At 57.1% G+C, this 139,316-nt stretch overlaps 2 protein-coding genes across 2 annotated transcripts; one reads left to right on the top strand and one right to left on the bottom strand.

Annotated features, from left to right (window-relative positions):
- Window positions 1-19,078: 19,078 nt before the first annotated feature.
- Window positions 19,079-29,519, bottom strand: LOC137310057 (U1 small nuclear ribonucleoprotein 70 kDa-like; the record flags this gene model as incomplete). Its single annotated transcript, XM_067978019.1, has 3 exons — window positions 29,439-29,519; window positions 22,959-23,036; window positions 19,079-19,132 (listed from the first exon to the last, which is right to left on the bottom strand). Coding segments are annotated over exons 1-3 (213 nt in total), but the record flags the coding sequence as incomplete, so codon positions are not given.
- Window positions 29,520-31,658: 2,139 nt separating this feature from the next.
- LOC137310056 (CYFIP-related Rac1 interactor B-like) lies at window positions 31,659-87,687 on the top strand. Its single transcript, XM_067978018.1, has 9 exons — window positions 31,659-31,742; window positions 37,219-37,324; window positions 48,008-48,144; window positions 58,659-58,736; window positions 66,321-66,437; window positions 73,489-73,568; window positions 74,532-74,658; window positions 84,856-84,926; window positions 87,494-87,687. The coding sequence occupies exons 2-9, from the start codon at window positions 37,246-37,248 to the stop codon at window positions 87,555-87,557; spliced, it is 753 nt and encodes a 250-aa protein (XP_067834119.1). The 5' UTR covers window positions 31,659-31,742; window positions 37,219-37,245; the 3' UTR covers window positions 87,558-87,687.
- Window positions 87,688-139,316: the final 51,629 nt, after the last annotated feature.

The raw sequence follows: 139,316 nt of genomic DNA on the forward strand, positions 1-139,316 counted from the left end.
CTCTCCACCGCGTGTCTCTCTCTCTCCACCGCGTGTCTCTCTCTCTCTCGAGCGCGTGTCTCTCTCTCTCTCGAGCGCGTGTCTCTCTCTCTCTCGAGCGCGTGTCTCTCTCTCTCTCGAGCGCGTGTCTCTCTCTCTCTCGAGCGCGTGTCTCTCTCTCTCTCGAGCGCGTGTCTCTCTCTCTCGAGCGCGTGTCTCTCTCTCTCTCGAGCGCCTGTCTCTCTCTCTCTCGAGCGCGTGTCTCTCTCTCTCTCGAGCGCGTGTCTCTCTCTCTCTCGAGCGCGTGTCTCTCTCTCTCTCGAGCGCGTGTCTCTCTCTCTCTCGAGCGCGTGTCTCTCTCTCTCGAGCGCGTGTCTCTCTCTCTCTCGAGCGCGTGTCTCTCTCTCTCTCGAGCGCGTGTCTCTCTCTCTCTCGAGCGCGTGTCTCTCTCTCTCGAGCGCGTGTCTCTCTCTCGAGCGCGTGTCTCTCTCTATCTCGAGCGCGTGTCTCTCTCTCTCTCGAGCGCGTGTCTCTCTCTCTCTCGAGCGCGTGTCTCTCTCTCTCCCGAGCGCCTGTCTCTCTCTCTCTCTCGAGAGCGTGTCTCTCTCTCTCTCTCTCGAGCGCGTGTCTCTCTCTCTCTCTCTCGAGCGCGTGTCTCTCTCTCTCTCGAGCGCGTGTCTCTCTCTCTCTCTCGAGCGCGTGTCTCTCTCTCTCGAGCGCGTGTCTCTCTCTCTCGAGCGCGTGTCTCTCTCTCTCGAGTGCCTGTCTCCCTCTCTCTCCACTGCGTGTCTCTCTCTCTCCACCGCGTGTCTCTCTCTCTCCACCGCGTGTCTCTCTCTCTCCACCGCGTGTCTCTCTCTCTCTCGAGCGCGTGTCTCTCTCTCTCTCGAGCGCGTGTCTCTCTCTCTCTCGAGCGCGTGTCTCTCTCTCTCTCGAGCGCGTGTCTCTCTCTCTCTCGAGCGCGTGTCTCTCTCTCTCTCGAGCGCGTGTCTCTCTCTCTCGAGCGCGTGTCTCTCTCTCTCTCGAGCGCCTGTCTCTCTCTCTCTCGAGCGCGTGTCTCTCTCTCTCTCGAGCGCGTGTCTCTCTCTCTCTCGAGCGCGTGTCTCTCTCTCTCTCGAGCGCGTGTCTCTCTCTCTCTCGAGCGCGTGTCTCTCTCTCTCTCGAGCGCGTGTCTCTCTCTCTGTCGAGCGCCTTTCTCTCTCTCTCTCGAGCGCGTGTCTCTCTCTCTCTCGAGCGCGTGTCTCTCTCTCTCTCGAGCGCGTGTCTCTCTCTCTCTCTCGAGCGCGTGTCTCTCTCTCTCTCGAGCGCATGTCTCTCTCTCTCTCGAGCGCGTGTCTCTCTCTCTGTCGAGCGCGTGTCTCTCTCTCTGTCGAGCTCGTGTCTCTCTCTCTCTCGAGTGCGTGTCTCTCTCTCTGTCGAGCGCGTGTCTCTCTCTCTCTCGAGGGCGTGTCTCTCTCTCTCTCGAGGGCGTGTCTCTCTCTCTCTCTCGAGTGCGTGTCTCTCTCTCTGTCGAGCGCGTGTCTCTCTCTCTCTCGAGGGCGTGTCTCTCTCTCTCTCGAGGGCGTGTCTCTCTCTCTCTCGAGGGCGTGTCTCTCTCTCTCTCTCGAGTGCGTGTCTCTCTCTCTCTCTCGAGTGCGTGTCTCTCTCTCTCTCTCGAGTGCGTGTCTCTCTCTCTCTCTCGAGTGCGTGTCTCTCTCTCTCGAGCGCGTGTCTCTCTCTCCCTCGAGCGCGTGTCTCTCTCTCCCTCGAGCGCGTGTCTCTCTCTCTCTCTCTCGAGCGCGTGTCTCTCCCTCTCTCTCTCGAGCGCGTGTCTCTCTCTCTCTCTCTCTCGAGCGCGTGTCTCTCTCTCTCTCTCGAGCGCGTGTCTCTCTCTCTCTCTCTCCACTGCGTGTCTCTCTCTCTCCACTGCGTGTCTCTCTCTCTCTCGAGCGCGTGTCTCTCTCTCTCTCGAGCGCGTGTCTCTCTCTCTCTCGAGCGCGTGTCTCTCTCTCTCTCGAGCGCGTGTCTCTCTCTCTCTCGAGCGCCTGTCTCTCTCTCTCGAGCGCGTGTCTCTATCTCTCTCGAGCGCCTGTCTCTCTCTCTCTCGAGCGCGTGTCTCTCTCTCTCTCGAGCGCGTGTCTCTCTCTCTCTCGAGCGCGTGTCTCTCTCTCTCTCGAGCGCATGTCTCTCTCTCGGTCGAGCGCCTTTCTCTCTCTCTCTCGAGCGCGTGTCTCTCTCTCTGTCGAGCGCGTGTCTCTCTCTCTGTCGAGCGCGTGTCCCTCTCTCTCTCGAGCGCGTGTCTCTCTCTCTCTCGAGCGCGTGTCTCTCTCTCTCTCGAGCGCGTGTCTCTCTCTCTCTGTCGAGCGCGTGTCCCTCTCTCTCTCGAGCGCGTGTCCCTCTCTCTCTCGAGCGCGTGTCTCTCTCTCTCTCGAGCGCGTGTCTCTCTCTCTCGAGCGCGTGTCTCTCTCTCTCTGTCGAGCGCGTGTCTCTCCCTCTCTCTCTCCACTGCGTGTCTCTCTCTCTCCACTGCGTGTCTCTCTCTCTCTCGAGCGAGTGTCTCTCTCTCTCTCGAGCGCGTGTCTCTCTCTCTCTCTCGAGTGCGTGTCTCTCTCTCTCTCGAGCGCGTGTCTCTCTCTCTCTCGAGCGCGTGTCTCTCTCTCTCTCGAGCGCGTGTCTCTCTCTCTCTCGAGCTCGTGTCTCTCTCTCTCTCGAGCTCGTGTCTCTCTCTCTCTCGAGCGCGTGTCTCTCTCTCTCTCGAGCGCGTGTCTCTCTCTCTCGAGCGCGTGTCTCTCTCTCTCTCGAGCGCCTGTCTCTCTCTCTCGAGCGCGTGTCTCTCTCTCTCTCGAGCGCGTGTCTCTCTCTCTCTCGAGCGCGTGTCTCTCTCTCTCTCGAGCGCGTGTCTCTCTCTCTCTCGAGCGCGTGTCTCTCTCTCTCTCGAGCGCGTGTCTCTCTCTCTCTCGAGCGCGTGTCTCTCTCTCTCTCGAGCGCGTGTCTCTCTCTCTCTCGAGCGCCTGTCTCTCTCTCTCGAGCGCGTGTCTCTATCTCTCTCGAGCGCCTGTCTCTCTCTCTCTCGAGCGCGTGTCTCTCTCTCTCTCGAGCGCGTGTCTCTCTCTCTCTCGAGCGCGTGTCTCTCTCTCTCTCGAGCGCGTGTCTCTCTCTCTCTCGAGCGCGTGTCTCTCTCTCTCTCGAGCGCCTGTCTCTCTCTCGGTCGAGCGCCTTTCTCTCTCTCTCTCGAGCGCGTGTCTCTCTCTCTGTCGAGCGCGTGTCCCTCTCTCTCTCGAGCGCGTGTCTCTCTCTCTCTCGAGCGCGTGTCTCTCTCTCTCTCGAGCGCGTGTCTCTCTCTCTCTGTCGAGCGCGTGTCCCTCTCTCTCTCGAGCGCGTGTCCCTCTCTCTCTCGAGCGCGTGTCTCTCTCTCTCGAGCGCGTGTCTCTCTCTCTCTGTCGAGCGCGTGTCTCTCCCTCTCTCTCTCCACTGCGTGTCTCTCTCTCTCCACTGCGTGTCTCTCTCTCTCTCGAGCGCGTGTCTCTCTCTCTCTCGAGCGCGTGTCTCTCTCTCTCTCTCGAGTGCGTGTCTCTCTCTCTCTCGAGCGCGTGTCTCTCTCTCTCTCGAGCGCGTGTCTCTCTCTCTCTCGAGCGCGTGTCTCTCTCTCTCTCGAGCTCGTGTCTCTCTCTCTCTCGAGCTCGTGTCTCTCTCTCTCTCGAGCGCGTGTCTCTCTCTCTCTCGAGCGCGTGTCTCTCTCTCTCGAGCGCGTGTCTCTCTCTCTCTCGAGCGCCTGTCTCTCTCTCTCGAGCGCGTGTCTCTCTCTCTCTCGAGCGCGTGTCTCTCTCTCTCTCGAGCGCGTGTCTCTCTCTCTCTCGAGCGCGTGTCTCTCTCTCTCTCGAGCGCGTGTCTCTCTCTCTCTCGAGCGCGTGTCTCTCTCTCTCTCGAGCGCGTGTCTCTCTCTCTCTCGAGCGCGTGTCTCTCTCTCTCTCGAGCGCGTGTCTCTCTCTCTCTCGAGCGCGTGTCTCTCTCTCTCTCGAGCGCGTGTCTCTCTCTCGAGCGCCTGTCTCTCTCTCTCGAGCGCGTGTCTCTCTCTCTCTCGAGCGCCTGTCTCTCTCTCTCGAGCGCATGTCTCTCTCTCTGTCGAGCGCCTTTCTCTCTCTCTCTCGAGCGCGTGTCTCTCTCTCTGTCCAGCGCGTGTCTCTCTCTCTGTCGAGCGCGTGTCTCTCTCTCTGTCGAGCGCGTGTCTCTCTCTCTGTCGAGCGCGTGTCTCTCTCTCTGTCGAGCGCGTGTCTCTCTCTCTGTCGAGCGCGTGTCTCTCTCTCTGTCGAGCGCGTGTCTCTCTCTCTCTCGAGCGCGTGTCTCTCTCTCTCTCTCGAGCGCGTGTCTCTCTCTCTCTCTCGAGCGCGTGTCTCTCTCTCGAGCGCGTGTCTCTCTCTCTCTCGAGCGCGTGTCTCTCTCTCTCTCGAGCGCGTGTCTCTCTCCCGAGCGCGTGTCTCTCTCTCTCTCGAGCGCGTGTCTCTCTCTCTCTCGAGCGCGTGTCTCTCTCTCTCGAGCGCGTGTCTCTCTCTCTCGAGCGCGTGTCTCTCTGTCTCTCGAGCGCGTGTCTCTCTCTCTCGAGCGCGTGTCTCTCTCTCTCTCGAGCGCGTGTCTCTCTCTCTCTCGAGCGCGTGTCTCTCTCTCTCTCGAGCGCGTGTCTCTCTCTCTCTCGAGCGCGTGTCTCTCTCTCTGTCGAGCGCGTGTCTCTCTCTCTCTCGAGGGCGTGTCTCTCTCTCTCTCGAGGGCGTGTCTCTCTCTCTCTCGAGGGCGTGTCTCTCTCTCTCTCTCGAGTGCGTGTCTCTCTCTCTCTCTCGAGTGCGTGTCTCTCTCTCTCTCTCGAGTGCGTGTCTCTCTCTCTCTCTCGAGTGCGTGTCTCTCTCTCTCTCTCGAGTGCGTGTCTCTCTCTCTCGAGAGCGTGTCTCTCTCTCTCTCTCGAGCGCGTGTCTCTCTCTCTCTCTCGAGCGCGTGTCTCTCTCTCTCTCTCGAGAGCGTGTCTCTCTCTCTCTCCCGAGTGCGTGTCTCTCTCTCTCTCGAGCGCGTGTCTCTCTCTCTCTCTCTCGAGCGCGTGTCTCTCTCTCTCTCGAGCGCGTGTCTCTCTCTCTCTCTCGAGCGCGTGTCTCTCTCTCTCGAGCGCGTGTCTCTCTCTCTCGAGCGCGTGTCTCTCTCTCTCGAGTGCCTGTCTCCCTCTCTCTCCACTGCGTGTCTCTCTCTCTCCACCGCGTGTCTCTCTCTCTCCACCGCGTGTCTCTCTCTCTCTCGAGCGCGTGTCTCTCTCTCTCTCGAGCGCGTGTCTCTCTCTCTCTCGAGCGCGTGTCTCTCTCTCTCTCGAGCGCGTGTCTCTCTCTCTCTCGAGCGCGTGTCTCTCTCTCTCTCGAGCACGTGTCTCTCTCTCTCGAGCGCGTGTCTCTCTCTCTCTCGAGCGCCTGTCTCTCTCTCTCTCGAGCGCGTGTCTCTCTCTCTCTCGAGCGCGTGTCTCTCTCTCTCTCGAGCGCGTGTCTCTCTCTCTCTCGAGCGCGTGTCTCTCTCTCTCGAGCGCGTGTCTCTCTCTCTCTCGAGCGCGTGTCTCTCTCTCTGTCGAGCGCCTTTCTCTCTCTCTCTCGAGCGCGTGTCTCTCTCTCTCGAGCGCGTGTCTCTCTCTCTCTCGAGCGCGTGTCTCTCTCTCTCTCTCGAGCGCGTGTCTCTCTCTCTCTCGAGCGCGTGTCTCTCTCTCTCTCGAGCGCGTGTCTCTCTCTCTGTCGAGCGCGTGTCTCTCTCTCTGTCGAGCTCGTGTCTCTCTCTCTCTCGAGTGCGTGTCTCTCTCTCTGTCGAGCGCGTGTCTCTCTCTCTCTCGAGGGCGTGTCTCTCTCTCTCTCGAGGGCGTGTCTCTCTCTCTCTCTCGAGTGCGTGTCTCTCTCTCTGTCGAGCGCGTGTCTCTCTCTCTGTCGAGCGCGTGTCTCTCTCTCTCTCGAGGGCGTGTCTCTCTCTCTCTCGAGGGCGTGTCTCTCTCTCTCTCGAGGGCGTGTCTCTCTCTCTCTCTCGAGTGCGTGTCTCTTTCTCTCTCTCGAGTGCGTGTCTCTCTCTCTCTCTCGAGTGCGTGTCTCTCTCTCTCTCTCGAGTGCGTGTCTCTCTCTCTCGAGCGCGTGTCTCTCTCTCCCTCGAGCGCGTGTCTCTCTCTCCCTTGAGCGCGTGTCTCTCTCTCTCTCTCTCGAGCGCGTGTCTCTCCCTCTCTCTCTCGAGCGCGTGTCTCTCTCTCTCTCTCTCTCGAGCGCGTGTCTCTCTCTCTCTCTCGAGCGCGTGTCTCTCTCTCTCTCTCTCCACTGCGTGTCTCTCTCTCTCCACTGCGTGTCTCTCTCTCTCTCGAGCGCGTGTCTCTCTCTCCCTCGAGCGCGTGTCTCTCTCTCTCTCGAGCGCGTGTCTCTCTCTCTCTCGAGCGCGTGTCTCTCTCTCTCTCGAGCGCCTGTCTCTCTCTCTCGAGCGCGTGTCTCTATCTCTCTCGAGCGCCTGTCTCTCTCTCTCTCGAGCGCGTGTCTCTCTCTCTCTCGAGCGCGTGTCTCTCTCTCTCTCGAGCGCGTGTCTCTCTCTCTCTCGAGCGCGTGTCTCTCTCTCTCTCGAGCGCGTGTCTCTCTCTCTCGAGCGCGTGTCTCTCTCTCTCTCGAGCGCGTGTCTCTCTCTCTCTCGAGCGCGTGTCTCTCTCTCTGTCGAGCGCCTTTCTCTCTCTCTCTCGAGCGCGTGTCTCTCTCTCTCTCGAGCGCGTGTCTCTCTCTCTCTCGAGCGCGTGTCTCTCTCTCTCTCTCGAGCGCGTGTCTCTCTCTCTCTCGAGCGCATGTCTCTCTCTCTCTCGAGCGCGTGTCTCTCTCTCTGTCGAGCGCGTGTCTCTCTCTCTGTCGAGCTCGTGTCTCTCTCTCTCTCGAGTGCGTGTCTCTCTCTCTGTCGAGCGCGTGTCTCTCTCTCTGTCGAGCGCGTGTCTCTCTCTCTCTCGAGGGCGTGTCTCTCTCTCTCTCGAGGGCGTGTCTCTCTCTCTCTCTCGAGTGCGTGTCTCTCTCTCTGTCGAGCGCGTGTCTCTCTCTCTCTCGAGGGCGTGTCTCTCTCTCTCTCGAGGGCGTGTCTCTCTCTCTCTCGAGGGCGTGTCTCTCTCTCTCTCTCGAGTGCGTGTCTCTTTCTCTCTCTCGAGTGCGTGTCTCTCTCTCTCTCTCGAGTGCGTGTCTCTCTCTCTCTCTCGAGCGCGTGTCTCTCTCTCCCTCGAGCGCGTGTCTCTCTCTCCCTTGAGCGCGTGTCTCTCTCTCTCTCTCTCGAGCGCGTGTCTCTCCCTCTCTCTCTCGAGCGCGTGTCTCTCTCTCTCTCTCTCTCGAGCGCGTGTCTCTCTCTCTCTCTCGAGCGCGTGTCTCTCTCTCTCTCTCTCCACTGCGTGTCTCTCTCTCTCCACTGCGTGTCTCTCTCTCTCTCGAGCGCGTGTCTCTCTCTCTCTCGAGCGCGTGTCTCTCTCTCTCTCGAGCGCGTGTCTCTCTCTCTCTCGAGCGCGTGTCTCTCTCTCTCTCGAGCGCCTGTCTCTCTCTCTCGAGCGCGTGTCTCTATCTCTCTCGAGCGCCTGTCTCTCTCTCTCTCGAGCGCGTGTCTCTCTCTCTCTCGAGCGCGTGTCTCTCTCTCTCTCGAGCGCGTGTCTCTCTCTCTCTCGAGCGCGTGTCTCTCTCTCTCTCGAGCGCATGTCTCTCTCTCGGTCGAGCGCCTTTCTCTCTCTCTCTCGAGCGCGTGTCTCTCTGTCGAGCGCGTGTCTCTCTCTCTGTCGAGCGCGTGTCTCTCTCTCTGTCGAGCGCGTGTCCCTCTCTCTCTCGAGCGCGTGTCTCTCTCTCTCTCGAGCGCGTGTCTCTCTCTCTCTCGAGCGCGTGTCTCTCTCTCTCTGTCGAGCGCGTGTCCCTCTCTCTCTCGAGCGCGTGTCCCTCTCTCTCTCGAGCGCGTGTCTCTCTCTCTCTCGAGCGCGTGTCTCTCTCTCTCTGTCGAGCGCGTGTCTCTCCCTCTCTCTCTCCACTGCGTGTCTCTCTCTCTCGAGCGCGTGTCTCTCTCTCTCTCTCGAGTGCGTGTCTCTCTCTCTCTCGAGGGCGTGTCTCTCTCTCTCTCTCGAGTGCGTGTCTCTTTCTCTCTCTCGAGTGCGTGTCTCTCTCTCTCTCTCGAGTGCGTGTCTCTCTCTCTCTCTCGAGTGCGTGTCTCTCTCTCTCGAGCGCGTGTCTCTCTCTCCCTCGAGCGCGTGTCTCTCTCTCCCTTGAGCGCGTGTCTCTCTCTCTCTCTCTCGAGCGCGTGTCTCTCCCTCTCTCTCTCGAGCGCGTGTCTCTCTCTCTCTCTCTCTCGAGCGCGTGTCTCTCTCTCTCTCTCGAGCGCGTGTCTCTCTCTCTCTCTCTCCACTGCGTGTCTCTCTCTCTCCACTGCGTGTCTCTCTCTCTCTCAAGCGCGTGTCTCTCTCTCTCTCGAGCGCGTGTCTCTCTCTCTCTCGAGCGCGTGTCTCTCTCTCTCTCGAGCGCGTGTCTCTCTCTCTCTCGAGCGCCTGTCTCTCTCTCTCGAGCGCGTGTCTCTATCTCTCTCGAGCGCCTGTCTCTCTCTCTCTCGAGCGCGTGTCTCTCTCTCTCTCGAGCGCGTGTCTCTCTCTCTCTCGAGCGCGTGTCTCTCTCTCTCTCGAGCGCGTGTCTCTCTCTCTCGAGCGCGTGTCTCTCTCTCTCTCGAGCGCGTGTCTCTCTCTCTCTCGAGCGCGTGTCTCTCTCTCTGTCGAGCGCCTTTCTCTCTCTCTCTCGAGCGCGTGTCTCTCTCTCTCTCGAGCGCGTGTCTCTCTCTCTCTCGAGCGCGTGTCTCTCTCTCTCTCTCGAGCGCGTGTCTCTCTCTCTCTCGAGCGCATGTCTCTCTCTCTCTCGAGCGCGTGTCTCTCTCTCTGTCGAGCGCGTGTCTCTCTCTGTCGAGCTCGTGTCTCTCTCTCTCTCGAGTGCGTGTCTCTCTCTCTGTCGAGCGCGTGTCTCTCTCTCTCTCGAGGGCGTGTCTCTCTCTCTCTCGAGGGCGTGTCTCTCTCTCTCTCTCGAGTGCGTGTCTCTCTCTCTGTCGAGCGCGTGTCTCTCTCTCTCTCGAGGGCGTGTCTCTCTCTCTCTCGAGGGCGTGTCTCTCTCTCTCTCGAGGGCGTGTCTCTCTCTCTCTCTCGAGTGCGTGTCTCTTTCTCTCTCTCGAGTGCGTGTCTCTCTCTCTCTCTCGAGTGCGTGTCTCTCTCTCTCTCTCGAGCGCGTGTCTCTCTCTCCCTCGAGCGCGTGTCTCTCTCTCCCTCGAGCGCGTGTCTCTCTCTCCCTTGAGCGCGTGTCTCTCTCTCTCTCTCTCGAGCGCGTGTCTCTCCCTCTCTCTCTCGAGCGCGTGTCTCTCTCTCTCTCTCTCTCGAGCGCGTGTCTCTCTCTCTCTCTCGAGCGCGTGTCTCTCTCTCTCTCTCTCCACTGCGTGTCTCTCTCTCTCCACTGCGTGTCTCTCTCTCTCTCGAGCGCGTGTCTCTCTCTCTCTCGAGCGCGTGTCTCTCTCTCTCTCGAGCGCGTGTCTCTCTCTCTCTCGAGCGCGTGTCTCTCTCTCTCTCGAGCGCCTGTCTCTCTCTCTCGAGCGCGTGTCTCTATCTCTCTCGAGCGCCTGTCTCTCTCTCTCTCGAGCGCGTGTCTCTCTCTCTCTCGAGCGCGTGTCTCTCTCTCTCTCGAGCGCGTGTCTCTCTCTCTCTCGAGCGCGTGTCTCTCTCTCTCTCGAGCGCATGTCTCTCTCTCGGTCGAGCGCCTTTCTCTCTCTCTCTCGAGCGCGTGTCTCTCTCTCTGTCGAGCGCGTGTCTCTCTCTCTGTCGAGCGCGTGTCTCTCTCTCTGTCGAGCGCGTGTCCCTCTCTCTCTCGAGCGCGTGTCTCTCTCTCTCTCGAGCGCGTGTCTCTCTCTCTCTCGAGCGCGTGTCTCTCTCTCTCTGTCGAGCGCGTGTCCCTCTCTCTCTCGAGCGCGTGTCCCTCTCTCTCTCGAGCGCGTGTCTCTCTCTCTCTCGAGCGCGTGTCTCTCTCTCTCTGTCGAGCGCGTGTCTCTCCCTCTCTCTCTCCACTGCGTGTCTCTCTCTCTCGAGCGCGTGTCTCTCTCTCTCTCTCGAGTGCGTGTCTCTCTCTCTCTCGAGCGCGTGTCTCTCTCTCTCTCGAGCGCGTGTCTCTCTCTCTCTCGAGCGCGTGTCTCTCTCTCTCTCGAGCTCGTGTCTCTCTCTCTCTCGAGCTCGTGTCTCTCTCTCTCTCGAGCGCGTGTCTCTCTCTCTCTCGAGCGCGTGTCTCTCTCTCTCGAGCGCGTGTCTCTCTCTCTCTCGAGCGCCTGTCTCTCTCTCTCGAGCGCGTGTCTCTCTCTCTCTCGAGCGCGTGTCTCTCTCTCTCTCGAGCGCGTGTCTCTCTCTCTCTCGAGCGCGTGTCTCTCTCTCTCTCGAGCGCGTGTCTCTCTCTCTCTCGAGCGCGTGTCTCTCTCTCTCTCGAGCGCGTGTCTCTCTCTCTCTCGAGCGCGTGTCTCTCTCTCTCTCGAGCGCCTGTCTCTCTCTCTCGAGCGCCTGTCTCTCTCTCTCGAGCGCCTGTCTCTCTCTCTCTCGAGCGCCTGTCTCTCTCTCTCTCTCGAGCGCATGTCTCTCTCTCTGTCGAGCGCCTTTCTCTCTCTCTCTCGAGCGCGTGTCTCTCTCTCTGTCTCTCTCTCTCTGTCGAGCGCGTGTCTCTCTCTCTGTCGAGCGCGTGTCTCTCTCTCCCTCGAGCGCGTGTCTCTCTCTCTCTCGAGCGCGTGTCTCTCTCTCTCTCGAGCGCGTGTCTCTCTCTCTCTCGAGCGCGTGTCTCTCTCTCTCGAGGGCGTGTCTCTCTCTCTCTCGAGGGCGTGTCTCTCTCTCTCTCGAGGGCGTGTCTCTCTCTCTCTCGAGGGCGTGTCTCTCTCTCTCTCGAGGGCGTGTCTCTCTCTCTCTCGAGGGCGTGTCTCTCTCTCTCTCTCGAGTGCGTGTCTCTCTCTCTCTCGAGCGCGTGTCTCTCTCTCTCTCTCGAGTGCGTGTCTCTCTCTCTCTCTCGAGTGCGTGTCTCTCTCTCTCGAGTGCGTGTCTCTCTCTCTCTCTCGAGTGCGTGTCTCTCTCTCTCTCTCGAGTGCGTGTCTCTCTCTCTCTCTCGAGCGCGTGTCTCTCTCTCTCTCTCGAGCGCGTGTCTCTCTCTCTCTCGAGCGCGTGTCTCACTCTCTCTCTCGAGCGCGTGTCTCTCTCTCTCGAACGCGAGTCTCTCTCTCTCGAGCGCGAGTCTCTCTCTCTCTCGAGAGCGTGTCTCTCTCTATCGAGCGCGTGTCTCTCTCTATCGAGCGCGTGTCTCTCTCTATCGAGCGCGTGTCTCTCTCTCTCTCTCGAGCGCGTGTCTCTCCCTCTCTCTCCACTGCGTGTCTCTCTCTCTCCACTGCGTGTCTCCCTCTCTCCCGAGCGCCTGTCTCTCTCTCTCCCGAGCGCGTGTCTCTCTCTCTCTCGAGCGCGTGTCTCTCTCTCGAGCGCGTGTCTCTCTCTCTCTCGAGCGCGTGTCTCTCTCTCTCTCGAGCGCGTGTCTCTCTCTCTCTCGAGCGCGTGTCTCTCTCTCTGTCGAGCGCGTGTCTCTCTCTCTGTCGAGCGCGTGTCTCTCTCTCTGTCGAGCGCGTGTCTCTCTCTCTGTCGAGCGCGTGTCTCTCTCTCTCTCTCCCGAGCGCGTGTCTCTCTCTCTGTCGAGCGCGTGCCTCTCTCTCTCCCGAGCTCGTGTCTCTCTCTCTCTCCCGAGCGCGTGTCTCTCTCTCTCTCGAGCGCGTGTCTCTCTCTCTCTCTCCCGAGAGCGTGTCTCTCTCTCTCTCTCGAGCGCGTGTCTCTCTCTCTCTCTCGAGCGCGTGTCTCTCTCTCTCCCGAGCTCGTGTCTCTCTCTCCCGAGTGCGTGTCTCTCTCTCTCTCCCGAGTGCGTTTCTCTCTCTCTCGAGCACGTGTCTCTCTCTCTCGAGCGCGTGTCTCTCTCTCTCTCGAGCACGTGTCTCTCTCTCTCGAGCGCGTGTCTCTCTCTCTCCCGAGCGCGTGTCTCTCTCTCTCCCGAGCGCGTGTCTCTCTCTCTCTCTCGAGTGCGTGTCTCTCTCTCTCTCGAGTGCGTGTCTCTCTCTCTCTCTCCCGAGAGCGTGTCTCTCTCTCTCTCCCGAGAGCGTGTCTCTCTCTCTCTCCCGAGTGCGTGTCTCTCTCTCTCTCTCCCGAGTGCGTGTCTCTCTCTCTCTCTCCCGAGTGCGTGTCTCTCTCTCTCTCCCGAGAGCGTGTCTCTCTCTCTCTCTCGAGCGCGTGTCTCTCTCTCTCTCTCGAGCGCGTGTCTCTCTCTCTCTCTCGAGCGCGTGTCTCTCTCTCTCTCGAGCACGTGTCTCTCTCTCTCGAGCGCGTGTCTCTCTCTCTCCCGAGCGCGTGTCTCTCTCTCTCCCGAGCGCGTGTCTCTCTCTCTCTCTCGAGTGCGTGTCTCTCTCTCTCTCGAGTGCGTGTCTCTCTCTCTCTCTCCCGAGAGCGTGTCTCTCTCTCTCTCCCGAGAGCGTGTCTCTCTCTCTCTCCCGAGTGCGTGTCTCTCTCTCTCTCTCCCGAGTGCGTGTCTCTCTCTCTCTCTCCCGAGTGCGTGTCTCTCTCTCTCTCCCGAGAGCGTGTCTCTCTCTCTCTCTCGAGCGCGTGTCTCTCTCTCTCTCTCGAGCGCGTGTCTCTCTCTCTCTCTCGAGCGCGTGTCTCTCTCTCTCTCTCGAGCGCGTGTCTCTCTCTCTCTCTCGAGCGCGTGTCTCTCTCTCGAGCGCGTGTCTCTCTCTCTCTCGAGCGCGTGTCTCTCTCTCTCGAGCGCGTGTCTCTCTCTCTCGAGCGCGTGTCTCTCTCTCCCGAGCGCGTGTCTCTCTCTCTCCCGAGCGCGTGTCTCTCTCTCTCCCGAGCGCGTGTCTCTCTCTCTCTCGAGCGCGTGTCTCTCTCTCTCTCGAGCGCGTGTCTCTCTCTCTCCCGAGCGCGTGTCTCTCTCTCTCCCGAGCGCGTGTCTCTCTCTCTCTCGAGCGCGTGTCTCTCTCTCTCTCGAGCGCGTGTCTCTCTCTCTCCCGAGCGCGTGTCTCTCTCTCTCCCGAGCGCGTGTCTCTCTCTCTCTCGAGGGCGTGTCTCTCTCTCTCTCGAGGGCGTGTCTCTCTCTCGAGCGCGTGTCTCTCTCTCTCTCGAGGGCGTGTCTCTCTCTCTCTCTCTCGAGGGCGTGTCTCTCTCTCGAGCGCGTGTCTCTCTCTCTCTCTCGAGCGCGTGTCTCTCTCTCTCTCGAGGGCGTGTCTCTCTCTCTCTCGAGGGCGTGTCTCTCTCTCTCTCGAGGGCGTGTCTCTCTCTCTCTGGAGGGCGTGTCTCTCTCTCTCTGGAGGGCGTGTCTCTCTCTCGAGGGCGTGTCTCTCTCTCTCTCGAGGGCGTGTCTCTCTCTCTCTCGAGCGCGTGTCTCTCTCTCTGTCGAGCGCCTTTCTCTCTCTCTCTCGAGCGCGTGTCTCTCTCTCTGTCTCTCTCTCTCTGTCGAGCGCGTGTCTCTCTCTCTGTCGAGCGCGTGTCTCTCTCTCCCTCGAGCGCGTGTCTCTCTCTCTCTCGAGCGCGTGTCTCTCTCTCTCTCGAGCGCGTGTCTCTCTCTCTCTCGAGCGCGTGTCTCTCTCTCTCGAGGGCGTGTCTCTCTCTCTCTCGAGGGCGTGTCTCTCTCTCTCTCGAGGGCGTGTCTCTCTCTCTCTCGAGGGCGTGTCTCTCTCTCTCTCGAGGGCGTGTCTCTCTCTCTCTCTCGAGTGCGTGTCTCTCTCTCTCTCGAGCGCGTGTCTCTCTCTCTCTCTCGAGTGCGTGTCTCTCTCTCTCTCTCGAGTGCGTGTCTCTCTCTCTCGAGTGCGTGTCTCTCTCTCTCTCTCGAGTGCGTGTCTCTCTCTCTCTCTCGAGTGCGTGTCTCTCTCTCTCTCTCGAGCGCGTGTCTCTCTCTCTCTCTCGAGCGCGTGTCTCTCTCTCTCTCGAGCGCGTGTCTCACTCTCTCTCTCGAGCGCGTGTCTCTCTCTCTCGAACGCGAGTCTCTCTCTCTCGAGCGCGAGTCTCTCTCTCTCGAGAGCGTGTCTCTCTCTATCGAGCGCGTGTCTCTCTCTATCGAGCGCGTGTCTCTCTCTATCGAGCGCGTGTCTCTCTCTCTCTCTCGAGCGCGTGTCTCTCCCTCTCTCTCCACTGCGTGTCTCTCTCTCTCCACTGCGTGTCTCCCTCTCTCCCGAGCGCCTGTCTCTCTCTCTCCCGAGCGCGTGTCTCTCTCTCTCTCGAGCGCGTGTCTCTCTCTCTCTCGAGCGCGTGTCTCTCTCTCGAGCGCGTGTCTCTCTCTCTCTCGAGCGCGTGTCTCTCTCTCTCTCGAGCGCGTGTCTCTCTCTCTCTCGAGCGCGTGTCTCTCTCTCTCTCGAGCGCGTGTCTCTCTCTCTGTCGAGCGCGTGTCTCTCTCTCTGTCGAGCGCGTGTCTCTCTCTCTGTCGAGCGCGTGTCTCTCTCTCTGTCGAGCGCGTGTCTCTCTCTCTCTCTCTCCCGAGCGCGTGTCTCTCTCTCTGTCGAGCGCGTGCCTCTCTCTCTCCCGAGCTCGTGTCTCTCTCTCTCTCCCGAGCGCGTGTCTCTCTCTCTCTCGAGCGCGTGTCTCTCTCTCTCTCTCCCGAGAGCGTGTCTCTCTCTCTCTCTCGAGCGCGTGTCTCTCTCTCTCTCTCGAGCGCGTGTCTCTCTCTCTCCCGAGCTCGTGTCTCTCTCTCCCGAGTGCGTGTCTCTCTCTCTCTCCCGAGTGCGTTTCTCTCTCTCTCGAGCACGTGTCTCTCTCTCTCGAGCGCGTGTCTCTCTCTCTCCCGAGCGCGTGTCTCTCTCTCTCCCGAGCGCGTGTCTCTCTCTCTCTCTCGAGTGCGTGTCTCTCTCTCTCTCGAGTGCGTGTCTCTCTCTCTCTCTCCCGAGAGCGTGTCTCTCTCTCTCTCCCGAGAGCGTGTCTCTCTCTCTCTCCCGAGTGCGTGTCTCTCTCTCTCTCTCCCGAGTGCGTGTCTCTCTCTCTCTCTCCCGAGTGCGTGTCTCTCTCTCTCTCCCGAGAGCGTGTCTCTCTCTCTCTCTCGAGCGCGTGTCTCTCTCTCTCTCTCGAGCGCGTGTCTCTCTCTCTCTCTCGAGCGCGTGTCTCTCTCTCTCTCTCGAGCGCGTGTCCCTCTCTCGAGCGCGTGTCTCTCTCTCTCTCGAGCGCGTGTCTCTCTCTCTCGAGCGCGTGTCTCTCTCTCTCGAGCGCGTGTCTCTCTCTCCCGAGCGCGTGTCTCTCTCTCTCCCGAGCGCGTGTCTCTCTCTCTCCCGAGCGCGTGTCCCTCTCTCTCTCGAGCGCGTGTCTCTCTCTCTCTCGAGCGCGTGTCTCTCTCTCTCCCGAGCGCGTGTCTCTCTCTCTCCCGAGCGCGTGTCTCTCTCTCTCTCGAGCGCGTGTCTCTCTCTCTCCCGAGCGCGTGTCTCTCTCTCTCCCGAGCGCGTGTCTCTCTCTCTCTCGAGGGCGTGTCTCTCTCTCTCTCGAGGGCGTGTCTCTCTCTCGAGGGCGTGTCTCTCTCTCTCTCGAGGGCGTGTCTCTCTCTCGAGCGCGTGTCTCTCTCTCTCTCGAGGGCGTGTCTCTCTCTCTCTCTCTCGAGGGCGTGTCTCTCTCTCGAGCGCGTGTCTCTCTCTCTCTCTCGAGCGCGTGTCTCTCTCTCTCTCGAGGGCGTGTCTCTCTCTCTCTCGAGGGCGTGTCTCTCTCTCTCTCGAGGGCGTGTCTCTCTCTCTCTGGAGGGCGTGTCTCTCTCTCTCTGGAGGGCGTGTCTCTCTCTCGAGGGCGTGTCTCTCTCTCTCTCGAGGGCGTGTCTCTCTCTCGAGCGCGTGTCTCTCTCTCTCTCGAGGGCGTGTCTCTCTCTCTCTCGAGTGCGTGTCTCTCTCTCTCTCGAGGGCGTGTCTCTCTCACTCTCTCGAGGGCGTGTCTCTCTCTCGAGTGCGTGTCTCTCTCTCTCTCGAGCGCGTGTCTCTCTCTCTCTCTCGAGCGCGTGTCTCTCTCTCTCTCGAGGGCGTGTCTCTCTCTCTCTCGAGGGCGTGTCTCTCTCTCTCTCTCGAGGGCGTGTCTCTCTCTCTCTGGAGGGCGTGTCTCTCTCCCGAGCGCGTGTCTCTCTCTCTCCCGAGCTCGTGTCTCTCTCTCTCCCGAGTGCATGTATCTCTCTCTCTCCCGAGCTCGTGTCTCTCTCTCTCTCTCGAGCGCGTGTCTCTCTCTCTCCCGAGCTCGTGTCTCTCTCTCTCCTGAGTGCGTGTCTCTCTCTCTCGACCGCGTGTCTGTCTCTCTCTCGAGCGCGTGTCTGTCTCTCTCTCGAGCGCGTGTCTCTCTCTCTCTCGAGCGCGTGTCTCTCTCTCTCGAGCGCGTGTCTCTCTCTCTCGAGCGCGTGTCTCTCTCTCTGTCGAGCGCGTGTCTCTCTCTCTGTCGAGCGCGTGTCTCTCTCTCTGTCGAGCGCGTGTCTCTCTCTCTGTCGAGCGCGTGTCTCTCTCTCTGTCGAGCGCGTGTCTCTCTCTCTGTCGAGCGCGTGTCTCTCTCTCTGTCGAGCGCGTGTCTCTCTCTCTGTCGAGCGCGTGTCTCTCTCTCTGTCGAGCGCGTGTCTCTCTCTCTCTCGAGCGCGTGTCTCTCTCTCTCTCGAGGGCGTGTCTCTCTCTCTCTCGAGCGCGTGTCTCTCTCTCTCGAGCGCGTGTCTCTCTCTCTCGAGCGCCTGTCTCTCTCTCTCTCGAGAGCGTGTCTCTCTCTCTCGAGGGCGTGTCTCTCTCTCGAGGGCGTGTCTCTCTCTCGAGGGCGTGTCTCTCTCTCTCGAGGGCGTGTCTCTCTCTCTCTCTCGAGGGCGTGTCTCTCTCTCTCTCGAGGGCGTGTCTCTCTCTCTCTCTCCACTGCGTGTCTCTCTCTCTCTCTCCACTGCGTGTCTCTCTCTCTCTCCCGAGTGCGTGTCTCTCTCTCTCTCCCGAGTGCGTGTCTCTCTCTCTCTCCCGAGTGCGTGTCTCTCTCTCTCTCCCGAGTGCGTGTCTCTCTCTCTCTCCCGAGTGCGTGTCTCTCTCTCTCTCCCGAGTGCGTGTCTCTCTCTCCCGAGTGCGTGTCTCTCTCTCTCTCCCGAGTGCGTGTCTCTCTCTCTCTCTCCCGAGTGCGTGTCTCTCTCTCTCTCCCGAGAGCGTGTCTCTCTCTCTCTCTCGAGCTCGTGTCTCTCTCTCTCTCTCGAGCGCGTGTCTCTCTCTCTCTCTCGAGCACGTGTCTCTCTCTCTCTCTCTCGAGCGCGTGTCTCTCTCTCTCTCGAGCGCGTGTCTCTCTCTCTCTCGAGCGCGTGTCTCTCTCTCTCTCTCGAGCGCGTGTCTCTCTCTCGAGCGCGTGTCTCTCTCTCTCGAGCGCGTGTCTCTCTCTCTCGAGCGCGTGTCTCTCTCTCTCGAGCGCGTGTCTCTCTCTCCCGAGCGCGTGTCTCTCTCTCCCGAGCGCGTGTCTCTCTCTCTCCCGAGCGCGTGTCTCTCTCTCTCTCGAGCGCGTGTCTCTCTCTCTCCCGAGCGCGTGTCTCTCTCTCTCTCGAGCGCGTGTCTCTCTCTCTCTCGAGCGCGTGTCTCTCTCTCTCTCGAGGGCGTGTCTCTCTCTCTCTCGAGGGCGTGTCTCTCTCTCTCTCTCGAGCGCGTGTCTCTCTCTCTCTCGAGGGCGTGTCTCTCTCTCTCTCTCGAGGGCGTGTCTCTCTCTCGAGGGCGTGTCTCTCTCTCTCTCGAGCGCGTGTCTCTCTCTCTCTCTCGAGCGCGTGTCTCTCTCTCTCTCGAGGGCGTGTCTCTCTCTCTCTGGAGGGCGTGTCTCTCTCTCGAGGGCGTGTCTCTCTCTCTCTCGAGGGCGTGTCTCTCTCTCTCTGGAGGGCGTGTCTCTCTTTCTCTCGAGCGCGTGTCTCTCTCTCTCTGGAGGGCGTGTCTCTCTCCCGAGCGCGTGTCTCTCTCTCTCCCGAGCTCGTGTCTCTCTCTCTCCCGAGTGCATGTATCTCTCTCTCTCCCGAGCTCGTGTCTCTCTCTCTCTCTCGAGCGCGTGTCTCTCTCTCTCCCGAGCTCGTGTCTCTCTCTCTCCTGAGTGCGTGTCTCTCTCTCTCGAGCGCGTGTCTCTCTCTCTCTCGAGCGCGTGTCTGTCTCTCTCTCGAGCGCGTGTCTGTCTCTCTCTCGAGCGCGTGTCTCTCTCTCTCTCGAGCGCGTGTCTCTCTCTCTCGAGCGCGTGTCTGTCTCTCTCTCGAGCGCGTGTCTCTCTCTCTCGAGCGCGTGTCTCTCTCTCTCGAGCGCGTGTCTCTCTCTCTGTCGAGCGCGTGTCTCTCTCTCTCTGTCGAGCGCGTGTCTCTCTCTCTGTCGAGCGCGTGTCTCTCTCTCTGTCGAGCGCGTGTCTCTCTCTCTCTCGAGGGCGTGTCTCTCTCTCTCTCGAGGGCGTGTCTCTCTCTCTCTCGAGGGCGTGTCTCTCTCTCTCTCCACTGCGTGTCTCTCTCTCTCTCTCCACTGCGTGTCTCTCTCTCTCTCCCGAGTGCGTGTCTCTCTCTCTCTCCCGAGTGCGTGTCTCTCTCTCTCTCCCGAGTGCGTGTCTCTCTCTCTCTCCCGAGTGCGTGTCTCTCTCTCTCTCCCGAGTGCGTGTCTCTCTCTCTCTCCCGAGTGCGTGTCTCTCTCTCTCTCCCGAGTGCGTGTCTCTCTCTCTCTCCCGAGTGCGTGTCTCTCTCTCTCTCGAGTGCGTGTCTCTCTCTCTCTCTCTCGAGTGCGTGTCTCTCTCTCTCTCTCGAGTGCGTGTCTCTCTCTCTCTCTCGAGTGCGTCTCTCTCTCTCTCTCTCGAGTGCGTGTCTCTCTCTCGAGTGCGTGTCTCTCTCTCTCTCTCGAGTGCGTGTCTCTCTCTCTCTCGAGTGCGTGTCTCTCTCTCTCTCTCGAGTGCGTGTCTCTCTCTCTCTCCCGAGAGCGTGTCTCTCTCTCTCTCCCGAGTGCGTGTCTCTCTCTCTCTCTCTCTCGAGTCCGTGTCTCTCTCTCTCTCTCGAGTGCGTGTCTCTCTCTCTCTCTCGAGTGCGTGTCTCTCTCTCTCTCTCGAGTGCGTGTCTCTCTCTCTCTCTCGAGTGCGTGTCTCTCTCTCTCGAGTGCGTCTCTCTCTCTCTCGAGTGCGTCTCTCTCTCTCTCTCGAGCGCGTGTCTCTCTCTCTCTCTCGAGCGCGTGTCTCTCTCTCTCTCTCGAGTGCGTGTCTCTCTCTCTCTCTCGAGTGCGTGTCTCTCTCTCTCTCCCGAGTGCGTGTCTCTCTCTCTCTCCCGAGCGCGTGTCTCTCTCTCTCCCGAGCGCGTGTCTCTCTCTCTCCCGAGCGCGTGTCTCTCTCTCTCTCGAGCGCGTGTCTCTCTCTCTCTCGAGCGCGTGTCTCTCTCTCTCTCGAGCGCGTGTCTCTCTCTCTCTCGAGCGCGTGTCTCTCTCTCTCTCGAGCGCGTGTCTCTCTCTCGCTCGAGCGCGTGTCTCTCTCTCGCTCGAGGGCGTGTCTCTCTCTCTCTCGAGGGCGTGTCTCTCTCTCTCTCGAGGGCGTGTCTCTCTCTCCCGAGCTCGTGTCTCTCTCTCTCCCGAGCTCGTGTCTCTCTCTCTCTCTCTCTCTCGCGCGTGTCTCTCTCTCTCCCGAGCTCGTGTCTCTCTCTCTCCCGAGCTCTCTCTCTCTCGCGCGTGTCTCTCTCTCTCCCGAGCTCGTGTCTCTCTCTCTCCCGAGCGCGTGTCTCTCTCTCTCGAGCGCGTCTCACTCTCTCTCTCGAGCGCGTCTCTCTCTCTCTGTCGAGCGCGTGTCTCTCTCTCTCTCGAGCGCGTGTCTCTCTCTCTCTCGAGCGCGTGTCTCTCTCTCTCTCGAGCGCGTGTCTCTCTCTCTCTCTCTCTCGAGGGCGTGTCTCTCTCTCTCTCTCGAGGGCGTGTCTCTCTCTCTCTCTCGAGGGCGTGTCTCTCTCTCTCTCGAGGGCGTGTCTCTCTCTCTCTCGAGCGCCTTTCTCTCTCTCTCTCGAGGGCGTGTCTCTCTCTCTCTCGAGGGCGCGTCTCTCTCTCTCTCGAGGGCGCGTCTCTCTCTCTCTCGAGGGCGCGTCTCTCTCTCTCTCGAGGGCGCGTCTCTCTCTCTCTCCACTGCGTGTCTCTCTCTCTCCACTGCGTGTCTCTCTCTCTCCACTGCGTGTCTCTCTCTCTCTCTCGAGTGCCTGTCTCTCTCCCTCTCTCTCTCTCCACTGCGTGTCTCTCTCTCTCCACTGCGTGTCTCTCTCTCTCTCTCGAGTGCCTGTCTCTCTCCCTCTCTCTCTCTCCCGAGTGCGTGTCTCTCTCTCTCCCGAGTGCGTGTCTCTCTCTCTCCCGAGTGCGTGTCTCTCTCTCTCCCGAGTGCGTGTCTCTCTCTCTCCCGAGCGCGTGTCTCTCGCTCTCTCTCCCGAGCGCATGTCTCTCTCTCTCTCGAGCGCGCGTCTCTCTCGTCCTCTCTCGAGCGCGCGTCTCTCTCGTCCTCTCTCGAGCGCGCGTCTCTCTCGTCCTCTCTCGAGCGCGCGTCTCTCTCGTCCTCTCTCGAGCGCGCGTCTCTCTCGTCCTCTCTCGAGCGCGCGTCTCTCTCGTCCTCTCTCGAGCGCGCGTCTCTCTCGTCCTCTCTCGAGCGCGCGTCTCTCTCGTCCTCTCTCGAGCGCGCGTCTCTCTCGTCCTCTCTCGAGCGCGCGTCTCTCTCGTGCGCGCGTCTCTCTCGTCCTCTCTCGAGCGCGCGTCTCTCTCGTCCTCTCTCGAGCGCGCGTCTCTCTCGTCCTCTCTCGAGCGCGCGTCTCTCTCGTCCTCTCTCGAGCGCGCGTCTCTCTCGAGCGCGCGTCTCTCTCGAGCGCGCGTCTCCCTCGTCCTCTCTCGAGCGCGCGTCTCTCTCGTCCTCCCTCGAGCGCGCGTCTCTCTCCCCCCTCGAGCGCGCGTCTCTCTCGTCCTCCCTCGAGCGCGCGTCTCTCTCGTCCTCCCTCGAGCGCGCGTCTCTCTCGTCCTCCCTCGAGCGCGCGTCTCTCTCGTCCTCCCATGAGCGCCCGTCTCTCTCGTCCTCCCTCGAGCGCCCGTCTCTCTCGTCCTCCCTCGAGCGCCCGTCTCTCTCGTCCTCCCTCGAGCGCGCGTCTCTCTCGTCCTCCCTCGAGCGCGCGTCTCTCTCGTCCTCCCTCGAGCGCCCGTCTCTCTCGTCCTCCCTCGAGCGCCCGTCTCTCTCGTCCTCCCTCGAGCGCCCGTCTCTCTCGTCCTCCCTCGAGCGCCCGTCTCTCTCGTCCTCCCTCGAGCGCCCGTCTCTCTCGTCCTCCCTCGAGCGCCCGTCTCTCTCGTCCTCCCTCGAGCGCCCGTCTCTCTCGTCCTCCCTCGAGCGCCCGTCTCTCTCGTCCTCCCTCGAGCGCCCGTCTCTCTCGTCCTCCCTCGAGCGCGCGTCTCTCTCGTCCTCTCTCGAGCGCGCGTCTCTCTCGTCCTCTCTCGAGCGCGCGTCTCTCTCGTCCTCTCTCGAGCGCGCGTCTCTCTCGTCCTCTCTCGAGCGCGCGTCTCTCTCGTCCTCTCTCGAGCGCGCGTCTCTCTCGTCCTCTCTCGAGCGCGCGTCTCTCTCGTCCTCTCTCGAGCGCGCGTCTCTCTCGTCCTCTCTCGAGCGCGCGTCTCTCTCGTCCTCTCTCGAGCGCGCGTCTCTCTCGTCCTCCCTCGAGCGCGCGTCTCTCTCCCCCCTCGAGCGCGCGTCTCTCTCGTCCTCCCTCGAGCGCGCGTCTCTCTCGTCCTCCCTCGAGCGCGCGTCTCTCTCGTCCTCCCTCGAGCGCCCGTCTCTCTCGTCCTCCCTCGAGCGCCCGTCTCTCTCGTCCTCCCTCGAGCGCCCGTCTCTCTCGTCCCCCCTCGAGCGCGCGTCTCTCTCGTCCTCCCTCGAGCGCGCGTCTCTCTCGTCCTCCCTCGAGCGCCCGTCTCTCTCGTCCTCCCTCGAGCGCCCGTCTCTCTCGTCCTCCCTCGAGCGCCCGTCTCTCTCGTCCTCCCTCGAGCGCCCGTCTCTCTCGTCCTCCCTCGAGCGCCCGTCTCTCTCGTCCTCCCTCGAGCGCCCGTCTCTCTCGTCCTCCCTCGAGCGCCCGTCTCTCTCGTCCTCCCTCGAGCGCCCGTCTCTCTCGTCCTCCCTCGAGCGCCCGTCTCTCTCGTCCTCCCTCGAGCGCCCGTCTCTCTCGTCCTCCCTCGAGCGCCCGTCTCTCTCGTCCTCCCTCGAGCGCCCGTCTCTCTCGTCCTCCCTCGAGCGCGGGTCTCTCTCGTCCTCCCTCGAGCGCGGGTCTCTCTCGTCCTCCCTCGAGCGCGGGTCTCTCTCGTCCTCCCTCGAGCGCGCGTCTCTCTCGTCCTCCCTCGAGCGCGCGTCTCTCTCTCTCTCGAGCGCGCGTCTCTCTCTCTCTCGAGCGCGCGTCTCTCTCTCTCCCGAGCGCGCGTCTCTCTCTCTCCCGAGCGCGCGTCTCTCTCTCTCCCGAGCGCGCGTCTCTCTCTCTCCCGAGCGCGCGTCTCTCTCTCTCCCGAGCGCGTGTCTCTCTCTCCCGAGCGCGCGTTTCTCTCTCTCCCGAGCGCGCGTCTCTCTCTCTCCCGAGCGCGCGTCTCTCTCTCTCCCGAGCGCGCGTCTCTCTCTGTCCCGAGCGCGCGTCTCTCTCTGTCCCGAGCGCGCGTCTCTCTCTGTCCCGAGCGCGCGTCTCTCTCTCTCCCGAGCGCGCGTCTCTCTCTCTCCCGAGCGCGCGTCTCTCTCTCTCCCGAGCGCGCGTCTCTCTCTCTCCCGAGCGCGCGTCTCTCTCTCTCCCGAGCGCGCGTCTCTCTCTCTCCCGAGCGCGCGTCTCTCTCTCCGAGTGCGTGTCTCTCTCTCTCTACTGCGTGTCTTTCTCTCTCGAGTGCGTGTCTCTCTCTCTCTCTCGAGCGCGCGTCTCTCTCGTCCTCCCTCGAGCGCGCGTCTCTCTCCCGTCCTCCCTCGAGCGCGCGTCTCTCTCTCTCTCGTCCTCCCTCGAGCGCCCGTCTCTCTCGTCCTCCCTCGAGCGCCCGTCTCTCTCGTCCTCCCTCGAGCGCGCGTCTCTCTCGTCCTCCCTCGAGCGCGCGTCTCTCTCGTCCTCCCTCGAGCGCGCGTCTCTCTCGTCCTCCCTCGAGCGCGGGTCTCTCTCGTCCTCCCTCGAGCGCGCGTCTCTCTCGTCCTCCCTCGAGCGCGCGTCTCTCCCGTCCTCCCTCGAGCGCGCGTCTCTCCCGTCCTCCCTCGAGCGCGCGTCTCTCCCGTCCTCCCTCGAGCGCGCGTCTCTCTCGTCCTCCCTCGAGCGCGCGTCTCTCTCGTCCTCCCTCGAGCGCGCGTCTCTCCCGTCCTCCCTCGAGCGCGCGTCTCTCCCGTCCTCCCTCGAGCGCGCGTCTCTCCCGTCCTCCCTCGAGCGCGCGTCTCTCTCGTCCTCCCTCGAGCGCGCGTCTCTCTCGTCCTCCCTCGAGCGCGCGTCTCTCTCGTCCTCCCTCGAGCCCGCGTCTCTCTCGTCCTCCCTCGAGCGCGCGTCTCTCTCGTCCTCCCTCGAGCCCGCGTCCCCCTCGCTGTGTCGAGCCCGCGTCCCCCTCGCTGTGTCGAGCCCGCGTCCCCCTCGCTGTGTCGAGCCCGCGTCCCCCTCGCTGTGTCGAGCCCGCGTCCCCCTCGCTGTGTCGAGCCCGCGTCCCCCTCGCTGTGTCGAGCCCGCGTCCCCCTCGCTGTGTCGAGCCCGCGTCCCCCTCGCTGTGTCGAGCCCGCGTCCCCCTCGCTGTGTCGAGCCCGCGTCCCCCTCGCTGTGTCGAGCCCGCGTCCCCCTCGCTGTGTCGAGCCCGCGTCCCCCTCGCTGTGTCGAGCCCGCGTCCCCCTCGCTGTGTCGAGCCCGCGTCCCCCTCGCTGTGTCGAGCCCGCGTCCCCCTCGCTGTGTCGAGCCCGCGTCCCCCTCGCTGTGTCGAGCCCGCGTCCCCCTCGCTGTGTCGAGCCCGCGTCCCCCTCGCTGTGTCGAGCCCGCGTCCCCCTCGCTGTGTCGAGCCCGCGTCCCCCTCGCTGTGTCGAGCCCGCGTCCCCCTCGCTGTGTCGAGCCCGCGTCCCCCTCGCTGTGTCGAGCCCGCGTCCCCCTCGCTGTGTCGAGCCCGCGTCCCCCTCGCTGTGTCGAGGCCGCGTCCCCCTCGCTGTGTCGAGCCCGCGTCCCCCTCGCTGTGTCGAGCCCGCGTCCCCCTCGCTGTGTCGAGCCCGCGTCCCCCTCGCTGTGTCGAGCCCGCGTCCCCCTCGCTGTGTCGAGCCCGCGTCCCCCTCGCTGTGTCGAGCCCGCGTCCCCCTCGCTGTGTCGAGCCCGCGTCCCCCTCGCTGTGTCGAGCCCGCGTCCCCCTCGCTGTGTCGAGCCCGCGTCCCCCTCGCTGTGTCGAGCCCGCGTCCCCCTCGCTGTGTCGAGCCCGCGTCCCCCTCGCTGTGTCGAGCCCGCGTCCCCCTCGCTGTGTCGAGCCCGCGTCCCCCTCGCTGTGTCGAGCCCGCGTCCCCCTCGCTGTGTCGAGCCCGCGTCCCCCTCGCTGTGTCGAGCCCGCGTCCCCCTCGCTGTGTCGAGCCCGCGTCCCCCTCGCTGTGTCGAGCCCGCGTCCCCCTCGCTGTGTCGAGGCTGTGTCGAGCCCGCGTCCCCCTCGCTGTGTCGAGCCCGCGTCCCCCTCGCTGTGTCGAGCCCGCGTCCCCCTCGCTGTGTCGAGCCCGCGTCCCCCTCGCTGTGTCGAGCCCGCGTCCCCCTCGCTGTGTCGAGCCCGCTTCCCCCTCGCTGTGTCGAGCCCGCGTCCCCCTCGCTGTGTCGAGCCCGCGTCCCCCTCGCTGTGTCGAGCCCGCGTCCCCCTCGCTGTGTCGAGCCCGCGTCCCCCTCGCTGTGTCGAGCCCGCGTCCCCCTCGCTGTGTCGAGCCCGCGTCCCCCTCGCTGTGTCGAGCCCGCGTCCCCCTCGCTGTGTCGAGCCCGCGTCCCCCTCGCTGTGTCGAGCCCGCGTCCCCCTCGCTGTGTCGAGCCCGCGTCCCCCTCGCTGTGTCGAGCCCGCGTCCCCCTCGCTGTGTCGAGCCCGCGTCCCCCTCGCTGTGTCGAGCCCGCGTCCCCCTCGCTGTGTCGAGCCCGCGTCCCCCTCGCTGTGTCGAGCCCGCGTCCCCCTCGCTGTGTCGAGCCCGCGTCCCCCTCGCTGTGTCGAGGCCGCGTCCCCCTCGCTGTGTCGAGCCCGCGTCCCCCTCGCTGTGTCGAGCCCGCGTCCCCCTCGCTGTGTCGAGCCCGCGTCCCCCTCGCTGTGTCGAGCCCGCGTCCCCCTCGCTGTGTCGAGCCCGCGTCCCCCTCGCTGTGTCGAGCCCGCGTCCCCCTCGCTGTGTCGAGCCCGCGTCCCCCTCGCTGTGTCGAGCCCGCGTCCCCCTCGCTGTGTCGAGCCCGCGTCCCCCTCGCTGTGTCGAGCCCGCGTCCCCCTCGCTGTGTCGAGCCCGTGCCTCTCTCTCTCTCTCTCTCGTGCAACTTTCATTTATTGGCCCAGACTTTTCCAAGTGCCAATTAATTTTGTCCCGGATTATTGTCTCTAGAAGTTTCCCACCACCGACGTTAGACTGACTGGCCTGTAATTACCGGGTTTATCCCTCTCCCCTTTTTTGAACAGGGATGTAATATTTACAATCCTCCAGTCCTCTGGCACCGCTCCCATATCTAAGGAGGATTGGAAGATTGTGGACAGAGTCTCTGCAATTTCCCCCCTCACTTCCCTCAGTAACCCAGGATGCATCCCATCCGGACCGGGTGACTTTTCTACTTTGAGTACTGCCAATCTTTTAAGTACCTCCTCTTTATCTATTTTTATCCTATCCAATATCACTCCTAGCTCCTCCTTTACTGCTCCAATGGCAGCATCCTCTTCTCTAGTGGAGACTGATGTGAAGTATTCATTTAGTATCTCAGTCAGGCCCTCTGCCTCCACAAGAAGATCTCATTTTCGGCCCCTAATCAGTCCCACCCTGGTTAGCCGCTAATCTATTCTCAGACTCTCTCTTTGCCCCTCTTAGTCCCTTTTTCAGATCTCCTCTGTACTTTCTGTATTCAGCCTGGTTCTCTACTGTTTCATTTTAATCTCTGTATCTTTAGTCATCCAGGGAGCTCTATCTTTGGATGCCCCTCCTTTCCCCCTTGTAGGGATGTGTCTACTCTGTCCCCGAACCATCTCCTCCTTGAAGGCCTCCCATTGTTCAATTACTGTTTTCCCACCAATTTTTGATTCCTGGACAAGATCCCTTTTTAACTCACTGAAATTTGCCCTCCTCCAGTTTGAGCCCGGTTCCTCTCCTCTGTTATTGTCACTATATTATTGTCCCATGTGGTGACTTGAGTCTGCAGCTCACCAACCTTATTCACCACACTACCTGCATTTACACACATGCACTCCAGTCTCATCTTAGACTGCCTCGCATTTGCCCCCTGTCTGATCCGTCCTATTTCGGGACTACTCTTTATCCTAATGCTGTTTATCCCTCCCTGTCCTCTGTGCACATTGTTTCTCCTTTCTAATGCTTTATCCTTGTTCCCCTCCCCTGCCAAATTAGTTTAAAACCCTCCCTCCCACAGCACTCGTTAACCGTTCCCTGAGGGCATTGGTCCCAGCTCTGTTCAGGTGCAACCCGTCCAGCTAGTAGAATCATAGAATCATAGAAGTTTACAACATGGAAACAGGCCCTTCGGCCCAACATGTCCATGTCGCCCAGTTTATACCACTAAGCTAGTCCCAATTGCCTGCACTTGGCCCATATCCCTCTATACCCATCTTACCCATGTAACTGTCCAAATGCTTTTTAAAAGACAAAATTGTACCCGCCTCTACTACTGCCTCTGGCAGCTCGTTCCAGACACTCACCACCCTTTGAGTGAAAAAATTGCCCCTCTGGACCCTTTTTTATCTTTCCCCTCTCACCTTAAATCTATGCCCCCTCGTTATAGACTCCCCTACCTTTGGGAAAAGGTTTTGACTATCTACCTTATCTATGCCCCTCATTATTTTATAGACTTCTATAAGATCACCCCTAAACCTCCTGCTCTCCAGGGAAAAAAGTCTCAGTTTATCCAACCTCTCCCTATAAGTCAAACCATCAAGTCCCGGTAGCATCCGAGTAAATCTTTTCTGCACTCTTTCTAGTTTAATAATATCCTTTCTATAATAGGGTGACCAGAACTGTACACAGCATTCCAAGTGAGGCCTTACTAATGTCTTGTACAACTTCAACAAGACATCCCAACTCCTGCATTCAATGTTCTGACCAATGAAACCAAGCATGCTGAATGCCTTCTTCACCACCCTATCCACCTGTGACTCCGCTTTCAAGGAGCTATGAACCTGTACTCCCAGATCTCTTTGTTCTATAACTCTCCCCAACGCCCTACCATTAACGGAGTAGGTCCTGGCCCGATTCGATCTACCAAAATGCATCACCTCACATTTATCGAAATTAAACTCCATCTGCCATTCATCGGCCCACTGGCCCAATTTATCAAGATCCCGTTGCAATCCTAGATAACCTTCTTCACTGTCCACAATGCCACCAATCTTGGTGTCATCTGCAAACTTACTAACCATGCCTCCTAAATTCTCATCCAAATCATTAATATAAATAACAAATAACAGCGGACCCAGCACCGATCCCTGAGGCACACCGCTGGACACAGGCCTCCAATTTGAAAAACAACCCTCTACAACCACCCTCTGTCTTCTGTAGTCAAGCCAATTTTGTATCCAATTGGCTACCTCACCTTGGATCCCGTGAGATTTAACCTTATGTAACAACCTACCAGGCGGTACCTTGTCAAAGGCTTTGCTGAAGTCCATGTCGACCACGTCTACTGCACAGCCCTCATCTATCTTCTTGGTTACCCCTTCAAAAAACTCAATCAAATTCGTGAGACATGATTTTCCTCTCACAAAACCATGTTGACTGTTCCTAATCAGTCCCTGCCTCTCCAAATGCCTGTCGATCCTGTCTCTCAGAATACCCTCTAACAACTTACCCACTACAGATGTCAGGCTCACCGGTCAGTAGTTCCCAGGCTTTTCCCTTCCGCCCTTCTTAAACAAAGGCACAACATTTGCTACCCTCCAATCTTCAGACACCTCACCTGTAGCTGTCGATGATTCAAATATCTCTGCTAGGGGACCCGCAATTTCCTCCCTAACCTCCCATAACGTCCTGGGATACATTTCATCAGGTCCCGGAGATTTATCGACCTTGATGCGCGTTAAGACTTCCAGCACCTCCCTCTCTGTAATATGTACACTCCTCAAGACATCACTATTTATTTCCCCAAGTTCCCTAACATCCATGCCTTTCTCAACCGTAAATACTGATGTGAAATATTCATTTAGGATCTCACCCATCTCTTGTGGTTCCGCACGTAGATGACCTTGTTGATCCTTAAGAGGCCCTACTGTCTCCCTAGTTACTCTTTTGCCCTTTATATATTTGTAGAAGCTCTTTGGATTCTTATTTGCCTTATCTGCCAAAGCAATCTCATGTCCCCTTTTTGCCCTCCTGATTTCTCTCTTAACTCTACTCCAGCAATCTCTATCTCTAGTACAGGTCCCTCTTGCCCCAGAATTGGTCCCAATGCCCCAGGAATCTGAAGCCCTCCCTTCTGCACTATTTCTGCTGCCACACATCCATGTTTCTGTACTCATTAGTGTGTGGCACAGGGGGTAATCCAGAGATGGCCATCTTTGAGGTCCTGTTCTTTAATCTTTTTCCTAGCTCCTGAAACTCTGCCTGTAGGACCTCAGCCCTTTTCCTTCCTATGTCATTAGTTCCCACATGGACCACTACTTCTGGCTGTTCTCCTTCCTCCGCAGGACATTCTGCACCCTCGCAGTGATGTCCTTTACCCTGGCACCAGGGAGGCAACACACCATGTGGGACTCACGTCTGCGGTTGTATAAATACCTGTCTGTCCCCCTGACTCTTGAATCCCCTATTAAAAGTTAAAGGAATAGTGGGGCCAATTTGGGACCAAAAAGGAAATCGTCACATGAGGGCAGAGGGCGTGACTGAGGTACTGAATGAGAACTTAGAATCTGTCTTCACAAAAGAAGAGGATGAAGTTAATGTCGCAGTAAAGGAGGAGGGAGTGGAGATATTGGATAGGATCAAAATAGATAGATAGGAGATGATAAATAGATTGGCATCACTCAAAGTTAACAATCTGCCCGGTCTAGATGGGAAGTATCCTGGGTTGCTGAGGGAAGCAAGGGTGGGAATAGCAGCTCTGGCCACAATCTCCCAATCCTCCTTAGATATGGGAGCAGTGCCAGAGGACTGGAGGATTGCAAATATTACACTCCTATTCAAAAAAGGGGAGAGGGAAAACCTGGTAACTACAGGCCAGTCAGTGGTGGGAAGACTTCTAGAGACCATTGTCAAGGACAAAATTAATTCTCACTTAGAGAAGCATGGTCTAATAAGGGATGGCCAGCACGGATTTGTTAAAGACAAATAGTATCTGACTAACCTGGTTGAGTTCTTTGATGAGGTATTGTCTAAATGGTACTATTTTGAGGGGTTGCAAGAGCAGAGGGCCCTGGGGGTCCATATTCACAAATCTTTGAGGGTGACAGGGCAAGTTGATAAGGTGGTTAAGAAAGCAAATGGGATACTTGTCTTTGTAAATAGGGGCATTGAATACAAAAACAAGGAAGTCATGCTAAACATTTACAAATCACTGGTTAGGCCTCAGCTGGAGTATTGTGACTGTGACCGTGGTAAACTATCCCTCCTCATCCTCTCCAGCTGTCTGCAGCCTTTGACACATTGACCACTCCATCCTCCTCCACCGCCTCTCCTCCATCGTCCAGCTGGGTGGGACTGCCCTCGCCTGGTTCCATTCTTATCTATCCAGTCGTAGCCAGAGAATCTCCTGCAATGGCTTCTCTTCCCACTCCCACACCATTAGCTCTGGAGTTCCCCCAAGGATCTATCCTTGGCCCCCCTCCTATGTCGGATTTACACGCTGCCTCTCGGCGACATCATCTGAAAACACAATGTCAGATTCCACATGTACGCTGACGACACCCAGCTCTACCTCACCACCACCTCTCTCGACCCCTCCACTGTCTCTCATTTGTCACATTGCTTGTCTGACGTCCAGTACCGGATCAGCAGAAATTTCCTCCAACTAAATATTGGGAAGACAGAAGCCATTGTCTTCGGTCCCCACCGCCTACTCCATCCCTCTCCCCGGCCACTGTCTGAGGCTGAACCAGACCGTTCGCAACCTCGTCATCCTATTTGACCCTGAGATGAGCTTCTGACCCCATATCCGCTCCATCACCCAGGCTGCCTACTTCCACCCCCGTAACATCGCCCGTCTCTGCCCCTGCCTCAGCTCATCTGCTGCTGAAACCCTCATCCATGTCTTTGTTACCTCCAGATTCCACTATTCCAATGCTCTCCTATCCGGCCTTCCATCTTCCACCCTCTATAAACTTGAGCTCATCCAAAACTCTGCTGCCCGTATCCTAACTCGCACCAAGTCCCGTTCACCCATCACCCCTGTGCTCACTGACCTACATTGGCTCCCGGTCCGGGAACACCTCGATTTTAAAATTCTCATCCTTGTTTTCAAATCCCTCCATGGCCTCGCCCCTCCCTATCTCTGTAACCTCCTCCAGCCCTACAACCCTCCGAGATCTCTGCGCTCCTCCAGTTCTGGTCTCTTGTGCATCCCCGATTTTAATCACTCCACCATTGGCGGCCGTGCCTTCAGCTGCCTGGGCCCTGAGCTCTGGAATTCCCTCCCTATACCTCTCCGCCTCTCCACTTCTCTCTGCTTTTTTAAGACGCTCCTTAAAACTCACCTCTTTGACCAAGCTTTTGGTCACCTGTCCTATATCTCCTTATGTGGCTCGGTGTCAAATTTTGTTTGATAATCGCTCCTGTGAAGCACCTTGGACATTTTACTATGTTAAAGGCGCTATATAAATGCAAGCTGTTGTTGTTATATTCAAATTTAAGACCTTCCTCCTCATTTGGCCCAGGTTGGTTTGAGTTCATATCATGATAGTCGGTACAGACAGGAGGAGGCCACGTGCCTGTGCAGGCTCTTTGAAAGAGCTATCCATTTAGTCTCATTCCCCTGCTCTTTCCCCGTAGCCCTGTCAATTCTTTCCCTTCAAGTATTTATCTAATTCCATTTTGAAAGTTACTATTGAAAGTTCAGTCACGTTAGCGCAGGTTTGGCCCAGGTTAGTGCGGGATTGGCCCATGTTAGCCTTGGTTTGGCCCAGGTTAGTCCGGGTTTGGTAAAGGTTCGTCTTGGTTGTCCCTGTTTGACACATCATCTTAAAAATTAGAGCTTGGCTGTTCAGGGGTGATGTCAGGAAGCACTTCTTCACAAAGGGGAGTGGAAATCTGGAACTCTCTCCCAAAAAAGCTGTGGTTGCTGGGGGTCAGTTGGAGCTTTTAAGACTGAGATCGATAGATTTTTGTGAGGTTAGTGACATAGAGGGTAAAGGGAATTGAGGTAAAGATCAGCCATGATCTCATTGAATGGCTTAAGGGGCTGAATGACCTCCTGTTTCTATGCTCCTAGCTTCAGTTTTTGGTTCGGTTCAGCTTAGTTCAGATGGGCTCGGGTCAGCTCAGGTCAGGCACCAGGCCACATTCTGATGCTCTTGTCTTTTTATGCTTTGTAGATGCGCAGCCAACAGAGGCAGAGGCTGGGGTGTGGAACCAGGTGAACACGGCCCTGGAGGAAGCTCGGGGCATTCTGGCCGAGCTCCAGGTATACACTGGGGCTGGGCAAGACATCCGTCAGGTGAGTTACAGGTTTCAGCCTGGAGTGGAGCACAGCCCCGACCCTGACCCCAACACCAAACCTGCACAGTCCCTGTTGCTGTCCCACTGGGAGAACCTTCACCACCTGGACTGCAGCGGTTCAAGAAGGTGGCTCACCACCACCTTCTCAAGGGCAATTAGGGATGGGCAATAAATGCCGGCCTCGCCAGCGACGCCCACATCCCATGAATGAATTTTAAAAAACTCTCTGTCCAAGTCCCAGTCCCATTCCCCAGCCCCCAGTTCCATCCCCAGTCCCCCGTCCCCATATAGGCTGATTAGTCTAGCACGTCAATTGTGGGGAAGTTACTAGAATCTGTTATTAGGGATAGAGTGACTGAGCATTTGGACAAATATGAGCTGATCAGAGAGAGCCAGTGTGGGTTTGTAAAGGGTAAAGTCATGTCTAATGAACCGAGTTGAATTTTTTAAGGAGGTAACTAATGTGGTAGATAAGGGAGTGTCTATGGATGTTATTTAAATGGACTTCCAGAAGGCATTCAATAAGGTTCCACATAAGAAACTGTTAACAGAAATGAAAGTGCATTGAATTGGAGGCAACCTATTGGCTTGGGTAGGGAATTGGTTAGGAGGCAGGAGACAGAGAGTGGGGATAACGGGTATGTATTCAAATAGGCAGGATGTGACTAGTGGTGACCCCCAGGGATCTGTCCTGGGGCCTCACCTTTTCACTATATTTATAAATAACTTGGATGAAGGAATCAAGAGACGTATAACTAAATTTGCAGCTGACTCTGAGTTAGGAGGCAAAGTAAATAGTGTAGATGGGAGCAGGAAGTTGCAAAGGGACATTGATAGATTCAGTGAGTGGGCAAAACTGCAGCAGATGGAGTTCAACATGGGGAAGTGTGAGGTCATCCACTTTGGACTGAAGAAAGATAAATCAGGGTATTTTCTAAATGGGGAGAAGCTCGGAACTGTGGAGGAGCAGAGAAATTTAGGGGTCCAAGTACAGAAATCACTCAAAACTAGTGGACAGGTTCAGAAAATGATCAAAAAACTAATGGAATGTTGGCCTTTATTTCAGGAGAGCTGGAATACAAAGGGGTGGACGTTATATTACAGATGTGCAGAGCTCTGTTTAAACCCCATCTGGAGAACGACATTCAGTTCTGGGCACCGCACCTCAGGAAGGATATATCGGCCTTGGAGGGGGTGCAGCGCAGATTCACCAGAATAATACCGGGGCTAAAAGGGTTAAATTACGAGGACAGGTTTCATAGACTAGGCTTGTATTCCCATAAATATAGAAGATCATGGGGTGATCTAATTGAGGTGTTTAAGGTGATTAAAGGATTTGATAGGGTCGATGGAGAGAAACTATTTCCTCTGGTGGGGGGAGTCCAGAACAAGGGGGCATAACCTTAAAATTAGAGCCAGGCCGTTCAGGGGTGATGTCAGGAAACATTTCTTCACACAAAGGGGAGTGGAAATCTGGAACTCTCTCCCCAAAAAAACATTGAAAATTTCAAAATTGAGATTGGTATATTTTTGTTGGGTATTAAGGGTTACGGAACCAAGGCGGGTAAATGGAGTTAAGATACAGATCAGCCATGATCTAGTTGAATGGTGGAACAGGTTCAAGAGGCTGAATGGCCTTCTCCTGTTCCTATGTCCTCCTGTTCCTATGTCCCCCAGTCCCCCGAACAAACCTCACACCCTGAGAACCCTTCAGCTCCCTGTGAGTTATTGCCAGACGTCTGTGTCTGGTGACTGTCAGGAGTTGCAGCTGATTCACAGGCTCCATGTTGTTCTCACTGCTGTCCGTAATCTTTCCAGAGCAGCAGAACTAGCAGCAACTGTACTGTACTTGCTGGGTTAGCCTGCCAGTCCGGTTAATCTAACTCTGGAGCCACACTGCCAGGCCGGTCAGTCTAACTCTGGAGCCACACTGCCAGGCCGGTCAGTCTAACTCTGGAGCCACACTGCCAGGCCGGTCAATCTAACTCTGGAGCCACACTGCCAGGCCGGTCAGTCTAACTCTGGAGCCACACTGCCAGGCCGGTCAGTCTAACTCTGGAGCCACACTGCCAGGCCGGTCAGTCTAACTCTGGAGCCACACTGCCAGGCCGGTCAGTCTAACTCTGGAGCCACACTGCCAGGCCGGTCAGTCTAACTCTGGAGCCACACTGCCAGGCCGGTCAGTCTAACTCTGGAGCTACACTGCCAGGCCGGTCAGTCTAACTCTGGAGCCACACTGCCAGGCTGGTCAGTCTAACTCTGGTAACACTGTGGGTGCCCGTTGAACATCCAAGATGGCGTCTTGGCTGCGCACGGACGTTGCGAGCGTGACGCGTGCCGGACACCATCTTGGTCTAGGAGTTGGCACATGGGCAAATACCGAACGCTGGAAGCGTGTAAAGTAGGGAGAAAATGGATACAATCAGTGTGCAACGCAGATTTAAAGTGATATACACCATTTTGGGACTTAACGCTCAACTCTTAACCCCGACCATCTGAACGTGTCTTAGAGTTCCTGGAGGACCCCCACACTGGCCTATTTAAAGGGACCATGCAGGATTTACAGGCTAGTGGCTGGATTATTACTTCTGGCTGCCGAGACATTTGTAACTGTTTTTGGAACTCTCCTAGACTTGAACACTAGGGTGCAGGGACATAGCCTAACATTAAAACCAGGACGTGCAGGAGTGAAGTTAGGAAACGCTGTTACACGCAAAGGGTGGGAGACGTTTGGAACTCTCTTCTGCAGACGGCAGTTGATGCTAGCTCAATTGTGAATGTTAAATCTGAGATTGATAGATTTCTGTGAACCAGGGGTATTAAGGGATATGGGGCTAAGGTGGGTAAATGGAATCAGGTCACAGATCCAGCATGATCTCATTGAATGGCGGAACAGGCTCGAGGGGCTAAATGCCATTGCCACTTGCTGCCTCCTGTTATGCGCCACCTTCTCCTGTAAGAAAGCGGGACGTGTGACTGGGTGACGCACCTGTCATGGTTGAATAGCTGCCAGTGTGGCCTGTGAGTTGTGGGTGGGCGGCTTGCAACAGTAGTAATGTATGAGGGTGAGAGGAAGCATCTGATTGAGTACTGATGGAAAGAGTTTGTTGGTATTTTTGTTTATTCGTTCATGGGATGTGGGCGTCGCTGGCGAGGCCGGCATTTATTGCCCATCCCTAATTGCCCTTGAGAAGGTGGTGGTGAGCCGCCTTCTTGAACCGCTGCAGTCCGTGTGGTGAAGGTTTTCCCACAGTGCTGTTAGGAAGGGAGTTCCAGGATTTTGATCCAGCAACGATGAAGGAACGGCCGATATATTTCCAAGTCGGGATGGTGTGTGACTTGGAGGGGAACGTGCAGGTGGTGTTGTTCCCATGTGCCTGCTGCTCTTGTCCTTCTAGGTGGTAGAGGTTGCGGGTTTGGGAGGTGCTGTCGAAGAAGCCTTGGCGAGTTGCTGCAGTGCATCCTGTGGATGGTACACACTGCAGCCACTGTGCGCCGGTGGTGAAGGGAGTGAATGTTTAGGGTGGTGGATGGGGTGCCAATCAAGCGGGCTGGTTTGTCCTGGATGGTGTTGAGCTTCTTGAGTGTTGTTGGAGCTGCACTCATCCAGGCAATTGGAGAGTATTCCATCACACTCCTGACTTGTGCCTTGTAGATGGTGGAAAGGCTTTGGGGAGTCAGGAGGTGAGTCACTCGCCGCAGAATACCCAGCCTCTGACCTGCTCTTGTAGCCACAGTATTTATATGGCTGGTCCAGTTAAGTTTCTGGTCAATGGTGACCCCCAGGATGTTGATGGTGGGGGATTCGGCGATGGTAATGCCGTTGAATGTCAAGGGGAGGTGGTTAGACTCTCTCTTGTTGGAGATGGTCATTGCCTGGCACTTGTCTGGTGCAAATGTTACTTGCCACTTATCAGCCCAAGCCTGGATGTTGTCCAGGTCTTGCTGCATGCGGGCTCGGACTGCTTCATTATCTGAGGGGTTGCGAATGGAACTGAACACTGTGCAATCATCAGCGAACATCCCCATTTCTGACCTTATGATGGAGGGGAGGTCGTTGATGAAGCAGCTGAAGATGGTTGGGCCTGGGACACTGCCCTGAGGAACTCCTGCAGCAATGTTCTGGGGCTGAGATGATTGGCCTCCAACAACCACTACCATCTTCCTTTGTGCTAGGTATGACTCCAGCCACTGGAGAGTTTTCCCCTGATTCCCATTGACTTCAATTTTACTAGGGCTCCTTGGTGCCACACTCGGTCAAATGCTGCCTTGATGTCAAGGGCAGTCACTCTCACCTCACCTCTGGAATTCAGCTCTTTTGTCCATGTTTGGACCAAGGCTGTAATGAGGTCTGGAGCCGAGTGGTCCTGGCGGAACCCAAACTGAGCGTCGGTGAGCAGGTTATTGGTGAGTACGTGCCGCTTGATAGCACTGTCGACGACACCATCCATCACTTTGCTGATGATTGAGAGTAGACTGATGGGGCGGTAATTGGCCGGATTGGATTTGTCCTGCTTTTTGTGGACAGGACATACCTGGGCAATTTTCCACATTGTCGGGTGGATGCCAGTGTTGTAGCTGTACTGGAACAGCTTGGCTAGAGGCACAGCTAGTTCTGGAGCACAAGTCTTCAGCACTACAGCCGGGATGTTGTCGGGAGGAGACCGAGATGGATCATCCACTCAGCACTTCTGGCTGAAGATGGTGTGATGGGGGTGTATTGTGTGGAGCAATGGATGCAGCTAGTGGTGCAGTTGGTAGGAGACACCACTTGACAGTTGACCTCACTCACCTTGACCACTCATATCAAAGCATTGAACTTCTTCCTGCACTGCGTCCATGTTCATGATGCTGTATGCCTGGCATTGACTTTGTCTCCCACTGCCTTTTGGGTATATGTCTGGAGGGCCTCTTGCAACCCCCCCTCCCCACTGCGGATATAGACTGTCCCTCCTTCTGTCCACCTCTTGCACCAAGGCCTCTGGTGCATCATGTGAGAATCTTGGTGCACGGACTCTCGCAGGCCTGTTACCAACTCAGATCGGCAGATTGGAGGATGTGGGATTTAGTAGTGCGCAACCTTTATTCAATGTTTTCACATAACTCATCAGTGTGTAAACATAAGGATGAGACCTGCATCTGTGTTTTACGCGTGCAATGTCTGATCTCCGTTCAGACTCCTTGCAGACAGCAGACTATTATTTTTAGAAAAAAACAGCTACCAGCTACCTTTAAGAGATTTGAAGAGACAGCCTGCCTTTAAGAAATTGGGACTGTCCCAGCTGGTGGAAAATGCAAATTGCATTGAATCCTCATGTCAACGCTGATTTCCAACGCTGCTTGCAGGTAAGTCCTCAGGCCTTGCAAAAGTTTCATCCTGCCTGCACAGGAGCCATTGGCTGCAGGGTAATAGTGGATTCCGTTACCCGCGCCCAATAATGGGTCCTATCAAATTTTTCTCCCTGTGTTTCTAGGCCATACAGAACCCAAGTGATGGGCAGATGCAGCAGAAGGCATGGGATGCCGTGCGCCCACTAGTTGGCAAGCTGAAGAGGTTCTACGAGTTCTCCCTAAGGCTGGGTAAGTCAAACTCACAGACCCCCGACACCCGGGGTGGGTGGGGGGGGGCACTTCCTGACAAAAGTGCTGAGAGTGGAAATTGGGAACTCTCTTCCTCAAAAAGCTGTTGAGGTTGGGGGTCAACAGAAAATATCAAAACTGAGATTGTTAGATTTTTGTTAGGTAAGGGTATCAAGGGTTATGGAACAAAGGCAGGTAAATGGAGTTCAGATATAGGTCAGCCGTGATCTAATTGAATGGCGGAATTGGCTCGAGCGGCTGAATGGCCTCCTCCTCTTTCTGTGTATTATAGTCGGCACAGCACAGGAGCAGGCCGTTCGGCCCATTGTGCCTGTGCCAGCTCTTTGAAAGAGACCCTGGAAAGTTTTTCCCTTCAAGTATTTATCTAATTCCCTTTTGAAAGTTATTATTGAATCTGCTTCCACCGCCCTTTCAGGCAGTGAATTCCAGATCATAACAACTCGATGTGTAAAAAAATGTTTCCTCATGTCGCCTCTGGCTCCTTTGCCGATCACCTTAACTCTGTGTCCTCTGGTTACCGACCCCTCTGCCACTGGAAACAGTCCCTCTTTATTTACTCTATCAAAACCTATCATGATTTTGAACACCTCGATCAAATCTCCCCTCAACCTTCTCTGTTCTAAGGAGAACAACCCCAGCTTCTCCAGTCTCTCCACATAACTGAAGTCCCTCATCCCTGGAACCATTCTAGAAAATCTCCTCTGTACCGTCTCTACGGCCTTGAAATCCTTCCTAAAGTGCGATGCCCAGAATTGAACCCAATATCCCAGCTGAGGCCTAACCAGTGATTTATAAAGGTTCAGCATAACTTCCTTGCTTTTGTACTCTATGCCTCTATTTATAAAGCCCAGGTTCTCATCTTTTTTAACAACCTTCCCAACTGGTCCTGCCACCTTCAAAGATTTGTGTATGTGCACCCCCAGGTTCCTGCACCCCCTTTAAAATTGTACCATTTAGTTTATATTGCCTCTCCTCATTCTTCATCCCAAAATGCATCACTTCACACTTCACGGCGTTAAATTTTCATCTGCCATGTGTCTGCCCATTTCACCAGTCTGTCTCTGTCCTCCTGAAGTCTGTTACTATCCTCCACATTGTTTACTATATTTCCAAGTTTTGTGTCATCTGCAAACTTTGAAATTATACCCTCTATACCCAAGTCTGGGTCACTAATATGTATCAAAAGAAGCAGTGATCCTAATACTGACCCCTGGGGAACACCACTGTATACTTCCCTCCAGTCTGAAAAACAACCGTTCACCACGAGTCTTTTTTATTCGTTCATGGGATGTGGGCGTCGCTGGCGAGGCCGGCATTTATTGCCCATCCCTAATTGCCCTTGAGAAGGTGGTGGTGAGCCGCCTTCTTGAACCACTGCAGTCCGTGTGGTGAAGGTTCTCCCACAGTGCTGTTAGGAAGGGAGTTCCAGGATTTTGACCCAGTGACGATGAAGGAACGGCGATATATTTCCAAGTCGGGATGGTGTGTGACTTGGAGGGGAACGTGCAGCTGGTGTTGTTCCCATGTGCCTGCTGCTCTTGTCCTTCCAGGTGGTAGAGGTCGCGGGTTTGGGAGGTGCTGTCGAAGAAGCCTTGGCGAGTTGCTGCAGTGCATCCTGTGTGCCGGTGGTGAAGGGAGTGAATGTTTAGGATGGTGGATGGGGTGCCAATCAAGCGGGCTGCTTTGTCCTGGATGGTGTTGATCTTTTTGAGTGTTGTTGGAGCTGCACTCATCCAAGCAAGTGGAGAGTATTCCCTCAAACTCTTGACTTGTGCCTTGTAGATGGTGGAAAGGCTCTGGGGAGTCAAGAGGTGAGTCACTCGCCGCAGAATACCCAGCCTCTGACCTGCTCTTGTAGCCACAGTATTTATATGGCTGGTCCAGTTAAGTTTCTGGTCAATGGTGACCCCAGGATGTTGATGGTGGGGGATTTGGCGATGGTAATGCCGTTGAATGTCAAGGGGAGGTGGTTAGACTCTCTCTTGTTGGAGAAGGTCATTGCCTGGCGTGAATGTTACTTGCCACTTATCAGCCCAAGCCTGGATGTTGTCCAGGTCTTGCTGCATGCTGGCACGGACTGCTTCATTATCTGAGGGGTTGCTCTTTCTGTCCCTTTGTCAATTTTGTACCCACGCTGCCACTGTCCCTTTAACCCCATGAGCTTTAATTCTGCTAACAGGTCTATTATGTAGCACTTTATCAACCACACAATGGACTTGTCTCTATGTCCCTACAGAATCATACAATCATTACAGCACAGAAGGAGGCCATTTGGCCCATCGAGCCTGTGCTGGCTCTTTGTAAGAGCAATCCAGTTAGTCCCATTCCCCCCTCTTTCCCCGTATCCTTGCAGATTTTTTCCCTTCAAGTATTTATCCAGTTCCTTTTTTAAAGCCACGATTGAATCTGCTTCCACCTCCCTTTCAGGCAGCACATTCCAGATCATAACTACTCGCTGCGTAAAAAATGTTTTTCCTCATGTCGCCTCTGGTTCTTTTGCCAATCATCTTAAATCTTTTTCCTCTGGTTCTTGACCCTTCCGCCAATGGGAACAGTTTCTCTTTATTTACTTTATTTAGACCCTTCATGATTTTGAATACCTCGATCAAATCTCCTCTCAACCGTCTCTGTTCCAACGAGAACAACCCCAGCTTCTCCAGTCAATCCGTGTAACTAAAGTCCCTCAAACCTGGAACCATTCTAGTAAATCTCCTCTGCACCCTCTCTAAGGCCTTCACATCCTTCCTAAAGTGCGGGGCCCACAATTGACACAATACTCTCTACCACAAACGGCAACTGATACTCGCTCAATTGCTAAATTTAAATCTGAGATAGATAGCTTTTTGCCAACCAAAGGTATTAAGGGATATGGGCCAAAGGCAGGTATATGGAGTTAGATCACAAATCAGCCATAATCTTATCAAATGGCAGAGCAGGCACGAGGGGCTGAATGGCCTACTCCTGTTCCTATGTTCCTATTCCAGTTGTGGCCGAACCAGTGTTTTATAAAGGTTCAACGTAACTTCCTTGCTTTTGTACTCTATACCTCTATTTATAAAGCCCATGATCCCGGATGCTTTTTTAACCACTTTCTCAACCTGTCCTGCCACCTTCAAAGGTCTCTGTTCCTTCACCCACTTTAGAATTGTACCATTTAGTTTATTTTGCCTCTCCTCATTCTTCCTGCCAAAATGTATCACTTTGCATTTCTCTGCATTAAACTTCGTCTGCCATGTGTCTGCCCATTCCACCAGCCTGTCAATATCCTCTTGAAGTCTATCACTATCCTCCTCACTGTTTGCTACACTTCCAAGTTTTGTGTCATCTGGAAATTTTGAAATTGTGCCCTGTACACCCAAGTCCAAGTCATTAATATATATCAAGAAAAGCAGTGGTCCCAGCACTGACCCCTGGGGAACACCACTGTACACCTCCCTCCAGTCCGAAAAACAACCGTTCACCACTACTCTCTGTTTCCTGTCACTTAGCCAATTTTATATCCATGTTGCTACTGCCCCTTTTATTCCATGGGCTTGAATTTTGCTGACAAGCCTATTTTGCGGCACTTTATCAAACACCTTTTGAAAGTTCATATACACAACATCAACCGCATTGTCCTCATCAACCCTCTCCGTTACCTCATCAAAAAACTCAATCAAGTTAGTTAAACACGATTTGCCTTTAACAAATCTGTGCTGGCTTTCCTTTATTAATCCATGCTTCTCCAAGTGACTATTAATTCTGTCCCGGATTATCGTTTCCAAAAGCTTCCCCACCACCGAGGTTAAACTGACTGGCCTGTAGTTGCTGGGTTTATCCTTACACCCTTTTTTGAACAAGGGTGTAACATTTGCAATTCTCCAGACCTCTGGCACCACCCCCGTATCTACGGATGTTTGGAAGATTATGGCCAGTACCTCCGCAATTTCCACCCTTACTTCCCTCAGCAACCTAAGATGCATCCCATCCGGACCAGGTGACTTATCTACTTTAAGTACAGCCAGCCTTTCCAGTATCTCCTCTTTATCAATTTTTAGCCCATCCAGTATCTCAACCACCTCTTCTTTTACTGAGACTGTGGCAGCATCTTCTTCCTTGGTAAAGACAGATGCAAAGTACTCATTTAGTACCTCGGCCATGCCCTCTGCCTCCATGAGTAGATCTCCTTTATGGTCACTAATCGGCCCCACCTTTCCTCTTACTACCCGTTTACTGTTAACATGCCTTTGGAAGACTTTTGGATTCCCTTTTATGTTGGCCCCCAGTCTATTCTCAGACTCTCTCTTTGCCCCTCCTATTTCCTTTTTCACTTCCCCTCTGAACTTTCTATATTCAGCCTGGTTCTCACTTGTATTATAAACCTGATATCTGCCATACGCCCCTTTTTCTGCTCCATCTTATTCTCTATCTCTTTTGTCATCCAGGGAGCTCTGGCTTTAGTTGCCCTCCCTTTCTCCCTCGTGGGAATGTACTTAGACTGTACCCGAACCATCTCCTCTTTAAAGGCCGCCCATTGTTCAAATTACAGATTTGCCTGCCAATCTTTGATTCCAATTTACCCGGTCCAGATCTGTTCTCATCCCACTGAAATTGGCCCTCCTCCAATTAAGTATTTTTACTCTAGATTGCAGCTTAGGAACATAGGAACAGGAGTAGGCCATTCAGCCCCTCGTGCCTGCTCTGCCATTTGATAAGATCATGGCTGATCTGTGATCTAACTCCATATACCTGCCTTTGGCCCATATCCCTTAATACCTTTGGTTGCCAAAAAGCTATCTTATCTCAGATTTAAATTTAGCAATTGAGCGAGTATCAATTGCCATTTGCGGAAGAGAGTTCCAAACTTCTACCACCCTTTGTGTGTAGAAATGTTTTCTAATCTCGCTCCTGAAAGGTCTGGCTCTAATTTTTAGACTGTGCCCCCTACTCCTAAAATCCCCAACCAGCGGAAATAGTTTCTCTCTATCCACCCTATCTGTTCCCCTTAATATCTTATAAACTTCGATCAGATCACCCCTTAGCCTTCGAAACTCCAGAGAATACAACCCCAATTTGTGTAATCTCTCCTCGTAACTTAACCCTTGAAGTCCGGGTATCCTATTCAATAACTAATCTAAACCTGATGATACTATTCCCGAAATGTTCTCCCACTGACACTTGCTCCACTTGACCCACCTCGTTCCCCAGAACTAGATCCAGCAATGCCTCCTTCCTCGTTGGGCCGGAAACATACTGATCAAGAAAGTTCTCCTGAACACACTTCAGAAATTCCTCCCCCTATCTGCCCTTTACACTATTACTATCCCAGTCTATAGTCGGATAGTTGAAGTCCCCCATTATCACTGGTCTATAGTTCTTGCACCTCTCTGTAATTTCCCTGCTAATTTGCTCCACTATCTCCTTCCCACTAGTTGGTGACCTATAGAATACACCCAGTAGTGTAATGGCACCTCTATTGTTTCTTAACTCTAACCAAATAGATTCTGTCCTTGACCCCTCCAGAACATCCTCTCTCTCCAGCACTGCAATATTCTCCGTAATCAATCTTTCCTGAACACCTAGTATCCAGGAATATTTAGTTTCCAATCCTGCCCTTTTTTGAGCCAGGTCTTTGTTATCACCATGACATCATATTCCCATGTGGCTATTTAAGAACATAAGAAATAGGAGCAGGAGTAGGTCGTACGGCCGCTCAAGTCTGCTCTGCCACTCAATCAGATCATGGCTGATAATTGCGCCTGCAGCTCACCAACCTTGTTTACCACACTTCGTGTGTTTACACACATGCACTGAAAACCTATCTTAGACCTTCTCATATTCTCTCTTAGTCTGATCCCACCTAATACTGTACTATTTCCTACTCTAGGGCTATCTGTCTCTCCCAATCCTTAGTTCACATTGTTTCTCCTTTCTAATGCTACATCCTGGTGCCCATCCCCCTGCCAAATTAGTTTAAACCCTCCCCCACAGCACCAGTGAACCTCCCCGCGAGGATATTGGTCCCAGCTCTGTTGAGGTGCAACCCGTCCATCTTCAACAGATCCCTCCTGCCCCAGAACTAGTCCCAATGCCCCAGGAATCTGAAGCCCTCCCTCCTGCACCATATCTATAGCCACGTATTAACCTGCCTTATCTTCCTATTCCTATTATTTGTTATTTATATTAATGATTTGGATGAGAATTTAGGAGGCATGGTTAGTAAGTTTGCAGATGACACCAAGATTGGTGGCATTGTGGACAGTGAAGAAGGTTATCTAGGATTGCAACGGGATCTTGATAAATTGGGCCAGTGGGCCGATGAATGGCAGATGGAGTTTAATTTCGATAAATGTGAGGTGATGCATTTTGGTAGATCGAATCGGGCCAGGACCTACTCCGTTAATGGTAGGGCGTTGGGGAGAGTTATAGAACAAAGAGATCTGGGAGTACAGGTTCATAGCTCCTTGAAAGCGGAGTCACAGGTGGATAGGGTGGTGAAGAAGGCATTCAGCATGCTTGGTTTCATTGGTCAGAACATTGAATGCAGGAGTTGGGATGTCTTGTTGAAGTTGTACAGGGCATTGGTGAGGCCACACTTGGAATACTGTGTACAGTTCTGGTCACCCTATTATAGAAAGGATATTATTAAACTAGAAAGAGTGCAGAAAAGATTTACTAGGATGCTACCGGGACTTGATGGTTTGACTTATAGGGAGAGGTTAGACAGACTGGGACTTTTTTCCCTGGAGAGTAGGAGGTTGAGGGGTGATCTTATACAAGTCTATAAAATAATGAGGGGCATAGATAAGGTCGATAGTCAAAATCTTTTCCCAAAGGTAGGGGAGTCTATAACGAGGGGGCATAGATTTAAGGTGAGAGGGGAGAGATACAAAAGGGTCCAGAGGGGCAATTTTTTCACTCAAAGGGTGGTGAGTGTCTGGAACGAGCTGCCAGAGGCAGTAGTAGAGGCGGGTACAATTTTGTCTTTTAAAAAGCATTTGGACAGTTACATGGGTAAGATGGGTATAGAGGGATATGGGCCAAGTGCAGGCAATTGGGACTAGCTTAGTGGTATAAACTGGGCGACATGGACATGTTGGGCCGAAGGGCCTGTTTCCATGTTGTAACTTCTATGATTCTATGATTCTATCCTCACTAGTGCGAGGCACTGGGAGTAATCCAGAGATTACTACCTTTGAGGTCCTGCTTTTTAACTTCCTCCGTAGCTCCTGAAACTCTGACCGCAAGACCCTTTTCCTTCCGATGTCATTGGTTCCCACATGGACCACAACTTGTGGCCATTCCTCTCCCCCCCCCCCCCCCCACCTCAGAATGTTCTGCACCCTCGCAGTGATGTCCTTTACCCCGGCACCAGGGGGCCAACACACCATGTGGGATTCACGTCAGCGGTCAGAGAAGCGCCTGTCTGTCCCCCTGACTATCGAATCCCCTGTGATTACTGCATCTCTACACTTCACTGTGCCCCCCTGTGCAGTCCTTTGCCCCACGGTGCTATGCTCAGGACTGCACTCCTTCGAGGTGTCGTCACCCTCACTGAATACCAGTTTGAGAGTGGCCACACACCCAGACGATTCCTGCACTGCCTGCCTCTTCCTGCCCTTTCCGATGGCCCCACTTACTATCCTGAAGTCTCTGTGTCTGTGGGGTGACCACCTCCTGGGACGGACGATCCAGGAAACCTTCAGCCTCCCTCATGCTCTGCAGTGACTCCAGTCGCCCCTCAAGCTCAGAAACCCTCACCTAGAGCTCGAGCAACTGGAGGCATTTCCTGCACACGTGGCCCTCCAGAACACATGAAACGTCCTGAAGTTCCCACATGGGGCAGGAATTGCAGGCAATGGGTCTCAGCGGCCCATCCATTATATTTAGAAACCTTATTTTTCTAAACTCCCTTTAGATACTCGATTATTATTAATTTACTTACTGTTTACTTAACCTGATTAACCGACCCTTTTATTCCAGGTCTCTCCGAGCTCCTCCTCTCTGTTCACTGTTCTTCCCCCTCACCAATTTCTCAAGTTCGCACTCAGTTGACGATGCGCTCTGTGTTTCAGTGGATACCTTCTACTTTATACATCCCTTGAGAACACCAGTCACAGCTGCTGAACGACAGTCTGTATGTTCCAATGTCCCCATTTCTCACTTACGCCCACAGAGTTTCAAGGATGCGGAGAGAGTCCTCAGCAGGTGCCCACACCACTAGACTGCCCTCTGGGGGAGGAGCTGGGATTCCTGGTGAAGGTCACTGCCTCCAGGGATGAGGATTTGTCGGGGCTCCACTGAGAGGCGACGATTGCTGCCCCTGGCGACCCCCTTTTTGAAGGGACCACTTTTAAATCATCTTTAAAGAAAAATTAATATTTCTGTGTGAGTCCTGCTCAGACTGCCAGGGTCAGTGCTGGGAGGGGGGGGGTGGGATGGTCAGTGCTGGGAGGGGGGGGTGGGTGGGATGGTCAGTGCTGGGAGGGGGGGGTGGGTGGGATGGTCAGTGCTGGGAGGGGGGGGTTGGGTGGGATGGTCAGTGCTGGGAGGGGGGGGTTGGGTGGGATGGTCAGTGCTGGGAGGGGAGGGGGGTGGGAGGGATGGTCAGTGCTGGGAGGGGAGGGGGGGTGGGAGGGATGGTCAGTGCTGGGAGGGGGGTGGTGGGATGGTCAGTGCTGGGAGGGGGGGGGTGGGATGGTCAGTGCTGGGAGGGGGGGTGGTGGGATGGTCAGTGCTGGGAGGGGGGGGGGGGGGAGGGTGGGATGGTCAGTGCTGGGAGGGGGGGGCGGGTGGGATGGTCAGTGCTGGGAGGGGGGGGGGCGGGTGGGATGGTCAGTGCTGGGAGGGGGGGGGGGCGGGTGGGATGGTCAGTGCTGGGAGGGGGGGGGGCGGGTGGGATGGTCAGTGCTGGGAGGGGGGGGCGGGTGGGATGGTCAGTGCTGGGAGGGGGGGGGGCGGGTGGGATGGTCAGTGCTGGGAGGGGGGGGGGGCGGGTGGGATGGTCAGTGCTGGGAGGGGGGGGGCGGGTGGGATGGTCAGTGCTGGGAGGGGGGGGGCGGGTGGGATGGTCAGTGCTGGGAGGGGTTGGGTGGGATGGTCAGTGCTGGGAGGGGTTGGGTGGGATGGTCAGTGCTGGGAGGGGGTGGGGTGGGGTGGGGGGGGGGGGGGGGGGAAGTCAGTGGTCGGTGGTGGGGGGGGGGAAAGTCAGTGCTGGGGGGGGGGGTGGACGATCTGGGCATGTTCACTGGGATGACGGCCCATGGATTTTCGGGATTCTATTGTGGCCCAGATTGAGGACCAGCTGATGTTGAGCTGATGTTGAGCAAGACAGGCAGGAATCATAGCAGGAGTGCTCCCTCAGGTCACAGCATTCTACGTTTGCTGATGACACTAAGTTAGGAGGCACAGTCGATAGTGTAACTGGGAGCAGATAGTTGCAAAAGGACATTGATAGATTAGGTGAGTGGGCAAAACTGTGGCAGATGTGAGAAAGTGTGAGGTTGTCCACCCTCGATCCAGGAAAGATAAATCAGGGTATTTTCTAAATGGGGAGAAGCTCGGAACTGTGGAGGAGCAGAGAAATTTAGGGCTCCAAGTACAGAAATCACTCAAAGCTACTGGACAGATTCAGAAACAGATCAAAAAAGCTAACAGAATGTTGGCCTTTATTTCAGGAGAGCTGGAATACAAAGGGGTGGACGTTATATTACAGATGTGCAGGGCTCTGTTTAAACCCCATCTGGAGATGCTGTGTTCAGTTCTGGGCACCGCACCTCAGGAAGGATATATTCGCCTTGGAGGGGGTGCAGCGCAGATTCACCAGAATAATACCAGGAATTAAAGGGCTAAATTATAAGGACAGGTTGCATAAATTTGGCCCGTGTTCCTCTGAGTTTAGAAGATCAAGGGATGATCTAATTGAGGTGTTCAAAATATTAAACGGATTTGATAGGGTCGATAGAGAGAAACTATTTCCTCTGGTGGGGGGAGTCCAGAACAAGGGGGCAGAACCTTAAAATTAGAGCCAGGCCGTTCAGGGGTGATGTCAGGAAGCATTTCTTCACACAAAGGGGAGTGGAAATCTGGAACTCTCTCCCCAAAAAGCTGTGAATGCTGGGAGTCAATTGGAGTTTAAGACAGAGATCGATAGATTTCCTTCGCTCCACCATTGGCGGCCGGGCCTTCAGCTGCCTAGGTCCTAAACTCTGGAATTCACTCCCTAAACCTCACCGCCTCTCTCCTCCTTTAAGACGCTCCTTAAAACCTATCTCTTTGACCAAGCTTTTGGTCACCAGTCCTAATATCTCTTCATGAGCTCGGTGTGAAATTTTGTTTGATAACGCTCCTAACAAACGCCTTGGGACGTTTTGCTACGTTAAAGGTGCTATATAAATGCAAGTTGTTGTTACTGTAAGGATATCAAGGGATTTGGAGCAAAGGTGGGTAAATGGAGTTAAGATACAGATCAGCCAATGATGTAATTGAATGGCAGAACAGGCTAAAGAGGCTGAATGGCCTCCTCCTGTTACTATGTTTCAGCGGGGTGGGGGGGCAGGGACGGGGCTCACAGTGTGATGGGCATGTGGCACATCGGGTGTAGTTAACACTGTGAGCATGAAGAGGGTGGCAATGAGAAGCCAGTGCTGTGACCATGTGTCATTTGCTGCCATTCTTTTACAGAGACTGCTCTGAGGAGCCTGCTCGAGGCGCTGACCAGTCCTCCCCACAGCCCGACCCAGCACCTGGAGCGGGAACAAGCGCTGGCCACACAATTCGCTGAGATTCTGCACTTCACCCTCAGCTTCGACGAACTCAAGGTTGGATAACCGTAAACACACCCACACTGTCACACCCACACACCCGTAATAAACTGGATAGCCAGGTGGTGAAGGATAGAACACTAGAGCCTGGTCTTCAGTTGCTTCCAAGACTTTATTCGCAGAGATTCACATTACCGACACTCTAGATCAGCTCTCATAAATGGATACAAGAGTCCTCAATTGATGCGCACCACCTGAATACAATTAACACTAATTGATATCAATCACATGGATACAATTAACAGATTCCCTTCTCTCTCTAAATAAAAAAAAATTAAACTTTATATATACACAATACGAACAAATTTCAAAAATCAAAAGCTTCCATACTCTCGACAACTTACTATTCACACCATTACATTGTGAGGCGACGTTTCTCCAGGACCCCTAATAATTTTTTCGTACATGTATTTCTTTTAGTAAAACAATCTGACAGTTGATGGCTTGAATCCACCCATTTAATGTTAGAGATTTCCTTTCTCTCCAGCATTTGTTTCGAGCCCACAAGGTCAATCAGTGATCTTTTCTCACTCATTTTTTGTAGAGTACATTATCCTACAACGAACGATTGTCTACATAACATTCACTGGGTATACCATCTTCAGTACTCCCATTGTACAGGATGTCACTCAAAATATTTGCCAACTAGAATCCCATCTCCACTGCGTCAAGAGCGAGTGTTTCAGCAGCCAGAGTACTTTTAACAACCCTTTTTATTTTCTTAGCTTCCCAAGCTAAAGGACAACATTTCCCATTCTCACCCATAAGAAACACCATGAAACCAGCTGCACTAGAATATCCATCAGGAAGATTAACCTGTGAAGCATCGCTAACAATAACTAGCTTCATTTTCTTTGGGTCACCTAAGGATGGGAACTTAAGGACACATTTATCTTTATTTAATTTCTGTAATTTTTTTTTTGCCCGTAAAACATTCTCTACTGTGGGATATTTCATTGCAGTACTTAACTCAACACATCAAAACTAGCATCTGGTCTAGTCTGAGTGCACAACCAGTTCAACTGACCAATCAAGCTTCGTAATTGCTCTGTCCCTTTAGATAGAACATCACCATTCTGTGATGAACTAGTCCGATTCACCGGGACTGGAGTAACACTCCCTAAATAGGACTGTTGATTTAAAGTTACACCAGACCCACTCTGCTTAATATCCAAACCAATATATTTAAAAGACCCACAGGCCTGAGTCCCAATTTTAAATTCTACTCTAATCTTATGATGAATTTCTCACATTCCGCAGTACCTCTCCATAAGAAATCATCAACATGCATCTTGAAGATGCCTGAAAGTTTTCCGTTACGGTTCCAATAAAACATTGCGGGATCTGATTTTAGTTGAACACATCCTGTTTTCAGCAAAACAGATCTCACTGGAAAATACCATCCCCTGGAATCATCATTCAGGCCACAGACGCATTTGTTGAGTTTCCATAATTTTCCTTCTGCATCTGCTGCCTCTTTAGGTGGTTTCAGAAACACTTCTCGGAAAAGTATCGCCCTGCAGAAATGCGGCTTTTATGTCAATTGACCTAAACTCCCAGGAATATGTTGCCAAAAGAGCCAAAAAGATTTTTAAGATTACCTTTCCAGCAGTGGGAAAATCCACTCGAACATCTGTATCACCCAGTTTCTCTTCAAACCCCCAGCTACCAACCTTGCTTAAGCCTTATAAGTCCCATCTGCAAGGACTTTAGTACAAACCCATCTCTGCAACAAAGCTGGTTGACCCTTAACTGTTACCTCAGAATAAACTCCAGATTCTTTCCAACTATCTAACTTCCTTTGTTTTGCCTCTCTTACTCATTTATCCTCAAGTTTATTGGCAGCCACCAAAACTTCACGATGATGAGGACTTCTGCTTCTAGTTCTGTTACGTGACTGTTCTGTGGTCTTTGTTTCATTGTCTGACCAAGTCAATCTACGTCCTCTATTTCCACTTCTATGTCTGTAGGGACTACTGCAGTGAGATCTCCCTCTTTCATCTCTAGTTCACGATCGTTTTCTGACGTGAGATTCACTTCTGGACTCCCTATTACTACTTGCACTCCACTTTCTTACTCTCCACTCATTTACCCCATTCTGCCAGTCCATAAACCTTGCTCGATGGCCATCATCCTGAACATTTAACCAATATTTAAACCTACCAGTAGCTTTGCCTGCATGTCCCAAAATTGTTGCCTCCCTCCATTAATTAGTCCCCTCTGGAACATATGTCGCCCATGTACCCACTTTGGGTAATTGTTCTGTGGATGTGGTAGCTCAGTCATGTGTTTCTTGATCACCGACATTACCACTGTCCATTCCTTGATCCTCCTCAGTCTGTGCCTCAGGAACCTCGTCAAAAAAAATCATGAACATCGGAGGCACAAAGTGCCTCGTTTGCTTCTATCAACTGCTCAGAGTTTGAGATTTTATAAATCGTGAGGAATGAACCGTAATGGCTTGATTGCCATGTTGGACGATTACTGTCTTCCCATCATGACCTGTTACATCACCAGGACCTTTCCATTCCCGAGGATCCTCTCTTTTATAGTTTACCAAATCTCCTGAATTGAACTCTGTCTCAGATGGTCTAATACGATGCCTCAATGCTCCACGAATTTTCCCTGATACCTCAGCCTTGATAAAAGCCTGTCTCCCTGCATGTATAGCATTTAAATGCTCAGAAAAAATGGGACTAATTCTAGTACCTTCTCGAGCAGGAGGATTATCACAAAGAACAGAAGGTAATTTGGGATTGCACCTATAGACTAGTTGGTACGGACTATATCCTCCAACCACCTGAAGAGAATTCTTTGCATGAACTGCCCATGCTCGGGCAGTTGACAATTTACACTGTTCGATCAGCCAACATTTTATGCACCATGTTATCAATCTCAGCACGATTCCTTTCACAAAGACCATTGCTCAAAGGGCTCTTAGCTGTTGTATTCATGACAATTGTAATTCATATTCTCACACATATCTCTGAACTCCACGTGAGTGAATTCACCTCCATTATCGGTCAAAAACTTTGCTGGTGTCCCAAGTCTAGTCCCTATCCATTTTCCCATCATTTTTTTTTAAAATCGAGAATAACCTTCTTCTCCTTATATATTAGCGTAGAAATACTAAATCTCGCAGCCAGGTCAATAAAATGTAAGATGAAAACATTCCTGTCTTTGTCCCACACCATTAGATCCATGGCAATTACCTTGTTAAACCCACTTGCTAATGGAACACTTACAATAGGACGCGGGGCATCCGTCTATACTTACAGATTTCACAGTTCTCATTAATCTCTCTGAGCCTCGTTTACTCCTCATCAACTACACCTGTATCTTTTAGCAGGATTTTTAAATGTTGACAAGTTGACATCAGGTTTTATTAAGGGGATACAATAATGCCCTGACTGAGTAAACAGCAAATCAACTGATTTCCCAACAATGATTGCCTCATCGTGTTCCATGTCAAGTTTCATTTTTACCTTTTTCATGGAAGGTTTACCCTAAAGCAGCGGTATCTGACTAGAGACTGCATCCATACTTATTTCAAACTCAAATTGGAGGGTATGACATGATAGCGATTACTGAGACATGGCTGCAGGATGGTCAGGATTGGGAACTAAATATACCGGGTTATAAGGTCAACAGGAGAGATAGGGAAAATGGAAGGCGGGGGGGAGGAGTAGCTTTAATGATTAGAGATAAAATCGCTTCAATGATAAAGGGGGATATAATGAGGGGTAAGCAGCCAACAGAGACCTTATGGGTTGAATTGAGAAATAGGAAAGGATCTAAGACTGGAGTGGGAGTTGTATATAGGACCCCTGGCAGCAGCTCTGAAGTGCTAGATTGTATAAATGCAGAGATTAGACAAGCATGTAAGAAAGGCATAGTGGTCTTAATGGGGGACTTTAACCTTCACATACATTGGGAAAAGCAGATTAGCAACTGTCAGAAAGGTAGTGAATTTCTTGAGTGTGTCCGGGATAGTTTTCTGCAGCAGTATGTCCTAGAGGCAACAAGGGGGCAAGCCATACTAGATTTAGCAATGAGTAATGAACCAGATTTAGTTAACGGCTTAACTGTGCGTGAACATCTGTCCAATAGTGATCATAACATGATCGAGTTCAATGTAGTGTTTGAAGGGGAAAAAAAGTGAATCAGCTGCTAAGATTCTAGACTTGGGCAAGGCCAACTTCAATGGGATGAGACAGAGACTGTCCACAGTAAACTGGGCAAATCTGTTAATGGGTAAAACGACTGATGATCAGTGGGAAATGTTTAAAGAAATATTTAACGAGATACAGAACCGGTTTATACCCCTGAGGGGCAAGAACTCTACTTGCCAAAAAAAAACAGCCATGGACAACTAAAGAGGCAAGGGACAGTATGAGACATAAGGAAAGGGCATACAAAAAGGCAAAAAATGGCACAGATCCTGACAAATGGGAAAGATACAAAGATCAACAAAGGGTCACAAAACAGATACTAAGGGCTACAAAGAGAGTATGAAAAGAAACTCACAAGGGATATCAAAACCAATACAAAGAACTTTTATAGTTATATTAGGAAAAAGAGGGTGGTCAGGAGCAGTGTTGGCCCCTTAAAAACTGAAAGTGGGGATATTGTCATTGACAATGGGGAAATGGCGGACATGTGGAACGATTACTTTGCATCAGTATTTACAGTAGAAAAAGAAGATAGCATGCCGGAAATCCCAAGAAAACTAATATTGAATCGGGGACAGGGACTCAATAAAATTAACATAAGTAAAACAACAGTAATGAAGAAAATAATAGCACTAAAGAGTGACAAATCCCCAGGACCAGATGGTTTCCATCCCAAGGTTTTAAAGGAAGTAGGTGAGCACATTGCAGATGCCCTAACTATAACCTTTCAAAGTTCTCTAGATTCAGGAACTGTCCCTCTAGATTGGAAAATTGCACATGTCACTCCGCTTTTTAAGAAAGGAGAGAGAGGGAAACCAGGGAATTATAGACCAGTTAGCCTAACATCTGTTGTGGGGAAAATGCTGGAGTCTATAATTAAGGATAGGGTGACTGAACACCGAGAATTTTCAGTTAATCAGAGAGAGCCAGCATGGATTTGTGAAAGGTAGGTCGTGCCTGACAAACCTGACTGAATTTTTTGAAGAGGTGACTAAAGTAGTGGTCAGGGGAATGTCAATGGATGTTATTTATATGGACTTCCAGAAGGCATTTGATAAGGTCCCACATAAGAGACTGTTAGCTAAGATAGAAGCCCATAGAATCGAGGGAAAAGTACGGACTTGGTTAGGAAGTTGGCTGAGCGAAAGGCGACAGAGAGTAGGGATAATGGGTAGGTACTCACATTGGCAGGATGTGACTAGTGGAGTCCCGCAGGGATCTGTCTTGGGGCCTCAATTATTCACAATATTTATTAACGACTTAGATGAAGGCATAGAAAGTCTCATATCTAAGTTTGCCGATGACACAAGGATTGGTGTATTGTAAACAATTTTACAACACCAAGTTATAGTCCAGCAATTTTATTTTAAATTCACAAGCTTTCGGAGGCTACCTCCTTCGTCAGGTGAACGATGTGAAAATGAAATCCTCGAGATTTCATTTTCACATCGTTCACCTGACGAAGGAGGTAGCCTCCGAAAGCTTGTGAATTTAAAATAAAATTGCTGGACTATAACTTGGTGTTGTAAAATTGTTTACAATTGTCAACCCCAGTCCATCACCGGCATCTCCACAACAAGGATTGGTGGCATTGTAAGCAGTGTAGATGAAAACATAAAATTACAAAGCGATATTGATAGATTAGGTGAATGGGCAAAACTGTGGCAAATGGAATTCAATGTAGACAAATGTGAGGTCATCCACTTTGGATCAAAAAGGATAGAACAGGATACTTTCTAAATGGTAAAAAATTAAAAACAATGGATGTCCAAAGGGACTTAGAGGTTCAGGTACATAGATCATTGAAGTGTCATGAACAGGTGCAGAAAATAATCAATAAGGCTAATGGAATGCTGGCCTTTGTATCTAGAGGGCTGGAGTACAAGGGGGCAGAAGTTATGCTGCAGCTATACAAAACCCTGGTTAGACCGCACCTGGAGTACTGTGAGCAGTTCTGGGCACCGCACCTTCGGAAGGACATATTGGCCGTGGAGGGAGTGCAGCGTAGGTTCACTAGAATGATACCTGGACTTCAAGGGTTAAGTCACGTGGAGAGATTACACAAATTGGGGTTGTATTCTCTAGAATTTAGAAGGTAAGGGGTGATCTGATCGAAGTTTAAAAGATATTAAGGGGAACAGATAGGGTGGATAGAGAGAAACTATTTCCGCTGGTTGGGGATTCTCGGAGTCGGAGGCACAGTCTAAAAATTAGAGCCAGACCTTTCAGGAGTGAGATTAGAAAACATTTCTGCACACAAAGGGTGGTAGAAGTTTGGAACTCTCTTCCGCAAAAGGCAATTGATACTAGCTCAATTGCTAAATTTAAATCTGAGATAGATAGCTTTTTGGCAACCAAAGATATTAAGGGATATGGGCCAAAGGCGGGTATATGGAGTTAGATCACAGATCAGCCATGATCTTATCAAATGGCGGAGCAGGCACGAGGGGCTGAATGGCCTCCTCCTGTTCCTATGTTATAAAATGGCTTACTCCAGCTATCTTACATGAAATTACCACTCTCTCTCGTGACCTCAAGCTGTTGTCATCTCCAAACCTAAAACATGTAGAACTTTTATATTCCTTAACCTTGCGTTGATCCTCACTACTTAGTGAATCAAGATAATATTTTAACCAATCTACCCCACATACAGTTGAAGTAAATACACTAACAGCGCACAATTAAAGGAACCCGCGACTAATACATTCATCACAGGATTAATACTCCTTGTGACCAGTGTAATCTGTTCATGTTGATCATTATCTTCATTCTCTTCCTCAGAACTACTTTCTTCATGCATCATTTCAAAGGCCCTGCCTCTTCACTCTGGACAATTCACCTCACAATGATACTTAGAGTCACATCTAAAGCATCTCCTGATTTTTCCTTGGGCATTCCTGGGATTCATTCGCCCGTTATTACTGTCCCAATTTAGTCTTCTGTTGATCTAACTGGATCTGCTGTTCCTGCTTTCATCACCAAATCTGACTGTCTTTAATCCTTCCATCATATTGATGCATGCGTCCGGTCTCTTGAAAATTTTGAAACCTGGTCTGGGGCCTACATTTAGTATCTGGAGCATTTTGAAACCTGGTAACCACTGAATCTTCTGTTCTTTGTGTCACAGTGGAAGACCCCATTTGTTCCATGAAAGCTGAAGGGAATGATTGTTTCCCCAGAAATTTCTTTAAGGCAGCAGACATTTGATCCAAAAGTCTCCTTTTCCAAGAAATGAATGTCAATTAGGACCAGTTGCCTGTCCGTATGAGACACCTGAGCACAATCCAGTAATTTAAACGCTGGTACCAATCCAGGGATTCCCAATTTGAACTTTGTGAACTTCTTGTACAATTCGTTAAAGTCCATGATAACTAACCGTCCGTTTTCTGAAATCTATCAAATGCTGACCAGGCCTCATAGGCACTTTACAGGTCATCTTTCTTACAGGTTTGATGCAGAAATTCTATTAGAAAGTTAAAACCTTCATCATTATCCGAAAGATCTGAATCCATCTCAAAATACCTTACTTCTGATTTTACTTCATTCAGGAAGTGACAATGCCAAGGCCATGCCTTGTTTTCTCTTTGTCAGAGTAGTGACCCGTGTCCACAAATCAATCTCGTTCTGCCACTGGTCGTACGGTCAAACTCCGAGAACATCGGAGGGAATTCATTTCTCAACGATTGAAACTTGCTTTCTGCCATTTTCCACAATGGCCACTAGGCTTTCAAATTATTCTTCATGTCCAAAAAAAATCATAGTTTCCAACCTTCACCTTTAGGCAACCATTCTCTGTGACCATGTTACTAACTGGATGGTGGTGAAGGATAGAACACGAGAGCCTGGTCTTCAGTTACTTCCAATACTTTATTCACAGAGCTCCACATTATACCCACTCGAGATGAGCTTTCTTATAAATGGATACAAGAGAGTTCCCAATTGATGCGCACCACCTGAATACAATTAACACTAATTGATATAAATCACATGGGTACAATTAGCAACACCATCACTCCCCACACCGTCACTCCCCACACCGTCACTCCCCACACCGTCACACTGTCACTCCCACACACACATACACAGACACACCCAAACACTCACTCACTCAAACTCACACTGCACACACACTCACCCACAGAGTGGGTGTAATTTTGAATTAGTGCAATGGTGTAAATCGGCGATAGTGAATCAGCCGCCCATTTGGCAATTTTTATTTCCGCTGACTTCAGTGTCATCGAGCTCCCGATTTACACCATCGCACAGAATGTCATCAAAATGACCCTCAGTATCTGGCGTCTGGGAGAATCAGTTCATGTTCGATGTTCACACCCTTCCCCTCCACTGACTGGGACACCAAGACCCTGATTTTAAACCCCGCCCCCCCTCCCCAGCCACTGACAGACAGGTGTTAAAATATCAGGATCGAGGAACCCAACCAGAAATCAGCCAATGGACGAGTCCAAATGACCGGATCAAACTCCCGGCCTGGTGACATCATCGGCACCCGGCTTACATTTAACAGTGGGATTCCCGGAAGGCGAACTGAGGCAGGAGGTTCCCCCCTACCCCGTATCCCCCCGAGATCCCCAATCACGGCCGGCCGGGAGGCAGAGCTACTATATGCCAATAAGGTCCTGCTGTTAAGATTGTCAGGAGCTCCGCATCCCCTCCACCTCCCCCTCCACCTCCTCCCCCTCCACCTCCCCCTCCACCTCCCCCTCCACCTCCCCCTCCACCTCCTCCCCCTCCACCTCCCCCTCCACCTCCCCCTCCACCTCCTCCCCCTCCTCCTCCCCCTCCACCTCCCCCTCCACCTCCCCCTCCACCTCCCCCTCCACCTCCCCCTCCACCTCCTCCCCCTCCTCCTCCCCCTCCACCTCCCCCTCCACCTCCCCCTCCACCTCCCCCTCCACCTCCTCCCCCTCCACCTCCTCCCCCTCCACCTCCCCCTCCACCTCCTCCCCCTCCTCCTCCCCCTCCACCTCCCCCTCCACCTCCCCCTCCACCTCCCCCTCCACCTCCCCCTCCACCTCCTCCCCCTCCTCCTCCCCCTCCACCTCCCCCTCCACCTCCCCCTCCACCTCCCCCTCCACCTCCTCCCCCTCCACCTCCTCCCCCTCCACCTCCCACTCCACCTCCCACTCCACCTCCCCCTCCACCTCCCCCTCCACCTCCACCTCCACCTCCTCCCCCTCCACCTCCACCTCCCCCTCCACCTCCCCCTCCACCTCCTCCCCCTCCACCTCCCCCTCCACCTCCACCTCCCCCTCCCACTCCACCTCCCCCTCCACCTCCACCTCCCCCTCCCACTCCACCTCCCCCTCCACCTCCCCCTCCACCTCCTCCCCCTCCACCTCCACCTCCCCCTCCACCTCCCCCTCCACCTCCTCCCCCTCCACCTACCCCTCCACCTCCCCCTCCACCTCCCCCTCCACCTCCCCCTCCCCCTCCACACCTCCCCCTCCACACCTCCCCCTCCACCCCTCCCCTCCACCTCCCCCTCCACCTCCCCTCCTCCACCCCTCCCCTCCACCTCTCCCCCTCCACCCCTCCCCTCCCCTCCCCTCCACCTACCCCTCCCCCTCCCCCTCAACCCCTCCATCTTCCCTCCACCCCTCCCCCTCCCCCTCCCCCTCCACCTCAACCCCTCCATCTCCCCCTCACCCCTCCCCCTCCACCCCGTCCCCCTCACCCCTCCCCTCCCCCTCCCCCTCACCTCTCCCCTCCACCTCCCCCTCACCCCTCCACCTCCCCCTCACCCCTCTACCCCTCCACTTCCACCTCCACCTCACCCCTCACCCTCACCCCTCCACCTCACCCTCACACTTCCCCCTCACTCTTCCCCCTCACCCCTCCCCTTCCCTCCCCTCACCCCTCCTCTCCCCTCCCCTTCCACCTCATCCTCACACTTCACCCTCAACCCTCCCCTCCCCCTCACCCTTCCCACTCCACCCTCCCCCTCCCATTTACCCCTCCACCTCCACCCTCCCCCTTCCCCTCCTCCTCACCCTCATCCCTTCATCCTCAACCCCTCCCCCTCACCCTCATCCCTTCATCCTCAACCCCTCCCCCTCCAATCTCCACTTCCCCCTCATCTCTCCCCTCACCCTCTGCCCCCTCTCCCCTCATCCCTCCCCCTCCCCCTCCCCCTCCCATCCTCTCCCCTCCCTGTTAATATCGGGGCCCAAGATACCACCCTCTCAGCATCAGAGCATCAGGGAATTCTCCCAGTGTTATTACTGAGACCGGAGACAACTCAGGCCCATGAGCTGCTTCATCATAAAGATGACCCTGAAAATGATGTCAGTGTTCTTGATATGTGTGTTATTGGTGCAGATGACAAACCCAGCAATCCAGAACGACTTCAGCTATTACCGCAGGACCATGAGCCGCATCCGAATAAATAACCTGACGGTGAGTTACACACTGAGCACATTGTGTCCCCCGGGTGGGACGGTGAGTTACACACGGAGCGCATTGTGTCCCCAGGGTGGGACGGTGAGTTACACACGGAGCACATTGTGCCCCCAGGGTGGGACGGTGAGTTACACACGGAGCACATTGTGTCCCCAGGGTGGGACGGTGAGTTACACACGGAGCACATTGTGTCCCCAGGGTGGGACAGTGAGTTACACACTGAGCACATTGTGTCCCCAGGGTGGGACAGTGAGTTACACACGGAGCACATTGTGTCCCCCAGGGTGGGACGGTGAGTTACACACTGAGCACATTGTGTCCCCAGGGTGGGACAGTGAGTTACACACTGAGCACATTGTGTCCCCAGGGTGGGACAGTGAGTTACACACGGAGCGCATTGTGTCCCCCAGGGTGGGACGGTGAGTCAGACACTGTCCTCTCACACTATGGTATTATCATATCAGGTACAGCACAGGGGGAGGCCATTTGGCACATCGTGCCTGTGCCGGCTCTTCGAAAGAGCAGTCCAGTTAGTCCCACTCCCCTGCTCTTTCCCCATTGCTCTGTACATTTTTTCCCTTCAAGTATTTATCCAATTCCCTTTTGAAAGTTATTATTGAATCTGCTTTCACTGCCCTTTCAGGCAGCGCATTCCAGATCATAACAACTCGTTGCGTAAAAAAATGTTTCCTCATGTCGCCTCTGTGCACCCCCAGGTCTCGCTGTTCCTGCACCCCCTTTAAAATTGTGCCATATTAGTTTATATTGCCTCTCCTCATTCTTCCGACCAAAATGCACCACTTTTTACTTCTCTGCGTTAAATTCATTCTGCCATTTCACCAGTCTGTCTCTATCCTCCTGAAGTCTGTTACTATCCTCCACATTGTTTACTACATTTCCGAGTTCTGCGTCATCTGCAAACTTTGAAATTATACCCTCTATACCCAAGTCCAGGTCATTAATATGTATCAAAAAGAGCAGTGGTCCTAATACTGACCCCTGGGGAACACCACTGTATACTTCCCTCCAGTCTGAAAAATAACCGTTCACCACTACTCTCTGCTTTCTGTCCATTTGCCAATTTTGTATCCACGCTGCCACTGTCCCTTTAATCCAATGGGCTTTAATTTTGCTAACAAGCCTATTATGTGGCACTGTATCAAATGTCCTTTGAGAGTCCATATAAACAACATCAACCGCACTCCCCTCATCGACCCTCTCCGTTACTTCATCAAAGAACTCCATCAAGGTAGTCAAATATGACTTTCCTCTAACAAATCCGTGCTGACTTTCATTTATTAGCCCAGACTTTTCCTCCATCTGGAAGTGAGGGTTCCAGGCCGATCCTTCTATCTGAGAGTACTGAGTTGTAGCCCTTGTACCCATGAGCTTAGAACTGCCGCTGCATCTTCTGTCAATCTAATTTAAATGAAGTTCCTTCTTTTATTCTTTAGACCTGGCCCTATGCAGGGTCTCCTGCGTGTCAAATTTGAATCTACTCAAAAAGCGGATCAGACCTGAAAACCAGGTGCTGAGGGGAAAGGCCCTGAGTCCTGTACCTGTCCAGAGCAACAGCTGAGAAATCCCTGCTACATTTTGGGCTTCTTCCCAACACTTCCTCACATTAGTAAAGAAAAAGTACTTGAGAAATTAATGGGACTAAAAGCCAATAAATCCCCTGGACCTGATGGTCTACATCGTAGGGTTCTAAAAGAGGTGGCTGCAGAGATAGTGGATGCATTGGTTGTGATTTTCTGGAATTCCCTAGATTCTAGAACGGTCCCAGTGGATTGGAAGGTAGCAAATGTAACCCCGCTATTCAAGAAAGGAGGGAGAGAGAAAACAGGGAACTACAGGCCAGTTAGTCTGACATCAGTAGTAGGGAAAATGCTAGAATCTATTATTAAGGATGTAGTAACAGGGCACTTCGAAAATCATAATATGATTAGACTGAGTCAACGTGGTTTTATGGGAGGGAAATCGTGTTTGACAAATTTATTGGAGTTTTTTGAGGATGTAACTAGCAGGGTAGATAAAGGGGAACCAGTGGATGTCGTATATTTGGATTTTCAAAAGGCATTCGATAAGGTGCCACATAAGAGGTTGTTACACAAGATAAGGACTCATGGGATTGGGGGTAATATATTAGCATGGATAGAGGATTGGTTAACGGACAGAAAACAGAGAGTGGGAATAAACGGGACATTTTCAGGTTGGCAGGCTGTAACTAGTGGGGTGCCACAAGGATCAGTGCTTGGGCCTCAGCTATTTACAATCTATATTAATGACTTAGATGAAGGGACTGAGTGTAATGTATCCAAGTTTGCTGACGATACAAAGCTAGGTGGGAAAGTAAGCTGTGAGGAGGATGCAAAGAGTCTGCAAAGGGATATAGACAGGTTAAGTGAGTGGGCAAGAAGGTGGCAGATGGAGTATAATGTGGGGAAATGTGAGGTTATTCACTTTGGTAGGAAGAATAGAAAAACAGAATATTTTTGAAATGGTGATAAACTATTAAATGTTGGTGTCCTCGTACAAGAAACACAGAAAGTTAGCATGCAGGTACAGCAAGGAATTAGGAGGCAAATGGTATGTTGGCCTTTATTGCAAGGGGTTTGGAGTGCAAGATTAAGGAAGTTTTGCTGCAATTGTACAGGGCTTTGGTGAGACCTCACCTGGAGTACTGTGTACAGTTTGGTCTCCTTACTGAAGGAAGGATAGACTTGCCTTAGAGGCGGTGCAACAAAGGTTCACTAGATTGATTCCTGGGATGAGAGGGTTGTCCTATGAGGAGAGATTGAGTAGAATGGGCCTATACTCTCTGGAGTTTAGATGAATGAGAGGTGATCTCATTGAAACATAAGATTCTGAGGGGGTTTGACAGGGTAGATGCTGAGAGGCTGTTGCCCCTGGCTGGAGAGTCTAGAACTAGTGGTCATAGTCTCAGGATAAGGGGTTGAGCATTTAACACTGAGATGAGGAGGATTAGCTGGGGCATAGAATGTAAGAGCAGGGAGGGTAAAGAACTGTTTAAAACACTAGTTGAGTACTGCGTACAGTTCTTTTTTTTAATTGATTCATGGGATGTGGGCGTCACTGGCGAGGCCGGCATTTATTGCCCATCCCTAATTGCCCTTGAGAAGGTGGTGGTGAGCCGCCTTCTTGAACCGCTGCAGTCCGTGTGGTGACTGTTCTCCCACAGTGCTGTTAGGAAGGGAGTTCCAGGATTTTGACCCAGCGACGATGAAGGAACGGCGATATATTTCCAAGTCGGGATGGTGTGTAACTTGGAGGGGAACGTGCAGGTGGTGTTGTTCCCCATGTGCCTACTGCCTTAACCTTCTAGGTGGTAGAGGTCGCGGGTTTGGGAGGTGCTGTCGAAGAAGCTTTGGCGAGTTGCTGCAGTGCATCCTATAGATGGTACACACTGCAGCCACAGTGCGCCGGTGGTGAAGGGAGTGAATGTTTAGGGTGGTGGATGGGGTACCAATCAAGCGGGCTGTTTTGTCCTGGATGGTATCGAGCTTCTTGAGTGTTGTTGGAGCTGCACTCATCCAGGCAAGTGGAGAGTATTCCATCACACTCCTGACTTGTGCCTTGTAGATGGTGGAAAGGCTTTGGGGAGTCAGGAGGTGAGTCGTTCGCTGCAGAATACCCAGCCTCTGACCTGCTCTTGTAGTCACACTATTTATGTGGCTGGTCCAGTTGAGTTTCTGGTCAATGGTGTCCCCCAGGATGTTGATGGTGGGGGATTCGGTGATGGTAATGCCGTTGAATGTCAAGGAGAGGTGGTTAGACTCTCTCTTGTTGGAGATGGTCACCCAGGCAAGTGTCATTGCCTGGCACTTGCCTGGGTGAATGTTACTTGCCACTTATCAGCCCAAGCCTAAATGTTGTCCATGCGGGCATGGACTGCTTCATTATCTGAGGGGTTGCGAATGGAACTGAACACAGTGCAATCATCAGCAAACATCCCCACTTCTGACCTTATGATGGAGAGAAGGTCATTGATGAAGCAGCTGAAGATGGTTGGGCCTCGGGCATTGCCCTGAGGAATGTCCTGGAGCTGAGACGATTGGCCTCCAACAACCACTACCATCTTCCTTTGTGCTAGGTATGACTCCAGCCACTGGAGAGTTTGACTTCAGTTTTACTCGGGCTCCTTGGTGCCACACTCGGTCAAATGCTGCCTTGATGTCAAGGGCAGTCACTCTCACCTCACCTCTGGAATTCAGCTCTTTTGTCCATGTTTGGACCAAGGCTGTAATGAGGTCTGGAGCTGAGTGGTCCTGGCGGAACCCAAATGAGCATCGGTGAGCAGGTTATTGGTGAGTAAGTGTCGCTTGATAGCACTGTCGACGACACCTTCCATCACTTTGCTGATGATTGAGAGTAGACTGATGGGGTGGTCATTGGCCGGATTGGATTTGTCCTGCTTTTTGTGGACAGGACATACCTGGGCAATTTTCCACATTGTCGGGTAGATTCCAGTGTTGTAGCTGTACTGGAACAGTTTGGCTAGAGGCGCAGCTAGTTCTGGAGTACAAGTCTTCAGCACTATAACCGGGACGTTGTCGGGTCCCATTGCCTTTGCTGTATCCAGTGCACTCAGCCGTTTCTTGATATCACGTGGAGTGAATTGAATTGGCTGAAGACTGGCTTCTGTGATGGTGAGGATATCAGGAGGAGGCCGAGATAGATCATCCACTCGGCACTTCTGGCTGAAGATGGTTGCAAACGCTTCAGCCTTGTCTTTTGCACTCACGTGCTGGACTCCACCATCATTGAGGATGGGAATGTTTACAGAGCCTCCTCCTCTGGTTAGTTGTTTAATTGTCCACCACCATTCACGACTGGATGTGGCAGGACTGCAGCACTTTGATCTGATCCGTTGGTTGTGGAATCGCTTAGCTCTGTCTATGGCATGTTGCTTCCGCTGTTTAGCATGCATGTAGTCCTGAGTTGTATCTTCACCAGGTTGGCACCTCATTTTTAGGTACACCTGGTGCTGCTCCTGGCATGCTCTTCTACACTCCTCATTGAACCAGGGTTGATCCCCTGGCTTGTTGGTAATGGTAGAGTGAGGAATATGCCAGGCCATGAGGTTACAGATTGTGCTGGAATACAATTCTGCTGCTGCTGATGGCCCACAGCACCTCATGGATGCCCAGTTTTGAGCTGCTAGATCTGTTCTGAATCTATCCCATTCAGCATGGTGATAGTGCCACACAACACGTTGGATGGTGTCCTCAGTGCGAAGACGGGTCTTCGTCTCCATGAGGACTGTGCGGTGGTCACTCCTACCAATACTGTCATGGACAGATGCATCTGCAACAGGTAGATTGGTGAGGACGAGGTCAAATAGGTTTCTCCCCTCGTGTTGGTTCGCTCACCACCTGCCGCAGACCCAGTCTGGCAGCTATGTCCTTCAGGACTCGGCCAGCTCAGTCAGCCATGGTGCTCCCGAGCCACTCTTGGTGATGGACATTGAAGTCCCCCACCCAGAGTACATTTTGTGCCCTTGCTACCCTCAGTGCTTCCTCCAAGTGGTGCTCAACATGGAGGAGGACTGATTTATCACCTGAGGAAGGGCGGTAGGTGGTAATCTTGCCCATGTTTGACCTGATGCCAAGAGATTTCATGGGGTCCAGAGTCAATGTTGAGGACTTTGTGAGTATGGCTCTGTCAGGCTGTTGCTTGACTGGTCTGTGGGACAGCTCTCCCAATTTTGACGCAAGTCCCCAGATGTTTGTTAAGAGGACTTTGCAATCTGGTCACCACATTATAGGAAAGATGTGATTGCAGTAGAGAGGGTACAGAGGCGATTTACGAGGATGTTGCCAGGACTGAGAATTTTAGCTGTGAGGAAAGATTGGATAGGCTGGGGTTGTTTTCTTTGGAACAAAGGAGGCTGAGGGGAGATTTAATTGTAGTGTGTAAATATGACGGGACTAGATAGAGTGGATAGGAAGGACCTATTTCCCTTAGCAGAGGGGTCAATAACCAGGGGGCATAGATTTAACGTGATTGGTAGAAGGATTAGAGGAGCTGAGGAGAAATATTTTCACCCAGAGGGTGGTGGGGGTCTGGAACTCACTGCCTGAGAGGGTGGGAGAGGCAGAAACCCTCAACTCATTTAAAAAGTACCTGGATGTGCACCTGAAGTGCGGTAACCTACAGGGCTACGGACCAAGTGCTGGAGCGTGGGATTAGGCTGGGTGGCTCATTTTCGGCCGACACAGACACAATGGGCCGAATGGCCTCCTTCTGTGCTGTAAATTTCTATGATTCTTTGAATTTCTTCACTTGGAGGGTCATAAATATTTGGAATTTGCTACCCCAGAGGGCTGTGGATGCTCAGTCGTTGAATATATTCAAGGCTGAGATCGATAGATTTTTGGACTCTTGGGGAATCAAGGGATATGGGGATCGGGCGGGAAAGTGGAGTTGAGGTCAAAGATCAGCCATGATCTGATTGAATGGCGGAGCAGGATCGAGGGGGCGTATGGCCTACTCCTGCTCCTATTTCTTATGTTCTTATGTTAGCAGCTTCAGTAAGCAGACTGAGTCTCACATGAACCAACACCTGGGCCATGGGATCACATATCTGGCACCAACAATTACCCCTCGCTCTGCTAACTCATTCCAGAGATCGCGTGGGATGCCACAGTCCTCCGCATGTTGCAGAACGCAGTAAATACCACAGCATTCGGCCTTCATTTCATGCAAAAGCTAACAGTCAGAGTAATTTACAAATAAGATAATTGCGCAGAAGCCGTGAGTCACAGATAGTTACTGATGGTACAAATACATCAAACAGCAGGGGTAGAATCAATCAAGGATTTCAAATTCATTCTTTAGAATTGCTGACATAATAATCTGAATAGAGCAGGCTTTCGTAGACTTTCTGTTGTGAGGACAGATGAGGCAATACAGTGACCTCTAGCGACCTCATGGACTTCAGCCTTGCAAGTAATTGGCCCTGAGGACATGATGGTATCTTCAGTATTAATCTCAGTCTAAAGGCCCGTCAATCAGAAGCAGACTGTGAACGGAGTATCTGATGCATCGATAAGGAGATGGTGACACTCAGTCCAGCTCACATGGTTATTATTGTTTTCTATAATTTCATTAATATGAAGCAGCCTCAGCTCAGCTGGTTCACAGCCTGGGCCAATTCACATCGCACTCTCCATCCTCAAGTTGACCAATAGACGTAGGCTTCCAGCCATTGCATCCGGGTAAATAGGACATAGATCAGCCAATGATCTAATTGAATGTCAGAACAGGCTCGAGGGGCTGAATGGCCTCCTGCTCCGATCCAATCTCCACTTATTACAAAACTGTAAAGCATAAAGTACAGAAAGTTCCTTTATTTGACATGGTATCAACTCTGCTTTCCGAGCAATCCCTCCCCCAATAGGGCATAACCTGCATTGTCCTTTCAAAAATTAAAACATAAAAGAGCAGGTGTCAGAAGGTGGGGTTTGAGGGGTTGTGAGAGATTGCCCACTGTACTGAGAGAGATGGTACAATTGGATTTATGTAAGTCTGTAACCTTTAACCTGCCTTTTCTTGTAGCTGGACACTGAAAATGATGTCAACAATGAAATGGCCAATCGGATGTCCCTGTTCTACGCTGAGCCCACGCCCATGCTGAAGACACTCAGTGATGCCACCACCAAGTTTGTCTCACAGGTCGGTCTCCAACTTTCATTAACACCGCTCTCCTTTCTGCCTCCAATAATTGGACAGTTAATACAGCCAATCAGGTGGCCCGAGCTGGGTTGCTCAATGAGAGACAGGACAGAGATGGAATTTAAAACTCAGATATTATCCAATCAAAATGAAGTTCCCCAACCACAGTTCCATCAATCTGCGGGGTCACAAAGTGCACTTTGATGTGATCAATTTATTGAGTTGGGCAAGCACAGAGTGTGACTGGAGCTAAATATTCAGGGTTATTTAACGTTTCGGAAGGATAGGAAAAAAGGTAAAGGTGGTGGGGGAGCTCTGTTAATAAAGGATGAAATTGGTATAATAGTGAGAAATGATCTCGGCTCAGAAGATCAAGATGTCGAATCAATTTGGGTGAAGGTAAGAAATAGCAAGGGAAAGAAATCACTGGCGGGAGTAGTATATAGGCCCCCTAACAGTAGCTACACTGTAGGGCAAAATATTAATCAGGAAATAAGGGGGGCTTGTAAAAAAGGTAATGCAATAATCATGGACTATTTTAACTTTCACATAGATTGGACGAATCAAATTGGCAAAAATAGCCCTGAGGAGGAGTTCATCGAGTGTATTAGGGACTGTTTCTTAGACCAATACGTCGGGGAACCAACCAGGAAGCAGGCCATTTTGGATCTGGTAATGGGTAACGAAACAGGATTAATTAATGATCTCAAAGTAAAGGATCCCTTGGGAAGCAGTGATCATAACATGATAGAATTTCACATCCAGTTTGAGAGCGAGGATCTTGGGTCTGAAACTACTGTATTAAACTTAAAGAAGGGCAATTATAGAGGAATGAGGGTGGAATTGGCTAAAGTGGACTGGGTAAATAGATTAGATGGTATGATGGTGGATAAGCAGTGGCAAACATTTAAAAAGATATTTTATGACTTGCAACAAAAATATATCCCTGTGAGGAGGAAAGACTCCACAAAAAGGGTGAACCAACCATGGCTAACTAAGGAAGTCAAGGATGGTATCAGGTTAAAAGAAAAAGCATACAACATGGCAAAGATTACTGGTCAGCCCGAAGATTGGGAAAACTTTAAAAACCAGCAAAGGATGACTAAAAGAATAATAAAGAGGGAGAAAATAAATTATGAGAGTAAATTAGCAAGAAATATAAAAACTGATAGTAAAAGCTTCTACAAGTATATAAAAAGGAAGAGGGTAGCTAAAGTAAACATTGGTCCCTCAGAGGATGAGACTGGGGAAATAATAATGGAAAACAAGGAAAAGGCAGAGGAATTGAACAGATATTTTGTATCTGTCTTCACGGTAGAAGACACTAGTAACATACCAATAATAGTAGAAAATCAAGGGGCAAAGGGGAGGGAGGAACTAAAAACAATCACTATCACTATCACTAGAGAAAAAGTACTAGGTAAACTAATGGGTCTAAAGGCTGACAAGTCCCCTGGACCTGATGGCTTGCATCCGAGGGTCTTAAAGGAAGTAGCTACAGAGATAGTGGATGCATTGGTTGTAATCTTCCAGAATTCACTAGATTCTGGAAAGGTCCCAGCGGATTGGAAAACTGCAAACATAACACCCCTATTCAAGAAGGGAGTGAGACAGAAAGCAGGTAACTATAGACCAGTGAGACTAACATTTGTCATTGGGAAAATGCTAGAATCCATTATTAAGGAAGTAGTAGCAGGACATTTGGAGACTCATAATACAATCAAGGAGAGTCAACATGGTTTTATGAAGGGGAAATCGTGTCTGACAAATTTATTAGAGTTCTTTGAGGAAGTAACGGGCAGGGTGGATAAAGGGGAACCAATGGATGCAGTATATTTGGATTTCCAAAAGGCATTCGATAAGGTGCCACATAAAAGATTACTGCACAAGATAAGAGCTCATGGTGTTGGGGGTAATATACTGGCATGGATAGAGGATTGGCTAACTAACAGAAAACAAACTAGAAAGAGTGCAGAAAAGATTTACTAGGATGCTACCGGGACTTGATGGTTTGACTTACAGGGAGAGGTTAGACAGACTGGGACTTTATTCCCTGGAGAGTAGGAGGTTAAGGGGTGATCTTATACAAGTCTATAAAATAATGAGGGGCATAGATAAGGTCGATAGTCAAAATCTTTTCCCAAAGGTAGGGGAGTCTATAACGAGGGGGCACAGATTTAAGGTGAGAGGGGAGAGATACAAAAGGATCCAGAGGGGCAATTTTTTCACTCAAAGGGTGGTGAGTGTCTGGAACGAGCTGCCAGAGGCAGTAGTAGAGGCGGGTACAATTTTGTCTTTTAAAAAGCATTTGGACAGTTACATGGGGAAGATGGGTATCGAGGGATATGGGCCAAGTGCAGGCAATTGGGACTAGCTTAGTGGTATAAACTGGGCGACATGGACATGTTGGGCCGAAGGGCCTGTTTCCATGTTGTAACTTCTATGATTCTATGATTCTAAAGAGTCGGGATAAAAGGGTCATTTCCAAAATGGCAATCTGTAACTAGTGGGGTGCCGCAGGGATCAGTGCTGGGGCCTCAACTATTTACAATATATATCAATGACTTGGATGAAGGAACAGAGTGTCCTGTGGCCAAATTTGCTGATGATACAAAGATAGGTGGAAAAGCAAGTTGTGATGAAGCCACAAAGTGTCCGCAAAGGGATATTGACAGGTTAAGTGAACGGGCAAAAATTTGGCAGATGGAATATAATGTGGGAAAATGTGAAGTCATCCACTTTGGGAGGAAAAATAAAAAAGCAAAATATTATTTGAATGGAGAAATACTACAAAATGCTGCGGTACAGAGGGATCTGGGTGTCCTCGTACATGAAACACAAAAAGTCAACATACAGGTGCAGCAGGTAATCCGAAGGCAAACAGAATATTGGCCTTTATTTCTAGGGGGATGGAGTATAAAAGCAGGGAAGTCATGCTCCAACTGTACAGGGTGCTGGTGAGACCACACCTGGAGTACTGCATACAGTTCTGGTGCCCTTATTTAAGGAAGGACAAACTTGCATTGGAGGCAGTTCAGAGAAGGTTCACTCGGTTGATTCTGGGTATGGAAGGGTTGCCCTATGAGGAAAGATTGAACAGGTTGGGTCCATACTCATTGGAGTTTAGAAGAATGAGAGGAGACCTTTTTGAAACATACAAGATTCTGAGGGGACTCGATAGGGTAGATGCTGAGAGGATGTTCCCCCTCATCGGGGAATCTAAAACTAGGGGGCATAGTCTCAGAATAAGGGGTTGCTCGTGTAAGACGGAAATGAGGAGGAATTTCTTCTCCCAGAGGGTCGTAAATCTTTGGAATTCTTTACCCCAAAAAGCTGTGGAGGCTGAGTCATTGAATACACTCAAGGCTGAGTTAGATAATTTTTTGATCAGCTAGGGAGTCAAAGGATGTGGGGAAAGGGCGGGAAAGTGGAGTTGAGGTAAAAATCAGATCAGCCATGATCTCATTGAATGGCGGAGCAGGCTCGAGGGGCCGAATGGCCTACTCCTGCTCCTATCTCGGACAAAGGATCCTTGGACCTTCTCCCGCATCTGCTCTGTGAAAGGCGTTCGGTAGGTGCCCCCCTCCACTGGCTCAATTACTTTCCAACAGTGGACACACGCCCATGTGAACTTGTCCTTCTTATGAAGCATCTCTACAGGCCGTGTCCCTGGGCTCTGGAATGGCCGTATTACTCCTCAGTGTAGCGTGTCCTGTACCTCCCTCACGCCGTGCGGCTTTGGTGCACTGGGTTTGAAGTGTCTGCGTTTATCTTGTACTCAGCCTGGTTTGCTTGGGAACAGTAACTCAAGTGCTAGCAACAATCTGCTGACTTGTTGTTTATGTCTGGGGATAATAGAGTGAGACTGACAGGGGGTGAGTGGCAGACAGAGTGACAGAGACAGAGTGTGAAGAGTGACAGAGTGAGTGACATAATGACAGAGTAACAAAAAGAGAGTGACAGAGTGCCAGAGTGACAAATTGAAAGTGACATAGTGATAGTGACAAGGTGAGAGTAATATAGTGACACAGTGAATGCCAGGGTGACAAATTGGCATAGTGTCAGGGTGATAAGGTCACCATGAGGGAGTGACATAATGAGAGGGTGACAGGTGATAATGAAAGAGTGAGTGAGAGTGACAGAATGACAGTGACAAAATGAGAGAGAAATAATGAGAAGTGTGACAGAGTGATAAAGTGTCAGAATTACAGTGTCAGAGTGAATGACAGTGACAAAGTGAGAGTGACATAATGAGAAGAGTAGCAGTGTGAGTGACATAGTGTCACAGTGACATAATGCCACAGTGACAGAGTGAGTGACAGATTGGCATCAGAGTGACAGTGTAAATGACAGGGTGACAGTGACAGAGTTACGGAGTGAGTGACAGAGCAATAGAGTGAGAGTGATGTATTGACAGAGTGATAGTGACAAAGAGAGAGTGACTGAGTGAGTGACAGAATGACAGAGCAGCTGAATGAGAGTGGCATAGTGAGTGACAGAGCGACTGATTGATAAAGTGACAGTGGGAAAGACATATTGAGAAGAGTCTCATGGTGACAGTGAGTGATTGAGTGAGAGTGACATGATGAGCAGAGTGAGTGATGGAGTGACATAGTGACAGGGTGTGTGACATAGTAAGTGACAGAGTGACTTAGTGACAGACTGAGTGAGTGACAGTGTGTGAGTATGACAGAGTAAGTGACATAGTGAGTGACGTACTGACAGAATGAGTGACATAGTGAGATAGTGACATAATGCTACAGTGACAGAGTGAGTGACAGATTGACAGAGTGACAGTGACAGAGTGACAAAGTGAGTGACAGTGACAAGCTCTGCTGCCCGTATCCTGCCCCGTACTGACCTACACTGGCGCCTAGACGCCATTTATTGCCCCTCACCCAATTGTATGCCCGGGTGTGTCCGGTTGTGTCCTGGTATATCCGGTTGTGTCCTGGTGCATTCGGGTTGTGTCCGGCTGTGTCCAGTTGTGTCCTGGTGTGTCCAAGTGTGTCTGTTCGTGTCAAATTGTGTCCTGGTTATGTCCGATTGTGATCCGGTGTATCTGATTGTGTCCCGGGATGTGTCCGGTTAAGTCTGGTTCTGCCTGGTTGTGTCCGGTTGTGTATCGCCGTGTCCAGTTGTGTTCCAGTGTGTCTCGTTGTGTCACGTTGTGTCTGTTTGTATCTCATTGTGTCTGTTTGTATCTCATTGTGTCTCAATCTGTCACATTGTGTCCTGGTGTGTCTGGTTGTGTTCCGGTGTGTCCCAGTTGTGTCCCAGTGTGTCCAGTTGTGTCCCAGTGTGTCCAATTGTGTCCCGGCGTGTCAGAGTGTGTCCAATTGTGTCCCGGCGTGTCAGAGTGAGTCCGGTTGTGTCCCGGCGTGTCAGAGTGAGTCCGGTTGTGTCCCGGCGTGTCAGAGTGTAACCAGTTGTGTCCCGGTGTGTCAGAGTGTGTCCAGTTGTGTCCCGGTGTGTCCCGGTGTGTCAGAGTGTGTCCATTTGTGTCCCGGTGTGTCAAAGTGTACCCGGTTGTGTCCCGGCATGTCAGAGTGTGTCCAGTTGTGTCCTGGCGTGTCAGAGTGTGTCCAGTTGTGTCCCGGCGTGTCAGAGTGTGTCCAGTTGTGTCCCGGCATGTCAGAGTGTGTCCAGTTGTGTCCCGGTGTGTCAAAGTGTACCCGGTTGTGTCCCGGCATGTCAGAGTGTGTCCAGTTGTGTCCCGGTGTGTCAGAGTGTGTCCAGTTGTGTCTCGGTGTGTCCCAGTGTGTCCAGTTGTGTCCCGGTGTGTCCCAGTGTGTCCAGTTGTGTCCCAGTGTGTCCAGTTGTGTCCCGGTGTGTCAGTGTGTCCAGCTGTGTCCCGGTGTGTCAGAGTGTGTCCCGGTGTGTCCCGGTGTGTCCAGTTGTGTCCCGGTGTGTCCAGTTGTGTCTCAGTGTGTCCAGTTGTGTCCAGTTGTGTCCCGGTGTGTCAGAGTGTGTCCAGTTGTGTTCCAGTGTGTCAGTGTGTCCAGTTGTGTCCCAGTGTGTCAGTGTGTCCAGTTGTGTCCCGGTGTGTCAGTGTGTCCAGTTGTGTCCAGTTGTGTCCCGGTGTGTCAGAGTGTGTCCAGTTGTGTCCCAGTGTGTCCAGTTGTGTCCCGGTGTGTCAGTGTGTCCAGTTGTGTCCCGGTGTGTCAGAGTGTGTCCAGTTGTGTCCCAGTGTGTCCCGGTGTGTCCAGTTGTGTCCCGGTGTGTCAGAGTGTGTCCAGTTGTGTCCCAGTGTGTCAGTGTGTCCAGTTGTGTCCCGGTGTGTCAGTGTGTCCAGTTGTGTCCCGGTGTGTCAGTGTGTCCAGTTGTGTCCCGGTGTGTCAGAGTGTGTCCAGTTGTGTCCCAGTGTGTCAGTGTGTCCAGTTGTGTCCCGGTGTGTCAGTGTGTCCAGTTGTGTCCAGTTGTGTCCCGGTGTGTCAGAGTGTGTCCAGTTGTGTCCCAGTGTGTCAGTGTGTCCAGTTGTGTCCCGGTGTGTCAGTGTGTCCAGTTGTGTCCCGGTGTGTCAGAGTGTGTCCAGTTGTGTCCCAGTGTGTCAGTGTGTCCAGTTGTGTCCCGGTGTGTCAGTGTGTCCAGTTGTGTTCAGTTGTGTCCCGGTGTGTCAGAGTGTGTCCAGTTGTGTCCCAGTGTGTCAGTGTGTCCCGGTGTGTCCAGTTGTGTCCCGGTGTGTCAGAGTGTGTCCAGTTGTGTCCCAGTGTGTCAGTGTGTCCAGTTGTGTCCCAGTGTGTCAGTGTGTCCCGGTGTGTCAGAGTGTGTCCAGTTGTGTCCCGGAGTGTCCAGGTATGTCCAGTTGTGTCCCGGTGTGTCAGAGTGTGTCCAGTTGTGTCCCAGTGTGTCAGTGTGTCCAGTTGTGTCCCGGTGTGTCAGAGTGTGTCCAGTTGTGTCCCAGTGTGTCCAGTTGTGTCCCGGTGTGTCAGTGTGTCCAGTTGTGTCCCGGTGTGTCAGTGTGTCCAGTTGTGTCCCGGTGTGTCAGTGTAACCGGTTGTGTTCCGGTGTGTCAGAGTGTGGCTCAAGTCTATATTTTTCTGTATCTCAGAATAAGATGTTGCCAGTGGAGGACACGACCGACTGCCTGAGCACCATGGCCAGCGTGTGTCAGGTGATGCTGGAGAGCCCGTGAGTAGTAACCTGATTTCACAAACAGGAATTATACCGGCTGTGCACTCTGAATATCTCAGCAAAGGGTCAACGAGACTCAATCAAATCGCTCGTCCTCTTCTGAACATTGAATCTGTACAAAGCCCAGGGAGAGGGTATTTATTATTTGATCTCATTGGCTAGCATTTCACAGTCCTCACCACCCACACCGGCCGTGTGTATGATGGGCAACCATCAGTTAACCATAACCATTGCCAGCACCATACCAGCCAATTACAAAGGCGCCATTTACAACGCATCAAACGTACTATTTCGAGCATTTCAATAACCCTTTAGCACCTCATCAAAATGCGATTATTTTAATTCCTTAATCCTCTCTACTGTGTGCGGTGAAACCATGGCTGAGTGAGGGGATTATATTCCTGGCCATCGCGCGGGCTCCAGGATCACATCCTCCTCCTGTCACTGCGCTGTGTCCTTCCTCTTTAGGATGCTAATGACACCGACATGAATAACGTGGAGCTGGAAGCTGAACTTTATTCGACACTTTGCGGTTTTACCGTCACTGTTTGTAGCTGCTAAATCGCAGTAACACCAGCTCACCCGCTACAAGCACTGGGAACTGTATTGCCCATCCCTAATTGCCCTTGAGAAGGTGGTGGTGAGCCGCCTTCTTGAACCGCTGCAGTCCGTGTGGTGAAGGTTCTCCCACAGTGCTGTTAGGGAGGGAGTTCCAGGATTTTGACCCAGCGATGATGAAGGAACGGCGATATATGTTCAAGTCGGGATGGTGTGTGACAGAGGAGAATTTGGTGGTGGTGTTTCCACCATGCGCCTGCTGCCCTGGTCCTTCTAGGTAGTGGAGCTCGTGGGTTTGGGAGGTTCTGTCAAATAAACCTTGGTGAGTTGCTGCAGTGCATCCTGTGGATACAACACACAGCAGCCACAATCTGTTCCTCACACTGTTCACTTTTATTGCAGGGAATACAGGACGCGGTTCACCAACACACAGACTTTCCTGTTCTGTATGAGAGTTATGGTTGGGGTGATTATTCTCTATGACCATGTCCATCCAGTTGGAGCGTTTGCAAAGTCTTCAAAGATAGACGTAAGTATCTCATCGTCTCCACTTGAATAATTGCAGAAACAAAACATAGCAAAGTGTGTTTCAATACAGCTCACTACTGCACTGCACAGCTCGCTACTGCACTGCACAGCTCGCTACTGCACAGAAATCTATCCAGGGAATCACCTGCAATGGCTTCTCTTCCCACTCCCGCACCATTACCTCTGGAGCTCCCCCAAGGATCTATCCGTGGCCCCTCCTATTTCACATCTACACGCTGCCCCCCGGCGACATCATCCGAAAGCACAATGTCAGATTCCACATGTACACTGACGACACCCAGCTCTACCTCACCACCACCTCCCTCGACCCCTCCTCTGTCTCTCATTTGTCACACTGCTTGTCCGACGTCCAGTACCGGATGAGAAGAAATTTCCTCCAGTTAAACATTGGGAAGACAGAAGCCGTTGTCTTCGGTCCCCACCGCCTACTCCATCCCGCTCCCTGGCCGCTGTCTGAGGCTGAACCAGACCATTCGCAACCTTGGTGTCCTATTTGACCCTGAGATGAGCTTCTGACCCCATATCCGCTCCATCACCAAGACCGCCTACTTCCACCTCCGTAACATCGCCCGTCTCCGTCCCTGCCTCAGCTCATCTGCTGCTGAAACCCTCATCCATGCCTTTGTTACCTCCAGACTCCACTATTCCAATGCTCTCCTGACCGGCCTCCCATCTTCAAACCCCATAAACTTCAGCTCATCCAAAACTCTGCTGCCCGTATCCTAACTCGCACCAAGTCCCGTTCACCCATCACCCCTGTGCTCGCTGACCTACATTGGCTCCCGGTCCGGATTTTAAAATTCTCATCCTTGTTTTCAAATCCCTCCATGGCCTCGCCCCTCCCTATTTCTGTAACCTCCTCCAGCCCTACAACCCTCCGAGATCTCTGCGTTCCTCCAATTCTGGCCTTTGGCGCATCCCCGCTTTTCATCACTCCACCATTGGCGGCCGTGCCTTCAGCTGCCTCGGCCCTGAGCTCTGGAATTCCCTCCCTAAACCTCTCCCTCTCTCTCCTCCTTTAAGATGCTCCTTAAAACCGACCTCTTTGACCAAGCTTTTGGTCACCTGTCCTAATAGCTCCAAAATAAAAACAGAAAATGCTGGAGAAGCTCAGCAAGTGAGGCAGCATCTGTGGAGAAAGAAACAGAGTTAATGTTTCAGGTCAAAGACCTCTCGTCAGAACTGGAAGACATTAAAGAGTTAACAGTTGTTAAGCAAGTACAGAGCTAGGGAAATGGGGGAGGGGAGGGGAGGGAAGAACAAAAGGGAAGGTCTGTGATAGGGTGGAGGGCACGAGTGATTAAATAATAAAAGGGATGGTGGTGCAAGGTAAGGAGGGTGGGAATGGGACAGGGTAAGAAACAAAAGATGGGTCTAGAGTAGCTGTAAATGGCAACAGCAGAACCATTACCAGCACCTGCTGTCCAAAAAAATGGGAGCAGTGATTCTGATCTGAAATTATTGAAATCAATGTTGAGTCCAGAAGGTTGTAAAGTGTCTAATCGAAAGATGAGGGGCTGTTCCTCGAGCTTATGTTGAGCTTCATTGGAACAGTGTAAGAGGCCGAGGACAGAGGTCAGAGTGGGAGTGGGATGGAGAATTAAAATGGTGAGTGACCGGCAGGTCAGGGTCACACTTATGGACTGAGCGGAGGAGTTCAGCAAAGTGATCACCCAGTCTGTGTTTGTTCTCCCCAATGTAGAGGAGACCGCACTGTGAGCAGCGGATACAGTCCAGTAAATTAAAGTACAAGTAAATCACTGTTTCACCTGGAAGGAGTGTTTGGGGCCCTGGACGGTGGGAAGGGAGGAGGTGAAAGGGCAGGTTTTGCATCTCCTGCGCTCACACAGGAAGATGCCGTGGGGCGGGGAGCGGGTGTTGGGGGTGATGGAAGAGTGGACCAGGGTGTCGTGGAGGGAGTGGTCCCTTCGGAATGCTGAAAGGGGAGGAGAGGGGAAGATGTGTTTGGTGGCAGCAACACACTGGAGGTGGCAGAAATGGTGAAGGATTATCATGTTGAGTGTGGAGGCTGGAGGGGTGGAAGGTGAGGACAAGGGGGACCCTATCATGGTTCTAGGAGGGAGGGAGGGAAGGGGTGAGGACAGAAGTGCATGGAATAGGACGGACACGGTCGAGGGCCCTGTCAACTACAGTGGAGGGGAATCCTTGGTTGAGGGAAAAGGAAGACATATCGGTAGGATGTACTGTAATATAGCATATTGAGCTGTATTACACTACTGTACTGTAATAGCATATTGTGCTGTATTACACTATACTGTACTGTAATAGCGTATTGTGCTGTATTACACTATACTGTACTGTAATAGCGTATTGTGCTGTATTACACTATACTGTACTGTAATAGCGTATTGTGCTGTATTACACTATACTGTACTGTAATAGCGTATTGTGCTGTATTACACTATACTGTACTGTAATAGCGTATTGTGCTGTATTACACTATACTGTACTGTAATAGCGTATTGTGCTGTATTACACTATACTGTACTGTAATAGCGTATTGTGCTGTATTACACTATACTGTACTGTAATAGCGTATTGTGCTGTATTACACTATACTGTACTGTAATAGCGTATTGTGCTGTATTACACTATACTGTACTGTAATAGCGTATTGTGCTGTATTACACTATACTGTACTGTATTATGTGCAATATCGGAAGCATCCGATATGTCTTCCTTTACTTGTACTTCTTTCAATTTTGTGAAACTAACGGCGGAACGGAGTAAATCGGACAGCAACTTTTAGATATTCACATTTAATCGTGCATCTGCTCCTCGCCTGAAATTGCTGTACCGTTTACCAATAAATAATGGTGAGCACTATTAGCCTCACCGTTATTTTGACAGCAAATTCTGGCCCAATATTGTATCTGATTCCACCTCCTTTTCAGGCAGTCTATTCCAGATAGAAACATAGAAAATAGGAGCAGGAGTAGGCCATTCGGCCCTTCGATCCTGCTCCATCATTCAACATGATCATGGCTGATCCTCGATCTCAATACCATATTCCCGCTCTCTCCCCATACTCCTTGATGCCTTTTGTGTCTAGAAATCTATCTAGCTCCTTCTTAAATATATTCAGTGACTTGGCCTCTACAGCCTTCTGTGGTAGAGAATTCCACAGGTTCACCACCCTCTGAGTGAAGAAATTTCTCCTCATCTCAGTCCTAAATATCCTACCCCGTATCCTGAGACTGTGACCCCTCGTACAGAACCTCCCAGCCAGGGGAAACATCCTCCCTGCATCCAGTCTGTCTAGCCCTGTCAGAATTTTATAGGTTTCAATGAGATAGGAACATAGGAACAGGAGTAGGCCATTCAGCCCCTCGTGCCTGCTCCGCCATTTGATAAGATCATGACTGATCTGTGATCTAACTCCATGTACCTGCCTTTGGCCCATATCCCTTAATACCTTTGGTTGTCAAAAAGCTATCTATCTCAGATTTAAATTTAGCAATTGAACGAGTATCAATTGCCGTTTGCGGAAGAGAGTTCCAAACTTCTACCACCCTTTGTGTGTACAAATGTTTTCTAATCTCACTCCTGAAAGGTCTGGCTCTAATTTTTAGACTGTGCCCCCTACTCCTAAAATCCCCAACCAGCGGAAATAGTTTCTCTCTATCCACCCTATCTGTTCCCCTTAATATCTTATAAACTTCGATCAGATCACCCCTTAACCATCGAAACTCCAGAGAATACAACCCCAATTTGTGTAATCTCTCCTCGTAACTTAACCCTTGAAGTCCGGGTATCATTCTGGTAAACCTACGCTGCACTCCCTCCAAGGCCAATATGTCCTTCCGAAGGTGCGGTGCCCAGAACTGCTCACAGTACTCCAGGTGCGGTCTAACCAGGGTTTTGTATAGCTGCAGCATAACTTCTGCCCCCTTGTACTCTAGTCCTCTAGATATAAAAGCCAGCATTCCATTTGCCTTCTTGATTATTTTCTGCACCTGTTCATAACACTTCAATGATCTATGTACCCGAACCCCTAAGTCCATTTGGACATCCACTGCTTTTAACTTTTCACCATTTAGAAAGTACCCTGTTCTATCCATTTTTGATCCAAAGTGGATGACCTCACATTTGTCTACATTGAATTCCATTTGCCACAGTTTTGCCCATTCATCTAATCTATCAATATCGCTTTGTAATTTTATGTTTTCATCTACACTGCTTACAATGCCACCAATCTTTGTGTCATCGGCAAACTTAGATATGAGACTTTCTATGCCTTCATCTAAGTCGTTAATAAATATTGTGAATAATTGAGGCCCCAAGACAGATCCCTGCGGGACTCCACTAGTCACATCCTGCCAATGTGAATACTTACCCATTATCCCTACTCTCTGTCGCCTTTCGCTCAGCCAACTTCCTAACCAAGTCCGTACTTTTCCCTCGATTCCATGGGCTTCTATCTTAGCTAACAGTCTCTTATGTGGGACCTCATCAAATGCCTTCTGGAAGTCCATATAAATAACATCCGTTGACATTCCCCTGTCCACTACTTTAGTCACCTCTTCAAAAAATTCATTCAGGTTTGTCAGGCACGAATCCATGCTGGCTCTCTCTGATTAACTGAAAATTCTCCAGGTGTTCAGTCACCCTATCCTTAATTATAGATTCCAGCATTTTCCCCACAACAGATGTTAGGCTAACTGGTCTATAATTCCCTGGTTTCCCTCTCTCTCCTTTCTTAAAAAGCGGAGTGATATGTGCAATTTTCCAATCTAGAGGGACAATTCCTGAATCTAGAGAACTTTGAAAGATTATAGTTAGGGCATCTGCAATGTGCTCACCTACTTCCTTTAAAACCCTGGGATGGAAACCATCTGGTCCTGGGGATTTGTCACTCTTTAGTGCTATTATTTTCTTCATTACTGTTGCTTTACTTATGTTAATTTTATCGAGTCCCTGTCCCCGATTTAATATTAGTTTTCTTGGGATTTCCGGCATGCTATCCTCTTTTTCGACTGTAAAAACTGACGCAAAGTAATTGTTCAACATGTCCGCCATTTCCCCATTGTCAATGACAATATCCCCACTTTCAGTTTTTAAGGGGCCAACACTGCTCCTGACCACCCTCTTTTTCCTAATATAACTATAAAAGTTCTTCGTATTGGTTTTGATATCCCTTGCGAGTTTCTTTTCAGACTCTCTTTTTGTAGCCCTTAGTATCTGTTTTGTGACCCTTTGTTGATCTTTGTATCTTTCCCATTCGTCAGGATCTGTGCCATTTTTTGCCTTTTTGTATGCTCTTTCCTTATGTTTTATACTGTCCCTTACCTCTTTAGTTGTCCATGGCTGTTTTTTTTGGCAAGTAGAGTTCTTGCCCCTCAGGGGTATAAACCGATTCTGTATCACGTTAAATGTTTCTTTAAACATTTCCCACTGATCATCAGTCGTTTTACCCATTAACAGATTTGCCCAGTTTACTGTGGACAGTCTCTGTCTCATCCCATTGAAGTTGGCCTTGCCCAAGTCTAGAATCTTAGCAGCTGATTCACTTTTTTCCCTTTCAAACACTACATTGAACTCAATCAGGTTATGATCACTATTGGACAGATGTTCACGCACAGTTGAGCCGTTAACTAAATCTAGTTCATTACTCATTACTAAATCAAGTATGGCTTGCCCCCTTGTTGCCTCTAGGACATACTGCTGTAGAAAACTATCCCGGACACACTCAAGAAATTCACTACCTTTCTGACAGTCTGCTTTTCCCAATGTATGTGAAGGTTAAAGTCCCCCATTAAGACCACTATGCCTTTCTTACACGCTTGTCTAATCTCTGCATTTATACAATCTAGCACTTCAGAGCTGCTGCCAGGGCTCCTATATACAACTCCCACTGTAGTCTTAGATCCTTTCCTATTTCTCAATTCAACCCATAAGGTCTCTGTTGGCTGCTTACCTCTCGTTATATCCTCCTTTATCATTGAAGCGATTTTATCTCTAATCTTTAAGGCTACTCCTCCCCCCCCTTCCATTTTCCCTATCTCTCCTGTAGACCTTATAACCCGGTATATTTAGTTCCCAATCCTGACCATCCTGCAGCCATGTCTCAGTAATCGCTATCATGTCATACCCTCCAATTTGAATTTGAACCTGTAGTTCATTTAATTTATTCCTTATACTCCGTGCATTTGTATATAGAACTCTTAGTTGGGCCACACACCCTAGCCTGACCTTCAGCTTTGATGCTGGGTTAATCGCCTTACGCCTTCTAGTTTTTATTTTATCTGTCGTGCCGAAAGTACACTTTCTTTCCGCTGCTCTACGCTTTTCCCTTTCACTTGTTCTTGAACAACTGTTTGTACTATTTGTATTGTAAATTTCCCCTCTCTTGCTGCTCTCAACTTCACTCCCTTCTGACTCCCCGCTCAGGTTCCCGTCCCCCTGCCACTCTGGTTTAAACCTTCCCCAACAGCACTAGCAAACACCCCCGCGAGGACATTGGTCCCGGTCCTGCTCAGGTGTAACCCGTCCCGCTTGTACAGGTCCCACCTTCCCCAGAACCGCTCCCAATGTCCCAGGAATCTAAATCCCTCCCTCCTACACCATCCCTGCAGCCACGCATTCATCCTGTCTATTCTCCTGTTCCTATACTCACTAGCACGTGGCACTGGTAGTAATCCTGAGATCACTACCTTTGAAGTCCTGCTTTTTAATTTATCTCCTAACTCCTTAAATTCACCTTGCAGGACCTCGTCCTTTTTTTACCTATGTCGTTGGTACCAAAATGGACCACGACTACTGGCTGTTCACCCTCCCCCTCCAGAATGCCCTGCAGCCGCTCCGAGACATCCTTGACCCTAGCACCAGGGAGGCAACATACCATCCTGGAGTCACGTTTGCGGCCGCAGAAACGCCTATCTGTTCCCCTTACAATGGAATCCCCTATCACTATAGCCCTGCCACTCTTCTTCCTCCCCTCCTGTGCAGCAGAGCCACCCGTGGTGCCCCGAACTTGGCTCTTGCTGCTTTCCCCTGATAAGCCATCTCCCCCAACAGTATCCAAAGCAGAATATCTGTTTGAGAGGGAGATGGCCCCAGGGGACTCCTGCTCTACCTGCCTAGTCCTTTTACTCTGCCTGGCGATCACCCATTTCCTTTCTGCCTGCAGTGTGACCACCTCACTGAACGTGCTATCCACGATAGTCTCAGCATCGCGGATGCTCCACAGTGAATCCACCCGCAGCTCCAGCTCCAAAATGCGGTTAGCCAGTAGCTGCAGCTGGACACACTTCCTGCACACATGGTCACCAGGGACACTGGTAGTGTCCATGACTTCCCACATATTGCAGGAGGAGCATATCACGGGTGCGAGCTGTGCTGCCATGACTTGCCTTAGACTCTCAGACTCTCCTCCCGCTCTCAGTCTCTCCTTTTATACTGTGCTCACCTCTCGGACTCTCCTGCCTCACCTGTGATGTCGCACAGTAGTTGTCTCTTGTTGCAGGTCTGCTGCTGCTTTTATTCCCCAATCTCAGTCTTCTACGCTCAGGTCCACTGCTGTCTGGGGAAAAAGTTAGGAAAAGCAAGGCAAAGCAGCACCTCTTTCCCCCACTTCACCGAACTCCCACACTTACCAAACTCTCAGCAGATCACTCTGTGTTGTCTGCACTCCGTGCTGTCGCACTGACAGGCCCCTGTATTTCTACAGTTTGTGACTCAGATGAGTCAGGCCTGTCCCACCTTCAGGTACCACTTTAATCTAGCTAACCAATTAACTTATTACAGCAGCTTTCGCTGCTGAAGCCTGACAGAAACTTAAAAATTTAAACTTTAAGATTGAACAGTTGATAGCAATTGAACCTAAACAGTTGAAGCAATATGCACTAGATTGTAAAGAGATTAACCCTTAAACTCCCACACTTACCAAACTCTCAGCAGTTCACTGTATTGTCCGCACACCGTCCACAAGGACTCCCAGGTCCCTTTGTACATCAACATTCCCCAATCTATCACCATTTAAATAATACTCTGTCTTTCTGTTTTTCCTTCCGAAGTGGATAACTTCACATTTACCCACAATATACTGCATCTGCCATGTATTTGCCCACTCACTCAACTTGTCTCAATCACCTTGAAGTCTCTTTGCATCCTCCTCACAACTCACGATCCCACCTAGTTTTGTGTCGTCAGCAAACTTGGAAATATTACATTTGGTTCCCTCATCCAAATCATTGATATATATTGTGAATAGCTGGGGCCCAAGCACTGATCCCTGCGGTACCCCACTAGTCACCGCCTGCCACCCCGAAAAAGACCCGTTTATTCCTACTCTCTGTTTCCTGTCTGTCAATCAATTCTCAATCCATGCCAGTATATTCCCCCCAATCCCATGTGCTTTAATTTTACACACTAACCTCTGGTGTGGGACCTTATCAAAAGCCTTCTGTAAATCCAAATACATCACATCCACTGGTTCTCCCCTATCTATTCCACTAGTTACATCCTCAAAAAACTCCAGTAGATTTTTTAAACATGATTTCCCTTTCATAAACCCATGCTGACTTTGTTCAATCCCGTTAATGCCCTCCAAGTGTTCTGTTATCGCATCTTTTATAATAGACTCTCGCATTTTCCCCACTACTGATGTTTGGCTAATTGGTGTGTAATTCCCTGTTTTTCTCTCCCTCCTTTTTTAAATAGTGGGGTTACATTTGCCACCCTCCAATCTGTAGGAACTGTTCCAGAGTCTATAGAATTTTGGAAGATGATCACCAATGCATCCACTATTTCCAGGGCCACTTCCTTTAGTACTCTGGGATGTAGATTATCAGGCCCTGGGGATTTGTCAGCCTTTAGCCCCATTAATTTCCCTAGCACTATTTTTTTTTACTAATACTGATTTCCTTCAGTTCCTCCCTCTCACTAGAACCTTGGTTCCCTAACATTTCTGGGAGGTTATTTGTGTCCTCCTTTGTGAAGACAGAACCAAAGTATATGTTTAATTGTTCTGCCATTTCCTTGTTCCCCATTATAATTTCCCCCATTTCTGACTGTAAGGGACCTACATTTGTCTTCACTAATCTTTTTCCCGTGACATATTTATAGAAGTTTTTACAGTCAGTTTTTATGTTCCCTGCTAGTTTACTCTCGTACTCTATTTTTCCCCTCTTAATCAATCTCTTGGTCCTTTTTTGATAACAACTTGCCATGTAAAAAAAATTCTCCTCATCTCCCGTCTGGTTCTTTTGCCGATCACCTTAAATCTGTGTCCTCTGGTTACCGACCCTTCTGCCACTGGAAACAGTTTCTCTCTATCTACTCTGTCAACACCCCTCATGATTTTTGAATACCTCTATTAAATCTCTCCTTAACCTTCTCTGTTCCAAGGAGAACAACCTCAGCTTCTCCAGTCTATCCACATAACTGAAGTCCCTCATCCCTGGTACCATTCTAGTAAATCTCTGCTGCACCCTCTCTAAGGCATTCACATCTTTCCTAAAGTGCGGTGCCCAGAACTGGACACAATACTCCAGCTGGAGCCTAACCAGTGTTTTATAAAGGTTTAGCATAATTTCCATGTTTTTGTACTCTTTGCTTCTATTAATAAAGCCCAGGATCCCATTTGCTTTTTTAACAGCCGTCTCAACTTGTCCTGACATCTTCAAAGATTAGTGTATCTGCACCCCCAGGTCTCTCTGTTCCTGCACCTCCTTTAAAAGGACAAGGGCCACACTCTCCATGAGGGCACTGGCTGGCAGGGTTATCTGGAGCCGAGTGGGAGGAAGTCCTAACCCTCCCGATCCTATTAATGAGCCTGGTTGGCTGCTCCGTTATCGGTCAGTGCCCTGGATTACTGCGGTTCTGCGATCAGATTACCCAGCCTGCCATTACTGGACCTCTCAACCTTTTGACACCTCGACCCCAAAAAGACCCCACTTGACTGCCCCCACGGTTGTATCAGGACCTCTTCACAAGCAGCAGGTTCACTGTCAGATGTGTCAGTGTATTGCCACCATCCCACGGACACACACCTGGAGCTGAGCAATTTCATCAACAGCTCACTCCCTCTCCACAACTCAAGCCCTGGATCTTTAAGCTGTGATCACGGTATAACACAGCACTGCACAGGGAGAGGCCACACAGCAGCATGCTCTCTGAGTGTACTAAACTCATTAACCTCTACTCTCTTTTTTAGATGAAGGGCTGCATTAAGATTCTGAAAGAGCAGCCTCCAGCCAGTGCGGAAGGACTTCTCAATGCACTGAGGTAGGATTTTCTTGGATGGAGATTGATCCTTGGCTCACAGTCCCGTGTGAAGCTCCCAGCACAGGGTGACCAGTGTGGGGAACATTGCTGATCAACGAGGTCTGACTGGAGGCATAAGACTGACATAGGATCATGGACATCAGGGAGTGCCCGATTGATGCGATGCAACAGACACTGCTCAGTTAAACACCCTGATTGGTGCTGATAATTGACAGTGTGATTGGTGTTAATTGACAGTGTGATTGGTGTTAATTGACACTGATTGGTGTTAATTGACTGTGATTGGTGTTAATTGACAGTGTGATTGGTGTTAATTGACTGTGGTGTTAATTGACAATGTGATTGATGTTAATTGACAGTGTGTGGTGTTAATTGACTGTGAATTGTGTCAATTGACACTGGTGTTAATTGACTGTGTGATTGATGTTAATTGACTGATTGATGTTAATTGACTGATGTTAATTGACACTGATTGATGTTAATTGACAGTGATTAATGTTAATTGACTGTGATTGATGATTGACACAGTGTGATTGGTGTTAATTGACAGTGTGATTGATGTTAATTGACTGGTGTTAATTGACTGTGATTGACGTTAATTGACTGGTGTTAATTGACTGTGATTGACGTTAATTGACTGGTGTTAATTGACAGTGTGATTGACGTTAATTGACTGGTGTTAATTGACTGTGATTGACGTTAATTGACTGGCGTTAATTGACTGTGATTGACGTTAATTGACAGAGTGATTGGTGTTAATTGACAGTGTGATTGGTGTTAATTGACAGTGATGTTAATTGACTGTGATTGATGTTAATTGACACTGATGTTAATTGACACCATGTGATTGACGTTAATTGACAGTGATTAGTGTTAATTGACACTGTGATTGGTGTTAATTGACACTGATTGGTGTTAATTGACAGTGTGATTGACATTAATTGGCACTGTGGTGTTACTTGACAGTGTGCTTGGTGTTAATTGACTGTGATTGACGTTAATTGAAACCGTGATTGGTGTTAATTGACTGATAATTGACAGTGTGATTTATGTTAATTAACAGTGTGATTGACGTTAATTGACAGTGTGATTGATGTTAATTGACAGTGTGATTGGTGTTAATTGACTGTGATTGGTGTTATTTGACAGTGATTGGTGTTAATTGACAGTGTGATTGGTGTTAATTGACTGGTGTTAATTGACAATGTGATTGATGTTAATTGACACCGTGTGATTGGTGTTAATTGACACTGGTGCTAATTGACGGTGTGATGTTAATTGACGGTGTGATTGACGTTGATTGACTGATGTTAATTGACTGAGATTGATGTTAATTGACACTGATGTTAATTGACAGTGTGATTGACATTAATTGACACTGACGTTAATTGACAGTGTGATTGGTGTTAATTGACACTGGTGTTAATTGACTGGTGTTAATTGACAATGGATTGACGTTAATTGACAGTGTGATTGACGTTAATTGACAGTGTGATTGGTGTTAATTGACTGTGATTGACATTAATTGACAGTGTGATTGACGTTAATTGACACCGTGATTGACGTTAATTGACAGTGTGATTGGTGTTAATTGACACCGTGTGATTGATAATTGACAGTGTGATTGGTGTTCATTGACTGACGTTAATTGACAGTGTGATTGGTGTTAATTGACAGTGTGATTGACGTTAATTGACAGTGTGATTGGTGTTAATTGACTGTGATTGACGTTAATTGACACTGACGTTAATGGACACCGTGATTGATGTTAATTGACATCGTGTGATTGGTGTTAATTAACAGTGTGATTGATGTTAATTGACACTGTGATTGGTGTTAATTGACACAGTGCGATTGGTGTTAACTGACTGTAATTGGTGTTAACTGACTGTGTGATTGACGTTAATTGACTGACGTTAATTGACTGTGATTGATGTTAATTGAGTGTGATTGACATTAATTGACAGTGATTGTTAATTGACACTGACGTTAATTGACAGTGTGATTGATAATTGTCAGTGTGATAATTGACAGTGTGATTGGTGTTAATTGACAGTGTGATTGATAATTGACTGTGTTAATTGACAGTGTGATTGGTGTTAATTGACAGTGTGATTGGTGTTAATTGACAGTGTGATTGATAATTGACAGTGTGATAATTGACAGTGTGATTGGTGTTAATTGACAGTGTGATTGATAATTGACTGTGTTAATTGACAGTGTGATTGGTGTTAATTGACAGTGTGATTGGTGTTAATTGACAGTGTGATTGATAATTGACAGTGTGATAATTGACTGTGATTGGTGTTAATTGACAGTGTGATTGGTGTTAATTGACAGTGTGATTGATAATTGACAGTGTGATAATTGACAGTGTGATTGGTGTTAATTGACAGTGTGATTGGTGTTAATTGACAGTGTGATTGATAATTGACACCGTGTGATTGGTGTTAATTGGAGTTGTCAGATTGTGACTGGAGACTGCGGGTGTTGCCTCACTCTATTGGTGAATGTTCGCGATTCTTCGACTGACGTTACTCATGGTCACGGTTTGATTTATTTTGCAGGTACACCACACGACACCTGAATGATGACACCACATCTAAACAGCTGCGCTCGATGCTGCAGTGAGGACGACAGTACCTGCTCACTCTACCACTTTTTGTTTCCAATTTAAAAGCTGTTTCAATTCTGAATTAAGATTAACCATTTCCCTCAATCTCATTTTGTAAAATGGAATAAATCTTTCCAATGTTTTAAATTTGTGCTGATGTACTGTCTGGGCCTGTGCAGTCATTATAATCTCACCTGATGTACTGTCTGGGCCTGTGCAGTCATTATAATCTCAGCTGAGTGTGGGACCAGTCTGCAATGGGCTGTGTCACTGATCGTCATTCATCAGACGTGTCCAATGGGCACCGTTCTGCTCGGCCTCCTTTTGTTGTCACAAACACAAGGGCTGGGACCCAGGGCGCTGGACACCATTCACGCTGGTAACAGGATGAATTAGACCACCCAGAGAGCACTCACTGGGCCTCTCCTCCCCTCCCTTCTCCATTCCCCCTTCCCCCGCCCTCTCCTCCCATCCCCTCTCCTCCCCTCCCCCCTCTCTCTGCCCCTCTCCTCCATTCCCCCTTCCCCTCTCCTGCCCTCTCCTCTCCATTCCCCCTTCCCCTCACCACACTCCACAACTCACCCTTCACCACCGGCGCACAGTGGCTGCAGTGTGTACCATCCACAAGATGCAATGCAGCAACTCGCCAAGGCTTCTTCCACAGCACCTCCCAAACCCGTGACCTCTACCACCTAGAAGGACAAGGGCAGCAGGCACATGGGAACAATATCACCTGCACGTTCCCCTCCAAGTCTCACACTATCCCGACTTGGAAATATATCGCCGTTCCTTCATCGTCGCTGGGTCAAAATCCTGGAACTCCCTTCCTAACAGCACTGTGGGAGAACCGTCACCACACGGACTGCAGCGGTTCAAGAAGGCGGCTCACCACCACCTTCTCAAGGGCAATTAGGGATGGGCAATAAATACTGGCCTTGCCAGTGATGCCCACATCCCAATGCATTCACATAGAAACATAAAAAATAGGAGCAAGAGTAGGCCATTCAGCCCTTCGGGCCTGCTCTGCCATTCAAGATGATCATGGCTGATCGTTTAACTCAGGACCCTGTTCCCGCTTTTTCCCCATATCCCTTGATCCCTTTAGCATTAAGAAATATATCTATCTCCTTCTTGAATACATCTAATGACTTGGCCTCCACTGCCTTCTGTGGTACAGAATTCCACAGGTTCACCACCCTCTGAGTGAAGAAATTTCTCCTCATCTCGGTTCTTTTTTTTATATTCGTTCATGGGATGTGGGCGTCGCTGGCGAGGCCGGCATTTATTGCCCATCCCTAATTGCCCTTGAGAAGGTGGTGGTGAGCCGCCTTCTTGAACCGCTGCAGTCCGTGTGGTGAAGGTTCTCCCACAGTGCTGTTAGGAAGGGAGTTCCAGGATTTTGACCCAGTGACGATGAAGGAACGGCGATATATTTCCAAGTCGGGATGGTGTGTGACTTGGAGGGGAACGTGCAGGTGGTGTTGTTCCCATGTACCTGCTGCTCTTGTCCTTCTAGGTGGTCGAGGTCGTGGGTTTGGGAGGTGCTGTCGAAGAAGCCTTGGCGAGTTGCTGCAGTGCATCCTGTGGATGGTACACACTGCAGCCACTGTGCGCCGGTGGTGAAGGGAGTGAATGTTTAGGGTGGTGGATGGGGTGCCAATCAAGCGGGCTGCTTTGTCCTGGATGGTGTCGAGCTTCTTGAGTGTTGTTGGAGCTTCACTCATCCAGGCAAGTGGAGAGTATTCCATCACACTCCTGACTTGTGCCTTGTAGATGGTGGAAAGGCTTTGGGGAGTCAGGAGGTGAGTCACTCGCCGCAGAATACCCAGCCTTTGACCTGCTCTTGTAGCCACAGTATTTATATGGCTGGTCCAGTTAATTTTCTGGTCAATGGTGACCCCCAGGATGTTGATGGTGGGGGATTCGGCGATGGTAATGCCGTTGAATGTCAAGGGGAGTTGGTTAGACTCTCTCTTGTTGGAGATGGTCATTGCCTGGCACTTGTCTGGTGCAAATGTTACTTGCCACTTATGAGCCCAAGCCTGGATGTTGTCCAGGTCTTGCTGCATGTGGGCTCGGACTGCTTCATTATCTGAGGGGTTGCGAATGGAACTGAACACAGTGCAATCATCAGCGAACATCCCCATTTCTGACCTTATGATGGAGGGAAGGTCATTGATGAAGCAGCTGAAGATGGTTGGGCCTAGGACACTGCCTTGAGGAACTCCTGCAGCAATGTCCTGGGGCTGAGATGATTGGCCACCAGCAACCACTACCATCTTCCTTTGTGCTGGGTATGACTCCAGCCACTGGAGAGTTTTCCCCCTGATTCCCATTTACTTCAATTTTACTAGGGCTCCTTGGTGCCACACTCGGTCAAATGCTGCCTTGATGTCAAGGGCAGTCACTCTCGCCTCACCTCTGGAATTCAGCTCTTTTGTCCATGTTTGGACCAAGGCTGTAATGCGGTCTGGAGCCGAGTGGTCCTGGCGGAACCCAAACTGAGCATTGGTGAGCAGGTTATTGTTGAGTAAGTGTCGCTTGATAGCACTGTCGACGACACCTTCCATCACTTTGCTGATGATTGAGAGTAGACTGATGGGGCGGTAATTGGCCGGATTGGATTTGTCCTGCTTTTTGTGGACAGGACATACCTGGGCAATTTTCCACATTGTCGGGTAGATGCCAGTGTTGTAGCTGTACTGGAACAGTTTGGCTAGAGGCCCAGCTAGTTCTGCAGCACAAGTCTTCAGCACTACAGCCGGGACGTTGTCGGGGCCCATAGCCTTTGCTGTATCCAGCGCACTCAGCCGTTTCTTGATATCACTTGGAGTGAATCGAATTGGCCGAAGACTGGCTTCTGTGATGGTGGGGATTTCGGGAGGAGGCCGAGATGGATCATCCACTCGACACTTCTGGCTGAAGATGGTTGCAAACGCTTCAGCCTTGTCTTTTGCACTCGTGCTGGTCTCTGCCATCATTGAGGATGGGGATGTTTGCAGAGCCTCCTCCTCCCGTTAGTTGTTTAATTGTCCACCACCATTCACAACTGGATGTGGCAGGACTGCAGAGCTTTGATCTGATCCGTTGGTTGTGGAATCGCTTAGCTCTGTCTATAGCATGTTGTTTCCACTGTTTAGCATGCATGTAGTCCTGAGTTGTAGCTTCACCAGGTTGGCACCTCATTTTTAGGTTGGCCTGGTGCTACTCCTGGCATGCTCTTCTGCACTCCTCATTGAGCCAGGGTTGATCCCCTGGCTTGTTGGTAATGGTAGAGTGAGGAATATGCCGGGCCATGAGGTTACAGATTGTGCTGGAATACAATTCTGCTGCTGCCCCACAGCGCCTCATGGATGCCCAGTTTTGAGCTGCGAGATCTGCTCTGAATCTGTCCCATTTAGCACGGTGGTAGTGCCACACAACATGTTGGATGGTGTCCTCAGTGCGAGGACAGGACTTCATCTCCACGAGGACTGTGCGGTGGTCATTCCTACCAATACTGTCATGGACATATGCATCTGCGACAGGTAGATTGGTGAGGACGGGGTCAAGTAAGTTTTCCCCCTCATGTTGGTTTGCTCACCACCTGCTGTAGTGCCATTCTAGCAGCTATGTCCTTCAGGACTCGGCCAGCTTGGTCAGTAGTGGTGCTACTGAGCCACTCTTGGTGATGGACATTGAAGTCCCCCACCCAGAGTACATTCTGTGCCCTTGCTACACTCAGTGCTTCCTCCAAGTGGTGCTCAACATGGAGGAGGACTGATTCATCAGCTGAGGGAGTGTGGTGGGTGGTAATCAGCAGGAGGTTTCCTTGTCCATGTTTGACCTGATGCCATGAGATTTCATGGGGTCCAGAGTCAATGTTGAGGACTCCCAGGGCCACTGCCTCCTGACTGTATACCACTGTGCCGCCACCTCTGGTGGGTCTGTCCTGCCGGTGGGACAGGACATACCCAGGGATGGTGATGGAAGAGTCTGGGACGTTGGCTGAAAGGTACGATTCTGTGAGTATGGCTATGTCAGGCTGTTGCTTGACTAGTCTGTGGGACAGCTCTCCCAATTTTGGCACAAGTCCCCAGATGTTAGTGAGGAGGACTTTGCTGGGTCATCTTGGCTTGGTTTGCCTTTGTCGTGTCCGGTGCCTCGTGGTCCGTCCGGTTTTATTCTTATTGTGACTTTTTTTAGCGAGATTGTACAACTGAGTGGCTTGCTCGGCCATTTCAGAATCAACCGCATTGCTGTGGGTCTGGAGTCACGTATAGGCCAGACCAGGTAAGGACGGCAGGTTTCCTTCCCTAAAGAACATTAGTGAACCAGATGGGTTTTTACGACAATCCGGTAGTTTCATGGCCACCATTACTGATACTAGTATTTTAATTCCAGATTTTATTTAATTAATTGAATTTAAATTCCCCAGCTGCTGTGGCAGGATTTGAACCCATGACTCTAGATTATTAGTCTGCCTCTGGGATTACTAGTCCAGTAACATAACCACTATGCTACCATACCCGAATGGCATACCACGTAGCCTGAGACTGTGACCCCTGGTTCTGGACTCCCCAGCCATCAGGAACGTCCTCCCTGCATCTAGTCTGTCTTGTCCTGTTAGAATTTTATATGTTCCAATGAGATCAACTCTCATTCTTCTAAACTCTAGTGAATATAGGCCTAGTCGACCCAATCTCTCCTCATACGTCAGTCCTGCCATCCCAGGAATCAGTCTGGTAAACTTTCGTTGCATTCCCTCCAAGGCAAGGACATCCTTCCTCAGATAAGGAGACTAAAACTGCACACAATACTCCAGATGTGGTCTCACCAAGGCCCTGTATAACTGCAGTGAGACATCTCTACTCAAATCCTCTTGCAATGAAGGCCAACATACCATTCGCCTTCCTAACTGCTTGCTGCACCTGAATGCTCGCTTTCAGCGACTGGTGTACAAGGACACCCAGGTCTCGTTGCACCTCCCCTTTTCCCAATCTATCACCATTCAGATAATAATCTGCCTTTCTGTTTTTACAACCAAAGTGGATAACCTCACATTTATCCACGTTATACTGCATCTGCCATGTTCTTGCCCACTCACCCAACTTGTCTAAATCACATTGGAGCCTCTTTGCATCCTCCTCACAGCTCACATTCCACCCCAGCTTTGTGTTGTCTGCAAACTTGGAAATGTTACATTTAATTCCCTCATCTAAATCATTGATATATATTGTGAATAGCTGGGGCCCAAGCACTGATCCCTGCGGTACCCCACTAGTCACTGCCTGCCACCCGGAGAAAGACCTGTTTATTCCTACTCTCTGTTTCCTGTCTGTCAACCAATTTTCAATCCATGCCAGTATATTCCCCCCAATCCCATGTGCTTTAATTTTGCACACTAACCTCTGGTGTGGGACCTTATCAAAAGCCTTCTGAAAATCCAAGTACACCACATCCACTGGTTCTCCCCTATCTATTCTACTAGTTACATCCTCAAAAAACTCCAGTAGATTTGTTAAGCATGATTTCCCTTTCATAAACCCATGCTGACTTTGTCCAATCCCGTTAATGCCCTCCAAGTGTTCTGTTATCACATCTTTTATAATAGACTCTAGCATTTTCCCCACTACTGATGTTAGGCTAACTGGTCTGTGATTCCCTGTTTTTTCTCTCCCTCCTTTTTTAAATAGTGGGGTTACATTTGCTACCCTCCAATCTGTAGGAACCGTTCCAGAGTCTATAGAATTTTGGAAGATGATCACCAATGCATCCACTATTTCCAGGGCCACTTCCTTTAGTACTCTGGGATGTAGATTATCAGGCCCTGGGGATTTGTCAGCCTTTAGCCCCATTAATTTCACTCGCACTATTTTTTTACTAATACTGATTTCCTTCAGTTCCTCCCTCTCACTAGACCCTTGGTTCCCTAACATTTCTGGGAGGTTATTTGTGTCCTCCTTTGTGAAGACAGAACCAAAGTATTTGTTTAATTGTTCTGCCATTTCCTTGTTCCCCATTATAATTTCCCCCATTTCTGACTGTAAGGGACCTACATTTGTCTTCACTAATCTTTTTCTCTTGACATATTTATAAAAGCTTTTATGTTCCCTGCTAGTTTACTCTCATACTCTATTTTTCCCCTCTTAATCAATCTCTTTGTCCTTTGCTGAATTCTGAACTGCTCCCAATCCTCATGCCGGCCGCTTTTTCTGGCAATTTTATATGTCTCCTCTTTGGATCTAATACTATCCCTCATTTCTTTTGTAATCCACAGTTGAGCCACCTTTCCTGTTTTACTTTTGCGCCAGACAGGAATGAATAATTGTTGTAATTCCTGCACACGTTCTTTAAATATTAGCCATTGCCTATCCACCGTCATCCCTTTTAGTAAAGTTCCCCAATCTATCATAGCCAACTCACACCTCATACTTTCATAATTTCCTTTATTTAGAGTCACTGGTTGATATTTAATACCCCTTGAATATTTATAATCCTATATTTACTATGGCTATCTTCTTGAACATTCTTTCCTCATCTCTTCGTGCACCAGCCTGTCCTCTTTATCCTGCCATTAGAACATAAGAAATAGGAGCAGGAGTAGACCATTCGGCCCCTCGAGCCTGCTCCGCCATTCAATCAGATCATGGCTGATCTTCGACCTCAACTCCACTTTCCCGCCCAATCCCCATATCCCTTGATTCCCCAAGAGTCCAAAAATCTATCGATCTCAGCCTTGAATATACTCAATGACTGAGCATCTACAGCCCTCTGGGGTAGAGAATTCCAAAGATTCACGACCCTCTGAGTGAAGAAATTCCTCCTCATCTCAGACCTAAATGTTTGACCCCCTTATCCTGAGAATATGACCCCTGGTTCTAGAATCTCCAGCCAAGGGAAACAACATCTCAGCATCTACCAGCATCTGACCTGGTGATTTTGTCGAAAACTTAAACTTAATATTACTTATTCTATACAATGCATTAACACCCAAACACTTAATTCAGACAAGCGAGAATTTATTAAGAAACTTGTATACAAGGGAAGAGCACCTCCAAACAATGGTTGAAGGTACAGCTTCCTCGAGTCAGTGAAACAGCTCATGTTTATACAGTTCAGTACCGAAGCCCATCTGCTACAGAATATGGGCGTACACATACATTCTTTATTGGCTCAGGTAGTTGGTCAATCAAGTAGTGAGCCCGCCCCCTCTGAACGTCCATAGCCCTTTTTTATCTTGGCACGTAGGCCTGAGCATTCTCATCCTCCCCACATTTCTGTCCTGGTTATTAGTAGGGCTGAAGTCAGTCTCAAGGCCACATGGCCTTTCAAGAAACTGTATTCTCATTATATTTTTTGTAGTCAGCAATACCTTTATCTAATAGGGGGGCCAGATGGTACTAAGCACCTGCTCAGCTAACTTAATTATCAACATACCAAGGCTTAAACGTAATTACACAATTGTGCTTCTCTGTGTGTGCTGTAGCTACCCCATTATGTGAGCCAACAAAGAGTTAATATGGTCAAATATCCTTTCATGCATTGCGACATTAATATGGTCAAGTATCTCTTCATGCATTTCCACAATTTATTACAAAACTCTAGAATGATCTTTGTTCCCTTACCCACTTTGAGACAGAATTATCTGATCGGGAAGTTAACTTTGCGCCGATGGGTTGAATTCTTTCCCACCGGGGGTTCTCTGTCACTGGGAGCCACTACGCACTCCATCTATACTGTCCCCCTTCTGGGGCTAAGAGAGGTTCCATCGATACAGCATCTTTCACCTTTTACCATCTTAAGATGTCCCAAAGTGCTTCACAGAGAACAAAGTACTTCTTTTGAAGTTCAGTCCCTGTTGTAAAGCACGTAAACACAGCAGCCAATTTGCGCACAGCAAGGTCCCGCAAACAGCAATGAGATAAGTGCCCAGTTACTCTGTTTTTGATCCGATTGTTGTGGGAGGACTCCTTTCCTGACCAGTCCATTGATATCTTCCTACAGTGTGCAGCTTTCCTTCTCACTATCAACCACATGGCCAACTTTTGATATCTAGATATTAAAGGCATCAAGGGATATGGGGATGGTGCAGGAAAATGGCGTTGAGGTAGAAGATCAGCCATGATCGTATTGAATGTCGGAGCAGGCTTGAGGGGCCAGATGGCCTACTCCTGCTCCTATTTCTTATGTTCTTATGTTTTGTATCATCTGCAAACTTCTTAATCATGCCCCCCCACATGTAAGTCTAAATCATTAATATATACCACAAAAAACAAGGGATCCAGTACTGAGCCCTGCGGAACCCCACTGGAAACAGCCTTCCAGTTGCAAAAACACCTGTTGACCTTTACCCTTTGCTTCCTGCCACTGAGCCAATTTTGGATCCAATTTTCCACTCTCCCTTGGATCCCATGGGCTTTTACATTTTTGACCAGTCTGCCACGTGGGACCTTGTCAAAAGCCTTGCTAAAATCCATGTATACTACATCAAACGCGTTACCCTCATCGACCCTCCTTGTTACCTGCTCAAAAAATTCAATCAAGTTAGTCAGACACGACCTTCCCTTAACAAATCTATGCTGATTAATCCTTGCCTTTCTAAGTGAAGGTTTATCCTGTCCCTCAGAATTGATTCCAATAATTTGCCCACCACCGAGGTTAGACTGACTGGCCTGTAATTACTCAGTCTATCCTTCGCCCCCTTTTTAAACAACGGTACAATGTTAGCAGTCCTCCAATCCTCCGGCACCAAGCCTGTATCCAGTGAGGATTGGAAAATGATGGTCAGAGCCTCCGCTATTTCCTCCCTGGCTTCTCTTAACAGCCTGGGATACATTTAATCCGGGCCTGGCGATTTATCTACTTTCAAAGATGCTAATCCCCTTAATACTTCCTCTCTCACTATGTTTATCCCATCCAATATTTCACACTCCTCCTCCTTAACTATAATCTCAGCATCGTCCCTCTCTTTTGTGAAGACAGACACAAAGTTTTCATTAAGAACCAGACCCACATCTTCCGCCTCCACACATAGTTTACCTTTTTGCTATCTAACAGACCCTACTCTTTCCTTAGTTATCCTCTTGCTTTTTATGTATTTGGGTTTTCCTTGATTTTACTTGCCAGTATTTTTTCATGCCCTCTCGTTGCTTTTCTAATTTCCTTTTTAATTTCACCCCTGCACTTTCTATACACCTCTAGGATTTCTGCAGTATTGAGCTCTTGGTGTCTGACATAAGCTTCCCTTTTTTGCCTTATCTTACCCTGTGTGCTCCTTGTCATCCAGGGGGCTCTAGATTTGGGAGTCCCACCCTTTTTCTTTGTGGGAACATGTTTACTCTGAACCCCTTGAATCTCCCCCTTGAATGCCTCCCACTGCTCTGACACTGATTTACCTTCAAGTAGCTGTTTCCAGTCCACTTTTGCTAAATCACTTCTCAGTTTAGTAAAATTGGCCTTTCCCCAATTGAGAACGTTTACTCCTGTTCTATCTTTGTCCTTTTCCATAACTCTGCTAAATCTAACTGAATTATGATCATTATCACCAAAATGCTCTCCCACTGATACTCCTTCCACCTGCCCAGCCTCATTCCCTAAAACTAAATCCAGAACTGCCCCCCTCTTGTTGGGCTTGCTACGTACTGGCCAAAAATGTTCTGAATGCATTTTAAGAATTCTGTGCCCTCTGTACCATTCACACTGATTCTATCCCAGTTACATATCCCCCCTCTCTCACTCTGTTATATATCCCCCCTCTCTCACTCTGTTACATTTCGTTCCTCTCTCACTCCGTTACATATCCACCCTCTCATTCTGTTAAATATCGGCCCTTTCTAATTGTGTAACATATGCTCCCTCTCTCACTCTTTTACATATGCTCCCTCTCTTACTCTGTTACATGTCCCCCCTCTCTCACTCTGTTACATATCCTCCCTCTCTCCCTGTGTTACATATCCTCCCCCTCTCACAGTCTGTTACATATCCTCCCCCTCTCACAGTCTGTTACATATCCTCCCCCTCTCACAGTCTGTTACATATCCTCCCTCTCTCACTGTTATACATATCCATAGAACCATAGAAAAGATACAGCACAGAAGGGGGCCATTCGGCCCATCGTGTCCGCATCGGCTCGAAGAACAACCAGGTGCCCATTCTAATCCCACCTTCCAGCACCCGGTCCGTAGCCCTGCAGCTTACAGCACTTTAGGTGCAGGTCCAGGTACTTTTTAAAAGAGTTGAGGGTCCCTGCCTCTACTACCAATTCGGGCAGCGAATTCCATACACCCACCACCCTCTGGGTAAAAAAGTTTTCCTCATGTCCCCTCAAATCCTTCCACCAATCAGCTTAAATCTATGTCCTCCAGTTCTTGAACTCTCCACTAGGGGAAACAGGTACTTCCTGTCTACTCTATCTGGGCCCCTCATAATTTTGTACACCTCAATCAAGTCTCCCCTCAGCCTCCTCTGCTCCAAGGAAAACAACCCCAGCCTATCCAATCTCTCCTCGTAGCTGCAATTTTCAAGCCCTGGCAACATTCTTGTAAATCTTCTCTGCACTCTCTCCAGAGCAATTACGTCCTTCCTGTAATGTGGTGACCAGTACTGCGCACAATACTCCAACTGTGGCCTTACCAGCGTTTAATACAGCTCTATCATTACATCTCTGCTTTTGTATTCTATACCTCGGCTAATAACGGAGAGCATTCCGTATGCCTTCTTCACAACCTTATCTACCTGTACTGCCACCTTCAGGGACCTGTGCACATGCACTCCAAGGCCTCTCACTTCCTCTACCCCTCTCAATATATTCCCGTTTACTGCGTATTCCCTTTTACTGTTTGCCCTCCCTAAGTGCATCGCCTCACACTTCTCCGGGTTGAACTCCATTTGCCACTTTTCCGCCCACTCCACCAACCCATTGATATCTCTTGGAGTCTACAGCTATCCTCTTCACTATCAACGACACGGCCAATTTTTGTGTCATCTGCAAATTTGCCAATCATGCCCCCTACATTCAAGTCCAAATCATTAATACATACCACAAACAGCAAGGGACCCAACACTGAGCCCTGTGGCACACCACTGGAAACGGATTTCCATTCGCAAAGACATCCATCGACTTTTACCCTTTGTTTCCTGTTACTGAGCCAATTTTGGATCCAATTCGCCACATTTCCCTGTATCCCATGGGCTTTTACCTTTCTGACCAGTCTGCCATGTGGGACCTTGTCAAATGCCTTACTAAAATCCATGTAGACAACATCCACTGCACTACCCTCATCAATCCTCCTTGTCACTTCCTTAAAGAATTCAATCAGATTTGTAAGGCATAACCTTCCCTGAACAAATCCACGCTGACTATCCCTGATTAAACCATGCCTTTCCAAGTGACAGTTTATCCTGTCTCTCAGTATTGATTCTAATAGTTTGCCCACCACCGAGGTAAGACTGACCGGCCTACAATTGTTCGGCCTTTCCCTCGTACCCTTTTTAAACAATGGTACTACGTTTGCAGTCTTCCAGTCCTCCGGTACCTCCCCTGTATCTAGTGAGGATTGAAAATGATCCTCAGAGCATCCGCTATTTCCTCCCTGGCTTCCTTCAATAGCCTAGGAAACAATCCATCCGGCCCTGATGACTTATCAACTTTCAAGGATTCCAGTCCCTCTGGTACTTCCTCTCTCGTTATGTTTACCTTATCCAGTATTTCACACCTCTCCTCTTTAACTACTATGTCCGGATCATCCCTTTCCTTTGTGAATACGGAGACAAAATATTCATTTAAAACCCTACCCACATCCTCTGCGTCTACACACAAGTTACCCTTATCATCCCTGATAGGTCCCACCTTTTCCTTAGCTTTTCCTCTTGTTCTTAATGTACTGATAAAACATCTTGGGTTTTTTTTTAATCTTACTAGCTAATATTTTTTCATGCCCTCTCTTTGCTTTCCTTATTTCCTTTTTTACATCATCCCTGTACTTTCTATACTCCTCTAGGCTTTCTGCAGTATTTAGTTTTCTGTGACAGTCATAAGCTTTCTTTTTCTGCTTTATCTTGCCCCGTATACTTCGAGACAACCAGGGGGCTCTAAATTTGGCAGTGCCACCCTTTCTCTTTGAGGGGACATGTCTGCATTGTACCCGTAGAATTTCACTTTTTAGTGCCTCCCACTGGCTTGCCACTGATTTCTCCTCAAGTAGTTGTGTCCAGTCCACTTCTGCCAAATCACCTCTTAGTTCTGTAAAATTTGCCTTCCCCCAATTTAAAATGTTTACTCCTGATTTAACTCTGTCCTTTTCCATAATAATGCTGAAACTAGCTGAATTGTGGTCACTATCCCCAATATGGTCGCCCACTGTCACTTCACCCACTTGCCCATCTTCATTTCCCAGGACTAAATCTAGAATTGCATCCCCTCTTGTTGGGCTTGTCACGTACTGGCTAAAAAGTTCTCCTGGACACCGATCAAGAATTTTGCGCCCTCTGTGCCCCTCACACTGTTTGAATCCCAGTTGATGTTAGGGTAGTTGAAGTCCCCTACTATTATTGCCCCCTTATTTTTGCACTCAGAAATTTGCCGACATATTTGTTCTTCTATCTCCCTTTCGCTATTCGAGGGTCTATAGTACACTCCTCGTAGTCTGACTGCCCCTTTTTTATTTCTTAGCTCAACCCATATGGCCTCGATTGATGATCCATTTAGCATATCATCGCTTCTCACAACTGTAATTGATTCTTTAACCAATAATGCTACCTCCCCTCCTTTTTTATCACCCACTCTATCCTGCCTGAAAACTCTATATCCAGGGATATTTAGCTGCCAATTATCCCCCACTTTAAGCCAGGTTTCCATTATAGCAATGATGTCATGCTGCCATGTGTCTATCTGTGCCCTTAGCTCACCTGCTTTGTTTGTCATACTCCTTGCATTGAAGTATCTACCCTTTAACCCCGTCAAATTCCTGTGCTGAACATTATTTAACCTTTGCTTCTTTTACCTTTCTGAGTTGCTAACTACGTCACTAACTGCTTTTCTACTTCCCATTTCCTGGTCTGAATTTTTAAAAATTTGTTCATGGGATGTGGGCGTCGCTGGCGAGGCCGGCATTTATTGCCCATCCCTAATTGCCCTTGAGAAGGTGGTGGTGAGCTGCCTTCTTGAACCGCTGCAGTCCGTGTGGTGAAGGTTCTCCCACAGTGCTGTTAGGAAGGGAGTTCCAGGATTTTGACCCAGTGAAGATGAAGGAACGGCGATATACTTCCAAGTCGGGATGGTGTGTGACTTGGAGGGGAACGTGCAGGTGGTGTTGTTCCCATGTGCCTGCTGCTCTTGTCCTTCTAGGTGGTAGAGGTTGCGGGTTTGGGAGGTGCTGTCGAAGAAGCTTTGGCGAGTTGCTGCAGTGCATCCTGTGGATGGTACACACTGCAGCCACAGTGCGCCGGTGGTGATGGGAGTGAATGTTTAGGGTGGTGGATGGGGTGCCAATCAAGCGGGCTGCTTTGTCCTGGATGGTGTTGATCTTCCTGAGTGTTGTTGGAGCTGCACTCATCCAAGCAAGTGGAGAGTATTCCATCACACTCCTGACTTGTGCCTTGTAGATGGTGGAAAGGCTTTGGGGAGTCAGGAGGTGAGTCACTCGCCGCAGAATATCCAGCCTCTGACCTGCTCTCGTCGCCACAGTATTTATATGGCTGGTCCAGTTAAGTTTCTGGTCAATGGTGACCCCCAGGATGTTGATGGTGGGGGATTCGGCGATGGTAATGCCGTTGAATGACAAGGGGAGGTGGTTAGACTCTCTCTTGTTGGAGATGGTCATTGCCTGGCATTTGTCTGGCACGAATGTTACTTGCTACTTATGAGCCTAAGCCTGGATGTTGTCCAGGTCTTGCTGCATGCGGGCTCGGACTGCATCATTATTTGAGGGGTTGCAAATGGAACTGAACACTGTTCAATCATCAGCGAACATCCCCATTTCTGACCTTATGATGGAGGGAAGGTCATTGATGAAGCAGCTGAAGATGGTTGGGCCTAGGACACTGCCCTGAGGAACTCCTGCAGCAATGGCCTGGGGCTGAGATGATTGGCCTCCAACAACCACTACCATCTTCCTTTGTGCTAGGTATGACTCCAGCCACTGGAGAATTTTCCCACTGACTTCAATTTTACTAGGGCTCCTTGGTGCCACACTCGGTCAAATGCTGCCTTGATGTCAAGGGCAGTCACTCTCACCTCACCTCTGGAATTCAGCTCTTTTGTCCATGTTTGGACTAAGGCTGTAATGAGGTCTGGAGCCGAGTGGTCCTGGCGGAACCCAAACTGAGCATCGGTGAGCAGGTTATTGGTGAGTAAGTGCCGCTTGTGAGCACTGTCGACGACACCTTCCATCACTTTGCTGATGATTGAGAGTAGACTGATGGGGCGGTAATTGGCCGGGTTGGATTTTTCCTGCTTCTTGTGGACAGGCCATACCTGGGCAATTTTCCACATTGTCGGGTAGATGCCAGTGTTGTAGCTGCACTGGAACAGTTTGGCGAGAGGCGCAGCTAGTTCTGGACCTGCCCTTTGGTTCCCATCCCCCTGCCATACTAGTTTAAACCCTCCCCAACAGAAGTAGCAGATGCCCCCGCGAGGATATTGGTCACGGTTCTGCTTGGGTGCAACGCGTCCGGCTTGTACAGGTCCCGCCTTTCCCAGAATCAGTCCCAATGCCTCAGGAATTTAAAACCCTACCTCCTACACCATCTCTCAAGCCACGCATTCATCTGGTCTATTCTCCTATTTCTGCTCTCGCTAACACATGGCACTGGGAGTAATCCTGAGATTACCATCTTAGAGGTCCCGCTTTTTAATTTATTTCCTCCCTATATTCTCCTTGCAGGACCTCATCCCTTTTTTTACCGATGTCGTTGGTACCAATATGGACCACGACGACTGGCTGTTCGCCTTTCCCCTCCAGAATGTCCTGCAGCTGCTCCATGACATCCTTCACCTTAGCACCAGGGAGGCAACATGCCATCCTGGAGTCACACTGGCCGCAGAAACGCCTATCTGTTTCCCTTACGATGGAATCCCTTATCACTGTTGCTCTCACATTCTTCTTCCTCCCCTCCTGTGCAGCTGAGTCACTCATGGTGCCACGAACTTGGCTCTTGCTGCTTTCCCCTGATAAGCCATCGCCCCCAACAGTATCCAAAGCAGAATATCTGTTTGAGAGGGAGATGGCCCCAGGGGACTCCTGCTCTACCTGCCTAGTCCTTTCACTCTGCCTGGCGGTCACCCATTTCCTTTCTGCCTGCGTAATCTTTACATGCGGTGTGACCACCTCACTGAACGTGCTATCCACGATAATCTCAGCATCGCGGATGCCCCACAGTGAATCCACCCACAGCTCCAGCTCCGAAATGCGGTTAGCCAGTAGCTGCAGCTGGACACACTTCCTGCACACATGGTCGCCAGGGACACTGGTAGTGTCCATGACTTCCCACATAGTGCAGGAGAAGCATATCACGGGTGCGAGCTGTGCTGCCATGACTTGCCTCAGATTAAGCTCGTTAGTTACTCCCTTCAAGGAGTTTACTCCTTTAAATTACTCTTAAGTTGGAGAATGTTAACTACACAAGGGACCTTGATTCACTAAAAAACACGACTTGCTATAAATTAAGTTTAGTTTTTTTTAAATGTAGTTTTATGCTGTAAGTTACTGAGCCCACAGTCCGAAGAGAGAGGAAAACAGAAGAGATTCTCACCACCAACCACCGACCTGCCTTACCCGTGACATCACACTGCAGTTTTGTTTTGTTGTTGCTGTGACCCGCTCTCGGGACGCCCCTCTCCGCTCTCGGGACGCTCCTCTCCGCTCTCGGGACGCTCCTCTCCGCTCTCGGGACGCTCCTCTCCGCTCTCGGTACGCTCCTCTCCGCTCTCGGGACGCTCCTCTCCGCTCTCGGGACGCTCCTCTCCGCTCTCGGTACGCTCCTCTCCGCTCTCGGGACGCTCCTCTCCGCTCTCGGGACGCCCCTCTCCGCTCTCGGGACGCTCCTCTCCGCTCTCGGGACGCTCCTCTCCGCTCTCGGGACGCTCCTCTCCGCTCTCGGTACGCTCCTCTCCGCTCTCGGAACGCTCCTCTCCGCTCTCGGGACGCCCCTCTCCGCTCTCGGGACGCTCCTCTTCGCTCTCGGGACGCTCCTCCCCGCTCTCGGTACGCTCCTCTCCGCTCTCGGGACGCTCCTCTCCGCTCTCGGGACGCCCCTGTCCGCCCTCGGGACGCCCCTCTCCGCCCTCGGGACGCCCCTCTCCGCCCTCGGGACGCTCCTCCCCGCTCTCGGGACGCTCCTCTCCGCTCTCGGGACGCCCCTGTCCGCCCTCGGGACGCCCCTCTCCGCCCTCGGGACGCCCCTCTCCGCTCTCGGGGCGCCCCTCTCCTCTCTCGGGACGCCCCTCTCCGCTCTCGGGACGCCCCTCTCCTCTCTCGGGGCGCTCCTCTCCTCTCTCGGGACGCCCCTATCCGCTCTCGGGACGCCCCTATCCGCTCTCGGGACGCCCCTCTCCGCTCTCGGGACGCCCCTCTCCGCTCTCGGGACGCCCCTCTCCGCTCTCGGGGCGCTCCTCTCCTCTCTCGGGACGCCCCTATCCGCTCTTGGGACGCCCCTCTCCGCTCTCGGGACGCCCCTCTCCGCTCTCGGGACGCCCCTCTCCTCTCTCGGGGCGCTCCTCTCCTCTCTCGGGACGCCCCTCTCCGCTCTCGGGGCGCTCCTCTCCGCTCTCGGGACGACCCTCTCCGCTGTCGGGGCGCTCCTCTCCGCTCTCGGGACGCCCCTCTCCTCTCTCGGGGCGCCCCTCTCCTCTCTCGGGACGCCCCTCTCCGCTCTCCGGACGCCCCTCTCCTCTCTCGGGACGCCCCTCTCCGCTCTCGGGACGCCCCTCTCCGCTCTCGGGACGCTCCTCTCCGCTCTCGGGACGCTCCTCTCCGCTCTCGGGACGCCCCTCTCCGCTCTCGGGACGCTCCTCCCCGCTCTCGGGACGCTCCTCTCCGCTCTCGGGACGCCCCTGTCCGCCCTCGGGACGCCCCTCTCCGCCCTCGGGACGCCCCTCTCCGCTCTCGGGGCGCCCCTCTCCTCTCTCGGGACGCCCCTCTCCGCTCTCGGGACGCCCCTCTCCGCTCTCGGGACGCCCCTCTCCTCTCTCGGGGCGCTCCTCTCCTCTTTCGGGACGCCCCTATCCGCTCTCGGGACGCCCCTATCCGCTCTCGGGACGCCCCTCTCCGCTCTCGGGACGCCCCTCTCCGCTCTCGGGACGCCCCTCTCCGCTCTCGGGACGCCCCTCTCCGCTCTCGGGACGCCCCTCTCCGCTCTCGGGGCGCTCCTCTCCTCTCTCGGGACGCCCCTATCCGCTCTCGGGACGCCCCTCTCCGCTCTCGGGACGCCCCTCTCCGCTCTCGGGACGCCCCTCTCCTCTCTCGGGGCGCTCCTCTCCTCTCTCGGGACGCCCCTCTCCGCTCTCGGGGCGCTCCTCTCCGCTCTCGGGACGACCCTCTCCGCTTTCGGGGCGCTCCTCTCCGCTCTCGGGACGCCCCTCTCCTCTCTCGGGGCACCCCTCTCCTCTCTCGGGACGCCCCTCTCCTCTCTCGGGACGCCCCTCTCCGCTCTCCGGACGCCCCTCTCCTCTCTCGGGACGCCCCTCTCCGCCCTCGGGACGCCCCTCCCCGCCCTCGGGACCCCCTCTCCGCCCTCGGGACGCCCCTCTCCTCTCTCGGGACGCCCCTCTCCTCTCTCGGGACGCCACTCTCCGCTCTCGGGGCGCTCCTCTCCTCTCTCGGGACGCCCCTCTCCGCTCTCGGGACGCTCCTCTCCGCTCTCGGGACGACCCTCTCCGCTCTCGGGACGCCCCTCTCCGCTCTCGGGACGCCCCTCTCCGCTCTCGGGACGCCCCTCTCCGCTCTCGGGACGCTCCTCTCCGCTCTCGGGACGCCCCTCTCCGCTCTCGGGACGCCCCTCTCCGCTCTCGGGACGTTCCTCTCCGCTCTCGGGACGCCCCTCTCCGCCCTCGGGACCCCCTCTCCGCTCTCGGGACGTTACTCTCCGCTCTTGGGACGCCCCTCTCCTCTCTCGGGACGCCCCTCTCCTCTCTCGGGGCGCCCCTCTCCGCCCTCGGGACGCCCCTCTCCTCTCTCGGGGCGCCCCTCCCCGCCCTCGGGACGCCCCTCCCCGCCCTCGGGACGCTCCTCCCCGCCCACGGGACCCCCTCTCCGCTCTCGGGACGCTCCTCTCCGCTCTCCGGACGCCCCTCTCCTCTCTTGGGACGCCCCTCTCCGCTCTCGGGACGCCCCTCCCCGCCCTCGGGACCCCCTCTCTGCCCTCGGGACCCCCTATCCGCTCTCGGGACGCCCCTCTCCGCTCTCGGGACGCCCCTCTCCGCTCTCGGGGCGCCCCTCTCCTCTCTCCGGACGCCCCTCTCCGCTCTCGGGACGCCCCTCTCCTCTCTCGGGACGCCCCTCTCCGCTCTCGGGGCGCTCCTCTCCTCTCTCGGGACGCCCCTCTCCGCTCTCGGGACGCTCCTCTCCGCTCTCGGGACGACCCTCTCCGCTTTCGGGGCGCTCCTCTCCGCTCTCGGGACGCCCCTCTCCTCTCTCGGGGCGCCACTCTCCTCTCTCGGGACGCCCCTCTCCGCTCTCGGGGCGCTCCTCTCCTCTCTCGGGACGCCCCTCTCCTCTCTCGGGACGCCCCTCTCCGCTCTCGGGACGACCCTCTCCGCTTTCGGGGCGCTCCTCTCCGCTCTCGGGACGCCCCTCTCCTCTCTCGGGGCGCCCCTCTCCTCTCTCGGGACGCCCCTCTCCGCTCTCGGGGCGCTCCTCTCCTCTCTCGGGGCGCTCCTCTCCTCTCTCGGGACGCCCCTATCCGCTCTCGGGACGCCCATATCCGCTCTCGGAACGCCCCTCTCCGCACTCGGGACGCCCCTCTCCGCTCTCGGGGCGCCCCTCTCCTCTCTCGGGACGCCCCTCTCCGCTCTCGGGACGCCCCTCTCCTCTCTCGGGACGCCCCTCTCCTCTCTCGGGACGCCCCTCTCCGCCCTCGGGACCCCCTCTCCGCCCTCGGGACGTTACTCTCCGCCCTCGGGACGCCCCTCTCCGCTCTCGGGACGCCCCTCTCCGCTCTCGGGACGCCCCTCTCCTCTCTCGGGACGCCCCTCTCCGCTCCTCTCCTCTCTCGGGACGCCCCTCCCTGCACTCGGGACGACCCTCCCCGCCCTCGGGACGCCCCTCTCCGCCCTCCGGACGCCCCTCTCCTCTCTCGGGGCGCCCCTCTCCGCTCTCGGGACGCCCCTCTCCGCTCTCGGGACGCCCCTCTCCGCTCTCGGGACGTCCCTCTCCGCTCTCGGGACGCCCCTCTCCTCTCTCGGGACGCCCCTCTCCGCTCCTCTCCGCTCTCGGGACGTCCCTCTCCGCCCTCGGGACGCCCCTCTCCGCCCTCGGGACGCCCCTCTCCGCCCTCGGGACGCCCCTCTCCGCCCTCGGGACGACCCTCCCCGCTCTCGGGACGCCCCTCTCCTCTCTCGGGGCGCTCCTCTCCTCTCTCGGGACGCCCCTCTCCGCTCTCGGGGCGCTCCTCTCCGCTCTCGGGACGACCCTCTCCGCTGTCGGGGCGCTCCTCTCCGCTCTCGGGACGCCCCTCTCCTCTCTCGGGGCGCCCCTCTCCTCTCTCGGGACGCCCCTCTCCGCTCTCCGGACGCCCCTCTCCTCTCTCGGGACGCCCCTCTCCGCTCTCGGGACGCCCCTCTCCGCTCTCGGGACGCTCCTCTCCGCTCTCGGGACGCTCCTCTCCGCTCTCGGGACGCCCCTCTCCGCTCTCGGGACGCTCCTCCCCGCTCTCGGGACGCTCCTCTCCGCTCTCGGGACGCCCCTGTCCGCCCTCGGGACGCCCCTCTCCGCCCTCGGGACGCCCCTCTCCGCTCTCGGGGCGCCCCTCTCCTCTCTCGGGACGCCCCTCTCCGCTCTCGGGACGCCCCTCTCCGCTCTCGGGACGCCCCTCTCCTCTCTCGGGGCGCTCCTCTCCTCTTTCGGGACGCCCCTATCCGCTCTCGGGACGCCCCTATCCGCTCTCGGGACGCCCCTCTCCGCTCTCGGGACGCCCCTCTCCGCTCTCGGGACGCCCCTCTCCGCTCTCGGGACGCCCCTCTCCGCTCTCGGGACGCCCCTCTCCGCTCTCGGGGCGCTCCTCTCCTCTCTCGGGACGCCCCTATCCGCTCTCGGGACGCCCCTCTCCGCTCTCGGGACGCCCCTCTCCGCTCTCGGGACGCCCCTCTCCTCTCTCGGGGCGCTCCTCTCCTCTCTCGGGACGCCCCTCTCCGCTCTCGGGGCGCTCCTCTCCGCTCTCGGGACGACCCTCTCCGCTTTCGGGGCGCTCCTCTCCGCTCTCGGGACGCCCCTCTCCTCTCTCGGGGCACCCCTCTCCTCTCTCGGGACGCCCCTCTCCTCTCTCGGGACGCCCCTCTCCGCTCTCCGGACGCCCCTCTCCTCTCTCGGGACGCCCCTCTCCGCCCTCGGGACGCCCCTCCCCGCCCTCGGGACCCCCTCTCCGCCCTCGGGACGCCCCTCTCCTCTCTCGGGACGCCCCTCTCCTCTCTCGGGACGCCACTCTCCGCTCTCGGGGCGCTCCTCTCCTCTCTCGGGACGCCCCTCTCCGCTCTCGGGACGCTCCTCTCCGCTCTCGGGACGACCCTCTCCGCTCTCGGGACGCCCCTCTCCGCTCTCGGGACGCCCCTCTCCGCTCTCGGGACGCCCCTCTCCGCTCTCGGGACGCTCCTCTCCGCTCTCGGGACGCCCCTCTCCGCTCTCGGGACGCCCCTCTCCGCTCTCGGGACGTTCCTCTCCGCTCTCGGGACGCCCCTCTCCGCCCTCGGGACCCCCTCTCCGCTCTCGGGACGTTACTCTCCGCTCTTGGGACGCCCCTCTCCTCTCTCGGGACGCCCCTCTCCTCTCTCGGGGCGCCCCTCTCCGCCCTCGGGACGCCCCTCTCCTCTCTCGGGGCGCCCCTCCCCGCCCTCGGGACGCCCCTCCCCGCCCTCGGGACGCTCCTCCCCGCCCACGGGACCCCCTCTCCGCTCTCGGGACGCTCCTCTCCGCTCTCCGGACGCCCCTCTCCTCTCTTGGGACGCCCCTCTCCGCTCTCGGGACGCCCCTCCCCGCCCTCGGGACCCCCTCTCTGCCCTCGGGACCCCCTATCCGCTCTCGGGACGCCCCTCTCCGCTCTCGGGACGCCCCTCTCCGCTCTCGGGGCGCCCCTCTCCTCTCTCCGGACGCCCCTCTCCGCTCTCGGGACGCCCCTCTCCTCTCTCGGGACGCCCCTCTCCGCTCTCGGGGCGCTCCTCTCCTCTCTCGGGACGCCCCTCTCCGCTCTCGGGACGCTCCTCTCCGCTCTCGGGACGACCCTCTCCGCTTTCGGGGCGCTCCTCTCCGCTCTCGGGACGCCCCTCTCCTCTCTCGGGGCGCCACTCTCCTCTCTCGGGACGCCCCTCTCCGCTCTCGGGGCGCTCCTCTCCTCTCTCGGGACGCCCCTCTCCTCTCTCGGGACGCCCCTCTCCGCTCTCGGGACGACCCTCTCCGCTTTCGGGGCGCTCCTCTCCGCTCTCGGGACGCCCCTCTCCTCTCTCGGGGCGCCCCTCTCCTCTCTCGGGACGCCCCTCTCCGCTCTCGGGGCGCTCCTCTCCTCTCTCGGGGCGCTCCTCTCCTCTCTCGGGACGCCCCTATCCGCTCTCGGGACGCCCATATCCGCTCTCGGAACGCCCCTCTCCGCACTCGGGACGCCCCTCTCCGCTCTCGGGGCGCCCCTCTCCTCTCTCGGGACGCCCCTCTCCGCTCTCGGGACGCCCCTCTCCTCTCTCGGGACGCCCCTCTCCTCTCTCGGGACGCCCCTCTCCGCCCTCGGGACCCCCTCTCCGCCCTCGGGACGTTACTCTCCGCCCTCGGGACGCCCCTCTCCGCTCTCGGGACGCCCCTCTCCGCTCTCGGGACGCCCCTCTCCTCTCTCGGGACGCCCCTCTCCGCTCCTCTCCTCTCTCGGGACGCCCCTCCCTGCACTCGGGACGACCCTCCCCGCCCTCGGGACGCCCCTCTCCGCCCTCCGGACGCCCCTCTCCTCTCTCGGGGCGCCCCTCTCCGCTCTCGGGACGCCCCTCTCCGCTCTCGGGACGCCCCTCTCCGCTCTCGGGACGTCCCTCTCCGCTCTCGGGACGCCCCTCTCCTCTCTCGGGACGCCCCTCTCCGCTCCTCTCCGCTCTCGGGACGTCCCTCTCCGCCCTCGGGACGCCCCTCTCCGCCCTCGGGACGCCCCTCTCCGCCCTCGGGACGCCCCTCTCCGCCCTCGGGACGACCCTCCCCGCCCTCGGGACGCCCCTCTCCTCTCTCGGGACGCCCATCTCCGACCACGGGACGCCCCTCTCCGCCCACGGGACGCCCCTCTCCGCCCTCGGGACGCCCCTCTCCGCCCTCGGGACGCCCCTCCCCGCCCTCGGGACGCTCCTCCCCGCCCTCGGGACCCCCTCTCCGCTCTCGGGACGCTCCTCTCCGCACTCGGGACGCCCCTCTCCTCTCTCGGGACGCCCCTCTCCGCTCTCGGGACGCCCCTCTCCGCTCTCGGGACGCCCCTCTCCGCTCTCGGGGCGCCCCTCTCCGCTCTCGGGACGCCCCTCTCCGCTCTCGGGACGCCCCTCTCCGCCCTCGGGATGCTCCTCTCCGCTCTCCGTGCACCGCTCTCCGCTCTCGGGACGCCCCTCTCCTCTCTCGGGACGCCACTCTCCGCCCTCGGGACGCCCCTCTCCGCCCTCGGGACGCTCCTCTCCGCTCTCGGGACGCACCTCTCCGCTCTCGGGACGCCCCTCTCCGCCCTCGGGACGCTCCTCTCCGCTCTCGGGATGCCCCTCTCCGCCCTCGGGACGCTCCTCTCCGCTCTCGGGACGCTCCTCTCCGCCCTCGGGACGCTCCTCTACGCCCTCGGGAACCCTCTCCGCCCTCGGGACGCCCCTCTCCGCTCTCGGGACGCCCCTCTCTGCCCTCGGGACCCCCTCTCCGCTCTCATGACGCCCCTCTCCGCCCGCGGGACCCCCTCTCCGCCCTCGGGACGATCCTCTCCGCTCACGGGACGCCCCTCTCCGCTCTCGGGACGCCCCACCTCGCTCTCGGGACGCCCCTCTCCGCCCTCGGGACCCCCTCTCCGCTATCGGGACGCCCCTCTCCGCCCTCGGGACCCCCTCTCCGCCCTCGGGACGCCCCTCTCCGCCCTCGGGACGCCCCTCTCCGCCCTCGGGACGCCCCTCTCCGCTCTCGGGACGCTCCTCTCCGCCCTCGGGACGTTCCTCTCCGCCCTCGGGACGCCCCTCTCCGCCCTCGGGACCCCCTCTCCGCTCTCGGGTGGTTCCTCTCCGCTCTCGGGACGCCCCTCTCCTCTCTCGGGACGCCCCTCTCCTCTCTCGGGACGCCCCTCTCCTCTCTCGGGACGCCCCTCTCCGCTCTCGGGGCGCTCCTGTCCTCTCTCGGGACGCCCCTCTCCGCACCTCTCCGCTCTCAGGACGCCCCTCTCCACCCACGGGACGCCCCTCTCCGCCCTCGGGACGCCCCTCTCCGCCCTCGGGACAACCCTCTCCGCCCTCGGGACGCCCCACTCCGCCCTCGGGACGCCCCTCTCTGCCCTCGGGACGCCCCTCTCCGCCCTCGGGACGCCCCTCTCCGCCCTCGGGACGAAACTCTCCGCCCTCGGGACGCCCCTCTCCGCCCTCGGGACGCCCCTCTCCGCCCTCGGGACGCCCCTCTCCGCCCTCGGGACGCCCCTCTCCGCCCTCGGGACGCCCCTCTCCGCCCTCGGGACGACCCTCTCCGCCCTCGGGACGACCCTCTCCGCCCTCGGGACGACCCTCTCCGCTCCTCTCCGCTCTCGGGACGCTCCTCTCCGCTCTCCGGACGCCCCTCTCCTCTCTCGGGACGCCCCTCTCCGCCCACGGGACGCCCCTCCCCGCCCTCGGGACCCCCTCTCCGCCCTCGGTACGCCCCTCTCCGCCCTCGGGACGCCCCTCTCCGCACTCGGGACGCCCCTCTCCGCTCTCGGGAAGCCCCTCTCCGCTCTCGGGACGCCCCTCTCCGCTCTCGGGACGCCCCTCTCCGCCCTCGGGACGCCCCTCTCCGCACTCGGGACGCCCCTCTCCGCACTCGGGACGCCCCTCTCCGCTCTCGGGACGCCCCTCTCGGCTCTCGGGACGCCCCTCCCCGCCCCTCTCCGCTCTCGGGACGCCCCTCTCCGCTCTCGGGACGTCCCTCTCCGCTCTCGGGACGCCCCTCTCCTCTCTCGGGACGCCCCTCTCCGCTCCTCTCCGCTCTCGGGACGTCCCTCTCCGCTCTCGGGACGCCCCTCTCCGCCCTCGGGACGCCCCTCTCCGCCCTCGGGACGACCCTCCCCGCCCTCGGGACGCCCCTCTCCTCTCTCGGGACGCCCATCTCCGACCACGGGACGCCCCTCTCCGCCCACGGGACGCCCCTCTCCGCCCACGGGACGCCCCTCTCCGCCCTCGGGACGCCCCTCTCCGCCCTCGGGACGCCCCTCCCCGCCCTCGGGACGCTCCTCCCCGCCCTCGGGACCCCCTCTCCGCTCTCGGGACCCCCTCTCCGCTCTCGGGACGCTCCTCTCCGCACTCGGGACGCCCCTCTCCTCTCTCGGGACGCCCCTCTCCGCTCTCGGGGCGCCCCTCTCCGCTCTCGGGACGCCACTCTCCGCTCTCGGGACGCCCCTCTCCGCTCTCGGGGCGCCACTCTCCGCTCTCGGGACGCCCCTCTCCGCTCTCGGGACGTTCCTCTCCGCTCTCGGGACGCCCCTCTCCGCTCTCGGGACGCCCCTCTCCGCTCTCGGGACGTTCCTCTCCGCTCTCTGGACGCCCCTCTCCGCTCTCGGGACGCCCCTCTCCGCCCTCGGGACGCTCCTCTCCGCTCTCCGTGCACCGCTCTCCGCTCTCGGGACGCCCCTCTCCTCTCTCGGGACGCCACTCTCCGCTCTCGGGACGCCCCTCTGCGCCCTCGGGACGCTCCTCTCCGCTCTCGGGACGCCCCTCTGCGCCCTCGGGACGCTCCTCTCCGCTCTCGGGGCGCCCCTCTGCGCCCTCGGGACGCTCCTCTCCGCTCTCCGTGCACCGCTCTCCGCTCTCGGGACGCCCCTCTCCTCTCTCGGGACGCCACTCTCCGCTCTCGGGACGCCCCTCTCTGCCCTCGGGACCTCCTCTCCGCTCTCGGGACGCCCCTCTCCGCCCTCGGGACCCCCACTCCGCCCTCGGGACGATCCTCTCCGCTCACGGGACGCCCCTCTCCGCTCTCGGGACGCCCCACCTCGCTCTCGGGACGCCCCTCTCCGCCCTCGGGACCCCCTCTCCGCCATCGGGATGCCCCTCTCCGCCCTCGGGACCCCCTCTCCGCCCTCGGGACGCCCCTCTCCGCCCTCGTGACGCCCCTCTCCGCTCTCGGGACGCTCCTCTCCGCCCTCGGGACGTTCCTCTCCGCCCTCGGGACGCCCCTCTCCGCCCTCGGGACCCCCTCTCCGCTCTCGGGTGGTTCCTCTCCGCTCTCGGGACGCCCCTCTCCTCTCTCGGGACGCCCCTCTCCTCTCTCGGGACGCCCCTCTCCTCTCTCGGGACGCCCCTCTCCGCTCTCGGGGCGCTCCTGTCCTCTCTCGGGACGCCCCTCTCCGCACCTCTCCGCTCTCGGGACGCCCCTCCCAGCCCTCGGGACGCCCCTCTCCGCCCACGGGACGCCCCTCTCCGCCCTCGGGACGCCCCTCCCCGCCCTCGGGATGCCCCTCCCCGCCCTCAGGACGCCCCTCTCCGCCCTCGGGACGCCCCTCTCCGCTCTCGGGACGCTCCTCTCCGCCCTCGGGACGTTCCTCTCCGCCCTCGGGACGCCCCTCTCCGCCCTCGGGACCCCCTCTCCGCTCTCGGGTGGTTCCTCTCCGCTCTCGGGACGCCCCTCTCCTCTCTCGGGACGCCCCTCTCCTCTCTCGGGACGCCCCTCTCCTCTCTCGGGACGCCCTTCTCCGCTCTCGGGGCGCTCCTGTCCTCTCTCGGGACGCCCCTCTCCGCACCTCTCCGCTCTCGGGACGCCCATCCCAGCCCTCGGGACGCCTCTCTCCGCCCACGGGACTCCCCTCTCCGCCCTCGGGACTCCCCTCTCCGCCCTCGGGACTCCCCTCTCCGCCCTCGGGACACTCCTCTCCGCTCTCGGGACAACCCTCTCCGCCCTCGGGACGCCCCTCTCCGCCCTCGGGACGCCCCTCTCCGCCCTCGGGACGCCCCTCTCCGCCCTCGGGACGCCCCTCTCCGCCCTCGGGACGCCCCTCTCCGCCCTCGGGACGCCCCTCTCCGCCCTCGGGACGACCCTCTCCGCTCCTCTCCGCTCTCGGGACGCTCCTCTCCGCTCTCCGGACGCCCCTCTCCTCTCTCGGGACGCCCCTCTCCGCCCTCGGGACGCCCCTCCCCGCCCTCGGGACCCCCTCTCCGCCCTCGGGACGCCCCTCTCCGCCCTCGGGACGCCACTCTCCGCACTCGGGACGCCCCTCTCCGCTCTCGGGAAGCCCCTCTCCGCTCTCGGGACGCTCCTCTCCGCCCTCGGGACGTTCCTCTCCGCCCTCGGGACGCCCCTCTCCGCCCTCGGGACCCCCTCTCCGCTCTCGGGTGGTTCCTCTCCGCTCTCGGCACGCCCCTCTCCTCTCTCGGGACGCCCCTCTCCTCTCTCGGGACGCCCCTCTCCTCTCTCGGGACGCCCCTCTCCGCTCTCGGGGCGCTCCTGTCCTCTCTCGGGACGCCCCTCTCCGCACCTCTCCGCTCTCGGGACGCCCCTCCCAGCCCTCGGGACGCCCCTCTCCGCCCTCGGGACGCCCCTCTCCGCCCTCGGGACGCCCCTCTCCGCCCTCGGGACGACCCTCCCCGCCCTCGGGACGCCCCTCTCCTCTCTCGGGACGCCCATCTCCGACCACGGGACGCCCCTCTCCGCCCACGGGACGCCCCTCTCCGCCCTCGGGACGCCCCTCTCCGCCCTCGGGACGCCCCTCCCCGCCCTCGGGATGCTCCTCCCCGCCCTCGGGACCCCCTCTCCGCCCTCGGGACCCCCTCTCCGCTCTCGGGACGCTCCTCTCCGCACTCGGGACGCCCCTCTCCTCTCTCGGGACGCCCCTCTCCGCTCTCGGGACGCCCCTCTCCGCTCTCGGGACGCCCCTCTCCGCTCTCGGGACGCCCCTCTCCGCTCTCGGGGCGCCCCTCTCCGCTCTCGGGACGCCCCTCTCCGCTCTCGGGACGCCCCTCTCCGCCCTCGGGATGCTCCTCTCCGCTCTCCGTGCACCGCTCTCCGCTCTCGGGACGCCCCTCTCCTCTCTCGGGACGCCCCTCTCCTCTCTCGGGACGCCACTCTCCGCCCTCGGGACGCCCCTCTCCGCCCTCGGGACGCTCCTCTCCGCTCTCGGGACGCACCTCTCCGCTCTCGGGACGCCCCTCTCCGCCCTCGGGACGCTCCTCTCCGCTCTCGGGATGCCCCTCTCCGCCCTCGGGACGCTCCTCTCCGCTCTCGGGACGCTCCTCTCCGCCCTCGGGACGCTCCTCTCCGCCCTCGGGACCCCCTCTCCGCCCTCGGGACGCCCCTCTCCGCTCTCGGGACGCGACTCTCTGCCCTCGGGACCCCCTCTCCGCTCTCATGACGCCCCTCTCCGCCCGCGGGACCCCCTCTCCGCCCTCGGGACGATCCTCTCCGCTCACGGGACGCCCCTCTCCGCTCTCGGGACGCCCCACCTCGCTCTCGGGACGCAACTCTCCGCCCTCGGGACCCCCTCTCCGCTATCGGGACGCCCCTCTCCGCCCTCGGGACCCCCTCTCCGCCCTCGGGACCCCCTCTCCGCCCTCGGGACGCCCCTCTCCGCCCTCGGGACGCCCCTCTCCGCTCTCGGGACGCTCCTCTCCGCCCTCGGGACGTTCCTCTCCGCCCTCGGGACGCCCCTCTCCGCCCTCGGGACCCCCTCTCCGCTCTCGGGTGGTTCCTCTCCGCTCTCGGGACGCCCCTCTCCTCTCTCGGGACGCCCCTCTCCTCTCTCGGGACGCCCCTCTCCTCTCTCGGGACGCCCCTCTCCGCTCTCGGGGCGCTCCTGTCCTCTCTCGGGACGCCCCTCTCCGCACCTCTCCGCTCTCAGGACGCCCCTCTCCGCCCACGGGACGCCCCTCTCCGCCCTCGGGACGCCCCTCTCCGCCCTCGGGATGCCCCTCTCCGCCCTCGGGACGCCCCTCTCCGCCCTCGGGACGCCCCACTCCGCCCACAGGACGCCCCTCTCTGCCCTCGGGACGCCCCTCTCCGCCCTCGGGACGAAACTCTCCGCCCTCGGGACGCCCCTCTCCGCCCTCGGGACGCCCCTCTCCGCCCTCGGGACGCCCCTCTCCGCCCTCGGGACGCCCCTCTCCGCCCTCGGGACGCCCCTCTCCGCCCTCGGGACGCCCCTCTCCGCCCTCGGGACGCCCCTCTCCGCCCTCGGGACGCCCCTCTCCGCCCTCGGGTCGACCCTCTCCGCCCTCGGGACGACCCTCTCCGCTCCTCTCCGCTCTCGGGACGCTCCTCTCCGCTCTCCGGACGCCCCTCTCCTCTCTCGGGACGCCCCTCTCCGCCCTCGGGACGCCCCTCCCCGCCCTCGGGACCCCCTCTCCGCCCTCGGTACGCCCCTCTCCGCCCTCGGGACGCCCCTCTCCGCACTCGGGACGCCCCTCTCCGCTCTCGGGAAGCCCCTCTCCGCTCTCGGGAAGCCCCTCTCCGCTCTCGGGACGCCCCTCTCCGCTCTCGGGACGCCCCTCTCCGCCCTCGGGACGCGCCTCTCCGCACTCGGGACGCCCCTCTCCGCACTCGGGACGCCCCTCTCCGCTCTCGAGACGCCCCTCTCGGCTCTCGGGACGCCCCTCCCCGCTCCTCTCCGCTCTGGGGACGCCCCTCTCCGCACTCGGGACGCCCTTCTCCGCCCTCGGGACGCCCCTCTCCGCCCTCGGGACGCCCCTCCCAGCCCTCGGGACGCCCTTCTCCGCCCTCGGGACGACCCTCCCCGCCCTCGGGACGACCATCCCCGCTCTCGGGACGACCCTCCCCGCCCTCGGGACGCTCCTCTCCGCCCTCCGGACGCCCCTCTCCGCTCTCGGGACGCCCCTCTCCGCTCTCGGGACGCCCCTCTCCGCTCTCGGGACGCCCCTCTCCGCTCTCGGGACGGCCCTCTCCGCTCTCGGGACGCCCCTCTCCGCTCTCGGGACGCCCCTCTCCGCTCTCGGGACGCCCCTCTCCGCTCTCGGGACGTCCCTCTCCGCTCTCGGGACGCCCCTCTCCTCTCTCGGGACGCCCCTCTCCGCTCCTCTCCGCTCTCGGGACGTCCCTCTCCGCTCTCGGGACGCCCCTCTCCGCCCTCGGGACGCCCCTCTCCGCCCTCGGGACGACCCTCCCCGCCCTCGGGACGCCCCTCTCCTCTCTCGTGACGCCCATCTCCGACCACGGGACGCCCCTCTCCGCCCACGGGACGCCCCTCTCCGCCCTCGGGACGCCCCTCTCCGCCCACGGGACGCCCCTCCCCGCCCTCGGGACGCTCCTCCCCGCCCTCGGGACCCCCTCTCCGCTCTCGGGACCCCCTCTCCGCTCTCGGGTCGCTCCTCTCCGCACTCGGGACGCCCCTCTCCTCTCTCGGGACGCCCCTCTCCGCTCTCGGGGCGCCCCTCTCCGCTCTCGGGACGCCACTCTCCGCTCTCGGGACGCCCCTCTCCGCTCTCGGGACGCCCCTCTCCGCTCTCGGGACGCCCCTCTCCGCTCTCGGGACGCCCCTCTCCGCTCTCGGGACGCCCCTCTCCGCTCTCGGGACGTTCGTCTCCGCTCTCGGGACGCCCCTCTCCGCTCTCGGGACGCCCCTCTCCGCTCTCGGGGCGCCCCTCTCCGCTCTCGGGACGCCCCTCTCCGCTCTCGGGACGTTCCTCTCCGCTCTCGGGATGCCCCTCTCTGCTCTCGGGACGCCCCTCTCCGCTCTCGGGACGTTCCTCTCCGCTCTCTGGACGCCCCTCTCCGCTCTCGGGACGCCCCTCTCCGCCCTCGGGACGCTCCTCTCCGCTCTCCGTGCACCGCTCTCCGCTCTCGGGACGCCCCTCTCCTCTCTCGGGACGCCACTCTCCGCTCTCGGGACGCCCCTCTGCGCCCTCGGGACGCTCCTCTCCGCTCTCGGGACGCCCCTCTGCGCCCTCGGGACGCTCCTCTCCGCTCTCGGGGCGCCCCTCTGCGCCCTCGGGACGCTCCTCTCCGCTCTCCGTGCACCGCTCTCCGCTCTCGGGACGCCCCTCTCCTCTCTCGGGACGCCACTCTCCGCTCTCGGGGCGCCCCTCTCCGCTCTCGGGACGCCACTCTCCGCTCTCGGGGCGCCCCTCTCCGCTCTCGGGACGCCACTCTCCGCTCTCGGGACGCCCCTCTCCGCTCTCGGGGCGCCCCTCTCCGCTCTCGGGACGCCCCTCTCCGCTCTCGGGAGGCCCCTCTCCTCTCTCGGGACGCCACTCTCCGCTCTCGGGACGCCCCTCTCTGCCCTCGGGACCCCCTCTCCGCTCTCGGGACGCCCCTCTCCGCCCTCGGGACCCCCTCTCCGCCCTCGGGACGATCCTCTCCGCTCACGGGACGCCCCTCTCCGCTCTCGGGACGCCCCACCTCGCTCTCGGGACGCCCCTCTCCGCCCTCGGGACACCCTCTCCGCCATCGGGACGCCCCTCTCCGCCCTCGGGACCCCCTCTCCGCCCTCGGGACGCCCCTCTCCGCCCTCGTGACGCCCCTCTCCGCTCTCGGGACGCTCCTCTCCGCCCTCGGGACGTTCCTCTCCGCCCTCGGGACGCCCCTCTCCGCCCTCGGGACCCCCTCTCCGCTCTCGGGTGGTTCCTCTCCGCTCTCGGGACGCCCCTCTCCTCTCTCGGGACGCCCCTCTCCTCTCTCGGGACGCCCCTCTCCTCTCTCGGGACGCCCCTCTCCGCTCTCGGGGCGCTCCTGTCCTCTCTCGGGACGCCCCTCTCCGCACCTCTCCGCTCTCGGGACGCCCCTCCCAGCCCTCGGGACGCCCCTCTCCGCCCACGGGACGCCCCTCTCCGCCCTCGGGACGCCCCTCCCCGCCCTCGGGACGCCCCTCCCCGCCCTCGGGACGCCCCTCTCCGCCCTCGGGACGCCCCTCTCCGCTCTCGGGACGCTCCTCTCCGCCCTCGGGACGTTCCTCTCCGCCCTCGGGACGCCCCTCTCCGCCCTCGGGACCCCCTCTCCGCTCTCGGGTGGTTCCTCTCCGCTCTCGGGACGCCCCTCTCCTCTCTCGGGACGCCCCTCTCCTCTCTCGGGACGCCCCTCTCCTCTCTCGGGACGCCCTTCTCCGCTCTCGGGGCGCTCCTGTCCTCTCTCGGGACGCCCCTCTCCGCACCTCTCCGCTCTCGGGACGCCCCTCCCAGCCCTCGGGACGCCCCTCTCCGCCCACGGGACTCCCCTCTCCGCCCACGGGACTCCCCTCTCCGCCCTCGGGACTCCCCTCTCCGCCCTCGGGACGCCCCTCTCCGCCCTCGGGACTCCCCTCTCCGCACTCGGGACACTCCTCTCCGCTCTCGGGACAACCCTCTCCGCCCTCGGGACGCCCCTCTCCGCCCTCGGGACGCCCCTCTCCGCCCTCGGGACGCCCCTCTCCGCCCTCGGGACGACCCTCTCCGCTCCTCTCCGCTCTCGGGACGCCCCTCTCCGCCCTCGGGACGCCCCTCCCCGCCCTCGGGACCCCCTCTCCGCCCTCGGGACGCCCCTCTCCGCCCTCGGGACGCCCCTCTCCGCACTCGGGACGCCCCTCTCCGCTCTCGGGAAGCCCCTCTCCGCTCTCGGGACGTTCCTCTCCGCTCTCGGGACGCCCCTCTCCTCTCTCGGGACGTCCCTCTCCGCTCTCGGGACGCCCCTCTCCTCTCTCGGGACGCACCTCTCCGCTCCTCTCCGCTCTCGGGACGTCCCTCTCCGCTCTCGGGACGCCCCTCTCCGCCCTCGGGACGCCCCTCTCCGCCCTCGGGACGACCCTCCCCGCCCTCGGGACGCCCCTCTCCTCTCTCGGGACGCCCCTCTCCGCCCTCGGGACGCCCCTCTCCGCACTCGGGACGCCCCTCTCCGCTCTCGGGAAGCCCCTCTCCGCTCTCGGGAAGCCCCTCTCCGCTCTCGGGACGCCCCTCTCCGCTCTCGGGACGCCCCTCTCCGCCCTCGGGACGCGCCTCTCCGCACTCGGGACGCCCCTCTCCGCACTCGGGACGCCCCTCTCCGCTCTCGAGACGCCCCTCTCGGCTCTCGGGACGCCCCTCCCCGCTCCTCTCCGCTCTGGGGACGCCCCTCTCCGCACTCGGGACGCCCTTCTCCGCCCTCGGGACGCCCCTCTCCGCCCTCGGGACGCCCCTCCCAGCCCTCGGGACGCCCTTCTCCGCCCTCGGGACGACCCTCCCCGCCCTCGGGACGACCATCCCCGCTCTCGGGACGACCCTCCCCGCCCTCGGGACGCTCCTCTCCGCCCTCCGGACGCCCCTCTCCGCTCTCGGGACGCCCCTCTCCGCTCTCGGGACGCCCCTCTCCGCTCTCGGGACGCCCCTCTCCGCTCTCGGGACGGCCCTCTCCGCTCTCGGGACGCCCCTCTCCGCTCTCGGGACGCCCCTCTCCGCTCTCGGGACGCCCCTCTCCGCTCTCGGGACGTCCCTCTCCGCTCTCGGGACGCCCCTCTCCTCTCTCGGGACGCCCCTCTCCGCTCCTCTCCGCTCTCGGGACGTCCCTCTCCGCTCTCGGGACGCCCCTCTCCGCCCTCGGGACGCCCCTCTCCGCCCTCGGGACGACCCTCCCCGCCCTCGGGACGCCCCTCTCCTCTCTCGTGACGCCCATCTCCGACCACGGGACGCCCCTCTCCGCCCACGGGACGCCCCTCTCCGCCCTCGGGACGCCCCTCTCCGCCCACGGGACGCCCCTCCCCGCCCTCGGGACGCTCCTCCCCGCCCTCGGGACCCCCTCTCCGCTCTCGGGACCCCCTCTCCGCTCTCGGGTCGCTCCTCTCCGCACTCGGGACGCCCCTCTCCTCTCTCGGGACGCCCCTCTCCGCTCTCGGGGCGCCCCTCTCCGCTCTCGGGACGCCACTCTCCGCTCTCGGGACGCCCCTCTCCGCTCTCGGGACGCCCCTCTCCGCTCTCGGGACGCCCCTCTCCGCTCTCGGGACGCCCCTCTCCGCTCTCGGGACGCCCCTCTCCGCTCTCGGGACGTTCGTCTCCGCTCTCGGGACGCCCCTCTCCGCTCTCGGGACGCCCCTCTCCGCTCTCGGGGCGCCCCTCTCCGCTCTCGGGACGCCCCTCTCCGCTCTCGGGACGTTCCTCTCCGCTCTCGGGATGCCCCTCTCTGCTCTCGGGACGCCCCTCTCCGCTCTCGGGACGTTCCTCTCCGCTCTCTGGACGCCCCTCTCCGCTCTCGGGACGCCCCTCTCCGCCCTCGGGACGCTCCTCTCCGCTCTCCGTGCACCGCTCTCCGCTCTCGGGACGCCCCTCTCCTCTCTCGGGACGCCACTCTCCGCTCTCGGGACGCCCCTCTGCGCCCTCGGGACGCTCCTCTCCGCTCTCGGGACGCCCCTCTGCGCCCTCGGGACGCTCCTCTCCGCTCTCGGGGCGCCCCTCTGCGCCCTCGGGACGCTCCTCTCCGCTCTCCGTGCACCGCTCTCCGCTCTCGGGACGCCCCTCTCCTCTCTCGGGACGCCACTCTCCGCTCTCGGGGCGCCCCTCTCCGCTCTCGGGACGCCACTCTCCGCTCTCGGGGCGCCCCTCTCCGCTCTCGGGACGCCACTCTCCGCTCTCGGGACGCCCCTCTCCGCTCTCGGGGCGCCCCTCTCCGCTCTCGGGACGCCCCTCTCCGCTCTCGGGAGGCCCCTCTCCTCTCTCGGGACGCCACTCTCCGCTCTCGGGACGCCCCTCTCTGCCCTCGGGACCCCCTCTCCGCTCTCGGGACGCCCCTCTCCGCCCTCGGGACCCCCTCTCCGCCCTCGGGACGATCCTCTCCGCTCACGGGACGCCCCTCTCCGCTCTCGGGACGCCCCACCTCGCTCTCGGGACGCCCCTCTCCGCCCTCGGGACACCCTCTCCGCCATCGGGACGCCCCTCTCCGCCCTCGGGACCCCCTCTCCGCCCTCGGGACGCCCCTCTCCGCCCTCGTGACGCCCCTCTCCGCTCTCGGGACGCTCCTCTCCGCCCTCGGGACGTTCCTCTCCGCCCTCGGGACGCCCCTCTCCGCCCTCGGGACCCCCTCTCCGCTCTCGGGTGGTTCCTCTCCGCTCTCGGGACGCCCCTCTCCTCTCTCGGGACGCCCCTCTCCTCTCTCGGGACGCCCCTCTCCTCTCTCGGGACGCCCCTCTCCGCTCTCGGGGCGCTCCTGTCCTCTCTCGGGACGCCCCTCTCCGCACCTCTCCGCTCTCGGGACGCCCCTCCCAGCCCTCGGGACGCCCCTCTCCGCCCACGGGACGCCCCTCTCCGCCCTCGGGACGCCCCTCCCCGCCCTCGGGACGCCCCTCCCCGCCCTCGGGACGCCCCTCTCCGCCCTCGGGACGCCCCTCTCCGCTCTCGGGACGCTCCTCTCCGCCCTCGGGACGTTCCTCTCCGCCCTCGGGACGCCCCTCTCCGCCCTCGGGACCCCCTCTCCGCTCTCGGGTGGTTCCTCTCCGCTCTCGGGACGCCCCTCTCCTCTCTCGGGACGCCCCTCTCCTCTCTCGGGACGCCCCTCTCCTCTCTCGGGACGCCCTTCTCCGCTCTCGGGGCGCTCCTGTCCTCTCTCGGGACGCCCCTCTCCGCACCTCTCCGCTCTCGGGACGCCCCTCCCAGCCCTCGGGACGCCCCTCTCCGCCCACGGGACTCCCCTCTCCGCCCACGGGACTCCCCTCTCCGCCCTCGGGACTCCCCTCTCCGCCCTCGGGACGCCCCTCTCCGCCCTCGGGACTCCCCTCTCCGCACTCGGGACACTCCTCTCCGCTCTCGGGACAACCCTCTCCGCCCTCGGGACGCCCCTCTCCGCCCTCGGGACGCCCCTCTCCGCCCTCGGGACGCCCCTCTCCGCCCTCGGGACGACCCTCTCCGCTCCTCTCCGCTCTCGGGACGCCCCTCTCCGCCCTCGGGACGCCCCTCCCCGCCCTCGGGACCCCCTCTCCGCCCTCGGGACGCCCCTCTCCGCCCTCGGGACGCCCCTCTCCGCACTCGGGACGCCCCTCTCCGCTCTCGGGAAGCCCCTCTCCGCTCTCGGGACGTTCCTCTCCGCTCTCGGGACGCCCCTCTCCTCTCTCGGGACGTCCCTCTCCGCTCTCGGGACGCCCCTCTCCTCTCTCGGGACGCACCTCTCCGCTCCTCTCCGCTCTCGGGACGTCCCTCTCCGCTCTCGGGACGCCCCTCTCCGCCCTCGGGACGCCCCTCTCCGCCCTCGGGACGACCCTCCCCGCCCTCGGGACGCCCCTCTCCTCTCTCGGGACGCCCCTCTCCGCCCTCGGGACGCCCCTCTCCGCCCTCGGGACGCCCCTCCCCGCCCTCGGGACGCTCCTCCCCGCCCTCGGGACCCCCTCTCCGCTCTCGGGACCCCCTCTCCGCTCTCGGGTCGCTCCTCTCCGCACTCGGGACGCCCCTCTCCTCTCTCGGGACGCCCCTCTCCGCTCTCGGGGCGCCCCTCTCCGCTCTCGGGACGCCACTCTCCGCTCTCGGGACGCCCCTCTCCGCTCTCGGGACGCCCCTCTCCGCTCTCGCGGCGCCCCTCTCCGCTCTCGGGACGCCCCTCTCCGCTCTCGGGACGTTCGTCTCCGCTCTCGGGACGCCCCTCTCCGCTCTCGGGACGCCCCTCTCCGCTCTCGGGGCGCCCCTCTCCGCTCTCGGGACGCCCCTCTCCGCTCTCGGGACGTTCCTCTCCGCTCTCGGGACGCCCCTCTCCGCTCTCGGGACGCCCCTCTCCGCTCTCGGGACGTTCCTCTCCGCTCTCTGGACGCCCCTCTCCGCTCTCGGGACGCCCCTCTCCGCCCTCGGGACGCTCCTCTCCGCTCTCCGTGCACCGCTCTCCGCTCTCGGGACGCCCCTCTCCTCTCTCGGGACGCCACTCTCCGCTCTCGGGACGCCCCTCTGCGCCCTCGGGACGCTCCTCTCCGCTCTCGGGACGCCCCTCTGCGCCCTCGGGACGCTCCTCTCCGCTCTCGGGGCGCCCCTCTGCGCCCTCGGGACGCTCCTCTCCGCTCTCCGTGCACCGCTCTCCGCTCTCGGGACGCCCCTCTCCTCTCTCGGGACGCCACTCTCCGCTCTCGGGGCGCCCCTCTCCGCTCTCGGGACGCCACTCTCCGCTCTCGGGACGCCCCTCTCCGCTCTCGGGACGCCCCTCTCCGCTCTCGGGACGCCCCTCTCCGCTCTCGGGACGCCCCTCTCTGCTCTCGGGGCGCCCCTCTCCGCTCCCGGGACGCCCCACTCCGCTCTCGGGACGTTCGTCTCCGCTCTCGGGACGCCCCTCTCCTCTCTCGGGACGCCACTCTCCGCTCTCGGGACGCCCCTCTCTGCCCTCGGGACCCCCTCTCCGCTCTCGGGACGCCCCTCTCCGCCCTCGGGACCCCCTCTCCGCCCTCGGGACGATCCTCTCCGCTCACGGGACGCCCCTCTCCGCTCTCGGGACGCCCCACCTCGCTCTCGGGACGCCCCTCTCCGCCCTCGGGACCCCCTCTCCGCCATCGGGACGCCCCTCTCCGCCCTTGGGACCCCCTCTCCGCCCTCGGGACGCCCCTCTCCGCCCTCGTGACGCCCCTCTCCGCTCTCGGGACGCTCCTCTCCGCCCTCGGGACGTTCCTCTCCGCCCTCGGGACGCCCCTCTCCTCTCTCGGGACGCCCCTCTCCTCTCTCGGGACGCCCCTCTCCGCTCTCGGGGCGCTCCTGTCCTCTCTCGGGACGCCCCTCTCCGCACCTCTCCGCTCTCGGGACGCCCCTCCCAGCCCTCGGGACGCCCCTCTCCGCCCACGGGACGCCCCTCTCCGCCCTCGGGACGCCCCTCCCCGCCCTCGGGACGCCCCTCCCCGCCCTCGGGACGCCCCTCTCCGCCCTCGGGACGCCCCTCTCCGCTCTCGGGACGCTCCTCTCCGCCCTCGGGACGTTCCTCTCCGCCCTCGGGACGCCCCTCTCCGCCCTCGGGACCCCCTCTCCGCTCTCGGGTGGTTCCTCTCCGCTCTCGGGACGCCCCTCTCCTCTCTCGGGACGCCCCTCTCCTCTCTCGGGACGCCCCTCTCCTCTCTCGGGACGCCCTTCTCCGCTCTCGGGGCGCTCCTGTCCTCTCTCGGGACGCCCCTCTCCGCACCTCTCCGCTCTCGGGACGCCCCTCCCAGCCCTCGGGACGCCCCTCTCCGCCCACGGGACTCCCCTCTCCGCCTACGGGACTCCCCTCTCCGCCCTCGGGACTCCCCTCTCCGCCCTCGGGACGCCCCTCTCCGCCCTCGGGACTCCCCTCTCCGCCCTCGGGACACTCCTCTCCGCTCTCGGGACAACCCTCTCCGCCCTCGGGACGCCCCTCTCCGCCCTCGGGACGCCCCTCTCCGCCCTCGGGACGCCCCTCTCCGCCCTCGGGACGCCCCTCTCCGCCCTCGGGACGACCCTCTCCGCTCCTCTCCGCTCTCGGGACGCTCCTCTCCGCTCTCCGGACGCCCCTCTCCTCTCTCGGGACGCCCCTCTCCGCCCTCGGGACGCCCCTCTCCGCACTCGGGACGCCCCTCTCCGCTCTCGGGAAGCCCCTCTCCGCTCTCGGGATGCTCCTCTCCGCCCTCGGGACGTTCCTCTCCGCCCTCGGGACGCCCCTCTCCGCCCTCGGGACCCCCTCTCCGCTCTCGGGACGCCCCTCTCCTCTCTCGGGACGCCCCTCTCCTCTCTCGGGACGCCCCTCTCCGCTCTCGGGGCGCTCCTGTCCTCTCTCGGGACGCCCCTCTCCGCACCTCTCCGCTCTCGGGACGCCCCTCCCAGCCCTCGGGACGCCCCTCTCCGCCCACGGGACGCCCCTCTCCGCCCTCGGGACGCCCCTCTCCGCCCTCGGGACGCCCCTCTCCGCCCTCGGGACGCTCCTCTCCGCCCTCGGGACGTTCCTCTCCGCCCTCGGGACGCCCCTCTCCGCTCTCGGGACGTTCGTCTCCGCTCTCGGGACGCCCCTCTCCGCTCTCGGGACGCCCCTCTCCGCTCTCGGGGCGCCCCTCTCCGCTCTCGGGACGCCCCTCTCCGCTCTCGGGACGTTCCTCTCCACTCTCGGGATGCCCCTCTCTGCTCTCGGGACGCCCCTCTCCGCTCTCGGGACGTTCCTCTCCGCTCTCTGGACGCCCCTCTCCGCTCTCGGGACGCCCCTCTCCGCCCTCGGGACGCTCCTCTCCGCTCTCCGTGCACCGCTCTCCGCTCTCGGGACGCCCCTCTCCTCTCTCGGGACGCCACTCTCCGCTCTCGGGACGCCCCTCTGCGCCCTCGGGACGCTCCTCTCCGCTCTCGGGACGCCCCTCTGCGCCCTCGGGACGCTCCTCTCCGCTCTCGGGGCGCCCCTCTGCGCCCTCGGGACGCTCCTCTCCGCTCTCCGTGCACCGCTCTCCGCTCTCGGGACGCCCCTCTCCTCTCTCGGGACGCCACTCTCCGCTGTCGGGGCGCCCCTCTCCGCTCTCGGGACGCCACTCTCCGCTCTCGGGGCGCCCCTCTCCGCTCTCGGGACGCCACTCTCCGCTCTCGGGACGCCCCTCTCCGCTCTCGGGGCGCCCCTCTCCGCTCTCGGGGCGCCCCTCTCCGCTCTCGGGACGCCCCTCTCCGCTCTCGGGACGCCCCTCTCCTCTCTCGGGACGCCCCTCTCCGCTCTCGGGGCGCTCCTGTCCTCTCTCGGGACGCCCCTCTCCGCACCTCTCCGCTCTCGGGACGCCCCTCTCCGCTCTCGGGACGCCCCTCTCTGCCCTCGGGACCCCCTCTCCGCTCTCGGGACGCCCCTCTCCGCCCTCGGGACGATCCTCTCCGCTCACGGGACGCCCCTCTCCGCTCTCGGGACGCCCCACCTCGCTCTCGGGACGCCCCTCTCCGCCCTCGGGACACCCTCTCCGCCATCGGGACGCCCCTCTCCGCCCTCGGGACCCCCTCTCCGCCCTCGGGACGCCCCTCTCCGCCCTCGTGACGCCCCTCTCCGCTCTCGGGACGCTCCTCTCCGCCCTCGGGACGTTCCTCTCCGCCCTCGGGACGCCCCTCTCCGCCCTCGGGACCCCCTCTCCGCTCTCGGGTGGTTCCTCTCCGCTCTCGGGACGCCCCTCTCCTCTCTCGGGACGCCCCTCTCCTCTCTCGGGACGCCCCTCTCCTCTCTCGGGACGCCCCTCTCCGCTCTCGGGGCGCTCCTGTCCTCTCTCGGGACGCCCCTCTCCGCACCTCTCCGCTCTCGGGACGCCCCTCCCAGCCCTCGGGACGCCCCTCTCCGCCCACGGGACGCCCCTCTCCGCCCTCGGGACGCCCCTCCCCGCCCTCGGGACGCCCCTCCCCGCCCTCGGGACGCCCCTCTCCGCCCTCGGGACGCCCCTCTCCGCTCTCGGGACGCTCCTCTCCGCCCTCGGGACGTTCCTCTCCGCCCTCGGGACGCCCCTCTCCGCCCTCGGGACCCCCTCTCCGCTCTCGGGTGGTTCCTCTCCGCTCTCGGGACGCCCCTCTCCTCTCTCGGGACGCCCCTCTCCTCTCTCGGGACGCCCCTCTCCTCTCTCGGGACGCCCTTCTCCGCTCTCGGGGCGCTCCTGTCCTCTCTCGGGACGCCCCTCTCCGCACCTCTCCGCTCTCGGGACGCCCCTCCCAGCCCTCGGGACGCCCCTCTCCGCCCACGGGACTCCACTCTCCGCCCACGGGACTCCCCTCTCCGCCCTCGGGACTCCCCTCTCCGCCCTCGGGACTCCCCTCTCCGCCCTCGGGACGCCCCTCTCCGCCCTCGGGACTCCCCTCTCCGCCCTCGGGACACTCCTCTCCGCTCTCGGGACAACCCTCTCCGCCCTCGGGAGGCCCCTCTCCGCCCTCGGGACGCCCCTCTCCGCCCTCGGGACGCCCCTCTCCGCCCTCGGGACGACCCTCTCCGCTCCTCTCCGCTCTCGGGACGCCCCTCTCCGCCCTTGGGACGCCCCTCCCCGCCCTCGGGACCCCCTCTCCGCCCTCGGGACGCCCCTCTCCGCCCTCGGGACGCCCCTCTCCGCACTCGGGACGCCCCTCTCCGCTCTCGGGAAGCCCCTCTCCGCTCTCGGGACGTTCCTCTCCGCTCTCGGGACGCCCCTCTCCTCTCTCGGGACGTCCCTCTCCTCTCTCGGGACGTCCCTCTCCGCTCTCGGGACGCCCCTCTCCTCTCTCGGGACGCACCTCTCCGCTCCTCTCCGCTCTCGGGACGTCCCTCTCCGCTCTCGGGACGCCCCTCTCCGCCCTCGGGACGCCCCTCTCCGCCCTCGGGACGACCCTCCCCGCCCTCGGGACGCCCCTCTCCTCTCTCGGGACGCCCCTCTCCGCCCTCGGGACGCCCCTCTCCGCCCTCGGGACGCCCCTCCCCGCCCTCGGGACGCTCCTCCCCGCCCTCGGGACCCCCTCTCCGCTCTCGGGACCCCCTCTCCGCTCTCGGGTCGCTCCTCTCCGCACTCGGGACGCCCCTCTCCTCTCTCGGGACGCCCCTCTCCGCTCTCGGGGCGCCCCTCTCCGCTCTCGGGAAGCCACTCTCCGCTCTCGGGACGCCCCTCTCCGCTCTCGGGACGCCCCTCTCCGCTCTCGCGGCGCCCCTCTCCGCTCTCGGGACGCCCCTCTCCGCTCTCGGGACGTTCGTCTCCGCTCTCGGGACGCCCCTCTCCGCTCTCGGGACGCCCCTCTCCGCTCTCGGGGCGCCCCTCTCCGCTCTCGGGACGCCCCTCTCCGCTCTCGGGACGTTCCTCTCCGCTCTCGGGACGCCCCTCTCCGCTCTCGGGACGCCCCTCTCCGCTCTCGGGACGTTCCTCTCCGCTCTCTGGACGCCCCTCTCCGCTCTCGGGACGCCCCTCTCCGCCCTCGGGACGCTCCTCTCCGCTCTCCGTGCACCGCTCTCCGCTCTCGGGACGCCCCTCTCCTCTCTCGGGACGCCACTCTCCGCTCTCGGGACGCCCCTCTGCGCCCTCGGGACGCTCCTCTCCGCTCTCGGGACGCCCCTCTGCGCCCTCGGGACGCTCCTCTCCGCTCTCGGGGCGCCCCTCTGCGCCCTCGGGACGCTCCTCTCCGCTCTCCGTGCACCGCTCTCCGCTCTCGGGACGCCCCTCTCCTCTCTCGGGACGCCACTCTCCGCTCTCGGGGCGCCCCTCTCCGCTCTCGGGACGCCACTCTCCGCTCTCGGGACGCCCCTCTCCGCTCTCGGGACGCCCCTCTCCGCTCTCGGGACGCCCCTCTCCGCTCTCGGGACGACCCTCTCTGCTCTCGGGGCGCCCCTCTCCGCTCTCGGGACGCCCCACTCCGCTCTCGGGACGTTCGTCTCCGCTCTCGGGACGCCCCTCTCCTCTCTCGGGACGCCACTCTCCGCTCTCGGGACGCCCCTCTCTGCCCTCGGGACCCCCTCTCCGCTCTCGGGACGCCCCTCTCCGCCCTCGGGACCCCCTCTCCGCCCTCGGGACGATCCTCTCCGCTCACGGGACGCCCCTCTCCGCTCTCGGGACGCCCCACCTCGCTCTCGGGACGCCCCTCTCCGCCCTCGGGACCCCCTCTCCGCCATCGGGATGCCCCTCTCCGCCCTTGGGACCCCCTCTCCGCCCTCGGGACGCCCCTCTCCGCCCTCGTGACGCCCCTCTCCGCTCTCGGGACGCTCCTCTCCGCCCTCGGGACGTTCCTCTCCGCCCTCGGGACGCCCCTCTCCTCTCTCGGGACGCCCCTCTCCTCTCTCGGGACGCCCCTCTCCGCTCTCGGGGCGCTCCTGTCCTCTCTCGGGACGCCTCTCTCCGCACCTCTCCGCTCTCGGGACGCCCCTCCCAGCCCTCGGGACGCCCCTCTCCGCCCACGGGACGCCCCTCTCCGCCCTCGGGACGCCCCTCCCCGCCCTCGGGACGCCCCTCCCCGCCCTCGGGACGCCCCTCTCCGCCCTCGGGACGCCCCTCTCCGCTCTCGGGACGCTCCTCTCCGCCCTCGGGACGTTCCTCTCCGCCCTCGGGACGCCCCTCTCCGCCCTCGGGACCCCCTCTCCGCTCTCGGGTGGTTCCTCTCCGCTCTCGGGACGCCCCTCTCCTCTCTCGGGACGCCCCTCTCCTCTCTCGGGACGCCCCTCTCCTCTCTCGGGACGCCCTTCTCCGCTCTCGGGGCGCTCCTGTCCTCTCTCGGGACGCCCCTCTCCGCACCTCTCCGCTCTCGGGACGCCCCTCCCAGCCCTCGGGACGCCCCTCTCCGCCCACGGGACTCCCCTCTCCGCCCACGGGACTCCCCTCTCCGCCCTCGGGACTCCCCTCTCCGCCCTCGGGACGCCCCTCTCCGCCCTCGGGACTCCCCTCTCCGCCCTCGGGACACTCCTCTCCGCTCTCGGGACAACCCTCTCCGCCCTCGGGACGCCCCTCTCCGCCCTCGGGACGCCCCTCTCCGCCCTCGGGACGCCCCTCTCCGCCCTCGGGACGCCCCTCTCCGCCCTCGGGACGACCCTCTCCGCTCCTCTCCGCTCTCGGGACGCTCCTCTCCGCTCTCCGGACGCCCCACTCCTCTCTCGGGACGCCCCTCTCCGCCCTCGGGACGCCCCTCTCCGCACTCGGGACGCCCCTCTCCGCTCTCGGGAAGCCCCTCTCCGCTCTCGGGACGCTCCTCTCCGCCCTCGGGACGTTCCTCTCCGCCCTCGGGACGCCCCTCTCCGCCCTCGGGACCCCCTCTCCGCTCTCGGGACGCCCCTCTCCTCTCTCGGGACGCCCCTCTCCTCTCTCGGGACGCCCCTCTCCGCTCTCGGGGCGCTCCTGTCCTCTCTCGGGACGCCCCTCTCCGCACCTCTCCGCTCTCGGGACGCCCCTCCCAGCCCTCGGGACGCCCCTCTCCGCCCACGGGACGCCCCTCTCCGCCCTCGGGACGCCCCTCTCCGCCCACGGGACGCCCCTCTCCGCCCTCGGGACGCCCCTCTGCGCCCTCGGGACGCTCCTCTCCGCTCTCGGGACGCCCCTCTGCGCCCTCGGGACGCTCCTCTCCGCTCTCGGGGCGCCCCTCTGCGCCCTCGGGACGCTCCTCTCCGCTCTCCGTGCACCGCTCTCCGCTCTCGGGACGCCCCTCTCCTCTCTCGGGACGCCACTCTCCGCTCTCGGGGCGCCCCTCTCCGCTCTCGGGACGCCCCTCTCCGCTCTCGGGACGCCCCTCTCCGCTCTCGGGACGCCCCTCTCCGCTCTCGGGACGCCCCTCTCCGCTCTCGGGACGCCCCTCTCTGCTCTCGGGGCGCCCCTCTCCGCTCTCGGGACGCCCCACTCCGCTCTCGGGACGTTCGTCTCCGCTCTCGGGACGCCCCTCTCCTCTCTCGGGACGCCACTCTCCGCTCTCGGGACGCCCCTCTCTGCCCTCGGGACCCCCTCTCCGCTCTCGGGACGCCCCTCTCCGCCCTCGGGACCCCCTCTCCGCCCTCGGGACGATCCTCTCCGCTCACGGGACGCCCCTCTCCGCCCTCGGGACGCCCCTCTCCGCCCTCGGGACGACCCTCTCCGCTCCTCTCCGCTCTCGGGACGCTCCTCTCCGCTCTCCGGACGCCCCACTCCTCTCTCGGGACGCCCCTCTCCGCCCTCGGGACGCCCCTCTCCGCACTCGGGACGCCCCTCTCCGCTCTCGGGAAGCCCCTCTCCGCTCTCGGGACGCTCCTCTCCGCCCTCGGGACGTTCCTCTCCGCCCTCGGGACGCCCCTCTCCGCCCTCGGGACCCCCTCTCCGCTCTCGGGACGCCCCTCTCCTCTCTCGGGACGCCCCTCTCCTCTCTCGGGACGCCCCTCTCCGCTCTCGGGGCGCTCCTGTCCTCTCTCGGGACGCCCCTCTCCGCACCTCTCCGCTCTCGGGACGCCCCTCCCAGCCCTCGGGACGCCCCTCTCCGCCCACGGGACGCCCCTCTCCGCCCTCGGGACGCCCCTCTCCGCCCACGGGACGCCCCTCTCCGCCCTCGGGACGCCCCTCTGCGCCCTCGGGACGCTCCTCTCCGCTCTCGGGACGCCCCTCTGCGCCCTCGGGACGCTCCTCTCCGCTCTCGGGGCGCCCCTCTGCGCCCTCGGGACGCTCCTCTCCGCTCTCCGTGCACCGCTCTCCGCTCTCGGGACGCCCCTCTCCTCTCTCGGGACGCCACTCTCCGCTCTCGGGGCGCCCCTCTCCGCTCTCGGGACGCCACTCTCCGCTCTCGGGACGCCCCTCTCCGCTCTCGGGACGCCCCTCTCCGCTCTCGGGACGCCCCTCTCCGCTCTCGGGACGCCCCTCTCTGCTCTCGGGGCGCCCCTCTCCGCTCTCGGGACGCCCCACTCCGCTCTCGGGACGTTCGTCTCCGCTCTCGGGACGCCCCTCTCCTCTCTCGGGACGCCACTCTCCGCTCTCGGGACGCCCCTCTCTGCCCTCGGGACCCCCTCTCCGCTCTCGGGACGCCCCTCTCCGCCCTCGGGACCCCCTCTCCGCCCTCGGGACGATCCTCTCCGCTCACGGGACGCCCCTCTCCGCTCTCGGGACGCCCCACCTCGCTCTCGGGACGCCCCTCTCCGCCCTCGGGACCCCCTCTCCGCCATCGGGATGCCCCTCTCCGCCCTTGGGACCCCCTCTCCGCCCTCGGGACGCCCCTCTCCGCCCTCGTGACGCCCCTCTCCGCTCTCGGGACGCTCCTCTCCGCCCTCGGGACGTTCCTCTCCGCCCTCGGGACGCCCCTCTCCTCTCTCGGGACGCCCCTCTCCTCTCTCGGGACGCCCCTCTCCGCTCTCGGGGCGCTCCTGTCCTCTCTCGGGACGCCCCTCTCCGCACCTCTCCGCTCTCGGGACGCCCCTCCCAGCCCTCGGGACGCCCCTCTCCGCCCACGGGACGCCCCTCTCCGCCCTCGGGACGCCCCTCCCCGCCCTCGGGACGCCCCTCCCCGCCCTCGGGACGCCCCTCTCCGCCCTCGGGACGCCCCTCTCCGCTCTCGGGACGCTCCTCTCCGCCCTCGGGACGTTCCTCTCCGCCCTCGGGACGCCCCTCTCCGCCCTCGGGACCCCCTCTCCGCTCTCGGGTGGTTCCTCTCCGCTCTCGGGACGCCCCTCTCCTCTCTCGGGACGCCCCTCTCCTCTCTCGGGACGCCCCTCTCCTCTCTCGGGACGCCCTTCTCCGCTCTCGGGGCGCTCCTGTCCTCTCTCGGGACGCCCCTCTCCGCACCTCTCCGCTCTCGGGACGCCCCTCCCAGCCCTCGGGACGCCCCTCTCCGCCCACGGGACTCCCCTCTCCGCCCACGGGACTCCCCTCTCCGCCCTCGGGACTCCCCTCTCCGCCCTCGGGACGCCCCTCTCCGCCCTCGGGACTCCCCTCTCCGCCCTCGGGACACTCCTCTCCGCTCTCGGGACAACCCTCTCCGCCCTCGGGACGCCCCTCTCCGCCCTCGGGACGCCCCTCTCCGCCCTCGGGACGCCCCTCTCCGCCCTCGGGACGCCCCTCTCCGCCCTCGGGACGACCCTCTCCGCTCCTCTCCGCTCTCGGGACGCTCCTCTCCGCTCTCCGGACGCCCCACTCCTCTCTCGGGACGCCCCTCTCCGCCCTCGGGACGCCCCTCTCCGCACTCGGGACGCCCCTCTCCGCTCTCGGGAAGCCCCTCTCCGCTCTCGGGACGCTCCTCTCCGCCCTCGGGACGTTCCTCTCCGCCCTCGGGACGCCCCTCTCCGCCCTCGGGACCCCCTCTCCGCTCTCGGGACGCCCCTCTCCTCTCTCGGGACGCCCCTCTCCTCTCTCGGGACGCCCCTCTCCGCTCTCGGGGCGCTCCTGTCCTCTCTCGGGACGCCCCTCTCCGCACCTCTCCGCTCTCGGGACGCCCCTCCCAGCCCTCGGGACGCCCCTCTCCGCCCACGGGACGCCCCTCTCCGCCCTCGGGACGCCCCTCTCCGCCCTCGGGACGCCCCTCTCCGCCCTCGGGACGCTCCTCTCCGCCCTCGGGACGCTCCTCTCCGCCCTCGGGACGTTCCTCTCCGCCCTCGGGACGCCCCTCTCCGCCCTCGGGACCCCCTCTCCGCTCTCGGGTGGTTCCTCTCCGCTCTCGGGACGCCCCTCTCCTCTCTCGGGACGCCCCTCTCCTCTCTCGGGACGCCCCTCTCCTCTCTCGGGACGCCCTTCTCCGCTCTCGGGGCGCTCCTGTCCTCTCTCGGGACGCCCCTCTCCGCACCTCTCCGCTCTCGGGACGCCCCTCCCAGCCCTCGGGACGCCCCTCTCGGCCCACGGGACTCCCATCTCCGCCCTCGGGACTCCCCTCTCCGCCCTCGGGACGCCCCTCTCCGCCCTCGGGACTCCCCTCTCCGCCCTCGGGACACTCCTCTCCGCTCTCGGGACAACCCTCTCCGCCCTCGGGACGCCCCTCTCCGCCCTCGGGACGACCCTCTCCGCTCCTCTCCGCTCTCGGGACGCTCCTCTCCGCTCTCTGGACGCCCCTCTCCTCTCTCGGGACGCCCCTCTCCGCCCTCGGGACGCCCCTCCCCGCCCTCGGGACCCCCTCGCCGCCCTCGGGACGCCCCTCTCCGCCCTCGGGACGCCCCTCTCCGCACTCGGGACGCCCCTCTCCGCTCTCGGGAAGCCCCTCTCCGCTCTCGGGACGCCCCTCTCCGCTCTCGGGACGCCCCTCTCCGCCCTCGGGAAGCCCCTCTCCGCACTCGGGACGCCCCTCTCCGCTCTCGGGACGCCCCTCTCCGCTCTCGGGACGCCCCTCTCCGCTCTCGGGAAGCCCCTCTCCGCTCTCGGGACGCCCCTCTCCGCTCCTCTCCGCTCTCGGGACGCCCCTCCCAGCCCTCGGGACGCCCTTCTCCGCCCTCGGGACGCCCCTCTCCGCCCTCGGGACGCCCCTCCCAGCCCTCGGGACGCCCTTCTCCGCCCTCGGGACGCCCTTCTCCGCCCTCGGGACGCCCTTCTCCGCCCTCGGGACGACCATCCCCGCCCTCGGGACGCCCTTCTCCGCCCTCGGGACGCCCTTCTCCGCCCTCGGGACGACCCTCTCCGCCCTCGGGACGACCATCCCCGCCCTCGGGACGCCCCTCTCCGCCCTCCGGACGCCCCTCTCCTCTCTCGGGACGACCCTCCCCGCCCTCGGGACGCTCCTCTCCGCCCTCCGGACGCCCCTCTCCGCTCTCGGGACGCCCCTCTCCGCTCTCGGGACGCCCCTCTCCGCTCTCGGGACACCCCTCTCCGCTCTCGGGACGTCCCTCTCCGCTCTCGGGACGCCCCTCTCCTCTCTCGGGACGCCCCTCTCCGCTCCTCTCCGCTCTCGGGACGCCCCTCCCCGCCCTCGGGACGCCCCTCCCCGCCCACGGGACGCCCCTCTCCGCTCCTCTCCGCTCTCGGGACGCCCCTCCCCGCCCTCGGGACGCCCCTCCCCGCCCTCGGGACGCCCCTCCCCGCCCTCGGGACGCCCCTCCCCGCCCTCGGGACGCCCCTCCCCGCCCTCGGGACGCCGTCTCCGCTCTCGGGACGCTCCTCTCCGCACTCGGGACGCCCCTCTCCGCTCTCGGGACGCTCCTCTCCGCTCTCGGGACGCCCCTCCCCGCTCTCGGGACGCCCCTCTCCGCCCTCGGGACGCCCCTCTCCGCCCTCGGGACGCCCCTCTCCGCTCTCGGGAAGCCCCTCTCCGCTCTCGGGACGCTCCTCTCCGCTCTCGGGACGCCCCTCTCCGCTCTCGGGACGCCCCTCTCCGCTCTCGGGACGCCCCTCTCCGCTCTCGGGAAGCCCCTCTCCGCTCTTGGGACGCCCCTCTCCGCTCCTCTCCGCTCTCGGGACGCCCCTCCCAGCCCTCGGGACGCCCTTCTCCGCCCTCGGGACGCCCCTCTCCGCCCTCGGGACGCCCCTCTCCTCTCTCGGGACGACCCTCCCCGCCCTCGGGACGCTCCTCTCCGCCCTCCGGACGCCCCTCTCCGCTCTCGGGACGCCCCTCTCCGCTCTCGGGACGCCCCTCTCCGCTCTCGGGACGCCCCTCTCCGCTCTCGGGACGCCCCTCTACGCTCTCGGGACGCCCCTCTCCGCTCTCGGGACGCCCCTCTCCTCTCTCGGGACGCCCCTCTCCGCTCCTCTCCGCTCTCGGGACGCCCCTCCCCGCCCTCGGGACGCCCCTCCCCGCCCTCGGGACGCCCCTCCCCGCCCTCGGGACGCCCCTCCCCGCCCTCGGGACGCCCCTCCCCGCCCTCGGGACCCCCTCTCCGCTCTCGGGACGCTCCTCTCCGCACTCGGGACGCCCCTCTCCGCTCTCGGGACGCTCCTCTCCGCTCTCGGGACGCCCCTCCCCGCTCTCGGGACGCCCCTCTCCGCACTCGGGACCCCCTCTCCGCTCTCGGGACGTTCCTCTCCGCTCTCGGGACGTTCGTCTCCGCCCTCGGGACGCCCCTCCCCGCTCTCGGGACCCCCTCTCCGCTCTCCGGACGCTCCTCTCCGCACTCGGGACGCCCCTCTCCGCTCTCGGGACGCTCCTCTCCGCTCTCGGGACGCCCCTCCCCGATCTCGGGACGCCCCTCTCCGCTCTCGGGACCCCCTCTCCGCTCTCGGGACGTTCCTCTCCGTTCTCGGGACGTTCGTCTCCGCCCTCGGGACGCCCCTCTCCGATCTCGGAACCCCCTCTCCGCTCTCGGGACGTTCCTCGCCGCTCTCAGGACGCCCCTCTCCGCTCTCGGGACGCCCCTCTCCGCTCTCGGAACGCCCCTCTCCGCTCTCGGGACGCTCCTCTCCGCTCTCGGGACGTTCCTCTCCGTCCTCGGGACGCCCCTCTCCGCTCTCGGGACGCCCCTCTCCGCTCTCGGGACGCCCCTCTCCGCCCTCGGGACGCCCCTCTCCGCCCTCGGGACGCCCCTCTCCTCTCTCGGGGCGCCCCTCTCCGCTCTCGGGACGCCCCTCTCCGCTCTCGGGACGCCCCTCTCCGCTCTCGGGACGCCCCTCTCCGCTCTCGGGACGCCCCTCTCCTCTCTCGGGACGCCCCTCTCCGCTCCTCTCCGCTCTCGGGACGCCCCTCCCCGCCCTCGGGACGCCCCTCCCCGCCCTCGGGACGCCCCTCCCCGCCCTCGGGACGCCCCTCCCCGCCCTCGGGACGCCCCTCCCCGCCCTCGGGACCCCCTCTCCGCTCTCGGGACGCTCCTCTCCGCACTCGGGACGCCCCTCTCCGCTCTCGGGACGCTCCTCTCCGCTCTCGGGACGCCCCTCTCCGCTCTCGGGACGCTCCTCTCCACTCTCGGGACGCCCCTCCCCGCTCTCGGGACGCCCCTCTCCGCACTCGGGACCCCCTCTCCGCTCTCGGGACGTTCCTCTCCGCTCTCGGGACGTTCGTCTCCGCCCTCGGGACGCCCCTCCCCGCTCTCGGGACCCCCTCTCCGCTCTCCGGACGCTCCTCTCCGCACTCGGGACGCCCCTCTCCGCTCTCGGGACGCTCCTCTCCGCTCTCGGGACGCCCCTCCCCGCTCTCGGGACGCCCCTCTCCGCTCTCGGGACCCCCTCTCCGCTCTCGGGACGTTCCTCTCCGCTCTCGGGACGTTCGTCTCCGCCCTCGGGACGCCCCTCTCCGCTCTCGGAACCCCCTCTCCGCTCTCGGGACGTTCCTCGCCGCTCTCAGGACGCCCCTCTCCGCTCTCGGGACGCCCCTCTCCGCTCTCGGAACGCCCCTCTCCGCTCTCGGGACGCTCCTCTCCGCTCTCGGGACGTTCCTCTCCGTCCTCGGGACGCCCCTCTCCGCTCTCGGGACCCCCTCTCCGCTCTCGGGACGCCCCTCTCCGCTCTCGGGACGCCCCTCTCCGCCCTCGGGACGCCCCTCTCCGCCCTCGGGACGCCCCTCTCCTCTCTCGGGACGCCCCTCTCCGCTCTCGGGAAGCCCCTCTCCGCTCTCGGGACGCCCCTCTCCGCTCTCGGGACGCCCCTCTCCGCTCTCGGGACGCCCCTCTCCGCTCTCGGGACGCCCCTCTCCTCTCTCGGGACGCCCCTCTCCGCTCCTCTCCGCTCTCGGGACGTCCCTCTCCGCCCTCGGGACGCCCCTCTCCTCTCTCGGGACGCCCATCTCCGACCACGGGACGCCCCTCTCCGCCCACGGGACACCCCTCTCCGCCCTCGGGACGCCGCTCTCCGCCCTCGGGACGCCCCTACCCGCCCTCGTGACGCCCCTCCCCGCCCTCGGGACGCTCCTCCCCGCCCTCGGGACACCCTCTCCGCTCTCGGGAACCCCTCTCCGCTCTCGGGACGATCCTCTCCGCACTCGGGACGCCCCACTCCTCTCTCGGGACGCCCCTCTCCGCTCTCGGGGCGCCCCTCTCCGCTCTCGGGACGCCCCTCTCCGCACTCGGGACGCCCCTCTCCGCTCTCGGGGCGCCCCTCTCTGCTCTCGGGACGCCCCTCTCCGCTCTCGGGACGCCCCTCTCCGCTCTCGGGACGCCCCTCTCCGCCCACGGGACGCCCCTCTCCGCCCTCGGGAGGCCGCTCTCCGCCCTCGGGACGCCCCTCCCCGCCCTCGGGACGCTCCTCCCCGCCCTCGGGACACCCTCTCCGCTCTCGGGAACCCCTCTCCGCTCTCGGGACGCTCCTCTCCGCACTCGGGACGCCCCTCTTCTCTCTCGGGATGCCCCTCTCCGCTCTCGGGGCGCCCCTCTCCGCTCTCGGGATGCCCCTCTCCGCTCTCGGGGCACCCCTCTCCGCTCTCGGGAAACGCCCCTCTCCGCTCTCGGGACGCCCCTCTCCGCACTCGGGACGCCCCTCTCCTCTCTCGGGACGCCCCTCTCCTCTCTCGGGACGCGCCTCTCCGCTCTCGGGGCGCCCCTCTCCGCTCTCGGGACGCCCCTCTCCGCTCTCGGGACGCCCCTCTCCTCTCTCGGGACGCCACTCTCCGCTCTCGGGACGCCACTCTCCGCTCTCGGGACGCCCCTCTCCGCCCTCGGGACGCTCCTCTCCGCTCTCGGGACGCACCTCTCCGCTCTCGGGACGTTCCTCCTCGCTCTCGGGACGCCCCTCTCTGCCCTCGGGACCCCCTCTCCGCTCTCGGGACGCCCCTCTCCGCCCTCGGGACCCCCTCTCCGCCCTCGGGACGCCCCTCTCCGCCCTCGGGACGCCCCTCTCCGCCCTCGGGACGCCCCTCTCCGCCCTCGGGACGTTCCTCTCCGCCCTCGGGACGATCCTCTCCGCTCACGGGACGCCCCTCTCCGCTCTCGGGACGCCCCACCTCGCTCTCGGGACGCCCCTTTCCGCCCTCGGGACCCCCTCTCCGCCATCGGGACGCCCCTCTCCGCCCTCGGGACCCCCTCTCCGCCCTCGGGACGCCCCTCTCCGCTCTCGGGACGCTCCTCTCCGCCCTCGGGACGTTCCTCTCCGCCCTCGGGACGTTCCTCTCCGCCCTCGGGACCCCCTCTCCGCTCTCGGGTGGTTCCTCTCCGCTCTCGGGACGCCCCTCTCCTCCCTCGGGACGCCCCTCTCCTCTCTCGGGACGCCCCTCTCATCTCTCGGGACGCCCCTCTCCGCACCTCTCCGCTCTCGGGACGCCCCTCCCAGCACTCGGGACGCCCCTCTCCGCCCACGGGACGCCCCTCTCCGCCCTCGGGACGCCCCTCCCCGCCCTCGGGACGCCCCTCTCCGCCCAC

The sequence above is a fragment of the Heptranchias perlo genome, unplaced genomic scaffold (genome assembly GCF_035084215.1).
Source record: "Heptranchias perlo isolate sHepPer1 unplaced genomic scaffold, sHepPer1.hap1 HAP1_SCAFFOLD_205, whole genome shotgun sequence".
In the NCBI taxonomy this organism is placed as follows: Eukaryota; Metazoa; Chordata; class Chondrichthyes; order Hexanchiformes; family Hexanchidae; genus Heptranchias; species Heptranchias perlo.

What these genes read in the sequence shown, in the direction of transcription:
- LOC137310056 (XM_067978018.1), top strand. Translation starts at nt 37,246, where the DNA reads ATGCAGCAGAAGGCATGGGATGCCGTGCGCCCACTAGTTGGCAAGCTG. An exon ending in CGAGTTCTCCCTAAGGCTGG is followed by an intron (nt 37,325 to 48,007) that starts GTAAGTCAAACT and finishes ATTCTTTTACAG; the next exon opens with AGACTGCTCTGAGGAGCCTG. An exon ending in TCAGCTTCGACGAACTCAAG is followed by an intron (nt 48,145 to 58,658) that starts GTTGGATAACCG and finishes TTATTGGTGCAG; the next exon opens with ATGACAAACCCAGCAATCCA.